Source organism: Gossypium hirsutum, chromosome A12, assembly GCF_007990345.1.
Source record: "Gossypium hirsutum isolate 1008001.06 chromosome A12, Gossypium_hirsutum_v2.1, whole genome shotgun sequence".
Taxonomy (NCBI): Eukaryota; Viridiplantae; Streptophyta; class Magnoliopsida; order Malvales; family Malvaceae; genus Gossypium; species Gossypium hirsutum.
Window position 1 is genome coordinate 107,183,751 of NC_053435.1, and position 141,227 is coordinate 107,324,977.

Here is a 141,227-nt window from a genome sequence, read left to right on the forward strand (position 1 = left end):
CAAGTTTTTATCTGTCTAGATAGAGAAAAAAGGAGGAAGAGCAGGAAAGGTGGTTTTTTTTTTGTAAGATAGGGGAATGGAACAAAAGGGGATATTGTTGTCAGCTTTGAGTGTTGGGGTTGGTATTGGTGTTGGCCTCGGATTGGCTTCAGGGCAAACTGTAAGCAAATGGGCTGGGAACAACACCATTGCTGATGATGGTATTACAGGGGAGCAGATTGAGCAAGAACTTATGAGACAAGTTATAGATGGAAAGCTTAGCAAGGTTTCCTTTGATGATTTTCCTTATTACCTTAGGTAAGCCAATGATGGGTCTTTGTTCTTTTCTTTTTTGGTTTATGATCTTTTCATTACATGATTTGCATTAGTTTTCTGTTTTTACATCCATGTAGGTCTTAAAAAGGATCTTGTGAAATAAAAAATTGTTTTTTCTTATCTTTGTTTATAATGAAGATGAAAGGATAAAAGGATTTGTGCCATACTGCCTTCATTTGTTCTTGTGTGTTTGACATTGGTCCCCCCAGTGTAGAAAGAGGAGAACCAAAAGTTGTTGGTTTTAGTATGTATTAAGCACCATGTGCATGGTCTGGTATGGAGATATTCTTTGCACATGCTACTAACAACTATTAACACCCGTGATCTTTTGCTTTTTGGCTGCTGATTTTTTTTTTTGGGGGGGGGGTTAAACCTTTTTCCTTGTATTTTGATTAATCTATTTATCCTTTTTTCTCCTGGCTGGGGATAATCAAGATTCAAGATGCTTCATTTGATTTCTTTTTCAAAATTCCCATTTTGATTTGTTCTCTAGAGATGTATAATTTTGGATCATATATGGGCCATGGAATCTGTTATTGTTTTTCCTTTTTTGTGCTGCTGCAGGCTGTGGAATATTATTTTATGTGACGTCTGAATGTTAAGCAGACAGATCTATATTGATTCTTCAACATGATAATGCCAATTGCATAGTGTTTGAACATATCAATATTTATTTAATGATTTCAGGTTAGGATATAGACTATTTTTGGGCAGTCTTAGATCTTGAACTCCATGAAAGCTGCAGGTTTTGCTCTGGCTTTGAATATTCCTTTATTTTATTTTATCTCGAGGGATTTCCACCCCTTGATGACTGCTTTCAGGCCTTTTAATTCTATTTGCACATCAATTAAGTTTATTTATCCACTAAATTAACTACTCTATGCACAAACACTTACTACTAGAAGTTTAAGGAATTCATTTCCAATCCTTTCAAATAATTGTATGAGTTAACAGGTTTTCTTAATCCCATCAATATATCATGTATTGATTTTTAGGCAAAGTTCTAAAATAGTTTCACAAATTCACTCCTCCTTTGGATGGTGTTTTAATACAGTGAAAGAACTCAGGCGTTATTGACAAGTACTGCATATGTGCAATTAAAACACAGTGATGTCTCTAGGCACACGCGGAACCTTTCTCCTGTCAGCAAAGCTATTTTGCTCTCAGGACCTGCTGGTATGTTTCTGGAATTGTTTCTCTAATTCTATATTAAGATATTCATCTTTTGGAGTTCATTTTTAACTTAAAGTGCTGCCTTTTGTTCTTGTGAAGAGCTTTACCAGCAAATGCTTGCCAAGGCTTTGGCACATCACTTTGAATCAAAGCTTCTGCTTTTGGACATTACTGATTTTTCTCTTAAGGTGAATAGACACAACTTTTCTTGTCATTAAGTTTCAACTGTCATAAAGTCCTACTTATTCTTTCTACAATTTCATTGTCACAGATGCAGAGCAAATATGGTTGTACCAAGAAAGAATTTGTAAGTTATTTTATTTTTTATTTTATATAAACTCCATGCAAGCATTTGACATGGTTGTGTTTGTCTATGAAATTGAGTGTTGCGGATGAAAGTTCAACAATTTAACCCTTTCAAGTGCATTTCTTGAGTTAATTCAATCTTATTAATTTGTAGTCAATACAATATCTACCATGCACATCACACCCTAATTTAGTTGCATCTTTTGCAGGCTTTGAAGAGGTCCATCTCAGAGATGACTCTAGAGCGAATGAACGGCTTGTTTGGTTTCTTTTCGCTCCTATCGCCAAGAGAAGAAGCAAATGGTATTCTTTCAACATGTAAACTGTATTTATTCACTGAAGAATATTGCCTCCTTAGGTTCTTATTTTTTCTGCATTTTGATTCTCTGCTGAATCCTGCTTAGGCAGTCAGGGTTTTATTTTTGAGTTGTCATCAAGACTATGTTAGAAAATCTGCTTGGTTTTAGTATTCAATTGTCATCTTAATCTTTTACATCATGTTGATTTTTCATTTTCTAAAACATTATTTCACCATAGTTTTAATCAAGATTTTTCTTACAGGTACATTACGTCGACCGGGTAGTGCTGTTGATATTAAGTCCAGGTGATTGCTTTTATCCTTCAACTTTCCCATTTTCATGGAACAAGAATATAAAGTGGTTATTATACTTCGTGGGCTGGTTGTTATTGCTGGATCAGAGATGAGGTGTCCCCTATAACATTCTCCTTCATATATTTGCAGGGCTGTGGAAGGTTCAAACAATCATCCAAAACTCCATAGAAATTTCTCTGCAGCATCTGATATGAGTAGCATCTCTTCGGCTTCTGTCACAAATCCAGGTTATCCTTTATATATCTTCTTTAGTTCTGTATGGAAAGCTTAAAGATTTGTATGATATCATCAAGTTATTGCAGTCAAGAATTAAAAAAGAAATAAGAAAAATAGTTGATTCTTCTGATCATCCTTTCATAGACCTTCTGTTCAAATAACTTACATATTCTCTGATTGCAGCTTGTTGTATATTGCGTAGTTAGCTCAGTGAACTCCTCTTACTTACCTGGTTGAATTGTTACCTGATAGTTTGGATTTATTGGAGTGTAATGTAATTGTATTTTGCCAAAGGTGAACTCAACTGATGATTGCTCGATAAGTTCCTCCTTATTATATTCTAGTGTCTGATAGAGTACTCAATCCTTTAAACTGAAGTGAATCTTCTAGGCTTCATGCAGAGTCTTTTGGCTGTTGCTAAGCATATATATTAGTACTCAATTTCTTGGCACATGATAGGATGTGTAAAAAATACTGATATTTTTTGTCCCTTTTATTTGTTGAAGCAGTGCACAAGCGCACTAGCAGTTGGTGCTTCGATCAGAAACTCTTTCTGCAGTCACTTTACAAGGTATGCCATAAATACTGAGTAATCAGTTTGGAGACCACTCACGAATTGTATTTCTAGATTATTCCTTCTTTTAGGCACGCATGCCTTTATATGTTTTACATAAGTTGCATGTCAACACCATACTATACATATGCTGGTACGCTTCAGCAAGTTCTTTATCTGAGCCTAAAATTGCATTCCTTATGCTGTTGTCCTTTTGCAGGTACTGGTTTCAGTATCAGAAACTGGCTCCATCATCTTATACCTGAGGGATGTTGAGAAGCTTCTCCTCCAATCAGAACGGTTATATAATCTGTTTCAAAAGTTGTTGAACAAACTTCCACATTCAGTGCTGATACTTGGTTCTAGGATGTTGGGTCCGGAAGATGATTACAGGGAGGTGGATGAGAGGCTTTCGGCATTATTCCCATATAATATTGAGATAAAACCACCCGAAGATGAAAATAATCTTGATAGCTGGAAAGCCAAACTGGAAGAGGATATGAAGGTGCTTCAAGCTCAAGATAACAGAAACCACATTGCTGAGGTACTTGCGGCGAATGACCTTGAGTGCGATGATTTGGGTTCTATTTGTTATGCAGACACCATGATCTTAGGTAATTATATTGAAGAAATTGTGGTATCAGCAATCTCTTATCACTTGATGAACAATAAGGATCCAGAATATCGAAATGGCAAGCTTGTTATATCATCCAAGAGGTAGAAATTAATTGTTTTTCAGCATTTTTTTCAACCCCTTTTTTCTATAATTCAGAAATACTTTAACATAGGTTTCTGCTCTGGAACAGCTTGTCCCATGGACTGAATATATTCCAAGAAGGAAAAAGCTGTGGGAAAGATACCTTAAAATTAGAGACAAATGCTGAATCTTCCAAGGTTTGTCTTTAATGCTTGTTTGCCTTTAGAAGAAATCAAGCATTAAGGATTAGAGTGACTTTATACTTATGGATTAACTATTTACCCCTCTTTGTTAACCTTTAGGAAAAAGAAGGTGAAGAGGCTGTAAGTGCGAAATCAGAACCAAAATCCGACGCACCTGCCTCTGAAGGCAAAAGTGAGACCGAGAAGTCTCTTTCTGGTGTCAAGAAGGATGGAGAGAACCCACCAGCAGCAAAAGCACCTGTAAGTTGATGTACTTTGGATAATTAACTGAAAATTGAGATGAATATGATTTAAATAGATGTTGCTATGCAACTTAACTTATGCATGTATGTAAAGTATATAATTGTTAGGAGTTTATTCTTGCTTAACAAAGACGGGAAAGCTGATCATCATAGTTATTATATCAAGTTTATTCTTGTTTTTCACTTCTAGCCAGATTCATGCTGTAAATGTTAGGAGTTTTGAATGGTTTATGAGCACAGTAACTATAAAATACATTTGTGTTTTTGCATAAAGTCTTCGGCAGCTCCAATAGTTTATGTCCATTACCTTTCTCTGGTGTCTTTTTCCGTATGTGCTTTTGGTTTTTTCTTACTATAGATGTAACATTCTTGCAGGAAGTTCCTCCTGATAATGAATTTGAGAAAAGAATAAGGCCTGAGGTTATACCTGCAAATGAGATTGGAGTGACATTTGCCGATATCGGTGCTATGGATGATATCAAAGAATCGCTTCAAGAGCTAGTCATGCTCCCCCTACGAAGGCCAGATCTCTTCAATGGGGGACTTCTCAAGCCTTGTAGAGGTATATTACTCTTTGGACCTCCCGGTACTGGAAAAACAATGCTTGCAAAGGCCATTGCAAATGAAGCTGGAGCAAGCTTCATTAATGTCTCGATGTCCACCATCACGTCAAAATGGTTTGGAGAAGATGAAAAGAATGTGAGAGCTTTATTTACGCTAGCAGCAAAGGTCGCACCAACTATTATTTTTGTGGATGAGGTTGATAGCATGCTGGGGCAAAGGACTAGAGTCGGGGAGCATGAGGCTATGCGGAAAATCAAGAATGAGTTCATGGCACATTGGGATGGTCTATTGACCAAAGCTGGTGAGAGAATTCTTGTCCTTGCTGCAACCAACAGGCCATTTGACCTCGATGAAGCAATAATTAGGCGCTTCGAGCGCAGGTATATTTATTGTTTGTCAGACATTCTTGACCTTATATGTTTCATATCAAGGATATTGTGACACTTGATTGGTACTATTACAATTATCATGCATGCAAGCCATGGACTAACTTGCTTACAGCTCGATATGAATGAGCATCTTAACTTGTGCTTTCCATTTTGATCAGAATTATGGTTGGCCTTCCATCCATTGAGAGTAGGGAAATAATTTTGAGAACTTTACTGGCGAAAGAGAAAGTTGAGGATCTCGACTTCAAGGAGCTTGCAACCATGACAGAAGGATACAGTGGAAGTGATCTCAAGGTTTGTTTTTGTATCTCACAGCATTTACCATTAATTTATATCTTACTGTTATCAACTGATGACAAAAAAAAAAAAAAAACAATACTGGAAACAGAACTTGTGCATAACAGCGGCTTATCGACCTGTTAGGGAGTTGATAAAGCAAGAGAGGTTTAAAGATCAGGTGACTGCAAAATCTCTTCTCACTATATCATTGTTTTACTAGCATGTGTGTACAATCTATCTTATTTATTTCTGTTTTCTATAACTTTAAATAGGAGAGGAAGAGGCGAGAAGAGGCAAGCAAGAACTCAGAAGATGCTTCAGATACAAAAGACGAGAATGAGGAAGAACGAGTAATTGCTTTGAGGCCTTTAAACATGGAAGATATGAGACAAGCAAAGAATCAGGTAAAAGTTCTAGTCATAACTAGGATTGTTTGCATGGTATTTTAGGCTTATAAAGTTTTACCACATAATGTCCATCTTATTGTAAATGCTACAATGTAGGTTGCTGCCAGCTTTGCTTCCGAAGGATCAGTAATGGCAGAGCTAAAGCAATGGAACGATTTATACGGAGAAGGCGGTTCAAGGAAGAAGGAACAGTTAACTTACTTCCTTTAGATTGCAAAAACCAGGCATCTCATGTTCACATCATTCAAACAGAGTTCTCTATGAAGAGATGTAAAAATTTGGTGATGCCAAAAGCCCCCTTCAACAAAAATATAGAATTTACATTGGATGGGGTAGCATCAAGATGGAAAGCTCCGGCCGGGATCTGAAATTTCAACAATACAACCACAGAGTTCTTTTGTAGGGTGTGTGTGAAATGCATTTTTAGAGTACATACATATATATGTATATGGGATTTGTACATGATGCTTAGAAAAAGGGTTTTTGGAAAAATAGTCTTTTCCATTAACCATTTGCCACCAATCTTTTGGGTATGTTTAGTAGTGTTTTATGTGAATGTGTGGTACTTGGAAATTCCTAGGTGGAGGAAGGGGGTTTAATATTGGATTGTTTGAGATTATGTAGTTAATAAAGTTTATGATTATATTCTCTATATAGTAGCATCTGTACAACTTTATGGTATGGTTTTAGAATTGGATTGAATAATTTAATATTTCTGGTTATCTTCTATGCCTAACATGTAAATCTGTTATGGGTTAAATATATAGTTGATTGGGTTTTTTGGTTGCTTTGATTGTATGATGGAATAAAATTCATTTGTTTAGATGTATTATTATGGCATTATATGTGGATGTGAGTGAAAAACAAAATTATGCAATAAATATATTTGTAAAAGGTTGATATAAATAACAAAAGATGTTTTAGTTAAATATGAAATACTAAAGGGGTATGGATTCAGATTCTATTACATATACATGTTTATTTTATTTTTCTATTTAAAAGATATGAAATGTCAAAACACACTCAAAATAATATAATTTATTTTGAAAAGTAAAAGTATTTTCATCTATTGAGTTAGTACTCAGTTAATCTGTGACACTAACTCAGTCAAGAGTTTTATAATAAGTATAAGGTTAAAACTTTAAGTTGAAGATTTGAAGTTATTTAAAAAGAAGAAACATTTTGTTCCTTTGGCTTTTTCTTTTGAATTCATGTTGAGATTAATGAATTTGATTAGGTTTGATATATTTAATCGGTTAAGTTCTAGTTCAATTTGTATGTTGTTGTTATAATTTAAAGGATATGAGATTGAATGTATTTAATCACGTAATATTCTCCCGTATAAGGAAGGACAAATATGTATAGTTTTATGTACTAATTTTATAAAATTAAAATTTAAGGTAAACTACTTTCAATGTGGTTAAATTATTAGTAAGTTTACGTTTTAGTCACTCAATTTTAAAAAGTTATAAAATGGTCACTAAACTATTCAAAAGTTTTTATTTAAGTCATTGGGTTGTTAAATTTTATTTTTATATAAAAAAGTCCGACTAATGAACTCCAAACGACAATTCAATGTTCAATATGGTGGATCAGTACCCATCCACGAGTAGAAGAACAAACATTAGATCCAAGTCAATTTGACAGTCCGTATTGGAGATCGTAGAAGAAAGTTGTTTGGATTTTGGTTCTCAGATTCGTGATATTCAATGTTTTTTCATGAAAAAAAAACTGAATTGTAGAAGAGAAAGGGAAAAAGAGCTTTTGATTGGTGCAAATACTGCAAACGAATTAGGCCATATAGCAGTGATTTTAATAGCCTAGTGACTTAAATAAAAGCTTTCGAATAATTTAAGGACTATTTTATAACTTTTTGAAATTAAATAACTAAAACATAAACTTATTAATAGTTTAGTAAACTTGAAGTAGCTTACCCTAAAACCTAACTAAAAAATATCATTAAATCATGACTTTTTTGTTAGTTAATTTTATTACTCCACTTTATAAAACTTGGCTACCAGGTTGAGCCTAACATTTCTATTAGATTTTTTTAAAAATCATTGGAATTATTAAATGAAGCTAGAATAAGCAAACTAACTTATTAGTAAAATAAATTTAAAATATTACAAAATTTATACCTAATTTTGATATTTATTTATTTATAATTATGTTTCGAAAGTTGTAAATTAAATCTTAATTAAATGGAAATATTGATTGACTTAGAATTTTGAGATATAAAAGTTAAATTATAAATGTGTATATCATGTTTGAGTGAATTAATTTGAATAAAGTTTATTTGTTGAATAAATTATTTGTTTTTGTGGGTTATTCTTATATCTCATGAATCTGTTTCGCGTGATTAATCAATGTTTTTTTCATTAAAGATGATCATTTTGTGAGTTAAAACACTCGAGTCCAATCCATCAAAACCTCATGCTTGACAAGAACATGACTTTAATTGTCATATATATATATATATACACATATAGAATCATTCCCTAGACGTGATAGACATTAATAGTCTAAAATCAATATGATATCAACACATAACCTGTTGAAAACTATCAAAGAATTAATTTAAAAAATTTTGGAACTAGGAAAAGGGGCTAAGATCAAGGTAGTCAATACTTAATATTGCATCGGTGGACACATTGTTTTTTCACTGGAATTGGTGTGTATCGATATAGGTCTATTTTGGTATATTGTTTAAGATTTATTAATTTTTTTGAAAAAATATTCATACATAAGTCTACGTACAATGTTCTGGTAAAAGTTTTTATTATTTATTACAACAATGGTAAAAAGTTAGAACATTTATATTTTTTAATATTATTCATGCACCAATCGGTGTGATAGTAATTGGATGAAATAGACCGATATGATTGCTACGGATGAAAATTTTAATCGATGTGAAAAACAGAATTGATTGCACTAATTTATTATTGAAATGATGCACACAAACCAAAACGACTGGAACCAATATGGAACCGACTATAATAGCCAAGCCACCTCCTCCGAATCAAAAACTGTCAAACTCTTCCGTAGCCTAATCCTCTCTTTAGTTTTCTCATTGTACTCATATTTTGATCGTCTTAGTTTATTTATAACTTTCCGTCCTTCAAATAAACGGTCACAAATCACTACAATCTAATCTTTTGTATAGATTATAATTGAATATTTTAGAAAACTGACTAAACATATCATACTTGTTAAAATTAAGAAAAGTCATAATACTTGTTTGGTCCTCCAACTTCATTAAAAAAAGTTATTTTAGCCTTTAATTAATTTTTCGTTTTTTTAACCTTTAAATTAGCATTATTTGTCAAATCACCCCAAAATGAATGATAAATGCTTATTAACTTTGCTGGTGTGGCATACACATGGATGCCACATCAACAATTAATTATTTTTTAATTTTTTAAAAAATTCAAATAAAATATAAATATTATTTTACAAAATAAAAAATATTAAAAATAATTGATTGTTAACGTGAAATACATGTGGGTCAGCAAAGTTAACATTAATTTTTCCAATCTATTTTGAGGTGATTTGACAAATAATGCAAGTTTAAGGGCTAAAAGAGGTAAAAAAATTAAATAGAGGACTAAAATGACTTTTTTATAAAATTGGAGGGCTGAAAAGTCATTATACCTAAAAAAATAGAGATTTAAATTATAGCCCGCAAAAAGTATACAACCCAAAGATAAAATTGGTATTTGGTTAAGGGAAAAAAAGGGTTTGTCTTCTGGTTCACCGAATTTTGTAATAATTAAATCAGTGGCAAATCCCTGAAAATATTGAAAATGTCAAATCGAACAGAGAGATACCAAAAGCTATGCCTTGAAGAATCACTCTCAAGAATCTATCAATACCCAATTGCATGTAAAGAGTTGAGCTTTATTCTCAGAGGCGCTTATGCTAATCTCCCCAAGCCTCTCCAATCCCTTGTCTTTCAGCATACCCTTACCGCCATTCGTCTTCTTCCCGAGTAAGCCCCCCCCCCTTTTTTTATTTTCCTGCTTGTGAATTTCAGTTTCTTTTGCACCATCTTGGGTTCAATTTGGGTTTTGGGTGTAGCTTGATTAAGTTGGGAAACTTGAATTGTATATTTATTTCTGGGAATTTGGTTTTAGATGTTAGCTAATTAAGCAATTTTTCATGATTTTTGAATTAAATTGAGCACTTATTTATCATTGAGTATTTGAAAGGTGTTATTGGGAGGAGAAAAAGGGTTCCGAAATAGTTAAGCTTAACCTAATTAATGTGGGTATGATCTCTTGGCACCGATGTTACATGGAATGTGGATTGGTATGGTACGAAGAACGAAAACTAGAACGCAATTCGCTCGTAGCTTTCTCCGATTTATTTAAATAAATAAATGAATGAGACAATGGCTTTAGATTACACTATTCCCAAATGCAAAACTTGTATTCTTCGGATTTAATCTGTTTCTTAGCCATAGAAATGGGGAGAGGGGGGGATACATTGATTGTAAATGACTGTTTCGTAACATAGTTGATTAGATCGAAAAGTAGGTCCTGATTGTTTGTTGCATCTATGCATGCATTCATTGTGTTAAGAGCTTGGTTCTGTTGGTTAAGGGGTGCACAATTAGATGATAGATGAGAATGCTTCAAAACATCATTATAGAATCGGAACTATATGTTATGGTTGATTATTACCTTACACTATGCATATGCAATTCATCGTTTATTTATGAATGTTATTTTAAAATGTAGAATGCAGACCAGTAGCGCTGTTGCAGCAGCTCATTTCCTACTTCAGAGTGCAGAAGCTGCCTTTCCGAAACAGAAGAAGAGTTTGGTCGTTACGGAGTTTAAGCAAGCAAAGGTTGCTCATAAAAGACGCAGTAAAGCACACAGGGAAGAAAAAGGTAAAACTTTCAAAATAGGCCCTTTAGCCAAATTGAATTTTCACATTATAAAGTTTAGAAATTTAATCATGTAGTTGATCGAATATCGGTTTTTGGTCTAATTACTTCTTATTTCTTACCTCCCTACGTATTCCAGGGCCATCTCAATTGCCTCAAGATGTTATTGTTCACATATTCTGTTTTCTCGATTTGCAATCGTTAATTTCTGCAGGCCTAGTCTGCAGGTAATGTTTCCTCCCTTTTCGATGCTCAAACTTGCAGTGATTATCATGTAATTACTAGATTAAAAGACGTTAGGTATCTGTTGGTATCCATCCCCGATTCTCTCGAAACCTTTTCTTTCTTGTTTTTGCTTATTTTAGTGACTTTGACTGCTTTATGAAGGTCATGGACTTTAGCAGCAAATGATAACCATCTATGGGAATTGCAATATACGATATTCTTTGGCAGATCAAACAATTCTTCCAGAACTAAGACGCAGTGGAGTGGTAAATCGGTAAACAAGGATTATACATTTTGGGAGGAGAATGTGATTACTCGAACTGATATTGATTGGAAAGAGACCTTTAAAAGAGCATATAAAGGTGTGCGATATTGGGGCTTCCATTTTATAATGTTTATATCCCGGAAACTCTCTCCGTCTTTGAATATTTCACTTGCAAATGCATCATCTTTTCTCATCTTTACCATTTATTTAAAATGTCAGGCACTTATTCAAAGAAATTAATGTCCAGTAGGGGATATTGCGGGTATTGTGACACGATAGTTTGGCTCAAGAACTTGAAGTGCTCAAACAGACAGTGTGACCCGAAACATGAAAATGTACAGATTAAGCCTATTTCACCCCATCAGGTAATTGTAAGTTGTAACCTCCATTGCTGCTTTTTCGGTTCTCAATTTCACATACTCTAAACGCTGCATGTGTTTCAGATTGTCGACTACTTAATGGATGGTTATACATCAATGATATCCTCTTCAGATAGCGATAGCGAGTCAGATGAAGAGCCCGTTTCCAGATTATGGGCATATCCGAAAGACATACGTAGAATCGAGAAAAAGCCTCTTGTTTAGATGGTAGTTTTGGGGAATAGAGACCTCCATATACTTGCTGCTCTGCTTCTAGGGAACAAAATAAGGTAAAGTAGTTGTAAATATCATTTTGTTTTAAGATCATATGTACATACAATGAAATTATATTTAAGAAAAATGAATGTGATTGTGTGTTTCTATAAATAGTGTTTTTTAATTGAATGTCTTAAGGTGAACTACTTTGTTTAGATTAGAACATACCGATACTTAATTGTAAAATAAATAAATTATGTAATCTTTATTTCCATCAAATCAAATTTAACTGATTAATTTTAGTTTGTTTAGTTCAATTTTACATTCATTTTTTGGTTGGTTCAACGACCTATGCGGAGCTTGTCTTGTAGATTATTATTATGATATTGGAGGGAAAAGAATAATAAAATTTGAACTCGTATGGTTGGGGGTCAGATAGGAGTTTTAATTTCACTGGGATGGGCAAGATAATTATGCTGTCTATTTTTATATTTATATTAAAAATATATTTGAAAAAAATAACATTAAAATTAAATAATGTCCGGACAAGTCCAAAACTGTCCAAGGTTAAGCACGAATCAAGTCTGGCTTGTGTATCTAATGGACCATCAAACCCATCAACAGATTAAATCTTTGCTTCATATTATTAATTTTGGCGATCAAATAAGAGGAAAAAGGATTTTAAAGTTTTGTTTTGGTTAACACAACCAAGTTTATGCGAGATTAAATGGTCGACAAGTATATGACAATATAAATTAAGGGTCGGTGAAGTCTTTTAATTTGAAATCACCATCCATCCTTAATTGATATTTAAGAAAATAAAATAATAAATAAACGAAAGCTTTCTTGTTTGTGGAATTAAACTTAAATAATGATATCTTTTTGAATGGATGAGGTTTTATATGTTTTAACTTTTTTTTATTAGTGATTTAATAATTGATGTGATTATATATTTAAAAAGTATAAAAATATGTTAATTGAATTTACATTTATTTAACAACTTTAATCGAGAATAGAATTAAGAATATATGTTTAAAAGTACGAAATTTTTAAACTATAAATGTTAATTCTTAAAAAGGATGTACTACTTATATTGATTCTAATGTCGCTAAATTGTGTACTACATATAATTATATCAATCTAAGTAGTACACTCTGCTAGAGATACAATCAACAAAAGAGAACAACGGAATTTTATTTCTTTCAACATTCAATACCACAATGGTACAAAAAAAAAATCATGCATATTGACAACGAAAGGATGTCGAATGCTCTGTAAAATAAATTGAATTACTCTGTAGAGTTTATTAATTATAACAATATGTGCGTGTATGTATATGTACAGACATGCATACAAAAACCATATGATCTTAAAAACTAATACATTGTTGAAAAACCATATTCAACGAGGATATGTGCAATTTTAAAACAGGGAGACTCAAAGATGATGAGAGGTAAAAAATACAATCAAACAATTGATTTCAGCCAAAAAAAAAAAACACTAATCTTTCTTCTTCTCTTTATTCATACTACTCAGAACCTTCTTCTCAAGCACTGCAAACTGCTTCTTAAGCTCTATTATCATTTTCTCAGAAAATGCATCCACTTTGTCCTCGTATTTCTCATAAAATACCGGCACAGTGTATAGAAGAATAAATACTGTCATAAAGTCCACTTGGGAGTGTCATCAAACTCAAAAAATATTACAATATCTGATTTAACTCAGTATGCCGTACTTAAACTAAGGTAAAGGTTCTAAAAAATAATCCTTAAACTTCAAAACCAACTAATTGAATTCTCAAAAAATCAATATCCTATCAATCTAAGTATTTCTATTAGGCTAGTTGTTGACTTGCGCATTAAGTTCTAGTTCAAACATGACATAAAACATATTTAAAACACATTAATTATATTTAAAATATTGTTAGATTCAAACTACTAACATTTAACATATTTAAAACACATTAATTATATTTAAAATATTGTTAGATTCAAACTACTAACATTTAATACTTTAAAAACTCAATTAGAACATTTTGAAGTTCGGAAATGATGGAATTAATGCAAAGGTATTAGAAAACAATCAAATTCCTTACCTATGTAGACCATCGTCAAGAAGTTAAAACAGCTACCCAGAATTGACAGAAACCATAGTCCAGCAATAGCCTACAGAAGCAAAGCAGCAAAGCAAAATTACCTAGTGAATTGAAAACATAGTACAAATGCTCAATAACGATTCCGAGTGCCGAATATGGGTATATATTCAACATCGTTATGCTTAAATTTTCGAATTCTTTTAAATATTTGAAGAATCATATCCTGTTATTTATAACTTGTTTTTTGCTTAATAGAAGAGTAAACTAGAAGAAAGCATAGCAGAAATTTAGCATTAACATACACCAAGAAACGTCTTCAAATCTTTGCCGGTTGCAATGGTCCGTACAATATCCAGAGTTCGGTTAATTTCAAACGTAAAGCAAGATGCAGCTTTAAGGAGACACTTTTCAGGGATTACAACTTCTGGAATGGTTGGTGGAGAACTTCGTATGAACAAAGTTGATGAGTTACAATAAGAGTTCAAATTACACGATCATAAGCATCAATAGAAGAATGATTGAAAAGTCTTACTTGTTGATGAAATTAGACGCATTGGACCATAGGAAAAGGACCGATAATGCCAGTATCATTAAGTGGCAAATCAGAGTGATTAAATGGTAATCAAGCATTTCAAAGAGAAACCAGAGAGATGTTACACCACCAAGCACGCCTCCGGAAAGTTTCTTGTTCCTCCATAGAAGGATATCAGCAGCTGCAAAATCAACATCCAATGATAATAGTCAATGCTACAGTACATTTTCGTTCAACATTAGCTTTTTTGTTAAGAAATCTCAATTGAGGAATTTAAACAAGATTTCATCAACTTGTACTATTATCCAAATTACAGATTTAAAGATGCATTCGTCAACGCAATTTCATTGAAATATCAATTGAGGAATTAAACAATATTTCATCAACTCGTAATATTATTCAAATTACAGATTTGAAAATGCATTCGTTCATCAACGCAATTTCAAACTAGTGAGAAAAATGCATGATTCCAGGAAACTAGCATGGAGCAGATCGAAGTAAAACTACATTAATAATTCTTCGATTTAGGAATCAGATACGATATCAGTTAGTAAAACAGAGCATTACGCATAATGTGAGGCCACAACTGATCCGTAAAACAATTAATAAAATGAATGTGCAGAATCTATATCTATATAAACGCAGTAAATCAAAAGAAATGAGTTAAGATTAAGATAAAAGCGAGTACGTTTTCCGGCGCCTAAGACTTGGTGAAGAGGCTTTTCTCTGCCGAAGAGACGATAAACTTTGGCCTTGAGAGCGACGGCGCGAGCGTGAGAGCGCTTATCGTCGTCGGAATCGGAGGAGGATGACGGCGAGGAGATCTTGCTGTGGATCTTGTGGGCCAGCTCCTCCATTTTCGACTCTTTGTGGTCCGCCATTGAGGAATTCTATCTGCGTTTGGTTCAAAGGATACGAAGGGCGTAAAGCAAGTAGAATTTAAATTTGTAGTTTTTGGTGGGGAGGGAATGGTAATCCGAAGCTAAGGTTCGGGATGGGACGAGCCTTAACGAGTGGTACGGAAAACGAGGGACGTGCTAATTTATTGCTTTGGCTTCGTTATCCTTGCTAATTTGAATACTCATTTTTAAAGGCTAAAACTACATAAAATCCTAAATTTTACCGTTTATTTGAATAAAAAGCGTGAGGACTAATGTTGAAAAAAATTATTATATAGTAAGTAAAAAATAATAATGTAAAAAATAAATTAAATATTTAAATTAGCGCTTAATGATTTTAGAAATTATTCAGCTAAACCTTCCAAAATGATTATATAAAAGTTTAAAAATTACCAAAGTATTTAAACAAGGGCTTTTTATACACTTTAGTCCAGTTGGCACACTCTACTCCACCACTCACCTCGCTTCACTGTGGATATATAATTCTAAAATTCACTTTCACCTCTATGAATGTTACATGCATCCATCTCCACTCCACTCCACTTAAATTTAATTTTTGCTACCTATCGTTAATATTTCAATGTTTTTAAAGTCAAGTAAATATTTGAACATGAAATATATAGATTTTTGTAATACTTTATTACATTTCTACCCTTTAATAGCTATATATACAAATGATAAAATAATAATTTTATATAGTGGGTCACAACGGGGCAAACAATTACCATAACCACTTCATATTCATTGTGTAAAAAAAAAATCCACTTCACCCCCACATCCACTTTTCAAAAAAAAAATTGTTCCTTTCAAAGTAGATCAGTTCGAAATCCATCAAATAGTTTGGATTTTGTCATTCCTATTTATTAATCTCGAGATGAATTCATTAACTTTTTTATGTAACATTAATTAATTACCATTATTTAGAAGGTTTTAATGTAAAAGACAAGGTTAAAAAAAATCATCTCAAAGTTAATATATATGATTAAATTAAAATTAAGTTTTAAATAAACCTACATCCAATGAGACATTGACTTAATGACAACATTAAGTATTTGTGAACTTTAAGATTTTATATTTGAGCTTCAACGATTTATGTAAATCATGTGTGAGTTTTGAATTTATATTTATTTTAGTTTATGTCCCACAGTATGTGGTTATTGTATAGATTTATTCTAGTATTAGTATGTATATATGCAACTTATCTATTTGTGCTTTATAAATGATAAATTATTGTTATAGTTATTTGAATGTATTTTTTATAATTGTAACTCACGCCTTCTTGAATGTAATAAAAATATATAGAATAACAAGTAATAAATGATAAAGTGATTTTATTAATTTTTAATCAAATAAACTTTATGGGTTATTGGATTTTTCATGTCATGTCATCACTAGAATTTAAAAAAATAAAAATTCAAAAAATTCATTACACCTTTTAACTTTTTAAAATTTTTAAATAATAATGTGATATAATTTCAAAATGTCAAAATTTAAGTTAAAACAATCACTTTCATACTTAAACTTTTTTGGCTTTTCTTTAGCTTTTTTTCCCATGATTTAAATTATATATAAAAAAGATATTTTATATAACCAGATACCTCTCCTTTAGAAAAGGAAAATTAATGGAAATATTTCCATTTCTTCTCCCTTTGAAAAATATGTGGCAAAGCCACGATAAAGAATAAAGAGTAAAGATTAAAGAGCATAGCAAGCAACATTTTTTATTAACTTTTTTAAATGAGATTTATACTTTTTTATTTTTATAAAAAGAAAAAAAAAATCTTCGGTGATAATATTCAATATTTCAACTCCAAATTTCTATCAAATAATGTAAATTTATATACAATTTTTTTAATAGAATAGATTGATCTTCAATACCTGAGATGGTGACAATGAAGTGTTAATTAATTAACAGCAGTTTCGTGATAATGGTGAAAAAGATGAATAATAATAATAAAATTATTTGTATTGGGAGTTAAAGAAGATTATATTTTGTCTCGTTTATTTAAAATATATGTAAATTAATAATTATATATTAGATTAAAGAGTAAATTAATTTTTTTATGTTAATCCACTTTTATTTTAAAAATTGACGTGACTAATAAAATAATCAGATAATTTTACGTGGCATGCTAGATGTACTTATTCTAACGTATAAAAACTGATTTTTAGTAGCAAAAATTAATGGAATTTTAAATAAAAAATTAATTTATTCCTTAATCAAATGTATATAAATTAATTTACTATTTTTTAATAAAGATATGATATAATTTTATTTTTAATAAAAAACTTAAAATATATTAAAAAAGCATCAAAAAAAGTTAAAAATAATAATCCATTTTGCAGGTTACCATCATGATTCAGGACGCAGAATCTTGGAAGTAACCCATGATAATTATTATGCCATGCTCAATGCTAGGAGATTCTTGTACATTTTTTCAACACAAAAATGTGTTTGTCTTTGAATATCCATATTATTAGGTAAAATTATTATAAAGATCTTTATAGTATGAGTTAATTTATATTTTATTTTTTATTAAAAAATAATAAATTAGTGTACATATGATTAATCAAGAAATAAATTGATATTTTTTGTTGAAAATGTAATCTATTTATATAATTAAAAATTAATGTAGTTGATGAAATAACCAGTTAGCAACACATGACATGTCACATATACCTCATGTTGATATATAAAGACCGATTTTAATAGTAAAAGTGAATAGATTTTTTTACTAAATAACTAATATATTTTTTTATTTAACATCCAGTAATTAATTTATCTATTTTTTAAATAAAAATAATAAAATATAATTTAATTCTAAATAATTAATTTCATTCTACTTTTACTTATATTATTATATTTTTTAATCAAAACCTATATTATTATCATTACCTTTGGTGATTTTGAGTTTGATATAAAATAATGTTGAAAAAATATCATTTTCGATTAGTGAGGACCAAATTTAGATTCGAGGAATGATGCCAAATCCATGTCCAACCATATAATCTTAGCTTCAGCTTTTCTTATGCCGAATTCCGGCTACGAAATCACACCAACTTGACTCCGTCTTTTGAGCCAGACAGTGACGTAGCCTCATGGTCACCATTGACAACAATCGCATATATTTTCTTTGTTTATTTTAAAATTTTAATTTATATTTAATGTATTTATCAATTAATTATATATTCAATTGTTTTAAAAAATAAACTATTTTATATTTATTTTTGCAAATATTTAGCAAGATGTTTAACATGCAATGTACTGTTATGGTACTTGACTATGTACATATTAACATCAGTACACTGACGATGTACTGGACAAAATTGAAGAAATTGTACATTTTATTTTTATTTTTTTGGTTCATTGAAAATCTATACAAAAACAAAAAGACGGTACCACCCTTGACTGACCAACCACGAAAGCTATCAAGTAAGGCGCCTGGTGCGATTACGTTAATCACCATCGAACACTATCATTGACAGATTTCCGACAACAACGCCGACGTCCCAACAGTAAGAGCAAAGGCTCTGAAAATCGAGTAGAAAAGAAAACAACAACAACAGAAGAGTAGATCTGAGGTGGTGGAATGGACTGTCTCTTGACTGCCTTGGATGGTTCGGCCTTCAATGCCTCTATTTGCCAACCTATGATGTAGTTGTGGAACCCGACTTCCAAGTTTGCACTACTATTTGTTTGAGGTTAGGCATGTGTTTCCGGAGTGATTCAGTTAAATAAATGTCAAAATTGAATTATAAATTTTTGAGATATTAAAATATAAATATAAATTTATATTTATTATTTATAATTTTATTATTTTTAAAAGGATTAAAATGATTTAATTTGCTTTTTAAGTTAAAAGTATAAATTTGTTCATAAGGGAACTGAAAGGTTAATTTCATTATTTGGATTGTTGTCTTCCTCTTTCAACTTTGTCAGCAATATAAAAGAAATCAGTGATTAAGTACCTTGGGGTTTAAATCCTTTTATTATCACCCCTGTCATCTAATTTGTATATTTAATTTATTACATCTCCAATAGTTTATATCCTTAATCATTACATTCTAATTTAGGGTCTGTTTGTTTGCCAGTAAAATATTTTCTGGAAAATGATTTACTTTTCTGGAAAATGATTTACTGAAAATATTTTCTGGTGTTTGGATGAAGCTGTGTAAAATATTTTCTGTTGTTTGGCAGATTTCCTGAAAATATTTTCCGTAAAAGTTGTTTTTATTACATATATTAATAAATTTATATACATATTAATAAATTTTTATATTTTAAATTGTTTTTATATATATTGCAATAATTTATTTATAAATAAATAAATTAAATTAAATATATAATAATACTCAATTATTAAGCTACAATATTAACCTTCATAAATTGAAAACAACCAAATTCAAATAAATTATTTGTAATTATGTTAAAAAAATAAAAAACAAGGATTAAATAATTATAAATTAGCTTCCAAACCACAATTAATACTAGAAATTAATAATATTATCCAAATGCATAATTATAGTAGTACACCACATAATAACAACATTGTCCAAGTGCATAACTAAATATTACACCACATAAAAGTATCAATATCTTCAACATTGGGAAAATTTTTGAAGCTAAATTTTTTTATGCTTCTTATTTTTAACTAAAAAAGCTTTGGCCTCGGATTCATGACTCACTAGATAATCAAACACAGAACACAAGAAGTCATCATGAAATCCTTTTTCCTCCATCGACATCACTTGTTCGTAAAGCTGTGGTGTCTTATCCGCAGTAAATTGTTCCAAAGCATTAGCAATTTTGCCAAGTTGTTCACCCATAAATTTAACTTGTTCATCAACGACACTTTCTTGAACATTTTTTCTTTTACGTTTGGATGTGCTAGATGAAGAAGTTGAAGACATTTACAACGATGGAGAGGCTGATACTGTAAAAAAAAAAAACCTTTCTCTACTGCTCACAGAGAAACATGTATTTCACGAAATTTTACCCAAACCCAGAAAAAAAAAAAGAACATTATCGTACCTTAGAAAGAGATATTTGCCTTTGCAGATTTGCCTTGCCTGAGAAAGAGAGAAAAAGAGGAAAGTGATTTGCAAAAATAGAGAAAGAGAGAAAGAAATGAAGAACGGAAGGAAGGGAGAAGATTTTACCTGGATGAAGAGATGGAAAATGTCTTACAGAAAAATAATCTGTAAGACATTTTCCGTAAAATAGAGAAGATTTTACCCATGTTTTGGAAAATATTTTCCAAATGTAAATTATTTTCAGGCTTCCAAACAGCGTAAAATGTGGAAAACATTTTCCGGAAAATCAAATACAAGCAAACAAACAGACCTTTAAAATAACTCTCTAAAGGTTGAGTATTGAATAAGGAATTAGCCGTAAGAAGAAAAAGAAAATACCCTAATGGTCAGCTTTTAAAACAAAAGGGTCGTGCATACCACAAACATGGCCACGAATCTTTAAAATAATAATGAAAATATTATCTTTTAAGAAAATCGAAGTAGTTTTTTTATGAATGTGATACATCATTAATCGTTCTTTCTCACCATTTAAAAAAGAATATTCAAATAGGATGGTGGTCAAAATTTGGAATATAAAATAGGTATGATTGGAAGTGTGATTTGAGATACATATAATTGTGTTTGAAATTTGCAAGGAACACAAAATTTTGGGGCATACTTGATGGTCTTGATTTGGCTTAAAAGCCTGATTGTCGAGATGTGTTGTTAATTAGAATCAGATTATTTGGAAGTGTTGCACCATATAAAAGAGAACCTGATAATTAATTAACCAGAATCGCATGCCATAAATGCAATTAGAGATTTGTTGAGGTGTGATTAGAATACCAATTTAATTTATGTGTTTCGTGAATATAATAGGTTGGTTGATTGTTTAGCAAATGCTGCAGAAGGAATGAACATTAAGTTTCACGTTTGGTCTCAACCCCCTAATTTTATTTTGAATGTGCTGCATAGAGATATTACCAGTTTATCTGTTTCTAGAGTAATTATCATTTTAGAATAGTTTTTTTTCAAAAAAAAAGAATAATATCCACATAGCACAATTAAGTAATCTACAAAGCAATATTATCTAAATTTAAATTCTAAAATTCATAACAGTAAACGCCCAACTTTGTATAAAATATGCATTATAAAGTAATTATATAGCGTATATGGGTAAAAGTACGAGGAATTTGTATTAAGAATTTGATTACATTTTGCCTATTTTACTTAAAAGATGTGAAATTAGTTTCTATAAATTAAATTAAAGAGCAAATTTATTATTTCTGTTAAAATTTTTATTCATTTGTATTATTAAAAACTAACATGGTTGACGGAATAACTAGATAATAACATTTGATGCACCAAATTTTAACAATAAAAATAAATAAATTTTTTAATAAAAAGACCAATCTACTTATTTTTAAAATAAAGAAATAAAATATAATTTAACTTTTAGTATAAATGGCCTCCATAAAACTTTTTCCATGTAGGAGCTGATTTGTTTTTTATTCGATATTCTTGTAAGCAAACTTTTACTTCTTTTGGATAATAAAATACACATTTATCCAAAATAAAAAAATATTAATTAAAGTATATAAGTTTGGTCAGTATTCTGTAACTCTAGATTAGCAATTGAATATTATATTTGATAATTATAATAATATAATAATCACCAATTTTCTTTTTGTTTGCTTACTGGGAAAACAGATAAGAAAGAGCCGTATGATATTGTCCACAGGGAAGTAGAAAATTAAAGGCTTAATGTTCTTACTCTTTTTCTTTTTCCTTTTATTTATTTTTCCTTTTTTATACTTTATATTTAGCATCTAAGAAAGAAAAGAAAAGAAAAAAAGAACCCTTCAAAGTCGTATGCTTAAGGTTACTTTCGTTTCTTTTGAGCTTAAGTTCTTATACTTTTATTATGACTTTCATGGTAAAAAGAACATTGAAAATTTGAAAAAACATTCAAACGAAATCATTATCAAATTATGTATTTTAATTAGTTCTTATGTTATTATCAAAATTAAAGTTTTTAAAATTGAATCGATGGTTGAACAGTTAAACTATTAGTTTATTTATCTGATTATGGTTTGATTAAATAAATTATTAAAAATTGAGTAAATTATATTAATAATCATTTAACTACTTTTAATCACCTCAACTATAGAAAGTTAAAAAATAGTCACTCAACTATTAGTAATTTTTTTGGGGATACCCAACTTTAAAATGTTACAAAATAGTCACTCAACTTGTCTTTTTTGGTTACTCAACTATCCTTGATTTTTGGGTGTTTTCATTTTTACATTAGTCGGTTGGTCATAAAAAAGACAAAATTGAATAGTTAGATGACCATTTTATAACTTTTCATAATTTAATGATCAAAAAAAAAGAAAAAAAAAACCATGAACGACCTTTACTACAGTTTACTTTTAAAAATAAAAATATTAAAAAATTGATTCAATCGACTCGTAATAATTTGTAAATTGACTAATCTGATGCTAAACCGATCCGATTTAATTCAAACAACTATGAGATGAATGAGGAGTAAAATCACCAAATTTTATAGGTAAGAGTTGGACCTATTGACCTAAATTCAACTCCAAAAAAAGATGTAGAGGTTGGACTTGGACCTCTTCAAAGTTGAAAGGTAAAAGCTTTAGGTTCTCTATGAAAGGAAAAAGGATCCAAAAAGCATTTACATTTGTCATTTGCCATTGCCATTGCCATTGCCATTGCCTTTACCTTAAAAGAAAAAGAACCCCACATTGGCTTTTCTTTTAAGACCATGTGCCACCATAAGTAAACTCTTTTTTTTTTCTTTTTTTTTTTCATTTCTCAGCTAACCCCTAACGTTTCCATTTTTTTTTGTGTGTGTTGTTCTTTTTGGCTTTTTTCTATTCCATTTTGCTTTTGTTTTTATAAAAAAAAATGGCTCTTTTTGGATGTTTGTCGTCAGCCTCGTAAATCTCTTTTCTATAAACATATAATAATCCGTCAGTCAAACTACCTCTGCGATTTTAAAAGCCTTTTCTTTCTTTCTCCTGCTCCACGCGCTTCCCTTATTGCCTTTCCTTAATGAGATAAAATAACATTTAGTCTTTGAATTTAACAATTTTTTTCAATTTGGTCCTTAAAACTTTTTTGGCTCATATTAGTTTCAATTTTTTTATCTATTTATTTACTAAATTTAGATTCTATTAAGGTATAATAACATAATATTATAAGATTGTTCCATATCTTGTGTCACATAATTACTTTAATATCTTTAAAAAAATTGTATAAAATCCAAAAAAAATATATATTATTTTTAAAAGAAATTTAGGTGATGATGGGGCGTACAGAGACCAAATTGAGAAAAAAATTGTCTATACATAAAATAATAATAACTTAAAAAATAATGAAATATAATTGGGTCTGATAATTTATTTATTATAAATAATTTAAATAAAATAAAAGATTTTGTTATTATTTAATAATTCAAATCTAAACAAATCGATGAAAAGGACTATAGGATTAGACAAAGTTTGGCTTCCGACATTGCCCCCAACATTTTAAAACATTTGAGTTGACTTCAAAGTCTCCCAAGAAAAATTGCACCCCCAACCCACAATTTCTTCACGCAATTTCATTATCATCTTTGAATTACACCTTTAAATAATTCATTTTTTTGAAAAGTCAATAATGTACATTTAACTAATGCATAACCTAAATGTGAAAGGAACAATTAAAAAAAGAGAGAGAAGACCAAGATGTGGCTCAATTAATTTATCTTTATTGATTTTTTAATTGTTTATTATTATAAATAGTGTACACGTATAAATATATATCTGAGTAATTATAGCATAGAATTGAATCAATACAAAGTAGAACAGACGAAGAATAAATATCAGAATTGTGTATTGTGAGACTCAAACTTGAGTATGGTCCAAGGCTTCTACCTTAACCAACAATGTCAATACCTTGTTGGAATTTTAGTCCCTGTACAAGATCAAAACTTGAAATTTAGTTCTTTTACTTTTTAAATTTCAAATTTCAAAATTTAGATTTAGTTTTTAACACTGTTAAATAGGAATAGGACTAAATTATAAAACTATGAATAAGGGAAGGATTGATAGCATATTTTAATTTTTTTACGGAGTTATATAATAAATATTGGCGTGTAACGTAGAAGCAAAAAGTACTGTACGAAAAACAAAACCTGATACTGGACAAACGGAAAAACTAAAAGGTTAACCCGTAATTGAAAAGATTGTTGGTACGTTTTGTTCTACGATTTAATGTTCCAACGATGAAAAATAATAATATTATTATTATTAAAAACTAAATAATTGAAATAATCTTAAAAAATTATTCATCGATACCACAAACTGAATGAACATAAACTTATCAATAAAAAACTTTAAAAATATATCTATAAAAAAATAGTCATATAAATGGGTGATTTACCTATCTCCCCCCCCAAAAAAAAGAAATTACATAATTTACGTTGTTTTTAAAAATTTTATCGATATACAGGATATGTTTTCACTTTTTTTTTTAAATAATAGTCGCGATTCGTCTAATTGTTGTGGCGGAGGAGGTTTTTTCTCAGAGACGATAGAATCAATCCATTGGCGTTTGGAGTTGGGAGTCGAATCCTTGAGAGAAACAACAACAATGGTCACGATGGTGAACGAAGGAACGGCGGGGATTGAGACGGAGGGTACGACGACAACAATCGGTTGAAGTAGCAAAGAGGAGGAATTAAAATCTTCTTCCTCTTCTTCTTCTGACAACTCCTTGTCCTCTTAGTCGTTACTGTTGAGCATGTCGTCGTTGTCGCATTTTCAAGAGAGAGAAAGGAAATTGCGTTTTATAAGATAATGAAAAAAAGCATATATCGATAAATTTATAAAAGAAAAAAAAGCATATATGATTAAATTTTAAAAAAAATCTTATTTAATATTAAATAATTTGTCACCTACAAATATCGAAAAAATATTATTTGATACATAAATTTGATTGGGAGAAAAATTAATATATTAAATTAAAAAAATTTAAATATCAAATTGAATATTAAAATTAACTTTAGGTACGAAAGAGTGTATTAATCAATTATTTTTTCAATTTTTGATGAAGAATCTGTAAACAAAGGAATAGGTAAAGAGGGTAGAAAAGTACAAAAGAGATAAAGAAAGGTAGTGATGGAGACCAGAGCGCATGTAAATCCAGGATTCCTTTTTTTTCTTTTTTCTTTTTTACTGAGGGAAAGTTTCTGAATGGCAAAGCGAAAAAAAAGGCTGAGCTCCAATGCCTGCAATTCACTGTATTTTTCTGAATTTATAAATAAAAACTTGTTATTTATTTATTTTGTGTATCGTAAACCTATGATAAATATGATCCTTTTTTATTTACGGACCAAAATTTTGCATCATTTGCAAAAAGATTTTGTCTTTCATTTCACTCGCAAACTCCATTCACGTGCTCTACCTTTTCCATCTCTCTCTCTCTCTATCACGCAACCTATACTCAACTATTCCCTCTGTAAATTTGCAATTTAAAAAAAAAGGGTAAATACAAAATTTAGTCCTTCAATTTTGGTTTTCTTATTTTGATATCTAAATTTGATAATTAGATTTATTTTAGTTTATGACCTAGGCAAATGTAACAATTTGATTTCTTTTAAAAGAAAATCTCAAGATTTTGACTTGTTAGAAATTGGACTGGATAGATCAATTAGATTTATTGAATTAGGGATCGAGCATTATATTAATCCTGACAAAGGGCTTAATTGAATTGAGCTAAAAAAAAGTTTGGTTTAATAGTTTTTCTCTATTTTTAAATAATTTTTCTTTTATGAAAATTTTAAGAATCTATTTAATTAAAACTTGGTTTAAGGACTATCCAAATGGACTAATTATTAAGTTTAGGGAGTCAAAATTGTATTAACCAAAAAAACCTCATCAGTGTTGAAAAAGCAAAGGCTGCAAAGCTAATAAGCTAGTATCCCTATCTCTCTCTTTCTAATACGAATCTCTTTGTAAAAAGTGGTATCAAAAGCTTACCTCACTCTCTCCCCTGAAACACCATTTTCAATTCCTGTCATTGAAACCCCATCAAAGGCAGTGCAATGCTTCTCTCTCTCTTGCTTTTTTAAATGCTTTTAATCCCTCCCCCTAGCCCCCGAATGAAACCCTAAAGAACCCACCCTCGTTTTCTCTTTGGATTCTCTGTCTTTTCTGTTTTCCCCCGTGTTCTTTTTTTTTGAGTTTTACAGCCATGGAAGCTCTGAATTTTCTCATGTTTTGGAAACCTAGTAATGGGGTTCATAAAGTAAATCAAACCCAACCATGTGATGGAAACGGCGCCGCCGCCACCGTCACCGTCACTGCCACCGCCGCGTCTGGGGTTGTTTCGGATCATGAGTTGGATGAAGGGGAGGACTCTTTCATCGACTTGGAGTTTCCTCTGCGTGATTTTAATGGCAATGGTGGAGCTCGCCGTGAACTGCCCAACAATGTTGTTGGTAACAAAGAGCTTAGTTTGTCTCCCGCCGATCACTTCTCGAAGAGAAAGATTATGCCTATCGAGCCAATCTCCAAGCCACAATCGCCTATTGCTCTGCTAAAATCAGCTCAGAGATTTCGAGTCTTTACTCCCAAGAAATCTAAATCAATGGCGAATACCGGTAACACTACACGCCTACCGGAGAAAACTAAGCTCGTAGGTGTTTCAATGGAGACCCCAAAGCATGAAAACCATAATAGCAGAGAGCATTTCACTAGAGAAAACAGTTTTCGAAGAACGAAAGGCAAAATAGAAGATGATCCTTCGAAGAGATTATCAAAAGATTTGGTACATAAGTACTTGAATGTAATCAAACCATTGTACACAAAAATCTCCAAAAAGCACAGTCAAACCCACAAGTTCGAAGTGTCCGGCGACTTATCAACGTTATCTCCGGCAACTTCTCCGGCGACGGTATATTCTGTAAAGGAGAAACAGGGAAATACTAATATTAAAGCGGGTTACAAGCATCTGGGAAAAAGCCGATCAGCCTCGGCTGCAGCGTCGCCAATTAGCCGGAGAGATGATTCACTGCTGCTTCAACATGATGGGATCCAAAGCGCCATTTTACATTGCAAGAGATCTTTCAATTCATCCAAAGGTAATCATTTTTCGGTTTTGCAGTTAATTTTAAGCTTTGGGTTTAATTCAGAAATCAGAGTTCAATGCTTAACTTTGTTTCTTCTTCGATTTTCTGCAGAATCTTCATGGTTATCGAGATGCACAAGCGATTGTTCTTCACAAGAGAAATTAAGCAATGCATCTTCAACAGGTATACAAGTTTTCCACACTGTTTAAATTCGTTACTGCACTCTCTTTTTAAGTGCTAATTAAGCTTTAAATTTATTTCTTTTTTCTCAGAGTCTTCTCTATTTTCACGAGTTGCAAGCATTTCATCATACGAGAAACTAATGGATTCAGCAAGAACATCAAGCGAAGAAGGCAATGGCTTCACCACCTGAAAAAGTACTGTTAATAGACTTTAAAAAAATTCATGATCATGATGATGTAAAAATTGAAAAAGGCAAACAAAGGAAAATTTAAAAAAAAAAAGAAAAGAAAAAAAAGAAAGGGGTAGTAATTGTTTTTTGATTGTTTAGTTTATGATGAGCAGTGAGTAGAGAGAGTAGTTTTCACTTTGTAAAGGTGAAGTTGTCTGTCATTATGAAGGAATTGAAAGTTAACTCTTTTATATTTGGATTCTTTTTGTTGTTGTGAGAATTTGTGTTTGGTCTTAAATTTCTGCAGTTCAAAGATATGATCATGATTTTCTTGGATTTGAAGGACTTAAGATGACTTTCAACATTTATTTTCCAATTTCCTCCACAATTGGTAGTATTTTTAGTGGGAATATGTTTTCTCCAATCTTCTATAATGCTTTCAACAGTAAAAACTATTCACAATTTCACACCATCCATCCACAAGAGAAGGGAGTGGTTGACTGGGTGTACTAAATAAATCATTAAAAATTTAGTTCAAGCGGTAAAAAGTATATATATATTAAAATTTTAGTTCAGATGATTTGTATCAATTCTCAGTCAATTAATTTATTGTCCTTCTTCAAGCTGATATCTCAATCAATTTTCAATTTAATTAGTTTGATTCAAAATAAAAGATTGTCGGAGTTCGTATTGCCAACTCCTCTTTGTCGATAACGATCTCCTTTCTTGTCTCTCTTCGGTTTGAATACTCAAGTTCTCGAATCCGAACCAACTTCAGAGGATTCAATGCATTTTAAAACTTTGAAGGATTTCTTGGAATACAAGAAAGACTAGTTCATGTATAATTCAAACCTAGGGGGAAAAAGAGAGAGAAGAAAGCAGTGTGAATTGAAACAAATGCTCTGGCAACCCATCCCTGCTATATGGGCAGAAGGTAAGTTGAATGTTCCATTCAACATGCCACAGCCATAAATATATATTCTCTGCACCATTTAATTTGAAGGATTTATGCCTATATCCACTGTATCCCCCTTCATATTCCATGCTAACATACACTTGTTGGTATGGTTCCTCTCCAAAATATGCCATGGTACCCCTACACAATGTTTACCCACAACTTGTTTGTCTATATATTCCAATCTAGTCTTTATTGTATTTGATATGTTTTATGTATATGTGTTATTATTTTATGTTCGGTTAATTGTATTGAATGTTTTTAAATATATTTCAATTTTTTGTAAAAATATTATAAAGGTTTTTGTAGTAAGAGTCAGATTACATTTTACTCACTCTGCTTAAAAAATGGGTAAATTAGTCTCTATATATTAGACTAAAGAACAAATTGTTTATTCTATTAAAAATTTCATTCATTTCTATTGTTAAAAACTGGGGTTGCTGACCTATTGCATCGAGATTAGGATATTGGTATTAGGCATGGGCATCGAGAATGCAATAGGATGGTTGATTGCTTAGCAAAGGCTGTAGAAGGAATGATTATTGGCTTTTACTCTTGGTCTCAACCTCCTGATTTTGTTTTGAATGTGTCACATGAAAATGTTACTGGTTTTTCTTTTCCTAGATTGATTGCTATGTAATAGCTTTTATCATTCTTAATAAATAAATAAAAATTGGGGTTGCTGATAAAATAACCAAACAATTCCACGTGGTGTGCCACGTGTCTCATTCTAATATGCAATGACCAATTTATTATTTGATCTAATGTGTCTATTTTTTTAGTGAAGGGGACAAAATGTAATCCAGCTCTTAATATAAAGATCTCTATGATACTTTTACTTTCAAATTTTAAATTTCTCCCTAAGTTCACAAACTTTCTAATTGTATTAATTATGTCCTTTTTTTCAATTTATATTCGACATGAAATATATTTAAAACATATTTTATTTTTTTCAAACATGTTAAATTTAAGTTAGCAATGCAGTAAGTCTACACATATTTATAATTTTATCACGTATCTTAAAATATGTTCAATATCTTAATACCTAAATTAAAAACTTAATTGACATGGTCAAAGCATTTTAAAATGTGAGGATGGATGTAGAATCTAAATCATAATTTAAGGGGTCGGAATGCTATTAACCCTTGGTATTATAGTGCATTACAACTGAACTTAGCTTCTCATTATAACTAATTTTATAAGAATCAGACCGACGATGGAAATGATAAACTGAAATTCATTCTTCACCACCTCATGAGCTTTGAAATTTGAATAAAGGGAGGGGGCGCCCATCTATAATGATGAAATGGGATTTGATAGCATTTGTCAACTTCATTCATACTCACAGGTCACCAACATAAGAAGAGGACCGGACGATATCGGTTCACTTCTCCAACACATTTTTTGTGTTGGAGAAAAAAAACAAAAAAAACATGATGTGTTTGTAACATAAAATGAAAAGGAAAAAAAAAAGGTGAACAGTAAGAGACGCTTGATTTTCTAAAAAAGGGTTTTTACTCTTTTTTTTTTCTTTTTTACTCCCCACTTCAACTTTTCAGGTTTTCATCATGTAATGGATTTTTCTTCTGGATTTTATTTTTTAAAAATAAAATATGTCAGTTTTTTCAAAGGATTTTAAAAAAAAATTAATAAATGAAATTTTATATTTATATGACGTCATGTTTTAAAAAAATTTAATGTTTTGATTATATGGGTGTGGATGTCATCCAGCTATAAACAGGTGATCAACAATTTAAGTTGAGTAGTTAATGTCACAATTGATAAAGTTTGAATATGAGGATGAAAAATTGAGGTCATTAAATGAGGACGGCACCAAGCCGGACAACTCATAGAATATTAGTAAAGGTGGGTTTGAATCATCGGGTTTTATCTGACAGTTAGGAAAAATATTCAATACTTAATGCTAAATTATGAGTTATCTTGAATGATTAATCATTAAGAATGATTTATTATCAATGTAAGAAAGAAAAAATTGTTGATACGAACAAAAAAAAAAGACTATACCTTCATCATATGATATATGAATTAGTAAGTAATAATAGTATGGCACTTTAAATTCGATATATATATATTTTTTTGATTTCTTTTTTTTTTCAAAACATTAGATTGTGTATCAAAAGAGCATGGCACTTCAAATTCGATATAAATTTTTTTTTTGATATCTTTTTTTTCAAAACATTAGATTGTGTATCGAAATAGTAGTATGAGAGAAAGGACATTTCCAATTTTATCTTAGCTTTTGTGGGGCAATCTTAACATCACAAATTTTTTTTCTTTTCACAGCAAAGACTATTAACAATATTTATAATAATATTTATGTTATAAAATAAAAGAGTATGAAAAAAATTAGTTTTCTTTCTTTTTTTTGAAAAGAAAAAAATTTTGGGACTGTTGAATCACTTACTAAATAAATATATAAACCAACGGAACCAAAGTAATTGAAGCAATCTAAGATTCGGAATCAATACCCTCAAAGTCAACGATAATCAAATACATTCGCCATCCCTTAAAGAATATAAAAAATAAGAACTTGAATACATCTCTAGAGAAGAAAACGCGCAGATTGAATAACTAAAACAACTTTTAATAAGAAAGAAGGTTTGCACGTGTTTACATATAATCCATTTAGTATAGTTTAACTAGTCGTATCTTTTTTTTTCTATCACCAAATAAAAAAAATTAAAATGTAGAGTTTAATCTTAATATCATTTATTTTTTAATTATTTTAGATTACAGGTGTAATCTTAAATTTTGAACCGGTTTATCTTTGACTTTTATAAAAATATCATCAAAATAAAAATTATTTCTTAAAATAGTATAAATTTAACATTATTTATCAGAACGATATGTTTTTCATAATAGAAAACAATGTCACCTATTTGACATGTGACACCAATTCTAAAATTATTCAATTATTACAAAAATAATGATAATTAAAAATAAAAATAGAAAAAAAGTGTGTCGCGACACTATGTTGATTTGAACAAAAATAATGAGAAAAAAGAAATTGAAAGAGTAAAAAATGAAGAAAAAAAATGTTTGAATGGGATGTCGCATTAAGTATATGACACCCTTCTAAAATATATTTATTTTTTGAATGTTATTTTTAATTTTTATGATTAAATTAATTGAGCTGGTGTTACTTCGATGATAAAGTTAGATACTATAGAAACATATTATTTTGAAAAATATTTTTATTTTTATATTTTTTTAGTAAAAATATTGATATATCTTCTATTATTTTAATTAATTTCTTCTTTGTTCCAAAATAAAAATTACGTCTAATTAAAAACTATTTCATTTTCTTAACAATAAAACAATAAATGTCATACTTTAAAGTTAAAATTATCATTATAATCATAATTTATAAATTTATTTCAACATCATATATTTACTTATTAATATTAAAATTGTAATTGAAACAAGAATTATCACAATTTTATGAAAATTGAAACTAAAAAAATATTAAAGAAATTAAAATTATTAAAAAAATTATAATAAGAACAATTTAGTAAAATGTGTTTTTAAATAATCTTATACTTCAGTAACCAAACACTAAATTTTACATTGCAATTAAATGAACTAAACAAGGTAATGTATGGTACCCGACATTATACCCGTAATATTACATATTCGATAAATTAATCGTTTAAATTAATTAGTAAAATATTATAATTATAATTTTGATTAATTTTATTTTTTCATGTTTTATTGGGCCGAAGCATTGTTGTGGAGAAGGTAACAAAATTACCATTTTAGACATGGGTTAGGCCCATGTAGTTTACCCAAGGGCCAATTTGAAAATAGAGTTCTTAAGTTGATTGAAAACTTCTTATAAATGAAAACGACAAAACTATAAACCAATCCTCCTTAAACTTCAAAATCTTTTTTGGGAAATAAGAAATAAAAAGGGCATAATGATAATTTTAGCTCAAATGTTTACAATTTATCAATTTAACCTTTACTTTTTTAACTAAATTTGGTCATTAATTATTAAAAAAGAGTCAAAACATTTTTTTTAAAAATAAATGTTAACTAATACATTTATTTTTTTAACGATGTTGGAATGGCAATCGCATGGTAGTCTACGTATATTTCATTTTGACATGACAAAATTTTTTTATTTTTTATTTTATAAAATGGCTAGCTAGTGAGCTCCAAGCGACTTTTTTTTATTTATTTAAAAAGTTTGATTTTGCAACTAGTGTCGAAAATTAAAGAAGAAAATTGTTTGGATTTTGGTTTGCAGTTTCATGATGTTCAAAGCTATTTCATGAAAGAAAAAACTAAACTATAAAAGAGAAGAGGAATGAGAGCTTTCGATTACCGTAAGTAGGCCATGCAAACAAAAAAAAGGCTATATAGTAGTGATTTTAATAGTGTAATGGCTTAAGTATAGTTTAGTGACCATTTTGTAACTTTTTAAAGTTAAGTGACCAAAACATAAACTTATTAATAATTAGTGATATTTAAGTGTAGTTTATCCAATGATTCAATATTCCTATAAACATAAGGCCCCAATACAAAAATCATAAGACAAAATCCATAACAAATGCAACTAAAAATGAAATAAAAATTCCAAGGAAAAAAATCCGTAAACAACTTTGATCACTTACATATAATATTTCCCAAGGTTCAAGAGTTGATATCAATTTCCATACTACAATTCATTTGGGCATATTTCTTCTTCTTTATCACCTCCATCATATATATCTTCCCTTTCAACTTTACCGAACTGGTCAATGGCAGAACACCTGAACTAATATCACTTCCCAATTCATTATCTCTAATATTCAATGACAAACCATTTGATCTCAACTTGACTACAACATCAACCTTTTTGGTCGACCTAGCCCCGACTCGACCCTTCTCGATCATGGCATTACCAACCGGTATGCCCTTATATGCAAAGGTGACGGTACCATCTTTGTACTTGAAGTGACCGAAATTCGTCTTCTTTACCATGAATTGGGTATTCATTCGCAAGTCGAATGAAGGGGAAGCTTCAGTTCCAACATTAAAAGCGTCGATAAACGACCCCGATCGAACCCGGAACTTTGGGTTTGTAATACGCATGAAGATTAACACGAAAAGCAATATAATCCCTGTTTGGAACACGGCAAATAATATGATATACAACAGGCACATCATTTGCTTCTTTCTATTTTGGTCTTTCGAGTAAGCCGTGATAGACTCTTCGTCATTACTTGGTGCCAATGGATTTGGGGATTCATCATTGATTTTCTCTGGATTTGGGGATTCATCATTGATCTTCTCTGCATTTGGGGTTTCATCACTGATCTTCTCTGCCATTTTTTTTAAAAGATGTGGAAAGGAATTTCTAAAGGGATAAGAAGGTGAAGAATTGAGTTATGAGAATAAAAATGGAGCTTATTAATAAGTTTTTATAGATATATTTGATAGATTTTGAAAGGGTTAATATACAATTTAGTATTTATATTTGGCTTTAATGTTCAATTTGGTACTCAAACTAAACAACATCATGTGGTTCAATAAATACTTGACATTTGTTCTCTAGTAAAAAAAACATAGGTACTTAATTGGGACAAAGAAAAACTTGCGTCCCAAATTGAATATTAAAAGTCAAAATCAGGTACAAAATTGAATATTGAAATCAAATATAAGTACCAAATAGTATATTAACCCATTTTGAAATGTGTAATTTTGTTAAAATATTTATTCATTTCTACTGGTAAAAACTGGTGTAGCTAACAGAATAATCAGACAATTATACGTGGAGTGTCATGTGTACCTCATGCTTAAATATAGAGACTAATTTTTAACATTATAAATATATAAAAATTTTAACAGAATGACCAATTTATTTTTTATCTAACATACAATAATTAATTTATCCATTTTTAAATAGAGGAGACAAAATACAATATAACTATTACTACAAGTGCTTTTATGGGAAATACTTGGGACTTTGAAAAAACAAAAGGAACAGCAAGTCAAGTTCTTCTAGTGGTATTATCAATTATGCTTTGGTTGACAATGAAACGCGTTAGGCAAGTTGGAGGATTTGATGCCTTTTTAACTTCATTGGTTAATGTTGGTATTGGATGAGTACCTTACAAAAAATGACCCATTTTTCCTTACTGTTTTACTTTGAATTGTAGCTAAAATTTCTCTCAAATTTGACTCATGATTTCATGGATTAAAGGTCAACATCTCTACCAAATCACCTCTACATCTAGAAGATTTAAAATGCTAAGTACTGATTTCTTTCTTTTTTCTTTTTTTCAAATGAAAATTAAATTTATGTTAGAGGAGAAAGGTATCGATTATAAGGATTAATGTTTAGTTTAACATTACTTTTTAAAATTGTTTTTGTATAAAAAAAATATTTTTGAGTAAAAAGTTAAAATTTTCTACTTCTTAAAAAGGTAATTTTCCAAAAAAAAATTTATCTCAAAAGCACTTTAAAAAAGTTTAAAAGTATATTATTTAACAATACTTTTATCTCGAAAATAGTTTTTGTTCCAAATGTACTTAGAAACAATGCTAAATTTGCCCTAAGTGAAACAAAACTGATTGAATGATAGCGAAACATAAGACATTATGCTACCGTAGATAAACTTGTTTTATAAAATAAATAGTTTTTGGAAATTTTTCAATTGAGTTGAGACCCGGTTAATGGGTGACTTTATCTCAATTGAAAGCATTATTATAGTAAAGATGTGATACTATATAGAAGGTTCATGTTTTAGTTTACTCTTTTAGATAAAAAAATTTGAACTTTCAGATAAAGATGAGAGAACAAAAGTCGATTCAAATTAGTTAAATTAATCAAACGTTAATTTAATTCAAAACGATTAATTGAAGAGATATTAAGTAATAAACATATGTCAAGTTGGTTGATTTCAATTTTAAAATTAAAAATTAAATTAATTAATTATAATTATATCTACTAAATTTATATATTTAACTATATTTAAATTCAAATATATTGTCAAAGTCCAAATCCAAAACAAACTCAATGTTATCCATACCCAAACTCAGATAAAAAATTAAACCCAATGAGTATTATACAAATTAAAATATAAATATAAATATAAAATAAAATTTTAAACAAAATAGTAAACAATAATGTTATAGTATAGGCTTATTTGGTTTGCATTGTATAATAACCTGTAATGTAATGTGGTTTAAATTTTAGTAAATTTTTTTTGTCAATTATGTCAATTCAGTCGGTTCAATTTCAAGTAAATATAATATAAAGTCGATTAAATTAATCGGTTCAATCGATTACTCATCTTAAAGAGATACATGCTTTAAGAATTGAAAATTCTAACTTATTATATACCATTTATTAAAAGAAAAAAGTTGTTACATTATCATTTAAATTTTTAAATTCTATAAGCAAATTTCTAAAAGTGACACATGTCTTATTTAGGAAATAGTAAAAAAAAATTAAAATTATGTAACGGTATTAACAAGTGTTTGATGTAATGGCAAGACACATTGTATTCCGAAGAAGATAATGCAGATTCAAACATTAAAGTAACAATGTTGGGAGAGATAATTACTAACCTCGAATATAAGCTGTAAAACAAACATAAATACATAGCAATATTTAAACATTATAAAATTAAAATATTCCACCAATTCTTTTATGTTGCTTTTGTATTTGGGACCCATTGTTAAAAAAGTCTAGTTAGAGATCATGGGCTTGGTGAGATGCTTCAACCCCTTCCTACATAGGCTTTACTTATGGTGGTCCAATATATCTTCACTTCATTTTAGAATTAAAGGTCTTCCAATAGTACTATCATCCATGTATAATTTTGGACTGTGGTGACTAATGCCGATTCAAGATACTCAATTCATTATTGACAATTTAGGAATAAAAAACTAACAAAAATCAAAATTCAAGGAAATTTGAAACGAAACCAATAGCAAATTCAACCACAACATTATCATGAATGTCCGGATTACATTTTGTACCATAAAAAAATATTTTGGGGTCAAATTTTAGTGTAAAAAAACATTTAAAAAAATAATTTATTTAAAAATATTTTTATCCTAAAAATATTATTTATCTAAAAACACTTTTGAAAAATATTTCTAAGCTTACCATTTGTACTTGTCACATGAAGACGATTTGGTGGAATGTTAGACTTGGCAGCTAACACCACTTTCCCATGGTTCTTCTTCATTGGGGAACATAGTAACAGTGACAACACGTCTTTATGGTATATTGATTTGGGCCCATGCCCTTTATTGATGGAATTATTTGACCCACTGCGCGAATCTAGAATTAATTTCATCATTTTAGTAATTTAAATTTAAATTTTATCTTTTCTAAAAGGTAAAAGTGTAAATTTTCATTGATTAAATAAGGATTATTTTATTAAATTTAGAATCGGATTTAATTTTTTTATTTAAAATTTTCATAAAATCAATAACTAATCCAAATAAATGGTTAAATATTTAAGTTAGAAACTAAAAATTCATTTCAATATTTGAACTAAAGATATTATTTAATTAATTAATTTAAAATACAAGCATAATAAAATCACCACCACAACAACAAAGATAATAAAAATAATAATTCGAACAACGTTTTCAGTTTGTCGAATCAGCACAACAGGGATTATAACGACCGAGTCGAACGCTCGTGTTTCACATATTGACCATGGGTATTACCTCACGACCTACGTGGTGGTTTGGCGATTCAGTCCGAGTCATTTTTTCTTCCATGACTCGACAAGTTTGGCCAGCGCAATGCGAGTGGAACCTCCCTCACTCGTCGCCACCTTCGCTGCTTGTTTCATGGCTAAGGTTCGCTCCCTAACTGAGTCACCTTCTTTCGACCCCATTAATTCTTTGACTCGTTTCTCCACCTCAGTTGAACTCACGAACCCAGTTTCCGACTCCACCATCGGCAACGCAATCTTCATTTCTTCTACCATCAACACCCTATTGAACCTTTGTTCAGCATAAAGCGGCCACGCTAACATTGGAACGCCTGCACACACCGATTCTAGCACTGAGTTCCAGCCGCAGTGAGTCACGAACCCACCAACCGAGTCGTGATTCAACACGGCTAATTGGGGTGCCCATGATTTGACTACCAGTCCCTTCTCTTTGGTCCTCTCCAAGAACGCTGGAGGTAGCAATGATTTCAAATCTGGGTCGATTTTTGTGTCAATGTTCGAGCTTTGGTTCTCTAATGGTGGGTTCCTCACAATCCATAAAAATCTCTGCCCACTCCTCTCTAATCCAACAGCTATTTCCTTTAACTGTTGCACTGAAAACGATCCCAAGCTACCAAAACAAAGAAACACTACGCTTTTACTAGGTTGAGAGTTTAACCATTTTATGCACTGAGGAACACCATCACCGTCCACGGTCGTGTTAACAATGAGAGGTCCGATGCAGTAAAGGGGAGGCGTGGGGTAGTCCGGCAAGCAGAGTCCATCATTAATCTCTTTGAAGCTCTTTGGCTCGAGATATTCAAAAGTGTCCACAATAATCCCAGTTGAACGGCGCAAGTTGGTGGCGATGTCTAAGAAAATGTCATACAGCTTGTTGCCTTTGAACGTTGTCGGCGGCATATCTGCAGATGGAATCGGTGGCGCACCAGGGATATCAAGGAAAACGTTGAGATGTTGGAAGCTTTGAGTAAATTTGTTACTGAGGGTGGGCAAATAAAGTAAGCAAGCAACAGCACCGAGGGCGGATGGGAGGAAAGAGTAAGCAGGAAGGTTGAGATCGGAGGCCACTTCGAATGCTGCGCTGGTGCAGAAGAAGTCAACGATAATGGCGTTGAGTGTGTAGTTATTGGAGATGGTGAGAAGGGTGCGGCGGACATCGGGGTTACTGAGGCGGATGACGTCGAAGAGAAGGGGATCTAAGCCAGTTGAGGTTAGAAGGAGGTCGACGGTGGGGAGGTAGTGGAAGGTGATGGAAGGAGGAACGGGGGAGGGGACGGTGGAGGAAGGTTGTGAAGGAAGGGTGGCGATGAGGATGTGGATAGAAAGGGAAGGGTGGTGAGTGAGGAGGAGCTTGGCGAACTCTACCATGGGTGCCAGGTGAGTAAGCATAGGTGCTGGGTACATAACTATGGCTTCCTCCATTAGTGATAGTGAAAATTGGAGAATGACACAATGTATATATAAATCATCAAGAAAACATTTGGTGGATATGGGGTTTTTATTTTTTAAATGTGCTATTACTCCTTGTAAGTTCATAAAATTTTAGATTTAGTGCCTCGGTTAAAAAAATTAAAAATCAAGTTTTTTATTTAAAAATATTAATCTAGTCATTATAATCGTACTTAATTTTTGTCAATTTTATCAGCTTAAAAATTTGATTAAACTGTTATGACATGACATATAATTAACATAAAATAAATATGTTAAATTTACAAATTTTAATAAATAATGAACTAAAATTTTAAATTGAAAAAAAATAAGAGGATTAATTTTTTATCTTTTAAAGTATAAGGGCCAAATCTCAAATTATATAAAAATAACGAGACTAGCAACACATTTTAACCTCTTCTTTCTGAAGTTACGACCGTATTAACCCTTCCATTTTGAATAGACCGGTTTCTAATTACACGTTTAACTTTTTAATTAATTTTTAAATAATGTATTTTTAATTCTTATAATTGATTTTTAATTAATTCTTCATAATTAAAATATATAATAATTTAAATATAATTATTATTTTTAAATATCGTATTAGTAGATCAGTAAAGTTTTTAATAATATTAAAAAAAATTCAAATTATAATTAAAATATTTATACTATTTTTAGTATATAATATAATTTTTACTTCATGTAATCATTATTTAAACTAATAGTTAATAATTTTTATTAAAATATATTAATTATTTCAATAATTCAAATATAGCACTAATAAAAAATTCTTATTATTAAAGCATTTGTACAAACACTAGAAAATTGGAATATTGTAAAATAAACTCTTCACCTTTCAATTTTTCTTTTTATTTTCTTAATGGTCAATAAATTAATTATAATAAATTTTAAATAATATATAATTAATATGTAGCAAAAAAATAAACAAAAAAACTTTTTAAAAATGATTGTAATTCTAAAATAAATTATGTCAAAATTTACTTTAATTATAATTATTTTAACTAAACCTTTTTAAATAATAAATGTAAATTACATGTTAATTTAATAATATAATAAAAAATAAAAAATATTTTCATTAATTCAAACACTTTTTTTAAATGGATGCTTTTATATATATTATAAGTAATTACATGTACAAACTCAACTGTTAAGTAAACATAAACTAACTATTTATTATCAGAATAAATTTAATTTAAAATTTATATATTATAGAATAAAACTCGAATTTAAAATCTCAATTTTTCAATGCCTCGATGATTGAACCATGACTGAAACATAATTTAAAATCTTCACTAAAATTGAATTTTTTTATATTTATTTGATTTGATTCATTCATTGGTTATTGAGTTGTTGATATTGATTTGAATTGTTTTGAATGTTGGCTGCTACTTTAAGGATCTTACTGAACTGAGATCGAGTGTACTTGACGGATCAACTATAGCACTTCACCCAACCCTTCATTCAACATGAGATTAGTTGCTGGAATGACAGTCAATAACCCGAATTTCAGCTACTTCAGATACGGAACGACGAGTGTTGTGGTAAACAAGTTGGGTGGCTTTAGGCCCAAGAGCAAGAGTTACAACAAAAATTAGGGCTCAATATTAATTTCATTATAGTTTGTTATAATATTTGTTTTTTTTTTCATACAAGGTCTAAATCCTGATTTTTTTATTGAAATAAATTAAAAAAATTATATATTAAAATAGGTTGTCAGCTAGATTATTTACTAAAATAGGTTTTTTTTATTCGCGTCTATATACAGGCGTGACTCTTTTTTTAAATATTAAAATATAATTTTTTAAATAAAATATTGTTTTTTTATTTTTATTAAAAATATTTAAATTTATATATATGTAAAAATACAATCAACAAGTCAAAATACAAGTAAAAAATACACGAGAATGGATCGTGCCTGTCAGATAGGCGCGACTAATCGTGCCTGAGAGGTAGGCGCAAATGGTACTGTTCCGCATATTGCACAAACAGCCCCCCGCGTGCCAGCTGCTGCTACTACTGTAGACTCATTTCATATTTTTTTATATCAACTTGGATATAAATTTGTTCAAGTTTAATCATAACAGACTCTTTTCATAAATTTATATACTTTATAAAATTATTTTTATAAAAAAATGATTGTAGAAATATTGAAGAATATAAATCAAGTATTAACATACCAATACTTAATAATAACTTTAAAAAAATTAAGAAATTGATAATAATACATTAATAGTATCGATTAAAAGCGTTTCTCAAAACCTATAATTAAGAAATATTTTGAACGATAGGAGTAGAGTTTTGGCTGTGTGAAAAAATATGAGATATGAATATTTATATCTACAATAACAAGTAGAATATGAATCTTCGAATTCCATTTAATGCACTGTTGATTCTAAGTATGAATTAAGATATTGACAAATACTTTTATTAAAATTATTTAAAATTTAATTAAAAAATTTAACACCCACAGATATCAATGTTGTGTTTAGTTTAGTATCTGGTGAATTTAAGATTAAGTTATAAATTATTTAACACCCACAAATATCAATGTTTCTAGTGTTTTGTATTTTTTTAATATAATTTTTATATAATGTAATTTTATTTGATTTTTTATTTTTATTGACAATTTTTGCGGTATATATAAGGGAAAAAATAAGCAACAGACGCTCTTGTGGGCCCCACCATTTGCGCCTCTGAGATTTTATTGACAATTTTTGCGGTATATATAAGGGAAAAAATAAGCAACAGACGCTCTTGTGGGCCCCATCATTTGCGCCTCTGAGATAGGCACAATTAATTGCGCCTCTAAAAAAGGCTCAACTAGTCGCGCCTTTGAGATAGACGCAACCTGTATTTGTATCTATACACAGGTCATACTGATCCGAAAATAAAAAATAATATTTTATTTAATAAAACAAAAAAATATTTTTTTTTAATATAAAAAAAAGAATCGCACCTATCAAATAGGCGAGAATAAAAAAAACGACTCATTTTAATAAATAATCCAACTGACAATCTATTTTGGTATATAATTTTTTTTTAATTTATTTCAGTAAAAAATCCGTCTAAACCCACTCATAGTTTTTCTCCATCTCTTAAATAGCAGGATAAAATCTTTCAACTTATTCGAACTCAACAATACTAACACTAATCGAACTCACGTCCTCCTATAATGACAACAATACTAACACTAATCGAATTAATATTCAATCCACAACAAAAATAACAACCGGTTCTGTCCGAGTCATTTCAGCTTCCATGACTCTAAAAGTTTGACTAGCGCAGTACGAGAGGAACCTCCCTCACTCGTCGCTACCTCGGCTGCACGTTTCATATCTAACGTTCGCTGCCTAACTGAGTCACTTTCTTGCGACTCAATCAACTCTTTGACTCGCTTCTCCACCTCAGTTGAACACACGAACCCCGTTTCCGACTCCACCATCGGCAATGCGATCTTCATTTCTTCTACCATCAACACCCTATTGAGCCTTTGTTCTGCATGAAGTGGCCAGGCCAACATTGGAACCCCTGCACACACCGATTCCAGGACCGAGTTCCAGCCGCAGTGAGTTATGAATCCACCAATCGAGTCGTGATTCAACACGGCTGTTTGAGGTGCCCATGATTTGACTACCAGTCCCCTCTCTTTGGTCCTCTCCAAGAACCCTTGAGGAAGCAATGAATTCAAATCTTGGTCCAAGCTTTGGTCCTCTAATGGTGGGTTCTTCAGCACCCACAAGAATCTCTGCCCACTGCTCTCTAATCCAACAGCTATTTCTTTTATTTGTTGCATTGAGAACGAACCCGAGCTACCAAAACAAAGAAACACTACGCTTTTACTAGGTTGTGAGTCTAGCCACTTTAAGCAATAAGGAACATCGCCGCCGTCTGCGGTGGAGTAGGCAATGGAAGGTCCAATGCAGTAAAGGGGAGGCATGGGATACTCCGGTACGCAGAGTCCATCGCGAATAGCCTTGATGGCCTTTGACTCGAGGCATTCGAATGTGTTGACGATTATCCCAGTTAAATGGGGCAAACAAGTGGAGATGTTTAAGAAAATTTCATACCACTCGTTGCGCTTGAGTACCGGCGACGGCATATCTGAGGATGGAATCGGTGGGACTCCGGGGATGTCGACAAGAACGTTGAGATCTTGAAAGTTTTCAGTAAATCTGTTGTGAAGGGTGGGCAGATAAAGTAAGGAAGAAAGGGAGCCGGCGGCGATGGTGCAGAAACAGTAAGCCGGAATTTTGAGATCGGAGACTACTTCGAAAGCGAATCTGGTGCAGAAGAAGTCGAAGATAACAGCGTTAAGTGTATAGTTGTTGGAGATGGTAAGGAGGGCGCGGCGTAAGTTGGGATTGTTGAGGCGGATGGCATCGAAAAGAAGGGAGAGTGGGCCGGTTGAGGAAGGAGGGAGGTCGACGGCGGGGAGGTAGTGGCAGGTGATGTTAGGAGGAATGGCGGAGGAGGGAAGTTGGGAAGGGATGGTAGTGGCGATGAGGATGTGGATAGAAAGGGAAGGGTGGTGAGTGAGGAGGAGCTTGGCGAACTCTGCCATGGGTGTTTGGTGGGTAAGCAAAGGTGCTGGGTAAATAACTATGGCTTCCGCCATTGCTGATTATGAAAAAATGGAGGGGAAAAAACACAAAGAAGAGGAGTTTAAAGATGATGTACTGTGAAAGAGAGACAGATAAAAGAGCGAGTTACTGAACCAAGAAGATGGTCAACGATGATTCTAAACCATACTTTTGGAATAGGACACACCACCTATTCTCCTCATTCCATTTATTAAAAATTTTATAGATCTGAATATCTAAAACTATTATTTGAAATTTAAACATAAAAAAAATTATAGAAAATCATAATTTTCTAATGATAATATAATAAAACCTCAAAATATTACATCATCTCACTTCAATAAATTCCAAAATCTTAATCAAATTAAAGAAAGCAACCAAATTTCCGGAAAAATTATTAATATCATCTTGTGAATGTTGCTTTATTTTTTTCCTAATAATGGAAAACAAGATTCCCAACTTGTAGTCACATGAAGTAATTGAATTTTATTTGGTATTTTGAAATTGAAAGCTTTTTAAATTGTATGATTTAAGGGGTTTTTTTTATTATTATCTAAATTAGGTTATCCATAGGGAGCAATAGACAATAACTAATCCCCCTGTTACGAATGCGCTCCAATGTCCCATATAATTGAAGGTCATTAAAGCTACAAACCCAACAACATCAAGTGGAGAATGCAATCGAAAACCTAAGCCTCCCCGAAATACTAGAAGGACTAGAAAACTATATTCAAGGTACATAGCTATGCATATGACAAGTTTATAAAGATAGAAAAACAAAATACGGTCACATTCTTCATTGCAAAGCTTAAAAGTGTTGGAAGGTTTTACCAAAGTATAACTACACAAACTCCAAAAGAAAGCTTTAAAACGAAGGGTACAAAACAAAGTAAAAGGAAAAAGAAAATCCATCTACCTCTACTTAGGAGCAATTTTGGACAATCAAGCACAGCCAAGTGACGCATTGTAATTAGATTGCAGAGAAAGTATCCAACATTTGGATAATGGAGGCCAAAACAGCATACCATTGAGAACAAAGAGCTCAGTACTCCCACTTCTTCAGTTCCATACCATCCGGAGGACTTCCTTCCACCTTCTTTACACCAACTTCTTTCCAGTTTGTCGAAAGAACAGTCCCATTTGATTCCACCTATAATGCATACAGCAGATAAGATTGTTCAAACCCCCATTATTTTATCCCAAAGACCATAGTTATGCATAACAAGCTTTTTGAGTTAGATATCTTACAAAGGATTTCTGCATGGCCCTTCTTGCATCCTCGTCAGCATCCTGATAAATGTCGCGGAAAAATTTATTCAAAGCTGCATCACCATCTAGCTTTTCATCTTTCTCCTGAAAAACCAGCCAGAAAGGGTCGTATTAAATCATAATTGCATCCCACAAACTTGCACTGGGCAAGTTGTCCCATGCACACAATGGGAAACATATAAAAATTAAGATATTTGGTGTACCTCCTTTTTCACTTGAGCTTCGATTTTATCCCAATCAACCCTTTTTGGTTTGGAGGATGGGTACGATGGTCTTTGATTTGCAGCAACTATAAGACAAGAGTTAGTTATGGCCACAAGTCGATAAAAGGATACTTTAGTAGCCAAATTATTAGAGGGGATATTCTAGCTTTCAAAGAACACTTAACTAGCATGTGTGCTCAAAGATCAAGTTCAACCAATCAAATGATACTGGAAAAGATTTTCAATTGCAAAAGCATCAACAAAGAAAACCATGAAATTTATGGGCATGGAGTGTGGTCAAACATTACTGAAGCAGATATCAATGTGTTTTTACAATATAAGAACCCCATATTGCAGAATAACAAATGGCTGTGCAGGTTTGTTTGAACTTTGAAAACAAATTAAGATGAAATTTTTTAATGTGAACAAGATAGAAAAATTCAAGGGCATGGAGAGATCAACTTACCAGAAGATACATTAATCCTTTGGGGCACAGCAACTTCCATGCTAAATTCGAGGGATGTCCATTGAATTGGTTCAGCTTTTGCTAACCTAATTTCAATTTTGGTTGACAAAACATCATATCTGCACTTGTCAGGTATTATCTGTTCAAACATTGGCAATCCCGAAAAAGACAACTTAGCATCTAAGCTAGAGATGCAATCACATAGCAAAAGATTGAACACTAGGCCTATTTGTTGCTGCTTTAAAATAAAAAAGAGAATTCAACTTCAATAAAGTATTTTCAATAATTTCCAGAATTAACTACAGAGTTCTATATCTGGACCTTTGCCCAAAAGGAAAATGCCAACCTTATGTACCATATTACTCTTACAAACCAGAAAATAATCAACACAAATTTCATGTAATACCTTTCCAAATAAGCGAGGTTGGAGATGATAAGCATCTTTGCCGGGTGCATTGACAGCAACACTTAGCTGCAAAGCAACAAAGAAAGATGGTGTATCTTTAGCCTACTAATAAAAAACTCAATGCTACTCATGGAACACGTAAGGAACGAAACACACAAAATTGCAAAACAAAGATGAACTACAATTCAACTTACTATTTGTTCACCATAATTAACTTTAACACACTCGCGTGGTATTCCCTTGGCAAATATTGTGACAACCACTTCCTCTGGTTTCTGATAAAATTCATGCCTGCACAATAATTTTTTACCAAATCAACTGCAAATCACCAAATGCAAAATAGCACTGACATTACAAAGAGGATAAATAGGAACAAACCTGTAAGTTGATTTGGGTGGTGCTGCAACAGTCATGGGATCAGGTATATCCTGGACAGAAGAGATGTCTTTCGCAGGTACAACATTTGTTGGCACCTCTTCCAACGTCTCCTTTGGTAACTCACCATTTTCCTCTAAACAAATACACAAAGGTATTATATAGCAAGACAAGAGAAGTTACTAAGACAATACAGAATATTTTTATAGCAATTCTTTCGGATAAATTCACCCCCTACCAAAACCCGTTCTTTAAGACAATATACCTGCAATGCGCTCTTCACATTCTTTAATCAACTTGGAAAATCTCGAGTCTTCTGGTGCCAAAGCAGCCCCAGTCTCCAACGCAGCCTTAGCAGTTTGATACTCCTCAAGCTTCATACACGCAGTACTGCAAACATACGTTTACATATTATTATAAAGGCTTGATCTGGGAAAAGGGTGAATACAAATTTAGCTATTCTATCAACTACTAAAATTTTCTCCTATAATAATCTTTCACAAAAACAACTCTACAAATTCCTTTAGTAATTATACATTAAATACGATGCGGAAACAATTAATTTCAGTGCAGAAAGTACTATATTACGCAAGGGAAAAAAGAGTGTATAATTTTTTTTAAAAAGGACTAAAGCATTGAACGAGCCCAAATAATCAAATTAAAGAGGAAAAAGAAAAGCCGGTAAGGAGAAATGAACTAACGCTTTACGCAAGTAGGATTTAGACATGGACGGATCCAACTCAATTGCTTTGTTAGCATCTGCCACAGCGTCTGCGCGAACAAAATTGCAAAGCAACAAGTAGAATTAACAATTAATTTCTTTTTGAAACTTATAGAAAGTGAGATAAATAGGGGGAAATTATGGGAGAAACCAGGGAGATTGTTGAGTTTGATGTTGGCTTGAGCACGGTCAGCGTAGAGCTCGGCCTTTTTAGGGTTGATTCCGATGGCTTGCGAGTAGAGATCGAGGGCGAGTTCGAAGTGGTCATCGAAGTATGCTTCTTTGGCTTTGGTTTCTAAAGCAGACGCCATTACGAGGGCAAACCCAGAGACACACAACGAGGAAGAGAAGTCTCTAGAAGATCAAAAGATCAATGGACGAGGGGATTTTGATTTTCTGAATAGGATTGACTCTCAAAGAAAACTAATATAAACAGATTGAATAGTTTCCGACTTTTTTATCGATTTGATTTCTTTATTATAATTGTCTTGCGTAATTACAAGTTTACCCACACAGTTTTATAAAGGATAACTACAAAATTAAATTAACTTAAATCAGGTCGAAACAATTTTTAACCGATTTTATTAATTTTGTACCGACCGGTTCAACCTTTTGAGCCATCGGTTTTTCATTCAATTTTTAAAAAAATTACAATTAAAATCATATAAATAAATTCGTATAATTATAATTAATATATACATAAAATTACAATCAAAATCATTTATTAGAATGTATACTAATTGATAATTGAAAACTTTAATCGGTGGTTGAGGGTTTGATCCTCATCCTAAGTATGGAGTAGCTTTAAAACCCGTTACCAACGTCTACTCTTTAATGAGCCCATAAAACACGAAAGATTAATTATTAAGCTCACTCCAATAAATATTTAAGTAACAAAAAATTACAATCAAAATAAATTATTAAAATATATACTAATTTAATAATTAAAATATATCCAAATTAGATCAAAATATATAAAAAAATACTACATTATAAAACATAAACCAAAATAAAATATAAATAAAAAATCACCTAAACATATATAATAAAACTCAAATCTAAAAACACATTAATTATTTATTTAATAGCAAGCAAAATATATGTATATATATATTCTTGCTTCGGTTCTGTTCTCTATTATATTCCATGCTTCTACGTAGGGCAAAGTTTATTAAGCAATTTAAAGGCTAATATATGCAACATATAAATTTTATTTTTTTAAATTTAAGTTTAATTATTAATATTATTAAATTTATTGTTGTGACATTTTTAAAATAAATAAAAATATTCACTTGATAATAATGTAATGTAACAAAATAATTTTAACAATCTTAGCAATTCAACCTCAATTTTCTATACATAAAATTAAAGGATATACTAAATTGAACATTGAAGCAAATTAAGGTACGAAATAATATATTAACCCTTCTTTTCTTTTTCTTTCACGTAGAGCGAGTTTTGTAGACCAGATATTGATGCTTCCAAGCAATTAAGCTTCTTGCTTTCTAAATCGATATCGAATCCATTATTATCTCATAAACACGCAAGGTCCCGCGATTCTGATTAAGCAGTAGATTCACTTTTTTAAAGCATCACTTTCCATATCACTGATCTTCATGCTTTGCAAAGCGGCAAACCGGGTCATTAACCGAAACGAACCAACATTTTTGGAAGAAACATGTTCGAGGATCCTGTCATTTTGCAACTCCAACTCTTTGAAACAAGGTATATCTGTTCACAGCCCTGTAATAAAACTGGGTCTTCACCATCATTTGTATTTGAACAACAATCTCTTGTCTCTCTACGCCAAATGCTTTGGAGTGAACAAAGCACGCCACTTCTTCGACGAAATGCCACATAAAGATGTGGTCTCTTGGACTGGGATTCTATCGGCTTATGTCAAGAATGGAAACCATGATACAGCCCTTCGTGTTTTTGATTCCATGTTAATATCTGGGGAATCCCCGAATGAGTTCACGCTTTCGAGTGTGCTACGTTCGTGTTCTTCTATGGGGGAGTTTGATTATGGGACTTGCATTCAAGGTTATGTAATAAAAGAAGGATTTGATCAAAACCCGGTTTTAATCAGCGGTTTGATTGATTTTTACTCAAAATTTGGTTTAGTAACTGAAGCTTCTAACTTGTTTATCACTAAAGGGAATCATGATACTGTTACTTGGACTATGATGATCTCTTCATGTGTTCTAGCTCAGAGATGGGTTCAAGCTTTACAGCTTTATGTCGATATGGTTAAGGCTGGGGTTGCTCCTAATGAGTTTACTTTTGTGAAGCTTTTGGGAGCATGTAGTGTCCATGGTTTAAACTATGGAAAATTGGTTCATGCTCATATATTGTTAAAGGGAGTCAAGTTGAATGTGGTATTGAAAACGGCCTTAGTCAATATGTACTCGAGATTTCGTAGGATGGAAGATGCGATAAAGGTCTCGAATTCGACACCTGAATATGATATCATGTTGTGGACAGCTCTTATTTCCGGGTTTGCACAAAACTCTATGTTTCGAAAGGCTGCATCTGCGTTTCGTGCAATGGGGGTCTCTGGAATTATACCGAATAACTATATGTTTTCCAGCATCTTGAATATCTCCTCGTTGATGTTGTCTCTGGCACTCGGTCAACAAGTTCACTCAAGGGTGGTAGTGACCGGTTTGGAGGGTGATGTTTCGGTTGGAAATGCTCTTATCAACATGTATCTCAAATGCTCTGATAATGTTGAAGATGCTTTGAGAGTGTTTAGAGGAATAAGCTTACCGAATGTCATTTCATGGACCTCTTTGATTGCAGGTTTTGCTGAACATGGTCTTCAACTTGATTCTTTTCACTTGTTTATGGAGATGAGAGAAGCAGGAGTAGAACCGAATTCTTTTACCGTCTCTAGCATCATCAGGTCCTTTGGTGCTGCAAAGTTGCTTCCTCAGACACTAATGCTGCATGGACATGTTGTGAAAACAAGTTTATATGAAGATATAGCTGTTCAGAATGCTCTTGTAGATTTTTATGCCGAATCCGGGATGCTAAATGATGCATGGCAAATAGTTGATATGATGAATCGTAGAGATGCAATCACATATACTACTTTGGCCTCGAGAATGAATCAAATGGGTCATCATGAGTTAGCATTGCACATTATAACTGATATGAAAAACGATGATATCAAGATTGATGAATTCAGTACAGCCAGTTTCCTATCTGCATCAGCCGATTTGGGCACAATAATGACCGGAAAGCAACTTCACTGTCATTCCGTAAAATCAGGTTTGTGCAAGTGGTTTTCAGTATTAAACGGGCTAGTCAACTTGTACGGAAAATGCGGATGCATACACGATGCACAAAGAGCTTTCGGGGAGATTGGAATGCCAGATAATTTTTCATGGAACGGGTTGATATCTGGATTGACATCAAACGGGTACATTCCCTCTGCTCTCTCCACCTTCGATGACATGAAACTATCCGGAGTTAAACCCGACGCTATAACATTCTTGTCCATACTGTCTGCTTGTAGTATCGGTAAATTAACCGATCTCGGCCTTGAGCATTTTCAATCCATGAGAGTAATATACAACATAGAGCCACAATTAGACCATTATGTTCACTTGGTTGATATACTTGGTCAAGGTGGCCGCCTAGAGGAAGCTATGGAAGTCATACAAACAATGCCATTTACAGCCAACACTTCGATCTACAAAACATTACTCCGAGCCTGCAAAGCACATAGAAACATACCGTTAGCCGAACATACGGCTAAACAAGGCCTTGAACTCGACCCATCGGATCCAGCCTTCTATATACTGCTAACGAACTTATACCAAGACGCCGGTCGACACGACTTAGCCAAGAGGGCACTTACGGTTATGAAAGAAAAACAATTGAGGAAGAACACTAGCCATAGCCGAATGGAGATTAGGGACAAAGTTCATGTCTTTGTTGCAGGGGAAAGATCACATCCACGAACAAATGAAATTTATGAGCAAATAGAAATTTTTGAAGCTGAATTTAAGAAGCATGGATATTTATTTCAAGGCATTGGGCATTCATATTATCACAGTGAGAAGCTAGCAGTTGTATTTGGTCTTTTAAATACACCTTCTAAAGCTACCATATATGTGATTAAGAATAGTAGCATTTGCAGAGATTGCCATGACTTTATGAAATTTGTGACTCAGTTGATTGACAGGGAAATAATTGTAAGAGAGGGTAACCGTTTGCATTCCTTTAGAAAGGGAGAGTGTTCATGTAGAGGCTAATGATTTTTTAAATGATAAATTCAACATGAAATTTCGCAATAAGTTTAATTTTCATTGGTAAAAAGAACTCTCTGATCCCTCGAGCAAATTGGTTCCCTAAACAAAATAGAGCAATGCAATTAAGAACAATTAATTGCTAATTAATATTTTTTTGCAAATTGTATATACTTTTTATTGGCACAAGAATAAATTTAGCTCTCAAATTTTACACATTTTATCAATTTGATCTTCATTTAACATATTTAGCTTGCAATATTTACGCATTCTTGCAATTTGATCCTTATTTGACAAATTTAACCCGCAATTTTCAACATCATGATACCATATTTGTAATCCTGCAAACACCAATTTCAAGCTGGAGAATATATATACACATATACATATGTATATGTAGGGAGAAAAAAAAACTGAGGGCAACAAAATTTTTGGGACCCATATTAACATTATTAGCAATTGAATGGTTCCATTGTATTAGGGTTTAAACTCTGTTCCATCGAAGAAACAGGCACCAATTCAAGGTTGAAAAACATAAACAAAAAGGATGAGAACAAAAAAGAAATGCAAACCTCGAGTCTTAAAACCTAATTGTATCCAGCCAAATGCTTTTCAGCATGCTATTACTCCTTTATCTGTGGCTCCCCAGAGGTGATTTTAGGCTCATCCTTCTTGGAAACAGCTTCGAGCGTCTTGTAGAACTCCTCTGGTAGAGGACCGGGACGGTGTTGAGGTACATGCTTGGGAATTGCAGCATCATTTTCAATAATCTCGCATCTGTAGTCATCGGGAACGCCCCAAGGAACCCACTCTGCAAAACCAACATGATATAGAATGTCATGTCGCTACTCGAAAATGAAAAAATATAACAAGTTTTCTGGCAATTTAGTTTGTATCTTAACTGGACAGTCAAGAGCAGATTAAAGCACAACAAACAGCAACAAAAGTGCCAACAAACATGATAACAAAACCAAAAACACCCGGACATGGAGTATATAAGAATCATCGATGGCTGTGACTAAAAATAGATGCATTGATAAATTATGAACATGAGTTACCGGAAACAAAATATATGCCAAGGATAAGAAAAACAACTACCAGACCATTAAAGTTTGAAGCAGAAGGGCAAGCGGTGAGAAACCAGAAGAACACCACGTAATAAAATCAATCTAATGCTTGAAAAGTAAAGATTCAAATTTAAATAAAGCAAATTTTGAAGATTGAGGTGATAGATGAACACACAATTCACTGCATGGACAAAAATGATTGTATAAACTAATTTACAAAAAGATGAACATCGGTCTCAATTTTTTTTACTTTTATCAAAGCCTACTTCTACCCAACACTTAAACACGCTCAAACTCATGTTCTTTACTGCGCTAAGACTCAATCAGCTGATACCAAGTCGAATTCTATAATACTTTCACCATCAAATTCATTCAAATTCCCATGTCCATTGTTGAATTATATAATTAAGCAATTCTAAAGTCTTCTTATTAATAAAATATCTGATTTTCCATAAGCAGCCTTGGTTAAACAATGCAATAAGCAGCTCTAATTTAACCCAGATTCGCTTAAAGAAACCCTAAACCAATCATATTCTTGATTGAACATTGAAGTTTCGCATTCTAAAAACCCTAAAAAAATAAAAGGTTGAATGAAACGAACCGATCATTTTCCCGACAAGAGTGAGCTCGTCACGCGCTTCCTCGATAAGCTCCTCGACTTGGCCGCATCCGAGGCGCTTCTCGATCATTTCCCAGTCTTCTTCCTCTTGGCATACCTTCAGACGGTGGAGTGTGAAGCTCTCCACGGCCTTACGGTATCCTTCGTCTTCCGGTACGGCCTGGATATCCTTCAAGGTCTTGTCGTAGAGCCCGATAAGGACTTCCCTGGCGTTTGGAACCACGTCTAATCCGACGATCCCCGTCGTCTCTTTGAACCTCGCCAACAATGGCCGCGAGACCAATCGCAGGAACATTTTCTTTTTTTAAAGCTTGTGCTATTTATCGTCGGAGTCTGGAGGCGCCGCAGTATCGCTTCCCTTCCCTCAGGTGGTTTTCTTCTGTTGCGGTGAATTAAAGGACGACGAAGCTCGGAAAGCGAGGGAATGGAATTGAGTTTGAGCTTTAGATGGTGGTTGAAGATTGTGTGGCGAATTCATAGGATGAAGAAATCTCAACCGTCTACTTTTTTTCTTGTGGGTCAACGTCTCAACGATCGGAAGGTTTCGGTTTCTTTCTGGGCTCCTAATTTGAAGACGTCTTGGGCCAAGACTAGCCTTAGCCCGTAATGGCGAAAGGGAAAATAAATTCGTGACAAAACTAGAGCTCCACACTTTCTTTTATGCTCTTTTAATCTTGGCTTAAAATTAAAAATCAAAATAAGATTTAAAAGATTAAACCTTATTTCACTTGCTATCATTATTATTGCAAAGAAATCGTAAGCTGGAATATGTTTCACTACATATTATCTTTCAATTTTATTTATAAAATAATTTAACTTTCGTATAAAAAAATATAATTATTTTCGTCGATTGAGCCATAATTCGATTAGAATGAACATTATTGTCAATACAGAAGGATGTGATTTCGAGTACGCTGAAGCACATTATCCTCTTATTTAAGGGGTTATAGGTAGTTCTAAACATTGTATAAAAAAAACAGATATAATCAAAACCTATAATAAGATTATTCAAATAAATAACTCCATAACTAAATAAATAAGATACATTACATTTTCATATGATTTACTTACACCCTTTTATAATTTCTTATACAATCAGTATTTTAACAATTTATTCATTCTCCATTCATGTAGATTATATACTACAAGTTTGGATAATTTAAAATTTTCTAACTATTAGTTTTATGTAAAAAAAAATCAACTTTTAAATATATATTAATATAGACAGTATTTTAGATTGATAATATAGAAATATTGGATCAATTCAAAATTTTACATACATTACAAGTACAAATATCTTGATAAATACAACGGTTAAATTATTGAAATATCAATCGTATAAAAAAGTTACGAAAAAATATAAAATCACTTAAATTTTACACCAAAAATAAACGGATATCTCTCCAATATATATAATAATATTTTTTAACTCACTACTATATGAAACCATCCTAATACTGAATAATAATCCTAACTTCATACCTCAAACATGCTAAAAATAAAGTTGCACTTTTAGAGAAAAAAATAATTAGATTTCCCCTTATTTATTACATAAAAAGAAAAATGATCCCTTAAGGGGTTATAGAAGGAGAAAGGGATGCCTTAGGTCATACATTGTTCCATTAAGTAGCTTTATTAAGATTGGCCTAACAACTTGCATTCTCCCTATTTTACATCATTAGATTCTTGTGCCACCCTTCACTATGATTATTCATCATTCACATTATTTTTATTATTTCATTATTTATAGAACCCCACCCCTCAATATTCTTTGAAGCTTAAAGCTCAAAATAGAATTAGATTTCACTTTGTCAATGCATCATGACGTCAAAAAAAAAATCCTATGTAAAGTCAACGTAATTTCAATTTAATTTAAATCTGTTCTCCACTTTATTTTATATTCTTTAATTTTAAAAATTATGAATCCAAAAATAAATTAATATAAAATTTAAATTCTATGACTATCTCGAAATATAGAGAAATTATTTTATGGATCTTATCCTGAATCTTAAAATCCTAAACTTTAAATCCTGAACTTTAAACTCTAAATCCAAATATTGAACTTGGAATTTAGAATCTTAAACATTGAACACGAGGTTCGAAGTTTAGAATTCTGAATTTAAAGTTTAAAATAAAAATTTACTAAAATGATGTATCAATAACATAAAAAAATATTGAAACATCATAAATAATTAAAAATAATTTATGTTGTGAGATGGATTTATAAAATAATTTATCCGAAATATATATGTTAGAAACGTTTTAAACCCTAAAACACTTTAACAAAATGTAATAAATAAATTTAAATGGAAAAATATTGGCACCATCTGTACTACTATATATAAGGAAGGTTCTAGATCTTCCTTACATGATACCTATCTATTTGTTATTGTTTTTTACGCATGAAAATATAATGGTTAAATTTTAGTTCCAATCTCTTTACTTTTTTCTTTTTTAGAGTATAAGGAAATGGTTAAATTTTAATTATAATCCCTATATTTTATTTAAATTTAAGATTTAATTTATATATTTTAATTTTTACGTGATTTGGTACCCAACTTTTATGTCATATACTTTAATATGATTAAAAAGTTTATGTGAATTTTTAATAATTAGTAACACCATTAAATTTCTCTATTGTATTCAGGTTGATTTGAATGTCTTCTTCTTCTTCTTTTTTACATGAATATTAAGTGAATATTTTTTTTTAATTTTAAAATATCACACTAGCTTTAACAAAAAAAATTAACAATGTTAATAAATGAACTTAAATTTTTAAATTCAAAAAGTAGAGGAAATAATTTCTTAAAAATAAGAGTGTGGATATTAAATTCCCAATATACGAAGAGAACAAGATCTTCAAGCACATTATAACCTTTAAATTTTTATTTTGTAATTCGGTCAAAGAAATAAATAATTAACCTAACATGAAATGGGGTGAAAATCATACTAGTGTTAGTACATTTTAAAACCGTTAAACATTTAGATAGTGTTTGTAAAGCCACCTAGTAATTAGATTAGGGTGTAATTACACAATGGTGACATGTTTGGGTAACAATTGTAATTGGTGAGTCCCACCAATTTGGGTGTAATTGGAGTACCCTAATTACACTTTTCAATTCTTAGGGGTAAGTGAGAAGTAGGTGAGAATTGGAGTAATTCTACAAGTAATTACACCCCAATCCAATTTAAAAAAAATTATTTTATATAAGTTATAAAAATTATATTATAAACATTAACATATACGAGAGTTTAGGATAGCTACGATAAAAAATTATTAAATTATAAATATTATAAATTTATATTATAAAAATAATGTGTATTTTATAAAGTTATAACTAAAATATATATTACTTAAATTCTAAAAAATTTCTAGAGTTACCGCCCAAAAGTTTGACATATTATAAATCATTTAATAATATATTTATTTATAAAAAAATTATGGGCCAATAAGTATGGATGTATCTATGCTATATATTATAAAATAATATATTTATTCGTAAAAGAATAATATTATAATTTTTTTATCATAACTTATTTATAAAAAACAACTTTCTAAAGATATTGCAAAAAATATATATTATTTATGAGAAGTGTTATGAAAGTTTTCGACAAATTATAATTTTTTTATAAAGATTATATTGTTTTTTTACTTAATTTATGTATTATAAAAAAATGATATAACTTAGCATAAGTCTTTGTCCAAATTGAGTTTATATAAATTTTTATAATTAAAGTTACAAAATATTCGGACTGTAAATTCAAATATTATAAGGCCGAAGTTAATTATGCAAAATAGAAAATGTTTTCTTACACCATATCATGGGGTATGATATCATTTGAGAGAACAATGTCAAATACAAGCACTATACACAACACGTGAACTCTTTAAATTTAGGCATTCAAGGCTTCAAAATGTGTTTAATAAGACATTCGTTACTCTATAAAATGTTTCTAATATTAACATCACATTAGTATAGCATGAAAAAAAAAAGGATGAATCATATTAATATGCAGGGGCGAAGCCAGAAAAAAATTTGGGGGGGGCGAAGGAAATTTTAATTTTTTATAGTCTATATATTTATAATTTTTAAAGGATTAAATTGAATTTTTATAATTTTAGGGGTGGCAAAGTGTAATTTTACCTTTACTAATTTAAAATTTTAAAAAAATTTAAAGGGCCTAAATGAAAATTTCTCATTTTAGGGGGGCCGGGGCCCATGCCTGCCTCCCCTGGTTTTGCCCCTGTTAATATGTATATTTTATAACTTCAACCATAGGTGAAATTGAGATGATCCAACTTAATGATACAAATTCAAATCCATATGATAATGAACTCGATCAATGACCAAAAAATGATAATAATGAGCATATGATGTATTTTTTAATTTTTTTTATTAGTGATCGTATTATCAACCACTTTTTTAGACATAATACATATGATGATTTAATTTTAAATTTTATCACTTGTTTAGAAATTATTTTTAAAAAATATAATTTATGTTACTATATAATTATAATTTGTACTGTTAAACATAGCATAAGGAACTACAGTATAATTATATTTCGTCAATCAACCACGTTTAGAGAATTACAATAAAGTAATTACACTCTCATTTAATTACATTGGGTCATCCAAACAAACTCTTATATTATTTTATTTCCCTATTGAATTAAAATATTGCAATATTCTAATCAATTTAAAAATATTATTATTAGAATAATTGTAGAGTTAAACCAAATAAAAACAAGTTTGACTAACTCTAAAAATCTATAAATTAAAAAAATATTTGACCTTGGAAACCCAATTTATTGTGGCCAAAGTCCACCGTGTGAACTGACAGGAAACGAATCTTGGCTTTTGTCTTGTCATAAAGGGCATCCTTTTTCACACCCGACCGAACCGGACATGGCTTCATGGTCTGAACCCCCGATTTATATTTAAGTTGTTTTTTTTTTTAATTTTTTTAATTTTTTTGCGGTTCCAACAACAACCGTCATTTTATCACTTTGACTTTGACTGCTCTGAAATGCTGGCCAATTTTAATAATTCTATATAATTTTAGGTAAATTATACTCAAAGGTCACTAAATTATTAATAAATTTACGTTTTAATTATTTAATTTTAAAATATTACAAAATGATCACTAAATTATTCAAAAGTTTTCTATTTAAGTTTTTGGGTTGTTAAGGTCATTTTTATATAAAAAAATAGCTAGTAAGCTCTAAGCAATAATTTGACGATTAATACCCACTGATAAGTAGAAAAACATACATTAAATTCAAGTTAAAAACTAGAGAAGAAAACTATTTAGATTTTGGTTTATTGATCCACAATGGTCAAATTTGTTTTATTAAAAAAATTGTAGAAAAGAAGGGAAAGAATAGCATTTAATTGGTATAGATGGTGTGAACAAAGGACATACACAACAATTTTAACAATCCAGTGACTTAAATGAAAACTTTCGAATAATTTAAGGATCATTTTATAACTTTTTAAAATTAAGTGACCAAAACATAAATTTACTAATAGTTTAATGACTTTAGGTGTAATGTACTCATTTAATAATTCTATATAATTTTTTTATTGTTACAATTTATATATATTTAAATCGCATTTATCGATTACACAGTATATCATTTATATTTTTAATTTATATATAATTAGTCATGGGAGGTGCTAAGTGCTAGCTGTATTGTTGCAATTATTGTTGTTGTAATTATTTTTTAATTTAATTTTGATATGAGATATAAAAATGTTTTTTTTAATATTTTCTGTCGATACTTTTTTTTTGTATTAATTTAATTCCAAACCTTATCTGCAATTAAAATTTTTAAACCTTTTAGTTCGTACCTAATATCGACTTTGAGAGCCTCAAAGAATTGTAATGGATAAAATGACAGCATTAATTTACATAACATTATAAATTAATTATATATATACGCGAAGGAAAAATGGGTTAATGACAATATTAAAAAGGAAAATAATTTTTTCATGTTATTAATATATAATTTTAATAATTTTAGATTTAGGGTCAAAATTTAAGATATAAAATTTAATATTTAATATTTAATATTTAGGGTAAAAAATTACTATAATATTATTAAATAATTAGAAAAAGACGTGATGGAAAAAGTATATAAAATAATTACTCCATTAAAAGGCATCATTATGAAACATTAGTATCATCACATGATCATATGTAATAATATGAACATATTAAAATATGAAATGCTGTTAATTTTACTGATTTACGTAATCAAAATCATTCTTTATTTCGGTGAATTATTTAGGGGAATTATCATCATGAAAGTTGAAAGGTAGGTAAGTGCTTAATGAAAATTCAAGTTAGATCGGGAAAAAGAAAATCTGATTTTAATAAATATGGATATTGGATCAAATATTGATGATTTTAGTTTTCTTTTGTTTTATGTAAAATCTCATAAAAGGTTAAATTCTTCAAATTAAATGTAGACAAAAATGACTTGAGAAAATCGAGTTGGTATGGATCTTAGAAAATTAGGGACGAAGTTAGAAAAATTTTCAGAAGTCGAAATTAAGTTATATATTTTTATAAGAGTTAAAACGAAATTTTATCACTGTATTAGTTTATATTTTTACAGTTTTCAAATGACAAAATCAAAATTCGAATATTTTTTGAGATAAACTATAATTTTACTATATATTAACTTGAAAATTTTATAAATTTTAAAAATATGAAGTAGTAATTTCTTATTTTAAAGGGAGTTTAGTTCGCTGCCAGTCCCACCCTTTGCCCCTAGAGAAAATAGAAGTGCACACCAACTTGAGCAAAAACCTCGTTCATAGAAACAACCACATGTTAATACTTCGAAAAAAAAAGTCTCCTCATGCCAAAAAATAAAAAAAAGGAAGTGTCAAATTCGGAGATGTGATGGGCGGCGATAGTAGAGAAGGCCAGGATAGAGGAGGGAAAATCAAATATACGAAAAAAAACTTTTTACAATTAATAATTAATAATTAATAATTAGTGATAATTATATTGTCTCGTAATTTATATTTAATTATCAATTATTTATCTTTTCGAAGAAAACTCGTGATAAAAAAATTAATTATTATTATCAAGGATGTTGCCTTAGTTAAAGTAGGCAATAACAATGTACTCAGGATATCTCTGCCTATAATACCATGCAATTACAACCTAATTATACTTCTGGTTATTGGAGTTTTATAATTTAGGCTGGGCTTGGATAGGTAGTGGGGTGCAGTACGTTTAGGTTACTTTTTGTCTCACACAATAATATCTAATTTCATTATCATCGTTGATTTTACACAAATCGTAAATATATGTACTGCTCGTTCAAACTTACTCTTATACTACGATGCTTAATTTCATTATATATTAATAAAAAATAATTGTAGAATTTTCTACACAATTAATAAATTAGTAATATCATAGTAAAGTTTATGAAATTGATTTTTATAATATATATAATTTTTCATATTGCATATAAGAAGAATTAATTTAGAATAAATTTTGTGATGTTATATGCACTTTATCATACATATTTATCTCGCTGGAGAGAAATATTAAAAAGGAAAAAAATTAAAATCGAAGTATTTTTAATTTCTTTGTACCCAAACTGAAAAAAAATGACGACAATAATTAAAAATGAAAATCAATATCTAACAGCCACCACTAGCGGCGGCTCCGGCGGCAGCGGAGTTACCGGTACTCCAAGACGAGAAGTTATCACCAAAGGTCGGGCCTATTCCTACTCCATTACTACCACTTCCAACCAGTTCTTCCAATCCCTTGAATAAATCTTCATCCACATGCACGTCGGGGATAAGAAGATCATCGTCGCCTTCATCGCTTTCTACATCCATGTAAACGCTTTCTTCTTCACCTCCATTATCACCGGTTTTGTGCACGGCGGCGGCGGTGTCTTCGGGTGCCGAAAGCGTTGTCGTGGGAGAGATAGGGGAGAGACTAGTGGTGGAGCGAGGAGAGGAGCAAGAAACAGTGGAGGTGGTAGGGATGGTTTCGGCGGCGGAATCTTTGGTTGTGGTGGGTTTTTGAACGGTGGAAAGCTTGTTACGAGTACTGCCGGCGAGGGAATTCCTGTGAGTGGGTTTAGGGTGAGTGTGTTCGCCGGTGTAGGTGATTATAAAGATATCGGAATCTAAATTGCTACGCTCCACTTGTTTTCTAGCTGAACAACCTTTTGAGCTGCTGCACCTGTAATAGTTTCTGAAAAAAAGGAGAAACCAAAATTCGTCTTTTTTAAAAATTTTACACTTTTCTGAGACATTAAAAAACAAAAGAAAGAAACGTCGAAAAGGTACGGAACCTTGGATAAGGAGAGCCTTTGATGGGCTTTTGCCCATATTTACGCCATGCCCACGGATCTGACGACAATTTATCTGCTGTTACATGACATACTGTTCTTTTTTGCTGGTTCTTCCTACAAAACCAAAAACCAAACAAATTAAAAAAATGGTGTTTTTTTGTTTAGTATTGTAAAAGATGAACACAAACAAATACAAATACTGTGCCGGTTTACCTCTTTCTTGATCTTGGGGTCTGAACCGGAGGCTGAGCTCGTGTCTGCTGCTGCTGGTGGGATCGGGGTTGTACTTGTTGCTGATTTCCGAATCCGGCGAAAGTGAAAAGAGGAGTGGAGGTGGGAGTCAACGGGGACCCAATCCCGGAGGCGGCGGGTTGTTCTTGCTGGTGTTGTAGCCTTTGGTGCTGATGAAGTTGGCTGCTAGATCCTCCGTGGTGTGAACTTGAAGAGCAGGGATCTATGGCGGCGGCTGCGGCGGCGGCGATGGGGTCGGCGTTTGGCAAAAAGGGTTTATAAGAATCTTGAAGTTGACCGGTTTCCGCGAGCTGTGAAAGGTTCGGAAATGGAAACGGGTCATCGTCTTCCTCAAACGTCAACGACGCTAAGCAAGCCAAAGGGTCCTCAAAGGAACTACTGCAATTCTCATTATTATTATTTTCGACGGCTCTGGTGGTGTTAGCCGCCGACGTACAACTCCGCACCACCGCATAAAGATCCCAATCCTCAGCCATCAACGAAAGCTTTCAAATTCAAAATAAAAACCTCAGCTGTGTCCTATTTTTTTTTCTTATACGCAAATTGGGAAAAGAAAAAAGAAACAATGAAACGCAGGCAGAAAGGACGGCGTTGACTTTGGTTTTGGTGTGAAACAAAGGAAAACATTTATAAAAAAAAAAGACCATAAAAGAGAGGAAATGGCGGTGCACTGACTTGGTATTTGGTAATTGTTAATTTATTTATAAAGAAAAAAAATAAAAAAAAATGGAAAAAGAAATAGTTGATTTTTTGAGAGAGGTTCATTGATGAGTTTTTGATCTTTCTCCACTTTAGCTTTTTCTTTGACTTTGTAAAAATGTCAAAAAGGAGTGGGGAAAGGGGGGGACACAGTACTGGGGGCAATTTGTGAGGACGATGCTTCTAAATTCCCTTTTTTTTTCTTTTATAATACACGCGCGCCATCTTTATCGTTATTTTAGTACTCGAAATCTTACTGGATATCTATGGACAAAAGGGTTGGGGATCATCACCACGCTCCCTTCACGTGCGTGTCTTTCAGTTTGTTACACGCTTAAGAATATTGTCTTGAGATTAAAGTAGTCTTTTAGTCCCTAAAGTTGTAAGATTTCTTATGTTATACTGCATTAGTCTTCAAGTTCGGTAGCTTCTTTTCAATTTAATTTTTAAGGTTTAATTTGTTGAGAATTTATTTTTTATTATTTTTTAGTTAATTTTGATCATAAATATTTTATAAATAATTAAAATATTTTCTTTAAAACAAAAATATTAACTGTTTAAATCTAGCAATCGGTATAGCAATTCACGTCCAAATTTAAAGGCTAAATCATGTCTTATAATTTATCTACATTCCATTTTTAAACAGCTTCAAACTAGGGCATAATAACTCATTCCATAAAAAAAAAACCATTTTAATTTTTCGCCTTCGGTGTGCTCTTAAACTTGTTTCTTTTTAATCAAATCACTTTAAATAAATGAAAATTTAATATTTTTTAAAATTGCTGATGTTATATACATGTTGATTGCCGCGGCAATGACACATCAACATTTACTTTTTTTAATTTAAATATTTTAATAAAATGATAAAAAATTATTATTTTTTAAATTAAATTATTAAAAAGTAAATAAATGCTAATATTTCATCTACATGGCAATTCACGTGTATGCCACGTCCACAAAATTAACAAGCATTAACTTTTTCTTCCTTTTTGAGGTGATTTGACAAAAAAAAATAAGCTCAAATTATAAAATAAACGAAAATTTAAATGGAAGGCTAAAATAATTTTTTTTATAAGGACCAAAAAAATTTATTAGGCGTAATTAATATTATTTACTTTTGTTTTAGCCCTACTTCAAATTGCTATTGCGACTAAAGGTACCGTTTGTTGTATTCAATGGCCAGAAGAAAAAAAATCATTGCACAAAAATAAAGCCATATCAATATATATATATATATATAATTCTCCACAATAATTAAAATAATTTGGTAAGCATTGAATTTATAAATTTGATATTACCCAATAAGGAAAATTAGATTCATTCATTTTAGTACATAGAATGGACCTTATAATTTTTGGTACATTTAGATTGTACCCTACTCGACAACTAAATGCTTTTAGTATTTTACATAAAGTTGCTATTAGAGTTTGTAGTTCTTTTTCTTACTTTTATTGGAAATGTATTCATGTATTCATTCAACAATTCGTTAAATATATATATATTAAAACCAATATTTTCTAAAAATAGTTTGAGTTACAATCATAATTTTACAAAAATTATATATAATAAAAACCAAAGATATTATTTTTGAGATCATTTTTAAAGGGTTTACGAGTACAATCACAAAAAGCATGTGTGCACAGGGGCAAAATCAGGGAGTTGGCATGGGCCCGGCCTCCCCCTAAAATGTAAAATTACATTTTAGGTTCTTAATTTTTTTAAAAAGATTTAAATAAATAAGTTAAAATTACACTTCGGCTCCCTTAAAATTATAAAAATTTGATTTAATCATTTACAAATTATAAAGATATAAACTATAAAAAATTAAAATTTCATCCGGCCCCCTTAAAAATTTTTTTTGGCTTCACCCCTGTGTGTGCAAATAATTATAAATAAAATCAAAACGATTAATATAAAGTTTAACCTAATTAAAAATTCAAATATGTCCAAACCAAAACCAGAATAAATTCAAATAATACTTAACCCTAGAATAAATTCAAAAAATAATCTACATATGATATTTGTGTGTTGTAATATTCAGGCGTGGTCACAGTTTGGTTAAAATCGAATTAATCGACCGAACCGATCTAATTTGATTCATCGGTCAGTGGTCGAATTTAGTTCGATTGGAGATTGGTTAACGATTTTTTGAAATTTCGATTACCGGTTAATTCTGTTCAAAACCGGGTAATGAACCGAATTAACCAATTAGACAAAATATTTGTTGTTTCCAAGACTTATGTAGTGTTTCTAACATATTATTTATTGTTTTCACTTCCATTTAAATTTTTTTTGAACTATTAAATAAAATAAATGAGCATTCGCATTGTATTTTTTTATATGCTTTATACTTATTTTAACCAAAAGACAAAAACATATAAAATTTGGTTCGGTTAATATATTTGAAAAGAATTTGATTCGTTTAACGGTTAAATTTTTTTTACATTTCAGGTAATTCAATTCGAGTATCGATTAAATAATCTGTTTAAACACCTCTAATAATATTTAAACACGCTACACCAAATTTGTCACCGCCTCAAACTTGTTCTTAACACTAAAACCGCTTTATAACAAATATACACATTGCTCATATATCAAAATAAAATATAAATATAGATTCTTTTTTCTTTTATCATATCTTCACGTATTTATTGAATTAAACATATAATCAAATTTTAATTTAACTGAAATCAAATTATGTTATTCGGACAGGTTTAAACCTATCGTATTTACTAATGTATAAAATCAACATATTTAAATGTCGAGGAGTGCGATGACGTACAAAGTTTAATATTGCTGTCAAAAAGTGATTTTAGGCATGGTATTATTAACTAATAAATATGTATTTAAATAATGTTTAAATTAGTTAATATTATTATATTTCAGTAAGAATATAAGAAATAATTTATTATATAACTTATTGTTAATATTTTATTAACACATGAAGTATAAATTTTAAATGTTGTTAAAAAATAAATAATAATTATTTATAAATTTTAATTAGAATATATAAGTTATATTTTAAATATTTGTAATTAAATATTAACATATTTCTGTTATTTTAATTTTTTATTTTTAATTAATGATTTTAACACATATGTAATAAAGCACCAAGAAAAAGAAAAAAAAAGAGAAAATACTATGTTGTTAGAAGGGTAAAAAATAATTAAGCACAAAAACTATTTTTGGAAGAGGAAAGATTAAAAATTTTAACTTCTCTTATTCAAAAATATTTTTTAAAAAGTTAAAATTTCAAGCACAAATAATTTATTTAACACAACTTTTATTCGATAAAGTAGTTTTTTAACCGCTACTAAACAAGCATTAAACGTGATAAAATTGAAAATTCAGACGTGACAATTATGCATGATGCAGTTGCTTTTCCTTTTATGCCACTCTCGTGGCGGCGCGTACAGAATATGAAAGTTTTGGGGCGACTTAGCGTGGAGGTCCATCGGCTCACCGGTCAGGACCGGGGCTCTCTTCTTTATATATGAGATAGTAATTCAATGGAAAAAGCAGTTGTTTGGCACCCTACACAGCATCCTCATAGTGCGACCTGGTCCACCTACCCCCCTTACCAGCGTAAGCCAATCATGATCATACGATCAAATCCCACGTGGCACGTTTCCATTGTGATTTAGTGGGTCCCTCAAACCCCAGGCAAAATCTCAAAAATAAAAAATCAACTGTACCTTTGTTGCTTGCCTTTTGAGTAACCTTCTTTTATTGAAAGATCTCGAACCGTTAAATTTTTGTTGGATACCTTTTTTTTTTGTGTGTGCCTTTTTCTTAATGGGGAGCTTTACTTTTTGTTCAGTCGGGAATATTAGAATTTTTAACGGTGTTTGATTCGAACGTACTGTGTGAGTGAAAAGTATTGGATCCTTTTTTTTCTTCCACCCGTCGTTTTACGTAAATCATATTTCTGAGAGGGTAATTATCAGGTGTGAGCTGTTTCACATTACTAATTTGCTAATGGAGATTATGGAATCTTTGAGTTTTGAGGCAATCTCAGCCTGTTGACTTTGTTTTTACAGCTCTTCCTTCATCCCACCTATGTGGCAGAGCACGTGACCCTTCCAATTTACACGTGATTTTAATGGTTTTTTCTTTTATTTCTTTTGAATGTTTTGATTAAAATGTTTGGGTAATTATGTTGACATGATTTTTTTTTATATTTAAATGAATGTTTATAAAAAATATATATTTTTATTTTAATTGAATATTTATATTTACTAACAATATTATAGAAGTAGAAATTTCATATTAAAATATAATTTAATTATTTCACCTATGTATTAAAGGTTAGTAAAATCATGTTTGGGATGGCATCAAGATAGTCTATACTGCAGAAGTGGACACAATTGCTGAGTCTGAAAATTTTTTTAAGGTCAAAATTAAATTATAATTTTTTTTATGAGAGCTATATACTATTTTATCATTTTAATAATTTATATTTTATTTTATTTAAAAAAAATTAAATTAAATTTTTATCATTTTTAAGTTAAAGTGTAATTTTATTATATATTAATTTAAATTTTTATAAATTTTAAATGACAAGAAATGATATATTTTTTTATTTTAGAGAGGGCCAAAGTCCCTACTAGTGTCAGGACCAAATTGTAAAGCTCGTAACCATGACACAAGATGCGTCCCATGGAGATCTATCGATTAAATGGAGATCATTTAACCCACGAGAACTAGCCCGATTTCAATAACTCTTAGAGAAACATATAATATTGAAGCATGACTGGCCCAATAATGAATATATAGCAACATAGGTTATTTTTAGTAAATATGAGAATCATATCTTATGGATTTGATTTAATATGATGTAATCTTGTAAATCTCTAAAATTAAGGGATAGACTAATCTCGTCTGTCGATGTAATTTGATCTTGACCATCAGTTTTGGGGGAACTCAACTATAAATAGAGAGCCTCTCCTCATTTGTATCGAATCAATTATAAGTTGAATTCTTAAGAATAATATAATTCTTCGAGCATTTACTCAAACACTTTGTGTGCACTTTTTCTGTGGCTTTCTATTGTTCTTTTTATAGCTTCATTTGACACAATTGACTCCACTATACAAATTGGTGCCTAGAGGAATTATAAAGGGATCCTTACTTTTGGAAGTAAAAGCTTACTTAGGTGAGTTTAAAGCGAACGGATCGCCTAAGATTACACAGATCGCGAGATAAAATATCTAGCCTCGTGACACTAATCCCACTAACACCACCCCGGAGTGAACATATATAATTTTTCAATTTTACATATATATAGTACCTGTGTGTTAATACCATTAAATTTCGTATATATATATAATATAGCAAACCATATTTTGACCTATGTTTTTGAAGATTAAGAAAATTCATGGTTGGGATAGTGTAAATGATAAATAGCATCTTACTGTCAATGACATACAACATATTACAGGTCAACATATCATTTTTCTATTAGTACTAGTAAGTACCAGTATTTATATGTTCAACCATACTACTTCAAATTTATAGATATTTTAATAAATATATATTTAATATAAATATATGAAAAATATTTACAAATATTAAAATTTTGAGATTAAATAAATATTAAATATAAAATGCTTATTAATATTAAACTTTAGATATACAATTGGTTATTTAACAAATCCAAATAAATAAGGAAAAATACCATTCATATATTAACAAATGTTAATTTTTTCATACATTTTTTGATGATTTGACAAACAAAATAAGTTTTAAGACTGAAAGAGATAAAAAATTAAATAGAGGGCTAAAATAATTTTTTGCAAATTTAGAGGGCCAAAAAAATCATGATGCATAAAAAAAACAATAATAATGTAAATAATGATCGATACAATCTAATTAATGTAAATAATTATTTAAATAAATAATAAAAAATTTAAAATATCATGATAATATTATTTTATTGAAAAATTATGATTTGATATATTTTAAATAGTTCCATTAAAATAAAATAATTTAAAACTTCCACTATGTATAATTTTTAAACTGATGTCTTTAACAATTATCCTTCATTTTTACATCACCATTACAATTGTGCTTGAATTTAAGTACATATCCCAGAATTAATTTTAGTCTCGTAATAATAATAGCCAAACTCACTGTGACTGCTATTTCTAATATCACAGAAATTAATTTTTCCGTACATTTAAATTCATAGTTTACCTTGATTCGTTTGGGGTTAGTGTGGTAGAAGTTGAGAGAATTTGGGTTGGACTAAAATGTTATTGTCTGTACAAAGACTACACTATTTGACTAATTTTTCTTGAGTTACTTTCAATTGGGTTTAGATTAATTTAAAAAAAAAAAAACTCTATGAAAACATAGCTATCATATGCCCTTTTTTTGTGGAAGTAGGATAAGATGAATGATATGACTAATGTGTATTAAATTAGCATGGATCATGCAACCACAGAAAGTTGTGTGGGTTTGGCAATTGATTTAACAAAGAAGATAGTGAAAGAAAAGACTAGAAAAAGGAAGAAGGGTAGTGTATGTATATCTTTTAAGTTTTGTGGGTTTGGCAGGATGACCTTTAAAAGTGTCACTAGAAAGAAATGGAAGCAAAATATATGATAACATGAATGTAGCATTTACTTGTGCCAAAAAAAATATCAATCTGTCTAGATTTTATGAAAACGATTTTTTTTAATAAATCCAAATAATAGAAATGAATTTGTCAAAAGATCGAAATAAACATACCAAATACCCAAAAAATAAAAAAAAATATTATACCTAAAACATGAAAAACAAAATATAATAATTCACTAAAACATATATTACATAAAAAAAAGAAAAAAATTCGTATGAAGGAGAGACTTCTTTTAATATCATAATGTTATATAACAATTTTAAAATAAAAATAACAAAAAAAAACTTAATTAATCTTTTACACGTACAAAATTCATAATGCTATATTGCTAATTTGAATTGCCAACACACATATCCAATACTTGAAAATTAGTCACTGTATATCAATATAAAATACACGTGACACGTCACAAGTCACTATCTGATTATTCTGTCAGTCGTGTTAATTTTTAATAATATAAGTGAATAATTTTTTTTAAATAATTAATTTAATTTTTAATCTAATAGATAATAATTAATTTATCGTTTTTTAATACAATAACCTTTATATTACTTTTATCAGCTAAAAAAATCCGAATATTTGAAGAGATATACTCGAAAAGTAAATCACATCGAAACATTCTTGGCCTTTGTTTGTGCTTTGTCCATCACGCAATGGAGATTTTCTATTTTTTGTATGAACCAAAAATGGAAATAAATTACCCACCTTTATGGATTTCATCATATACCCAAAACTTTTTACTGTACCAGACCTAGTTGAAGTCTATGTGAAAGCCAATCGAGTAATGATCAATTTGCTAAAAACGAAAAAGACCAATATATATAATATTAATATATGAATTATATTTAAGGTCAAAAAGTGAAGTAATAAGCAAAAAGAATAAATAAATTTTCATATTGAGGAATAAGTTAGGTTACTATCAATAAAATTTTGCCACATCATTAAATTTTAAAGATATAAAATTATTATTATATACTCGTTTATAGAGAAATTATTTTATAGATATTTTTCACAGCATTATTCATGGTCACTTTTCAAATCTTTAATTACATTTCAACAAAATTTTTCATATTATTGACACATAATTTTGATTTTTTTTTTACTCTAAACTCTAAATTTAGAACCCGAACCCTAGATCCAAAACATGAAACCCCAAACCATTAAACTCAAACTTTAAACCTTAAATCCTGAACTTGAGTTTTAAAGTTTAATGTTTGGGGTTCGAACTTAATGTTTGAGATTTTAAATAAAATAATTATCAAAATCATGTATGAATGACATGAAAAAATTACATAAAAATTATTAATACTCTGTCATCTTTAAAACTTAATGATATAATATTATTTTAAATATTTTAATTTTTAGGATCATCCTAATGTAATTTATTTTCTTCATGGAAATAATATGTTGACATATTTTTATATTTGTGGTCATGTTTTTTTTTTCATTTGTTTTCATCTCAAGGGGGTTGCAATGCGTTTTATTTTTAAATAAAAATATTAATTTAAAATAATTTTAATTATATTTTAAAATCGATCCTAAATTTTTGAATAAAGGGTATCCAATTTGTAGCAGAGCAGTTGGGCGAATTTGATATCATCCTCAAATCTTATGTAATGTAATTTAAAATGGTTTCTTTTTTAGGTAAAATGTTGTAATATAATTTTTAAAATTAAAAGTTAAAAAAGAAATTAACAATAATTTTTTTGTAAAAGTTTCGAAAATCTCAAAACTAAAATTTTTATAATATTCATTTTTCTTTAGAATTTTTATTTTTAATTATGTCACATAATATTTGGCATATCGTTTAATGATTAAATTAATAATTTTAGTTATAAAAAATATTTTATTGACATAACATCGATAGATTAAAAATGTAATTAGAATATTTTAAAGTTTGAAAACCAATTTAAAATAAATGCCATGGGTTTGAGATGTTTGGTTTAATTAACTCTTATATATGTTACGGTTGATTCACTTTTTAATTTTTAGACGATGATCAAAATAGATTTTTTTCGAAGTCAATATCACTTAAGTATATATGTTGAGAGTTTAAGAGTACAAAAGCATACAATGTAATTATTAATACGTGGTTGAGCAGTTATAAGTCAAAATCAAATCAAAACAAATTGCAAACAAATAAAGAATTGGACAAAATCCACCTACAGTAACTGTACTATACATGTTAAGATTGAAAATTTACACATGAGATTTACGTATGGTAAGACTTGAATGTATATTTAAATACATAAGTCTTAGCCTTTCCCAACAAAGCTTTGATAGTATTGGCCTTTATCGTTTATATATTATAGTCACAACTATGTTGTCTATCTTATTTGAATCCCTTGGAAATCACCTTAAATTATTATATTATACAATACGAAGGTAAGAGTATTACGGATGGCCTTATATTAAGAATTGAATTACATTTTGTTTTTTTATTTAAAAATTGAGTAAATTAGTACATGTATGTTAGATCAAAAGTAAACTAGTCGTTCTATTAAAAATTTCATTCATTTTTATTATGAAAAACATGTCTATGTACATGTCATGTGTAACTAGTTAGTTATGAATGAAATTTTAACTGAAAGGACTAGTTACTGTTTAATTTAATGCATAATGATTAATTTATTTATTTTTAATAAAGAGACTAAGATACAATCTGAATCCTTATTATAATACACGAGTTACCATAGTACTCTTACCAAAATATAATATTACTCTTACCACTAAGTCACCATGTTTTTTTTTTTTTAATTTTAATATGACAATTAATAACCTTAGTTAATGATTTTTCTCGAAGGCTAAATTGGGAAAACTACAACAAACCCTGCCCAATACAAAAGCCCAAGAACATTACTCTCTCGCACACGTTTTTATATTTTTTTCTCACGCCATCCTACACAAAGTCGGCTCTGAAGCAGATCGCGATCTGAAATTTAATTTCCGAAGGTTAAATAATTTCTTTTATCCCTTTCATTGTTCTTTTAATTTTATGTAAATATGTTGAGATTTTACGGTTTTTTTTTTAAATTTGCAATAACCATGAATGATATATTGCAGCTAGAAATTTTATTCGAATTGTAGCTAATTTCCTCAAAATGCTGTGCCAATTTCAGATTTTAGGGTTCTTTTAGTGTTTCCTTATTGGTTTGAGTTAATTAGCTGCTGGTCGACTTTGGCGGTGCTAGCAGCTCTACCCCATTGGCTTGATTTCTTTTTAGCTACCAGATTTATCAGTTAGTAATTAGGGTTTTTTAGTTTTTTTCTCCAATAATTGGCGAGCTGAATCTATTTTATTAAATTTAAAACGAGACATTTTCGAATTTTTTTGTGTAATTGGTTTTTGCTCTTTTGATAATTTCATTTAAAATTAATTGTCGTAGAAGGAAGTGTAGATTATGCCAGAGTTGCTGACTTTACCAGTAACTGATTAGAATTTGTTTAAGGTAGAAGATCGCCATGGCTGCTTCAGAAGAGAATAGTGCATTGTTTCCGATTTTCATTTTAACAATAATGGCACTGCCTTTGGTGCCGTATACAATACTGAAGTTGTGCCGAGCAGCATCCAAGAAAACAAAGGTAATTCATTGCCAGTGTGCAGAATGCTCTCGCTCGGGGAAGTACCGCAAATCCATATTTAAGCGGGTAAGCTCTTCTGTTGCCACTTCAATTCATTATTCAAAATGTAACTTATGGGGAGTTTCAACTTTTTGTTGGCATTATGGTACATCCTCATATTTGGAATTAATTGGTCTTGTTCTTGCAGATCTCGAACTTCTCAACTTGTAGTAACTTGACTCTGGTGCTGCTCTGGGTCATCATGATATTCTTGGTTTATTACATCAAGAGCATTAGTCAAGAGGTAAATGCAATTAGTACATTATGAGTCATATGTAAGATTCTTTGGCTCTTATCTTGTTGTTAAAGTTCCTTTGGTTGTCTTATGCTTCTGTAATCATTGAGTTTAAATCTCTGTTATGAGTTGCACTTACTGAACTACACTGTTTTCTTTATTCAGATTCAAGTTTTCGAGCCTTTCAGTATACTTGGGTTGCAGCCTGGAGCTACAGATTCTGAAATAAAGAAAGCATATAGGAGACTTTCTGTTCAATACCATCCAGATAAAAATCCAGATCCAGGTTGAAGGTGTTTTAGTTGTGTAGTTATATGAATTCCAATAGATTAGCCAGAAGATAAGGCATTTGAATGATAACATTTATTCATTAATAATTTAATTATATCAATTTTTCAGAGGCTCACAAGTATTTCGTGGAGTACATAGCCAAGGCTTATCAGGCTCTCACAGATCCTATATCCCGTGAAAATTTTGAGAAATATGGACATCCAGATGGAAGACAAGTAATTTATCTTTTAGAATAAGCAGCTATGTATTTTAATTCTAATTATTAAGATAACTAATCCTCTTTAAGAGTTAAGACAATGCCATATCTTTTTGGTGCAGGGTTTTCAAATGGGCATTGCTCTTCCCCAGTTCTTGCTGGACATTGATGGAGCATCTGGGGGCATTCTCTTACTGTGGATTGTTGGTGTTTGTATTCTCTTGCCGTTGGTGATTGCTGTCATATATCTCTCTAGGTCATCAAAGTATACCGGAAACTATGTCATGCATCAAACTCTATCAACTTACTATTATTTCATGAAACCTTCTTTGGCCCCAAGGTACTTTGTCGCAATTAAAAATATTTATGATCACTAATTGCAAACTCTAGTGAATCAATTAGTACAGATGGGGTGGTTACCAAAAAAATGCAGTTAGTGTTAACCATGTCAGCAAGATTTTTTTTGAAGAGTGGGGGCTATAGTTAGGAAATAGTGATATCCCTTCCTCTTTCTTAATTTTTTTAGTTACATAAGCACTTCATTGAAGCTTTCATTATATTCATCTTGAACCTTTTGTTTATGAAGTTATTGGTATATTCAGGGATCTTAAAAAATATGTATCTGACACCATTACTGAGGCTGCTGAATTCCTCCTTGATTTAATGTTAATTTGAAGTCTGATACCTATAGTTTTTAACCTTTTCTGATGTCTAGTTGAATTCCATTTTTAATCCACTCACTGTATGGATTTGTGGAGTTGTTTGTGTAATTCTTTACAAAATGATTTGATAAATTATGGTACCTGGTTTACAGCAAAGTCATGGAAGTCTTCATTAAGGCTGCTGAATATATGGAAATACCAGTTCGTAGGACTGATGATGAACCTCTCCAGAAACTGTTTATGTCAGTTAGGAGTGAGTTGAATCTGGACCTTAAGAACATTAAGCAAGAGCAAGCTAAATTTTGGAAACAGCATCCTGCTATAGTGAAGGTAATTATCTGCTGAGATTTATCGGTATTGAGAAAATCAAATGTAATTATTCTGATTCCTGACTAAGCTACCTATGGTTTCTTTTGTGCCATTTTCTATCTAGACTGAGCTGTTGATTCAGGCACAATTAAGCCGTGAATCAGCTGCCTTATCTCCAGCTCTACTTGGTGATTTCAAGTGCATGCTAGAACTTGCACCTCGACTCCTGGAAGAATTACAGAAGGTCAGATCTAAGCCTTCCTATCATTTCTGTCTGAGTAGACTTCCAGGACTGATTATTATACAGCATCATGTCTTGTGAACATGTTCTAGACCTTCTATACTCTATGTACTTTCTGCAAAACCCAGTTCTCAAATGAAAAGATAAAAGAAGCAGTTTATGCTTCTTCTTGTTACTATGTAGACACAACCATCTCCATGGGTGGATGCTGTGAAAAGCTTTAATAAGAACGTGTAAGATTGTATTTGGCTAATAGAAACTACTGTCTGTTTAGTTAAGTAATTTTCAAGTACACAAGAAATTAATCAAATTGAATAAAGTCATGTGTGGCTATGTGCATGATGACAGTGTTATTTGAAAGGTCAAAACTTGCACTGTCTAGGGATTTTGGATATTTATGACCTTAAGAAAATTCACTGAAATAGAGAGTCAGATGGGCAGATCGATTCTGGCGCGAAGGATCAAATTATAGACAAATGTATAAGCAGCTCTATGAAAAACCACTGCAAACAATTAGTATTACAAGTAATCAAATTTGAGTATGAGTTCGTCTGGAAGATGAAAATAGGCATTCTTACTCATGGTACTAAGTTGTCATGCTTTGGCCTTCTAGCTTGTATTTTGTATGCTTATGACTTTTTCTTTGTTCAGATTGGTCTCAGATATATGTATCTTTCATGTGCAATTTCTCTGCCAGTAATTATGTATCCTCTATTGCAGATGGCACTTATACCTCGTACTGCCCAAGGTCATGGATGGCTGAGACCAGCTGTAGGAGTTGTGGAGCTTTCTCAATGTATCATTCAGGTGCTTATCTTGGGAAATTTTGCTACTGCTTATCATTTTTAGGTCATGCATTAGCCTGTTATTAATTTTCATCTATTAAAATTCTGAGCGCAATATTATAGCTTAAACTATTTTTGAAATAATTAAAGTTGGTCTAAGTATGTCCTCCCCTTTTTGCTTTGAGCAAACATTTCCATTGTCATATTCAAATCTCTTAATTTTCTCAATGTAAGCTCAATTGCAGTGTACCTTCTAAGGTTTTTATTTTTTAATGTACTAGCTCGGAAAAATTAATTTATGAGATAAGCTGCAATTGCCTTATATTTTAGTCCATATTAATGCTTGGAGTTATTTATGTTGATTGATGCAACACAGGCTGTTCCACTCAGTGCAAGAAAGGCAACTGGAGGATCTAGTGAAGGCATTGCATCTTTCTTGCAGCTGCCACATTTTAGTGAGGCTGTTGTAAAAAAGATAGCTCGCAAGGTAAGTCTGAAACTTTTAGCAGGAATGCTACTACTTAACATTTCACCTTCTAGGTCTAGCTGTCAATTGTCAAAGGAGCTAGATCTCAACGAGCTTTCGTGCAGTCTTTTTCTCTATGGTTGAGATATTGTAAATAGATGTTGGACTTGGACTTGGGCAATGTACCCAAAATTTTGATATCAGTTGTGCTCTAGTCTAGGTTTGCCATATGCCATTTTTTTTTGCTAAGCTTTGCCATATATTTCTAGTTTTGCATAAGTTGGATTTACTTAGAGAGAGGTTTGATCTTGTTTTGTATTAGTTGGATTAAGTAGAGTAACCGATCTTCGTGGCTCTTAGAAAGTAGGTTTTAACCCTTGCAAAATGATAAATACATACGAAGATACTACTCATTTTGGGAGCTTCAACTGAATCTTTCCGTAATTAGACATAAATGGGGTATCTGTACGAACAAAATAGAGAGAACTGCTTGAAGGTTTTCTTTCTCTTAGGCCCCTTCCCCGATTTATTTGCATATTTCTTTTTTGTTATTTCCTTTGATCTCATGGTTAGGAGTTGTTTATTCTCTGTTACAGAAGGTAAGAACATTTCAAGACCTTCGAGACATGATTATGGAGGATCGTGCTCAACTTCTAACTCAAGCAGCTGGATTTTCTCCCGCTGAAGTACAAGATGTTGAGATGGTATTGGAAATGATACCTTCCTTAACGGTTGAAGTCACATTTGAGACCGAGGGTGAAGAGGGTATACAAGAGGGTGATGTTGTGACAGTTCAAGCTTGGATAACCCTTGAGCGTGGCAATGGCTTGATTGGTGCTCTTCCCCATGCCCCCTATTTCCCATTCCACAAGGAAGAAAATTTCTGGTTCTTGCTTGCAGATTCTGTCTCAAACAATGTATGGTTTTCCCAAAAGGTGAGCTTCATGGACGAAGCTACAGCAATAACTGCCGCTTCCAAAACAATTCAGGAGACAATGGAGGTTTCTGGAGCAAGTGCCAAGGAGACTAGCGAAGCTGTCAAAAGAACCATAGAGAAGGTTCGAGGTGGTTCCAGATTGGTGATGGGCAGATTCCCCGCCCCAACTGAAGGAAACTACAACTTGACTTCTTACTGCTTATGCGACTCCTGGATAGGTTGCGATAAAAAGACAAACTTGAAGGTTAAAATCGTGAAAAGAACAAGAGCCGGCACTCGGGGTGGTCTCGTATCGGAAGAAGGACCTATTGTGGAGGATGGAATCGAAGAAGAAGAGGAGAATGAAGAGGACTATGACGATTATGAGAGTGAATACAGCGAAGAGGAGGAAGAGGAGAAGGATACGAAAAAGAAGGGCCCTGCTGCTAATGGTGCAGTGCATAATAAAGGCTCAAGCTCTGAAGGTTCAGGCTCAGATGAGGAATGAAAAATAAATTCCAAATTTCATTTAGAAGAATAAAACCCTACTTTTTTTTTCTCTTTCAGAATATCTTTTTAACTTTTTTTTTAAATAGTGATTAAATTAAGGAGGATAAGTTTCAGAGATTCAAAGTAACTATGATACTACAGGGATTAGACACTAGTGTACTATTTTTTAAAAAAATTAGTTGGATGTATCGGATTCGTGTTATTTTTGAGTTTAAAATTTAAGTTTTTCAGATTAGGTGATTATTGATTTCAAGCATTTTTGGGATTGCAATAGCTTCTAGCTTTAGATAATCCAGATTGCTTATCATATCATTTTGAATTTGGAAATGTTTAGATTTAGGTCAATTTGGTTTGGAATTGAAATTATTTATTGGAATTAGACTGAATTAGTTGATTACATCCGTTGGATCAAAAACCGAAAAAATTGGTTCAACTTAAAACTCATTAAACCGAAATTTGATCAATTAAACTGAAAATGAGGGATGTCATCGGTTCAACCGACCTTTATAACAATGATTCGAGGCAATCCAACAAATGCAAATGGCAGATACGAATTAACCCTAAAGCATAAAAGCTGAATTATTTTCATTCATAGCCATCTTAAAACAAAAACAGGTTCCATACCTATCATAACACACAACAACAAAAATCAAACCAAGAGTCCAAAAAAGAAAAACCATGTCTTCAACATTTATTCTTCTCCATACAAGTTTCATACACCAATTGAGCAGCCAACAAATCCACAACACCCGAACCAACAGATTTAAACACAGTAATCTCGTCACAATCCTTCCTCCCAACTTTCTTCCCTTCAATCAACTCCACTAAATTACCCCCAACATCTCCTTTCCCGATCACTCCTCTTTCAAAAGCACCTACCAATTCCCCAGCTTCCACAAGCGCCGCTTCATTATCAACATAAACTCTCCCTCTTTTAATCGCTTCATCATCACATTCTTTCATGGTTTCCCTAAACGAGCCCACTAAATCCAAATGAGCTCCATGTTTCAACCCCTCACCTTTAACAAGCGGCGTTTCAGAATTCGTAGCACAACTAATAATATCACCTAACGGAACGATTTCATCTAACGATTCATCGGTTTCGAAACTAACCCCTTTGAATTCGTTGCTTTTTTGTAGAGTTCCGGCTAAATCGATGGCTTTTTTGATCGTTCTGTTCCAAATTATCACTTTTTGTAAACTGGGGTTTGATGATAAATGGGCTTTGATCAAATGAGGTGCTAAAGCACCTGCACCGATCATGATGAGGATTTTGCTGTTTTTTTTGGCTAATATTTTGGAAGCTAAGCCTGAAACGGAAGCTGTTCTGTGAAGGGTTAAAAGGGTTCCGTCCATTGAAGCTAAAGGTTGGCCGGTGGTGGAGGAGAAGAGGACGTAATTAGCGTGGATGCCGGGTAAGTTGATGGTGGAGTTTTGAGGGAAATGGGTGACGAGCTTAACACCTATATAAGGAAGAGATGGCGCTGAAGACCAGGAAGGCATGAGGAGGAGAGAGGAGGAAGGTGAAAGAGAGTAGTGTTGGCGGATTGGGGTGTTGATGGCGGAGGAGACGGTGGGGAGAGAAGAATGGAAGTGTTGGATTAAGGTGCTGTGGGAAAGGATTGAGTGAAGAGAATCGGAGGAAATAAAGATTGGGTTAGGATTCGATGCCATTAGTGAAAGCTTTGGTGAAGGATGGAAATTGGGGGAAGAGAGGAAGACCAGAGAGTGGTTGAAACTTGGGAAAAGCCCACCTTGAGAATAGACGGCCAAGACTTGTCGATTTAAAAGGGAAAATGATGTTGAGACGTGTCAGGTGTATAAGACTGGTGGAACCCAGAATGCAATTCGGTTCAGAATCGCGGGTTGGCCGGTTTGGTTCTAATTCACCAAATTTAGATTGTCAGTGTGCGAATTGAGTATATTTTTTAGCCTTTTTCTCGAGTTATTTCATTTTAGGTGATTTTGGGCTGTTTGATTAAATTATATTCAAATTAAGATTAACTAATCTACTTAATATATCTTTATAAATATATATATACACTACCTTAAAAACAAAATCCACCCTGCAATTATTTTTTTTACTTTCAAAATAAATAATTTCACTTAAATAATGGGCATCAACTTATCTAGTTCATAAATATCTCACTTCCAACATAATTTTACAAATATCAAAGGGAAAAGAAAACTTTTCTTAGTCTTACGACTCTACCTCTTATGGATGGTGTTATAACTATCTAAATATGTATGTACAACTACAATTTACAATCAATTTGGTAAAATTCGAGCTATTTTATATTATATTTATTCGTATTCGATGTGATAGACATGAATATTTTATCAACTATTTATTTTTAATTCTTGAATTAACCAGAGTGCGTAAGTTCAACCTGTGTTGCAGTCCTTTCCGCTGCCATCCACCACTCATCATCTTCATCATTCATATTCTCCTGATGGTAAAGTGATTTTAGGAAAAATTAGTAAATAACATTGATTCATTATAATAAGGTAAGATCAGCAACATAATCATCATAAAGAAGAGTTGAAAGTTTAGTTTGTATCAAGTAAGCTAACCGTGTCATCGAGCATTAATCTTTCCGGCTTACTTTCGATATGGTCTGCAACTTTTATAGCTTCAAGCCACCATGAATCTTTTGTACAGTAGTCTAAATCACCTTCGTTACTGTAAAGCAAAACTCTACCTTCGTCGTTGTTGACGTATCGGTATTCAAGATTGTTACTTGTAAACGACCCGTCGTCACTTGAATCAAAGAAAAATGAAGAATCAGGAACGCAATCTGTCGGGATTGGACGTAGGGGAGATCGGTAACCTGCGATCATCGGAAACATTGCAAATTGGCAGTCATGCATAGAGGGGAAACTAATGACAACGAGTAGTTTCTCACACCTTTGCAATCGGGATCGTAACACTTCTGGTAATAAGCTGCCCTTCTCATATCAACAACATACATAACTGAAGCAGTACAACAAAGATGAACTTTGTCACATACACAAATATATCAACTGCAGCATACTTTGGTACTTAACTTTTTAATACTCTACGGGTTTGACGGTACCGAGAACATAAAAGATAAATATGATAACGTATGGCATTGATGAACCTAATAATTATAACTAATATTGACAATTTGGTTCTCATCTTGCAGATTAAAATAAAAGAAGTATACCATGATTGCTCTTATGCTCTCTACCAATTCGTTCACAGTATCGATTTCTCAACATGCTGTAGATGACTAATCCGTATTCAGAGAACCAATACCAGCAGCGTATTTTCCCTATAATCACAGATAATTTAACCGGGGTAATCAGTATTTGATTAGTGAAGGAAAAAAGATTACAAATTTTTTTTGTTAAGCGTTGTGAAATCATGGATTAGATTATCCCCCCAGATTACTGAAGCATGCTTGATTCATTTGCTCTTTAAGTTAAAAGTACATAATACAACCTGGTACATTGCCGGTGGAGGCAATCGATACTATAAATTCATCCAAATAAGGGAAGGGTGACTTTCCCGTTTGGTATGTTGTAGAAACATCACTAATGCCAGTGTTTTCTGGAGCTCTGCAATATCTTCCAAAATTACTAGTTACCTGCATAACAGAAGAATTCGGATGGTGAACAGACAATGTCTCAATACAATAGTAAAATTCTCTTCTATTCAGTAAGAAAGAGGACATAAAAGCTTCTGTATAGTCAAGATGTGAGGGTAAACGCTGATTGCTTTGAAGTTTGGCTTTTCTTTTTAAACCAAAAATATTGGAAGTTGCAAGTAAATTAATGTAAAACGTATACTAAGACAGAAAAATAAACGACAATGTAGTACAATGATGAAACCCAAGGCAAAGGTCAAATTACCTCTGTCTCAAACTGCAGAGTCTTCACACAATCTAGTTCCATTTTGCAGACCAAAAGCTTCTCACAATCATCATCCATTTTGCAAATCAAGGATGTCATGAACATGTCCTCCTCACCCTGTTTTTCAACGAAATATGTTTATTCAAAATTAATATTAGAAGGCAGCTCTATCTCTTAAACTATAGCAGTTAGCTTCTGATAAGGAAATGAATATTTGGGTTTGCAATTCTTCATGGCGTGTCATCCTACAGCACCAGTGTTCATTCAACATTTCCATGGCTGTAAAATTCTGAACAATGCATATTTTTGCAGCGAACATTAGTTGTTGTTTCTTTTTTGTTGTTCTTTAAGGATAAGCAAGGATAAAAATGGGAATGAGATCACCTTAGTAAACAAAAGCAAGCCCTGGTAAGCCAATGGGACATGCCATCATTAGGAAAATAAGATACAGATTAAGATATTGAGAAAACAAAATATTAATAGTAACTTTTACTTTAAATAACTTTCATACAATTATGATTTATGCCCATTCTACTGGCATGCAAGGATAAATCATGCACTACAGACATATATAAATGGTCACAGAGAAATTTTTTAGAAAGTTTTAACAAATTTGCAAGTACTGTATCTGGAGCATCTTTTCCAACATGCATGAATACACACACAAAAAGCAGCAGAATTCCTTGTCAAGAATTAAAGTCACTGCAATATAAGTTTTAAGATTCAAGCGAGTAAATTAGCATACCATGTCCTTACATTTGAAACGCCCAGTAGGTAAGAGGAAGGAATTCTTTCCTGCCTTAGATGATAGAGCCAGGCGAAAGCAACGATTTCTAGAATAGACAGCAGTGTCCACAAAAAGTTGGTCAGGTGAATCAGAGGTTGAATCTTTTTTACATATAACTTTTCAAATCTTTCATCCCTTTCCTTTGCACTTGCTATGCGTGAGCATATCTGAAAAATGTCAACAACTAGTGATAATGGTTAGCATTTTGATGCATAAGAGTAAAAAGGAAAGAAAATTAACTATAGCAGGTTTCCCCTGATGGTGGCAACAAAACAATGCTATATATAACATTAATTAACACAGTTAATTTTTAAGTAAGGCATACCTCTGCAACAAATGCACCCACATGTGAGTTGTCCTTAAAAGCAGTCTTTGGCATCCGCATGATCAAATGGCGAGAAAACTTCTCTGCATTTGAGTATTTAACAAACCCCGGTATAAAAGCAAATCATTTGTCTTGAAAAATAAATGATTTGATGCACATTTCTATGATGTTCGCTGTTATTATCCGAAGTACAAAGATATCACAAATTCTAAGGGGCACAAATCATAGACACCCCAGAACGGTACCTTCAGTAGAGGAATCAAGCTCCACCACCCAATCCTGATTTCCATTGATAGAGTATTTTTCAAGTAAGGCCTCTAGAATGACAGAAATCAAGAGATCAACCATTTCATTTCCATCCCTTCCCAAATTGTCTCTCTTATTGAACTCCAAATCAAAGTACAAGTGACACGGGAAACCCTAGAAACAATGCAGCCACAATCAATAAAATAATGTCAATGAAAAAAAAGACGAGTCAAACATCTCCTCGTGGTAGTTTCAGGTTTTACTACTCAAGCACAGACAAACTGTATGAATGGAAATTTGCTAGAATGGAAAACCGAAATCATATAATATTACACATGTTCATTCAATTACGGACAGACGTGTAGAGATTTCTACCTCCTGAATCACTTCATAGTGATGGCGAAGTTTTGATTCCATTATTTTGTACCTGGAATGACAGGATAACAAAGCAACAAACGAAGAGTTTAAAAGGATAATTCTCATGAAGCAATCAAATCTGAACAGGCAAGAAAAAACAGTAAAGACCTCTTCCAGAACTCCTCATATGTAGAAGCAAGATATCTTCTTTGTCCACTATAGTGATCTTGATAACTAAAAACATGTGCATTTGCATGTACTTTAGCAAACTTTACTGCTTCATCCTGTCTTGGAAATGTAGCCCATACTTGTGTTCTAAGGAATGAGTAACAAGAGCCAAGTCAATAAATAAAGAATAATAAGAAAAGAGACAACGAATGCTTTCTAGTCAAAATAGTTGATGTAACATGAATCCTAGAAGTGCTGAAATGGAGTCAAACAACTACCTTAAATTCGATTTTTCTTGTTCACTGAGATCAATGTGAATTTCACGTAACAAGCGCAGCAAACTCAATGGTCTTTTTGGAGGAACGCCATGTGGAGACCCATAAAATATAACTGGCGAGAACTGTTTCCCACGGCTAAATCTTCCTGGCTGAACTGCTGTTGAAACGCACTAAAGGAAACATGAAGTTAAGTCAATTTCTACATTAATATAGCAAAGAAAAACCGATTTGGCAACAAACAAGTCTAAGTTAAAGAGACTACCTTTCAGGACTCTGTTTGTCCCAAATACACAAATCTTGCATAACCAGTAAACTATAAGTTTAAACAAAACAAAGCCAATTCAACTTAGAATACCTTCTCGACAGAGAGTTGTGCACTGGTTGCAGTTGCCTTTCTTTGTTCAGATAGGGAAGGCGAACAAGGTGACGCGGAGACCTTTCTGGTTGAATTTCCTTGATTCATCTTGCTTCTACACCCTTTCCTTTCCCTTACAGCAGATTCTAGTTAAAAATAAATCAAGACACTTTATTATTCCCTCTTCTTTAATTTGTACGAACACATTAAAATCACGTAAATTTGCAGTGGACTAAAATCGGTACCAACTCATACACTAATTCGATAACCAATGACGATGAAGATTGCAATATATTGCCCTAACTTGAAACTTTTTTACAAATAAAATTTGAAATTCAATGAAAATACAACGAATCTCTCATAAACGATTTGATAAACTATCACGCTTCATGAAAATCAACGTCGACTATCGGATTTCAAATTTTGCAGTGTAATTCACTTAACAAATATACAAAAAATTGGGGGAAAACACACACACAATATTAAGGAAAAAGGGAGAGGAACTTACGAGGAGGAGAGATGCCACACTTGAAACATTCGAACAATCGATCAACGTCGTCCATTGTGCTCGCATTTCTCTTCTTTCCCATTTCTCTTTCTGTTTGTTTTCCTTTACTTTTTTCCCTCCACTGCTACTAACTCAGCGGGAATTTAATTTTTCAATCTCGCTGCTATTTTTAGTGGAAATCCCTAACGTTCTTTTTATTTTATAGTTTTTTATGAATTTTTTATTGTTTTCCTTCATAAATTTATACCAAATGTTAAGTACATTTAAACTAATGATGAATGTATCACTTAAAGTTTTCAATATATTTTTTTCTAAAATTTCACTTTTATTCTTTCTTTAAAAAGTTAAATTTTCGCTTCACATTTTAAACATAACCGAATTTGAGTAGCGATATTTTAAAAAGAGACAAATTATTATTTTTAACAAAAAAATTAACTAAAATATTAAATTTTTAAACATAACAACCTGCAAAACCTACATCATGTTAATCTTTTTCAAGTTTTATGAATTTTTTTGTTATTTTTTTAATTATAAATATATAGAAATATATGTTTGTTAAAAATTTTAAAATAATATGATGTTTTTTATGGGTTTGGCTCGAGTTCAAGCCTAGAATTATTTTGGAATCTCGTAGACACTTTCAATTTTAGATAATCATGATTTTTTAACTTGCGAACTAAATTCGTTCAAAATACTGTGATTGAAATTATTTTTTGTTTTTCATACCACTAAATATAATTTGACACAGATAATTATTATTCTTTTTTAAGTCGTGATGAATACTTTATTTCTTTCTTGAAATAAGATAATTAAATTTTGGAAAATTCAAATAAATGAATTAATTTTTTAATTTCTCATATTACTTCATTGAGTCGAGCCACTAAGGCTTCAAGTAAATGAGTTTCGTCACTTGTTATTCAAATCGAGTCAGTTCAGGTGGATCAAATGAGCCTTATTTAATATGTAAACCCCATGAGATGTTCTTTGTACCTTGGTCACAAACTTTGAATTGTGACCCGTAACACATATACATGTAGGGGTAAAACTAGGAATTATGTGATGGAGGGCCAAGACAAAACTAAAAAATTTGGGTGGTGGGATACAAAGCTAAAAGATTTGCATTAAAATGTACTTTTTAAGGTTCAAATTTATAATAGTTACATTTGAAACAGCTAAAAATGATTAATAAAAAATTATAATTATAATTTTTTATTAAAATTAGTAATACCAACCCAATAAAAGAGTAGGGAACAATTTTTTAAAATATTATAATCATTGGATTTTAATGGATCAGTATTGTTATTTTTAATAAAAATTTTATAATTTTAAAATTTTCATAACTTTTGTTTATAGTTTTGTAATTTTTAAATAATTTTTAAACTTCAAAAGGGCTTAATTAATTTTTTTTAATTTTTTGTTAAGTCCTTTTTGACCCATTACTTTTATTAGTTTTAAACATTTCTAATTTACTTCCAATAAAAGAGTAAGGGTCAAATTGAATAAATATGTAAATATTAAGGGCTAAATTTTTTATTATAACTTGTATATAAACACCACAATTTAATTGAAAGAGTATTTTGCCCACTCATCTAACATACAAGAGCTAATTTACCTATTTTTTTAATAAAATAACTAAAATGCAATCAATGATATAATATAAGAAGATTTGTGTTACTTTTACCCATAAAACTAAAAAATATTATTTCAGTTTGGGTAATTTTATCCATGAGTTGGGTGGTTTGCTCGAATTGATCCATCTAACCCGATTTTGATCTAACTCAATTTTAAATTAGATTTTTTAATATTTATATTAGATTTAATTGTAAAAATATAAAAATATATGTTTATTAAAAATTAAAATAATATGATGTTTTTTTATGGGTTAGACTTGAGTTCTAGAATTATTTTAGAATCTCATAGACTTAGATAATCATAATTTTTTAACTTGTGAACTAAAACTATTCAAAATACTGTGGTTTAATTTTTTATTTTTCCGTACCATCAAATATAAATTGACACTGATAATTAATGTTTTGTTTAAGTATCGAAGAATACCTTGATTTTTCTTGAAAAAGGATAATCAAAATTTGACAAATTCAAAGAAACAAATTAATTTATTAATTTTCATAAAATAGAGAGTTTAACCTTGTAATTAGACCATAAGAATTTGATTTTATTTTCACGTTCGCAATTAAATAAAATAATTTTAAAAAACCATTTTAATCTTACCTAATCCACTCTTTTTTCCCTCCCTAATCACTAACAATATTTTTATCTTGGAATCTAATGGATCTGAAAATTTATAATATACATAAATATTTGGATTATGTTAATTACCCAATTGTTGTGATGGATCCAATGCTTCTTGTTTAAAGTTTTTTTTAGGCCAAAATCGGATGTTTAATTTAATAATGTTAATGATGCAGGGTAAGTGTGCAGTGCATTCGATCTAGACAGGACCAGTACTGCAATTAGGAACGTATTTATTATTATTTTAAATAATCAAAAGTTGTTTTATATAAAAATTACTCCACAAGTTTGCTTCATACGAAAAATTTAAATTGTTTAAAAAAATAAAAATATAAAGATTAATTTTAACAAATAGAAAATATAGAAAAATTATGTTAAAAAAAGCGATGAACAGATGAAAACAAAAGGAGAAATAGAAAAGAATAGAAAAAAGAAGTTAAAATAACATAAAAGAAAAAAATTAAATTACTCGAAATGAAAAAATATAATGACCGATTGTATAAATTAACCTAAAATTTTTGTTTGAAATGATGATTTAACATGCCATTTCAGCTTACCGTTACATCGTTAATGACAATTAACGACTCAGTGACTAAAATATTACAACGCGATAACGTAAATAAATAAAATATAACTTGAGAATATTTTAATAGTTTACCTTAAAAATAATGTATTTTTAAAAGTGTAAAAGAAAAATAATGTGAAAGTGTTGGCTTTTTGGATGAAATTTGGACAAAAAAATCAAAAAGCTCTCAACCTTTTTTCCTTCAATAATATGATTCCCTGGTCTAATTGTCCTCACACCTTTAAATTTACTAGATTCCAAAGGAGTAGTATGGTTGGTTGAATGGATTAATTACGTTATTTTTTAAAATAAAAAAATTAAAACTCAATCCAAAATATAATAAAAAGATTATGTAATACTTGGTTGCCATTATTGACTACTACACTTATTATTGTCCATCATTCATCAATGTTGAGACGAGGGATTGATTGCGACCCGTTGAAGATTTCTGGAATTGGAGAAAATAAACCATGGACATTTTCGAAAATAATGGGCACTAGTAAATGCCAATTGGGTCAATCAACATCGGTCCTGTTGCTCCTTTTTTAGTGATTATAAAACAAAATTTACATTTTTTTTAGTGTATTCAACAAGTGTTAGAATAATTATTGCATCAATATCGTTTTCGTTATCGAATAAAAAAATTAGAGGAGTTAAGTGATATAGTAAATGTCTCTCTTACTTTAATCATTGGTGTGCAGTTTAATCTTTACATTACGTATAGGATAGCTGTAATAGCCCGATTTTAGGCTTAGTCGGAACAGTGGTTTCGGGACCACAAATCCGACGAAAAAAAAATGTAATGGCTTGAATTTTCAGAGGTGTCGGAACGGTGATTCGAGATCACTAAATTCGACAAATGGGTAGAAAATATTATTAATTTAGTAAGTATAAGTTAAATATGAAGTTAGGAAAATTTTTGAAATAGTGAATAGTGCACTAGAAATAAATATTAAAATAATTAGAATCGAAATGAGGTATCAAGACCTCGGGGATTTTAAACTAAGCCATAAATATTTTTATAAATATTTATGGAGTGTTAAAAAGTTAGTATTAAAGTTTCGTTAAGAAATTTTAAAGTTCCGATAATTAATTGAACAAAAAGGACTAAATTGTAACAAATGCAAAATTTTGGGAAATGATTAAATAGCTTAAATGATAAAAGGAAGAGGGATTAAAAGGCAAATAGACCCAAGGTCTATTTGGGCTGGACGGCAGAGGCATGAAATCAGCAAGAAAGTAAGGAGGATTAAGGGCAAAATTGGAAAATTGCAAATTTTGCTTAATAAAGTTAGGACCCAAGTGGAATTATCCAGATTTCTCTTCATTTTTCTGAATTCTCATCAGCTAAAACACCATGGAAGGGCTTCTTCAAGCTGGTTCTTCATATTTTTATTACAAGTAAGTTCAATTCTTGACTATTTCTTGAAATTTTTGTATTTTTATGACTTTTACAACTAGGCCCACTTGTTAAATCCATTAGTTTTTGATTTTATGAAAGAAGTTGAAAGTTGATATGAATATGTGCTGGAAGTATATGATGATTTAGCATGAAATTAGAGCTTTAAATTGTTCATATGCTGATTTTATTGAAAGAATTGAATAGAAAGTGAATGTTTGGGACCTAATAGTAAAAGAGTTTGAAGATAGAGTTATATGTGGAAATTCTGAATTTCAATAGTTGTGTAACAACTTATAATGTCTAGTAAAGTACTAATTGAGAAAATTAGATTAATTGAGGGGTTAATTGAGAAAGGACCGAATTGTATAAACTGTGAAATTTGGGGCAAAATGGAAATCAACATTTTGCACTAAAGCAGTTTTGGACAGCAGCAGTAGTGTAACTTTGAAAAATCACCAAAAATTGTAGAGATTGAATTAGAGGATGAATAAAATATGAAACTAAAGCTTATTGAGTCTAGTTTCTTATAAAAGAAATGATGTGAGCAATGGAATTGTAAATCATGAGATATAATAGATTTTGTGAGACAAGGTCAGAATGAATTCGGGTTCCCCTGTTCTGACTTTGGAAAATCATTAAAAATTGTACAAAAATAATTATGAGTTATAGTTTATATGGTTAGAATCCTTAATGAGTCTATTTTTATAAGAAACAAGCTAAAACATCATCCGAATTCTGTACAATGAGATAATTAATTTTTAGTGAAGAGTGGTCGGAACTGTCAGACAGCGAAACAGGGGAAACTTTAAAGAATAAACTGTACTATTTGGCTGAACCAAAAATTATGAAAATTTTATGGTATGAAGATATGTGAGTCTAGTTTCAGGGAAAATTAACGGATCTTAATTTGGAACTCTGTAGCTCCAGATAAAAATAATTTAGTGACTCTGACTCGGATAAACAGCTTTGAATATACATGTTAGTGAATATTGAAATTATGGTTAATGTTGTTTAAGTGTGTTATACACATTAAGGATGTGGAATGGAGAGGAGGAGGAGGAAAATTGGGAAATATATGAATGATTCGTGTATAAATGGTCATATGTTTGATTATAACTCATAAACGATGAAATATGAATGATGCTTATTTTGTGCATTATTGGTCATGGTTTAAGCTCATGTGTGAAAATAAAGTTTCATAGTATGTGTGTATGGTATATTCAGTATATGATTTGGCATGAAATAATACCATGAATGGTTTATGAATTAACACATGTTGGTAAGCCTGATATATGAATAAATGATCAAATTGAGCGGAACGCCGGATTTGAGTACTTTTGATCAAGTGACAAAGTGATAAGTGATAAGTGATAGCTTCGGCTACACTTATCTGATCAAGTGACAAGTGAAAAGTGATAAGTGATAGCTTCGGCTACACTTATCTGATCAAGTGACAAGTGAAAAGTGATAAGTGATAGCTTTAGCTACACTTATCTGATCAAGAGACAAAGTGATAAGTGGCTACACTTATCTGATCAAGAAACAAAGTGATAGGTGGCTACACTTATCTGATCAGGGACAAGTGATAAGTGATCATACGTAAGACCATAGTTATACTATGGCAAAATGAAAGTGAAGTACTCAATTTTCCGTGACCGTTCCCTAATTTGATTAAGGATGGTAAGTGACAAATGGGCCCAAAAGAATTAAAGTAAATGGATAAGTGGTAGTGTATTTATATCAGGACGATGTTGTTATTCAAACTAAAGTGATATTTTCATTGCTAAATTGAGAATTTCATAAATGTGTTATTGAATGGTATAATCAATAAACATTGAGTTAAATGGTAAATACGTATTAGTTTTGAATTTGATGTCATTGAATTGTACGTGAATTAAATGGAAATTTCTAGTGATATGATTTAAATTATGAGCATGAGAAATTGCGAATTGAATGAAATGGAAATGAAGCATTAAATTGCATGAGTATGTATCGGGTCTCGCAGGCCCTAATTATTATGATTATAATATTTTGAGGATATATTGTGAAAAGTTATAAAAACATGTTAATTATTTTGAAAGTTTTAATTTTGATGAAATTTTATAACTCGGTTAAATACGTTTACAAGTGTATGTGTTTTGGTAATGCCTCGTACCCTATTCCGGTGTTGGATACGGGTAAGGGGTGTTACAATAGCTTTAAAACTTGTGGCCAATATTTACCCGTTAATGAGCCTATAAATTACTAAGAATTAGTTACTTGACTCGTTCCAGTAAATACCTTAAGAAATAAGAAAGAATATATAAATGATAAAATCTTATAAAGTGATTTGATCTATATTTCACCTCATTAAAGTTATTCAGGCTCTCCAACATTATGGTTTCTTTTTAAATAAGACTAAAAAATTTAATATATTTTTTAACACCTTCATATTTAAGTTGTCAATATAATAAATACACTGTATTTACAATTTGATGAATGTGTTTTAGGTTAGATTTGAGTTATGCTTAATTCTTAAACTAATGACAAGACTATAAAAAGATCTAATTGGTACAATAATATTTCTTTGAGGCTTTAAGATAAATTTAAAATAGGTAAACTACACCTAACAACATTAAACTATCAGTAAATTTATATTTTGGTTATTCAATTTTAAAAAGTTATAAATGGTCACTGAATTATTTGAAAGTTTTTATTTAAGTCATTGACTGTTAAATTTTTTTTTTTAAAGTCCGACTAGTGAGCTCAAAGTAACGATTCAACGAGTGTGGTGAATTAGTATCAATTGTAAAGTAGAAAGAACATACATTAAATCTAAGTTGAACCGATGGTCAATGACATTTAAAAGTTATTCATAAAAAAAACTAAATTGTAGAAAATGAGAAAAATTAGAGTTTTCAATTGGCGCAGGTAGTTTGAACAGAAAAGGCCATACAAAAACGATTTTAAAATCTTAGTGACTTCAATAAAAACTTTTCGAATAGTTTAATGACTATTTTATAACTTTTTAAAATTATGTATCTAAAAATAAATTAACTAATAATTCAATGACCTTAAGTGCAATTTACCCATTTAAAATTTGTGTCAAGCGGAAAAGTATATATTTATATATATATCGTAGACCAAATCTCAACACCTTTCAACGCGTCCTTCAAATTGTTGATTTGTTAATTCGATCATTTCGATTTAACAAATGATTGGATTCATATAATTATTTTACTAATTTAATGAATAAACCAGCTAATTCAATTATTATCGTACACATCACCACATATAAATTTAATAAATTCACCCTTTTCTACAAATTCCTGGTTACCTAAGCAGAAAATGATGCTAACAAGAGCTTAAAATTCAAAGAAAAATAATTACCGTCTGCGAAATTGGTTTTGATTTCTTTACGCTAATATTATAAATCCACGCCTTCTTAAATTGATAACAATACACGTACTGTTCGAGATAAAATTCAATCCATCGTAAATAAAATACGCAAAAGTAATGATTTTAATTTTCCATTACTAATAAAAATAGAATACAACATATGTGAAAACAAAAACTAAAATCAATCCACCATGCTGTACAAAAACAGAATTTAAAAAAGAAAAATAACCAATCCATAATGTGTTTTATTTTTATTTTTGTTTTTCATCTTCTTCTTCATTGAGTTTTCCAACTAATATATGCATATACAAAGAACAAAAATTTTAGCAGATAACACAACCAGCCGGATCTTCCTCCACACTTTTACCGTAACTGTAATAATCGGGTACCGGCGGATAGTATTGGGGCATTGAGGGGTGATAAACGTACTGTACCACCGCGCCTTTGGGCGGATCTTTGCTCGTATCCGCCGGTTTTTTCGGTTCATCTTTCTTGGGCTCTTCTTTCTTCTTCTCCGGCTCTTTCGCCGGTCCGACCGAGACTATTTCAGTGTAACATACCTTCCTTAGTTTCCTTACTGCCACGACTGGATCAACGTCTCCCGTGAGTGTGAGTTTTTGGTCCTTGTCCAGGGCAACTGATTCAACCCCTGCAACCCACCAATAAAATTCAGTTAAGTTAGTTTTTTTTTTTGTCTGGCTTCAAGATCTGGGTCTTTTAAGTTGGCGATAACAGATACAAATATACAATACCTGAAAGACCAGAGGCTGTTTTCATGGCTTTTTGTCTGCCTTTGTTGTCGTGAAAATCCAATTTCAGCACCACTTTCTGTAAGAAAGCAGAACCAGTTTCAGTAAACATATATATATATTTATACTATGTAAGAAAACAAATTAAAGAAATGGAAATCTAACCTTCATTTTCAAGCTTTGGGGATAATTTGTGTAACAGAAATTGAAAGAGAAATAATAGAGGGGGAAAAAAAGAGAGAGGAAAGTAGAAGTGTAGGAGAAGCTTTGGGTTTGACGGGTAATTGCTGAAGGTTTTTGCGGAATATATAAGGGGACAAGTCAAACTGAAGTCAAGTTATACACATGGGTGCTTGCCTTTCTTAAAAACTTCCTTCAGGTTCGTGGAAGATACGTCGACCAAACGACGTCGTTTCACGCAATCAACCTTTTTGAAAGCAAAAGGGCCGCCTTCACTTTTGAAGAACAAAAAAAGGTCGCTTTGAAAAATTGATAGTGGAACCTTCCACTTTACTCGGTTTCTATAAAATTATAACAATATAAGTTAGTTAAATCAATTTAATTTTAAATTTTTATTTATTTATTAATTTCGAGCAATTCGCCCAGAGAACGATTTTTTCTTTTTGTTTAAATTATTATATCAGAGTTTCATAATCCAATTGATTTGATTCCATTCTAGTAATATTGCAAAAAAATGTTTAAGATTATTGAGATGAATTAGATTTAAAATTTAAAATATATTGAATTTATATTTAAAAATTTTAAATTTTAAAAAATTAATTAAATATTGATATCTTATCCGAGTGATTATCTATGTATTAACTTAAATTATGCCCAATAAAAAATTGAATTTTATAAATTTCAAATTTTAATGATTGTATGCATTGAAATTTTACTTCCGTACAATTTCCTTGTTACCTCAGGGGAAAGTGATGGAACAATAATTTAAGGTCAAATTCTGCTTTAGGTCTTTTACTTTGCATAAGTTGCAGATTTAAGGTCGATTTTTGATTTAGTACTTTTAGAATTTAAAAGTTTTAGCCGTAACTAAATGATAACCATTAAATTTGTTAAGTTATGTTATTTTTAAAATTTGACATGTCAAACTTATTATTACACGTGTAATGCTATGTCAGTTTGTTATTTTTACATATTACTTATAAAAAATCAATTAATAAATTTAAATATTGTCGTTTGTATTAAGACTAAAATTTTAAAATTCAAAAGATAAAATCACTAAGAATGTTCCAATTGGTGAATGTGAACTAAGTCTATAACTAACGCATTATACAAGACTAATTACAAAACTTAACCAAATAAATTTATTTGTTACCATATGGTCAGGACTAAAATCGTTAAGATTAATTGTTTAATTAATATTTTCATTAAAAAAATGATTTTATTTATTTTTTAAAAATTAAATAAGAATGCAAAATGACAAATTATGAGAACTGTAATTTATTATTACATTTGTCTTCTTTTTTGAAGATGAGAATATACACACTTGGAAAATTTTACGTAAGAAGTCCTTAAAGTCTCTCTCACTTTTGAATTGGGCAATTTAATTCATTTAAAAGAAAAAAACTTAAAGCAATTTATTCCCTACTAAATTTGGAAGTGAGCAATTAAGTATAGATTAATCATAATGTTAATATATTTAGTCAATGGTGCATAAATATGATTGGTATAATAATAAATTTAACCCTCAATATTTATATATTTTATTAATTTGATATTGATTCTAAAAAATATTGTGTTAAATTTGTTTTATTATGACTAAATTGATAGAATGTATAAATTATAAGAGCTAAATTTGTTATTAATCAAATTTATGTAAAATTGAAGAAGAATATAAAAAGAAAAATTTACTATCACAATCATAAAATATCCGAAAATAGTAATTTAATTTCCCATTACTAAGAAATTACAGCATCTGTATTCTGTAAAACCCAAAAACTTAACAGTAAACCCACCATACCGTACGGAAAGGGAGAAAAGAGTTGTGTTTTTCTTCTTCATTCATATAAAAATATGAATTTGATAATTAAAAAACCAAAACTTTAGGAAATAACGCAACCAGGTGAATGTTCCTCGACAGGTGTGCAGCAAGCATAATAATTGGGTGCCGGAGTGTAGTATTGAGCTGTAAATGGGTGATATATCATTGTATACGGGTCTGGTTTCTTTGGTTCCCCTTTCTTGGGCTCTTCTTTCTTCTTCTCCGGCTCTTTTGCCGGTACGACCGAAACTATTTCAGTATGGCATAACTTGCCTAATTTCTGCGCTGCCTTAACTGGATCCACATCTCCTGTTACTGTCAATTTATGGTCCTTGTCTATTGAAACCGACTCAACCCCTGCAACAACAACAACAGCAACAAAAACCAGTTAGTTTTTTTTTTTTTTGGCAATGCTCAAGATTAAGGGTTTGTCGAATTTGTGGTAATAGATATAATATTACCTGAAAGACCAGAGGCTATCTTCATGGCTTTCTGTTTGCATTTCTCGTTGTGTAGCTCCAATTTCAACACCACTTTCTGTAATAATAATAATAATTTAAAACAAAAACAAAAACAATACCAGTTTCAGTTTTTTTTTTTTTTGAAATTGCACAATAACTGAAAGTAACAAATTAAATAAATGGAAATCTAACCTTCATTTTCAAGCTGTGGGGATTATTTTTTAGCAAAAAGTTGAAGAAAATGAGATGTAGAAGTAAAGCAGGTTTGGCTTTGGGAATGATGGAAAAAGGTTTAAGTTTGAGAAATTTATACAGAGCCAAGTCAAACCTTTAAGGGTGAGTTTGGATAGGCGGTGCGTTTAGCTGCTGTTAGTGTAAAAACAGTGGTAGCGGTGAGATTAAATACTGTAGTGATACTGTAGCGTGAAATAAAAAGTAAGCTAAACGCACCGCACCGCAGTCAATCGCCCATCCAAATGAAGCCTAAGTCAAGTCATTGCCAATTACTTGCTTTGTTCGTGGAAGATACGCCGATGCTAAACGTCGTCGCTTCCTACAATCAAATCAACCGCCTTTTTTTGAAATTCCTTCTTTTCTGAAGAAGCAAATATCTATGAAAACAACATGGAATTTTCAAACTTCTATAAACCTTCTACTTTACTTGGCCAACTAGAACGCCGTCACTGTGATATATAAATACACGCAAGTGTTTATATTTCCTTTTATTCTTAATTTGTATGGTTGACATAACTGCAAAGCCAGAACAACCTTTAGGGGACAAATGAATTTTTAAAATTTTGTAGTTTATATTTTTATAAGTTTTAAAGAATTAAATCGAATTTTTATAATTTTAGAAAGGGTTAAAGTATAATTTTATTTTCACTAACTTAAAATTTTTTTAAAAAATTTAAGGGCTTAAATAATAATTTTACATTTTGGGGGGTCGGAGCCCATGCCAGCCCCTTTCTAATTGACATTAGGGGTGAGTATTCGATTGAGTCAAGTCAAATCGAGTAAAAAAAATATTAAGTTGACGAATCATATTTTAGTAACTGAACTCAATTTGAATTTTTTTTGAATTGAGTCAAAAAAATACAAGTTGAGTCGATTTAATAAATCATATTATTTATACTAAATGTTACATTTACATGGAATGATTATTTAACTAGTAGACAAAGTACAAGATTATTTAACTACATAATTAAGGCTGATGGGTAAATATTTATCAAAACGACTAGTTTTGCTTTTTAACTTAATGGTTTTGACTTTAAAAAGGTAAACATTTATCAAAACGACATAGTTTTACCTTTTCTTATTCGAATTTCCGAATAACTCAAATTGTGTAATTCATATTAGAGTTAAACTAAAAATTTTGATTTTTTTATTCAAGTTTATCTGAATAACTCAAACTATTTAATTCAAATTTTAAAATTTTTACCGAATTTTTTAAATTAAATCGGATTTTGCTCAACTCTAGTTGATATGTTTTTGTTTGTTTATTTGTTTATGTCAAATTTCAAAAGGAAAATTTAAAGGTTAAAATATGTTTTGAATCAGCTCTAAATTTCATATGTTTTGCATTTAGTATATTTATTTTTCGAATTTAAAAAATCAAGTCTTGTTGTTATCATTATTAAACTCCTATTAAAGTTTATGGTGTGATATTTTAAAATTTAATAATAATAAAAATAACGTTGAAAGTATTGATTATGATTTTTTTCATAAAAAACACATGTTTGAACTTATTTGATATTTGTTTTCAGTTGAATTTGTGTTCTTAAGAAAAATTAACTTCTCCATCGTGATTAAAATAATTAACAATATTAATCATTTAGACTAACTAATAATATTGTAGAAGTAAAGAGGTCAAATTATGATAAAGTGTCAAGGTCAATATTGAGGCTTGACCAATTTTTTAAAATCAACCCGACGAAACCAAAATTTGAAAATATTTACATAAGGAAACCATAATTTGAATTAATTATTGGGGCGGAGCTAGAAGGCTGCAAGAGTTTTTTTTTTTAATTTAAGCCTTTTATAATTTATAAAATTTTAAATCAATAATGATAAAATTGTATTTTATCTCCTCAATTTTGATTTAATCTTTGAAAAATTATAAATATATAAACTATTAAAATGTTAAAATTACATTTTCATAACTATCGTAAAAATATAAAATTTAATTTCGAATTTTCTAAATTTTTTTACTGTAACTAATGGAACTAGAAATTAAAAAAACTAGCCCGGGCTAAACCAGAACTTTTGCAAATTAACATTGACAGTACTTAAAGAAATTAGAAAAGATATTTCTTTTAATTTTCTTATTTATTAATTATTATATAATATTACAATTTTGAAATCTAAAACACCAAAAAAATTACAAGATAATGCAAGCAGGTGGATGTTCCTCGATAGGTTTACAGTAATAATCCGGAAACGGAGGATAGTATGGAGGGTGACATCATTGGATACGAGTATTGTAGTACAAGTTCTTTTGGTGGGTCTTTCTTTGGTTCCTCTTTCTTGGGTTCTTCCTTCTTCTTCTCCGGCGCTTTTGCCGGTCCGACCGAAACTATTTCAGTATGGCATAACTTGCCTAATTTCATCGCTGCCTTGACTGGATCCACATCTCCTATTACTGTCAATTTTTGGTCCTTGTCTATTGCAACCGACTCAACCCCTACACACAAAAAAAAAAAAACAGTTGGTTTTTTTTTTTGCAAGGTTCAAGATTTAGGGTTTGTAGAATGTGTTAATAGATATAATACCTGAAAGACCAGAGGCTATCTTCATGCCTTTCTGTCTGCTTTTGTCGTGATGCAAATCCAACTTCAACACAATTTTCTGTCGAAAAACAAAACCTTTAAGTCGACATTTAAGAAAATGAAAGGAGTACGTATTATTTTATCTAGATAAATAAAATTAATAACAAATTAAAGACATGAAAATCTAACCTTCATTTTGGAGCTTTGGGGAGAAAATGAGAGATGGAAAGAGAAGGAACTTAGAAGTGAAGAGGGTTAGGGAATGATGGAAAAGTTTTAACGTTGAGCAAAATTTATAAAGAGCCAAGTCAACCTTTAAGTCAAGTCATTACCATTTCGGCCAATTTAATGCAATTTCGTTGCCAATTACTTGCTTTGTTCGTCGAAGATACGCCTAAACGACGTCATTTCGTACAACAAAATCCAGGCCCCTTTTTTTGAAATTAAAAGGCTCCTTCCTTTTTTGAAGAAGAAAATATACAGAAAAAAGGAACCTGAAATTTCTATAAACCTTCCAGTTTACTGGGTCAACTCAAGTGGGACACTATGACGTTTGTTTTTTTCTTTCACTATTGAGGGTCCAGCAAGTGGATGAATTTAGTCAACTTGTACTATCTTCTTGGGTCCCAACTTCTTCGTCCTCTTCCTCTGTGAATCGGTAAACAATTTGGGTTGAAACAACAGAACAGGGTTTGGCAGGTTTTGATGTTCATCCTTCTTTCTCAATCACGTGTTAAAGGAAAATCAGGTGGAGTTGGAGTCAGCTAAAGAAATGTAAGGAACTGCTGTATGTGTAATCATGAATATTCTGTTTCAATTTTTCGGATGGAAGGAAGGTGTTTTGATTAATTAATTTTAAAAAATTATAAAATAGTCATTATATTATTTAAAAGTTTTTATTTAAGTTATTGACTTTATAGACTATTAAGTCTTTTTTTTTTAATTACTTAATGAGCTCTCAGTGATGATTCGATAATTAATACGGTGGATTAGTACCCATCGACATGTGAAATAATCTATTTTAAAATTAATTTAATCTAACGGTCAGTGTCAAAGATTGGAAAAAAGTTTATTTGAAATTTGTTTTTGTAGATTTGTAAAATCCGAAGCTATTTAAAAAAAAACCGAATTGTAATAGAGAGAGGAATGAGAACTTTTGATTGGCGTAAACAACGTGAACAAAAAAAGCTATATAGTGACGATTTTAATAGTTTAGTGACTTAAATAAAAATTTTCAAATAATTCAATAACTATTTTATAACTTTTTAAAGTTGAGTGGGCAAAATACAAACTTACTAATAGTTTAGTGCATTAGGTATAATTTACCCTATTTTATACCATGCTTAAAAAAAACATGCGCACTTGAAGCCATATTTTTCTAACAATACCAATTGTTTTTATATAATACATATTTTTATCCATAATCATTCCTAACTCATAAATATAGGAAAAAAATACATGATTAAAATACGCTCGAACTTACACCTTTTTTTATTACTATGATAACAACAATATCAATTAAGTTAAGGCTTAATTTCGAATAACAGATGTTTGACTCTCTAAAAATTTTATATATAGATTTCATTATAAACAAAATAAAATAAAATATCCAAATTCATGATTTTTAAATATTTGTTATCACTCATGACTCTTTCTGTAACAACCCGGTTCTGACTCTAATCGGACATAGTGGTTTCGGGACCACAAGTCCGAGTCAAAAAAATATTTTAATATTATTTTCTGTGTTTATTATGCGTGAATTTACTAGTGTAAAAATTTCGTGCTTTAATTTCGCCGTTTGAGTGTCCGATTAAATAAAAAGGATTAAATCGCGTAAAATAAAAATTTAATGGTTATTTTTAAAAAGGGGCTGAATAATGGTTGTTCTTTTAATATGGAGGTTTAGTTTTGCAATTTAACCATTAAAAAGAATAGTGGGCGGCATTATGTGTATAATATATATAGTTTTTATATTAATTATAAATGTTATAATATATAGTATATTATAATATTATAATTAAACAAATAAAGACCACCATCATCTTTTATTTCCTTATCATCTATTCGAAACTAAGAAAAGAAAATAAAAGAAGAAGAACCAAGCTATTCGGCCATCTTTGATGCTTGATTTAAGGTATGTTTGGTTTCGGTTTTTGATGATTTTTACGTTTTTCTGATCGTTGCTTCGTGTTATATCTAGCCCATGCTTTAATTTTAGAATTTGATAGTGATTTTGAGACATGCCATTTATGAATACTTGAGCTTGGTAATAGTTGATGATGAAATATGAAAGATATGTGATAGATTATAATATGTGTTCTTGAATTTTTGATGAATTTAATTATTTTGGATTAATTTGTAAAAAAAATATTTAATTGAGGGACTAAAAGGTGAAATAAATGACATGCAAGGATCTATATGGGTCTATGAAATATTCGGCCCTAACATAATGTGGGCAAAATTTATGTATTTTGTGTTTTGTGCAAAAATGGACTAAATTGTAAAAAGTGTAAAATGTCAGGGGCAAAATAGTAATTTGTCCATTTATGTATTTTTGGAGTTAATTGAATATTTTGATGAATAAAAAGGTTAAATTTAAATGTGTTTAGATCAAGAAACGAGGAAAACGGAATTGGATCGGGGGAAAACGAAAGTAGTCGAGTAGTCGATCGTGTCCGCTGATATCCGAGGTAAGTCTAATAGCTATTTAATGTTGTTAAATCGATATATAGGTACGTAAATGTATTGTATTTTGTTGAACTTAAATTTAAAGGCATATTGATTGAAATAAAATAAAGTATGAATGATATACATGTATTATTAATGTTTGAATATATATATAGGTTTATACTTATATAAACCTTTAAATTTAGTTGAAGTATAAAGGATGTATAAGTATATACATGTATAAATTATTAGATTAATCAAAGATATGTATAAGGCATATGTATATATATATGTATAAGGTTTGAATGATTATATAAGTACATTTATATATAAACTCTTGGATTTGATTTGTGGTATATGTATGTTATAATTGTATATATATATAGATTCGAATGAGTATGCAGATATATGTGTTGTGTATTGAATTTAGATATGTCATATATATATGTATAAGTTTATGTTTTGAAATTGAGTATGAATTTATATATTTATACGGTAGATTCGAATATGTATAAATGTACATGTATAATTTCTTGAATTGAAATTAGGTTTGGAATTATATATGTATACATGAAGTCAAATGTGAACGTATATGCAAATGTACAAGTTTTGTATTGAATAAATGGTATGAAATTATTAGCTTAGATTATCTTAATATGTTTGAATGTTAAAGACACATAGTATATCATAAGTTAAATCTTATGATATTAGTAGTAGAATCAAAAGTATGAGGTTATATATACAAATATGTTTTGGTTGAATTATTGAATTATCAAGTTAGATTTGGTGATGGAGATTTATATATCCATGTGTTTTAAAAATATAAGTAATGAATTTTGAGCTGAATCTCTATACATGGATTTTATATACTATATATATATAGTTTGAAAATAAGATGTTTCAGACTTTACGTCTAGCAGGCTTGATGCCGGTGAAATGTATCAGACTTTATGTCTAGCAGGCTTTGTGCCGGTGAAATGTATCAGACTTTATGTCTAGCAGGCTTTGTGCCGGTGGAATGTATCGGGCTTTGTGCCTAGCAGGCTTTATGCCGGTGTTTTATACAAGTCTCTATGTTATAAAAATCTTATGTGAGTAATAGTAAAAGCTAAATTATTCAGGTATGTGTTAGCCATTTGCTTAATTAGTGTTAAGGTAAGTTGATTGTTATAATTTGATAATAGTTTCAAATGAAATATATTGTATGAGTTTACCATTTGAATATAAGCATGTTTTGACATAATGATTTATTGAATATTTGGCTTTGCTAAATATTTATGTGTATTTGGCCATATGGTTTGTTTATATGAAAATACAATGTGATCTTTTTTTTATAGTGTTAGATGGTACGAAATATTAGGATATTTGGTTTATTTTATCTTAATGATGGAATAAGTATTATTATGCATTTATATATAAATGAATTTTAATTTTTTTTGCGTATAACTTACTAAGCTTTAATAGCTTAATGTGTGTTTGTATTTGTTTACTCTGTTTTATAGATTTTGGAGTCGCGTTACGAGCTCGGGGATCATCAGCATAGTCTATCACACTATCGACTGTCTTTGGTATTTTATAAATTTTGAATTCGAACCTATGGCATGTATAGTCTAGTTTATATGTTTAATTTTAGGATGTGTGAATTTGAGCCATGCGAAAATGGCTTATTCATTTTGGTTAAGTTTGGTTTTATGGTTGTGATCTATTTGATATATATATATGATGTTTAAGCTTATGCAAAAATTTCGGTTATTTATATGGTAGTGTGATGTGTTTAGCATATTTGTAAATAGTTTTATAAATTAGTATAGTTAAGCCTAATTTGAAAATAATGTGTATTATATGTAGTATAGTTAGTAAATTGAAATGACATAAATGTTTGGATAATTGCTTGATTTATGATATTAAATTTTGATCGGTAATGCCTCGTAACTCTAATCCGTCGATGGACACGGGTCGGGGTGTTACATTTTATTGGTATCAGAGCTACGGTTTAGTCGATTCTTGGACTAACGTAGTGTGTATGAGTCTAGCTATACATGCCATAATTTTTATACCGAGATAGTGTGATGATTGCTGATATCTAAAAATATGTTTCGTATTGTAATGGATCCCGATCGAGCCGTAGCTGATGACGTTGAGAGTATAGCGCCTGCTCCCGCACAAGGGACAGAGCCGGTAGATTCTCAACCGATCTCGAGTAACCAGGAGGGAGAGGCTAAACAAGCCTTCTACCAAATGATGAATGACTGGTTTACTCAATATGTCCGAACTAATCCGGTTGCACAACAACCTCCACCCCCGACTAATCTATCTTCGGTTCCTATTATACCTCAAGTAAGTGATCCAATGAGATTACTTAAGCCTCCTGTTGATAAAATTCGAAAACACGGGGCCGAAGAGTTCAGAGCTACCGATGATGATGATGCTGAGCGAGCTGAATTCTGGCTTAATAATACCATTCGAGTGTTTGATGAGTTATCTTGCACCCCTGATGAGTGCTTGAAATGTGCCATATCCTTGCTACGGGACACTGCATATCACTGGTGGAATACACTAGTATCGGTAGTTCCGAAAGAGCGAGTGACCTGGGAATTCTTTCAGACTGAGTTCTGTAAGAAATACATCAGCCAGAGATTCATTGATCAGAAACGTAAGGAATTTCTTGAATTGAAACAGGGTCGTATGACAGTGACAGAATATGAGCAGAAATTTGTGAGACTCAGTAGATATGCTCGAGAGTGTGTTTCGACTGAAGCTATCATGTGTAAAAGATTTGAAGATGGCTGAATGAATAAATTAAACTGTTAGTTGGTATACTTGAGATAAAAGAGTTCGTAGTACTTGTTGAGCGAGCTTGTAAAGCTGAGGAGCTTGGGAAAGAGAAAAGGAAAGCTGACTATGAAGCTCGAGATTCTCATAAAAGATCATTTAGTAAATCCTTCCAGTCGACCTCAAGGAAATTCAGAGAGGATCATAGTCGATCTAAAGTTACTGCAGGGTTTCTTAAGTATGATCGAGATCGACCCCCTGTGAGTTCACGAGCTACTTCAGTTGCTAGCGTTGGTAGTGTTTGACAAAATAGATCAGAGTGCAAGCATTGTGGGAAATGGCATCCTGGAGATTGTAGATTTCATGATCGGTCTTGCTTCAAGTGTGGTTCAAAGGATCATTTCATTCGAGAGTGTCTGATGGTAGCTGATCAAAATACTGTGCAGAATACCAGACCGAGTAATGTGTCAGTACGGGGTAGACCGCCAAGGCATTTGAGTAATGTAAGTGGTAGTCAGAGAGGAACAAAGGACACAGCAGTTCGATCTGAGGCTCATGCACCTGTCAGAGCATATGCTATCCGAGCTCGAGAGGAGGCTTCTTCTCCAGATGTTATTACTGGTACTTTCACTCTTTATGATACTAATGTTATTGCGTTGATTGATCCTGGTTTGACTCATTCTTATGTGTGTGAGACCTTAGTATTCAATAAGACTCTACCTGTTAAGTCTACTGAGTTTGTAATTAAAGTATCAAACCCCCTGGGTCGGTGTGTGTTGGTTAACAAAGTGTGTAAGAATTGTCCGTTGATGATTCGAGATTTATGTTTTCCAGCTGATTTGATGTTGTTACCATTCGATGAGTTTGATATAATTCTGGGTATGGATTGGTTAACTCTGCATGATGCTATAGTAAACTGCAAACGGAAAACTATTGATCTACGGTGTCAGAATGATGAGATTATTCGCATTGAATCTAATGACCTGAATGGTTTACCAGCAATAATATCCTCGATGTTGGCTCAGAAGTATATGAGAAAAGGTTGTGAAGCTTACCTTGCATTTGTTCTTGATAGCAAAGTGACCGAAAAGAATATTGAATCTGTGCCAGTAGTGTGTGAGTATTCAGACGTGTTTCCTGAAGAATTACCGGGTTTGCCACCTATTCGAGAAGTAGAGTTTGGTATTGAGTTAGTACCAGGGACGACTCCAATCTCGATAGCTCCGTACCGTATGGCACCGACCGAATTAAAAGAATTGAAAGTACAGTTGCAAGAGTTGACTGATAAAGGTTTTGCACGACCGAGTTTCTCTCCTTGGGGTGCACCAGTTCTATTTGTGAGAAAGAAAGACGGAACGATGAGAATGTGCATTGATTACCGGCAACTCAATAAGGTGACTATAAAGAATAAGTATCCGTTACCACAGATTGATGATTTGTTCGATCAGTTGAAAGGGGCTACTGTGTTTTCAAAGATAGATCTGAGATCAGGCTACTATCAGTTGCGAGTTAAAGACTCTGATGTGCCAAAGACTGCTTTCCGAACGAGGTACGGACATTATGAGTTTCTTGTTATGCCTTTCGGACTTACTATTGCACCTGCTATTTTCATGGATTTGATGAATCAGATCTTTAGAAAGTATCTGGATCGGTTTGTGGTAGTATTTATTGATGACAATGTGTATTATATGTAGTATAGTTAGTAAATTGAAATGACATAAATGTTTGGATAATTGCTTGATTTATGATATTAAATTTTGATCGGTAATGCCTCGTAACTCTAATCCGTCGATGGACACGGGTCGGGGTGTTACACTTTCCTAACACTTAATTAATAAGATAACACACTTCAACACACTCAAACTCACGTTTTCTTCAACAAAAATAAAACAAATATTCAATGATACCAAATATTCCATCTTTTACCATCCATTGGACCTTTAAATTTCAAAGGTGATGATGAAAGTGGTGGATGGGTCAAAATATTTTTTTCTTTCTCCTCTTCAGCGATATTACTAGAAAGAGGTCCTTTCACACATGGGCTTAAGACACCACGACACGTCAGATGACAGCTATTTTATTTTTCTCATGTATTTGTACTTTTTAATTATTCTAATTTAAATTCACAAATTTATTTATTATTTAAATTCAAGTTCCAATTAAACATTATTATCGGCTGGATATCAATGCTTGTAAATATATATATAAACCAAAATTATAAGACCTAAAAAACATATAATTAATTAAAATATGAATGTAAATAGAGTAAAACGGAGATGATGACAAGGCGGTCTGTTCTTACAAGTGTCTTCCCAATCTATGTTTGTTGAATGCTGTTTTGGAGATTTAGTTATAAGTAGTATTTTTGTTTAGACAGATCTGTCGGTTTCCAACATTGTCTCCTTCAACGACAAGTAAAATTTGTCAACGTCTTTACACTTAGTTATATTACTTAATTTTCACTACCTAATAAGCTCGGCTTAATACTAAGATTCCTCATTAATAATTTATTCTGTGAAAATTTGTCTGTAAGCGTAACGGTTTTGTAGACATAGAAAATCAAAAGGTACTAAAAATATAATTTTAAAATATTAGGGGTAGGACAGTGACAAGGCCACTGTGAGTAGAGGTGTACATAGGGTGGGTCGGGCGGGTTTAAAATGGGCCCAACTAAAATTTTAAGCCCGTTTGTTAGGGATGGGGCCAGCTCAAAAATAGGTCTAAAATTTTATCCAAGCCCGACCCGAATAAAAATATTAAAATCCAGGCCCAACTCGACCCGTTCATATTAAATTTTATATTATTTTTTATATAATTTTAAAATAAATATAAACCATCAAAAATACTAAAAATATCAAATAAATATTTCTCAACAAATTAAAAAAAAATTAAAAATATGTATACTTAAATAACACTAAAATAGATGCAACTTAACAAGTAAATGTTTCTAAAATAATAACAAAATTAACAAATGTCTTTAAAATAATAAAAAAAAATTAACAATAAAATAAGTTTTTATAATATCCAAACAATAACAATAAAATAGTAGCAACATAAATGTAAAATAGTAGCAAAATAGGTAGAAAACAACAAGAAAATAATATTAAAAAAAATTATCATGTAGTGAATTCGGGCTGGGCCCAGACCAAAAATGTCTTACCCGAGGCCCGGCCTTTTTTTAAAACGGGCCTTATTTTTTTGCCCAATCACATTTTTCAGGCCAATATTTTTGCTCAAACCCTCCTACATTTTGGGTGCTCATGTACACCTCTAACTGTGAGCCTCCCATTTGTCTCTAATCTCTAGGGAATGGTCATGAACGAAATCAGGACTGCAAGTCTTAAAATGAAAAATTATTATTTAATTTTTTTGAAATATTTAAAATGTAAAATTATAAATATAAAATTATATTTTGACACTCTAAAAATAATAAAAATTTAATTTAATTATTTAAAAATTATAAAGACAGAAACTATTAAAATAGTGAAATTATATTTTTATTATCGTAAAAATTACAATTTAATTTTGACACCCCTAAAAACTTTTCTAACTGCGCTCCTAAACATAGCATCTGTCCTATAGAGTACAGAATAAAAAATATATAAATAAACGAGTCTTCATCATATTTACAATAATATTTATGAAATCTAAAAATAACATAAGTGAATTCATGAAATAGAGTTAAAAATTTATTGAGATATTAAAAATTGATCCAAACCAAATAGAATTGTTAAATAATTGAGTTACACATCAAAAACTTAAAATATCCGTCTCGAAATATGACAAAGCTTTAATTAAAAAGAGAATGCCGAAAAATAAAATTGAACAACAGAAATTAGACATGCCGAGTCTTGAGTAAATTTTTTGAGTTGTGTTCTATTTGATTGCCGACGAAGCATTTCTTTTCTTGAAAGATAGTTTTTCTTAAGAAATATTTATTGCTTGATAAATATATATATATATATATATATTCAAACGCGGATCTTGATGGGGAGTTGGGAAGCCTTCAAAATTTCAGGAAATTTCGAAAATTTAATTAGAACCTCTTAAATTTTTTTAAAAAATTGTCATTAATTTCATAATTTTTTTAAAAAATCTCGTTAAACTTCTGAAATTTTACTAAAACCTCCCAAAACCCAGTCGAAAATTCACCACGTGGCGTCGCTATTTGCTGTCCATGAGTAATTCACTTGAATTTTAATTTATTAATTTCAATGATAGCATGAATGTTAAATTTTATGTTTTATGTATAATTTTGGAAATAGAAAAATTGGATTCAAATTATCCTATTTTTATGTAAGGTTCGATTTTGATTAATTGTGAAGTTCATGTTTTAGGTTGAGTTTAAGCAAAAATAATATCTACTAATTTTTTGACTTCAACTTGACTCAACCAAACTCACAGATAAGATTAGAATCAAAGTTTTTGAATCAATATTTAATTTAATTTAATTTAATTTATAATAATTCTTTATAATATAAAAGAAATTATATTTAAACAATGAAAGTAACATTGATTATTATTTATTGAAAATTAATTTTCTCGTGGATGAATTTAAAATTGGAAAAAAAAATAATCTTTTTCGTTTTAATTTTTATAATTATTTTAACACGTGGCAAATGTTAAGATGGACTGGCCTTGGAGCCCAATCTAAAACATGCATTGCTTTTGCTTTTGTTTCATTGGGCTTTAATTTGAGTGCAAGTCCTCATGTTTGATTGGTTTAAAAAATTAATTACTTGGATTTATTTAATGAAAACGACCACTAATGAAAATTAATTGTATGGCCCATGAGTTGTTCAATCTTAATTTATAAATTTATTGGTCGTGATTTCTCCTTTATCTCTACCTTTTTTTTGTTATTTAACTACCCATAATAATAATAATAATAATAATAATAATACGCTCATAAGAAATAAAAATATATTGTATTAATTAAGTCCCTATTGTTAATTAAAATAATCAATTAATTCCCTTCCATTAATGATTTTTGTCATTGGCCATGTTCACAATTAAAATTAATTGATAGACCAATCGGATAGTGACATGTGATAGTTTATAGTTTAATATAATAATTTACCCATAAAATTTATTAAAAAACATAAAAAATTCAGAAAAAAATATAAAAATATTAAAATTTATAAAAATTCTAATAAAGTATATTTTTTATAAAATTAATATAACATATTTAAATTTTTTAAAAATGTATTAAAAATTTAAAACTGATATAAACTTATAAAAATTATTAAAAAAATCATAAAAACTTGAACTGGATCGGATCAATTGATTGAACCAATTAAACCAAAATCGACAAGGGTACCAGTTCGGAGAAAGTCATTAGATCGACTGACCTGGAAATTAGACGATTGAAATGTTTTGTTTTTTTTTATTTTTTAATATATTTTATCAAACAAAATTTTCATTATCTAACTATTAACATATGCCAAAATGAAATATTCTAACCAATATTTTCAAAACAGAATTAGTGGTTGAGCTGATCAAGCCAATGATTTGCTAGTTCGACTAGTCCATCCAATTCAATTAAATAAAACATTAAAAAATAAAAAAATTGATTCAACCGTTCAGTTCTTAGGCCAACTGGTTTTAATATTTTTTTTCGGACTGGTACCCTTATTTATTTCAATCTAACTGACTAATCTAGTCCAAGTAAAGTTTTTATTATTTTTAAATAATATTTATAACTTTATATCAATTTTTGATAATTTAAATAATTTTTATGATTTTTATAGAAATTTAATACGCACTTATATAATTTTAAATATGTTTTATTTAATTTTATATTTTTATATTATTTTGTAATATTTATAATATTTTATATTTTTTATAAATTTATATCAATTTAAAAAATTTAGAAAATTTTACTTTTATAATTTTATAACTTTTTCCTTATTTTTGCTGATTATATTATTTTTATAAAATATTTTTTATATTTTTTAATTATTTTTATTGAAAAAATATTAAATTAAACCGAAAGTTGTCAAGTGTCCTCATCTGATTAGTTTATCAATTTATTTTAATAACGAATGTGATCAATAACGAAAATTGTTAATGGAAAAGTTTAATTAATTATTTTCATTAAAAACGAGAGCTTAATTAGGTGTAAAATTAATATTGTGACTTAATTAATTTTTTCGCAGTTTCTCAATAGTTTTTTAATATATAACTTTCTTAAAATATTTACCTAATTTTTTAAATGAAAAATACATGATTTAGCCATCAAAATCTTCAATTTTTGAAAATTTACTTTTCATATAACATTTTTCAGATGGACATTTTTTTCAATGAATTTTTCACCGGTAATGCAAGAAAAGAAGTATTCAATCTTAGAGTTTTTAAATTAAATAAACTCAATTTTAACAATAAAATATTGACATTATTGGTCATGGTCAAGCCCCTGAACTTTTTAAAATTCAGATTTTAGTACTATCATATGTAATTGTGATGGGTTTTTATTTAGTTTCGTTCGATTTTTTTAATTATATTTTTTATTGATTTAATTTTACATAAATATGGTTCGAAATGTATTTATAGTTATGATTATATTGTATTTTTAATGTTAATTTATTTCAGAATTTAAATTTTATGATTTGGAGATGGAGATGGAGAGGGAGAGGGATATTCCTTGTACACAAACGCGAGTAAAAGATAAATGCAAAGCAAAATTTATTGTCGGGCTTTCCCAAATGGGGTGAATTGAAAGGCTGACCCAAAATATCTCAAGACAGAAAAATATAAATTAAAAGCAACATAAAACTGAAGAACTGGGCAACTAAAATTGGGTCCCACACCAAAATATCTTATGCCGCAAAATCACGTGGTTTTGCTGCTGCCCACTTAGCGTATTGGAATTCATCATCACCATACATCTCATCTCCTATGCTTCTTGTTTTCGACACGTGCCCTTTGGTGAAAACAAGTCCAATCTCTTTTCTTGTCCTTTTCACCTTAGCGCCGGCCCTCTCCTCCACTTGGATTAGTTTGGTGTAGACAAAATCCTATGCATCCTGGTGTACCGTAACCTCATTGCCCAAATCCAAATCATAAACCTATTCAATTTAATCCATCTATTATTAAATGAAATAATTTAATTTCTATACCATTAAAGAATCTGTTTTATATTCAATTTATAATTTTAAAGTGCACAATCATTTTGTGCTTCTAATCGTTTATTTAATTGCAAGTTAACGTACAACTAACCAGCAACTTAACATTAACAAGTTTCATGCATGGTATCTATTGTATAATAAGCCATGACATTGCTTTCGCACTAAAGATATACTTGATTGAATGGAAAAAAATGGAGAGATGTGGTAAGGATTGGAAAATTAGAAGGATAATGAGTTTTGAGTGTATTTTGTTGGGAAGAAAAGCGAGAGAGAAAAAAAAAATGATGGATGATCATTTTTCAAAATTACAAGAGGAGAGAAAATAAGAGAAAAATCATGTTAGTTCAAAATTATATATTTTTTAATTATTTTATTTTCTTTACTGTTTACTCTCATTTTTCAATTTTATAAAGTAACGAATGGAAAGAAAATTTTATTTCTATCAAGCACAAGTATGAAAAGAAAAATTATTTTTTCAATTATTCTAATTTTTCACCCCTTCAATTTTCTTAACATTCAATTAAGCAATGACTATGAGTTTTCTGATGGTTGAATCCTGTTACCCGAACATAGTTAAAATCATAGGAATGTTAAAGGGGGTAGGCGGGCCCTACACCTAAAACGAAGAAATGTAATTTCACTTTCTTATAAAATTATTTTTTGATCCCTCAAAAATAAAAAAGAATCTATTTAATTTTTTTCGTTCAACTATTTAATTAAAAATAATTTTGGTTCGATATAAAAAAAAAAGAAAAGAAGGTAAAACATAAAGTTGGCCAAAAAGGGTCTTTTAATAAGTGATTAAACAAAGATGCCGCAGGTTGTTGGAATGTCTTCTTAAACTAATAAATTACACATAGTTGTCGTTGCTGATGCCGCTTTAATAACGTTTTATTTGGAATAATTATAATTTTTAAAATTTTTATTTTTTATTATATTGGCAACAAAATTTATTTATTTTTTTTGGAAATTGAATGTATTGTCTGAATTAATTTTAATTACAACAGATAACATAATTTCTGATGAGCATATATATTGCTTATAAGGCATCTAATTTTTTTTAATAGTAATTAATAAATTATTTCTAATTATAAATTAAAATGGAAGGTAATATTATGAAATGCCTCTTAAGAACTGTTAGCAAAACAAATTTAACGTATAAACAATTAAAAATACACGTGGCAGACTGGTATTCGCTATATTTAAATCTCGAATGGAGGCCACGTAGCATCTAATCCACATCCTGAGAGCCCTTTATATACAAACTCAACTGCCTTCTCCAAACGCCACATTGTTCGTTGTACTTCAAAAAAGCTAACATTATAAGGGGGAAAAAAAAGAAACCCTCCCGAAAATCTTACATGGTATCGAAAAACCCGAACCCGGCCGAGGGATTTTACCTGGATCCTACCGGAATGGCGTTGCCAGGCCTGGGACCCTTCGCCGCCACAGATGCGGCGGCTTCCACGGTTTCATCTTCCGAGGATCCGAATAAGAAAATCCGAAAGCCCTACACCATAACCAAGTCCAGAGAGAGCTGGACTGAACCTGAACACGACAAGTTCCTCGAGGCTCTCCAGCTGTAAATTCTAAATCTTTTCTCTCTCTAATTATAGGAAATTCCTTTGCTTCTTTTCAAATTAGGGTTTTTTTCCCTTTTTCGTTTGGAAATGGTTTACGTTTGTTATTTTGCGTGTCGGTTTTAACCTTTTGACTTGAATTTGATATTGAAAGCTTTTGTTTTTCTCCCTTAATTACTAAGAAGCTGATTTGAAATTTCTAAATCGGTTCTTGTTGAAAAGAATTTTATACTTATTAGTTGAAAATTGGATATTTGGATGACTGTAATTTGTTATGGACAAGTGAAAAGGCACTGAATTTTGATAAAGCCTTTTTTGCATATATTTGAATTCATGCACCAAATCTGGCTAAAACTGTTATAGTATAATATGTATCATTGGTTCTGAGTTTTTGAATTATGCACTTTGCATGAGTTTGTTCATCGAAAAGATTTTCCTGCTCTTGCTAATTGTTGCTGTTCGATTGATTATGCTCAGATTTGACCGTGACTGGAAAAAGATCGAAGCATTTGTCGGGTCAAAGACTGTTATTCAGGTAAGCTGTAATGTTTCTAACCTTTTATTACTTTAGACAAGTTCCGTTTTGCAGTTTGAAAGGAATGAGGCAGGAGGGTGGTTGAGGAATGAAGGATATCTTTTATTCCTTTCAGTCGAGTTTCGTTTTGCAGTTTGAAAGGAAAGAAGCGGGAGGGTGGTTGAGGAATGAAGGGTATCTTTTATTCCTTTCAATCGTAGTTAGTAATCTCTCCCCTGGATCCTAGGCTTTCTGATGTTTCGGTAAGAGGCAACAAATTTGTGATGATGTGAAAACCAGTGTAGTTTCTAATTAGTGGTTGTTTGTTTTTAACAATTATCTGTGGGTGACAATGCCCATAACAAACATTTAAAATGACGTGCCCTTTTTTTTGCAGATTCGTAGTCATGCCCAGAAATATTTTCTAAAGGTTCAGAAGAATGGAACAAATGAACACCTACCTCCACCTCGACCTAAAAGGAAAGCAGCTCATCCATATCCACTGAAAGCCTCAAAAAATGGTGAGAATATTTTATCCAAAGTATGATCAGTGATCACAGAAAAAACTCAACAGAAGAAATCCTGACTCTCTGTGTCACATCTGGCAGTTCATGTACAGCCACAAGCATCAGGGTCTCTTCAATCATCGAATGCATTAGTTGACACTGGATGTGTTCTGAGATCTGATCCCTCATTGATGCTTATGAACCCTGTTACTGCTGCGTCTTCCTGGACACACAATGAACAAACCATCAGTTTCTCACAAGCTAAAAAAGGTTTCTTATTCTTCCTAATTCTATCATTTCATTTATGGTGGCAGTGACCCCTTAGGAGTCAAGGTGTTGATTATTTGATGTATACTTTCAATTATAGGTTCTGGAATGGCCAATAAATCTAGGGGCAGCTCAATGAGCACCCCACAGAGGCGACAAATTGGAGAGATGACTAATCAGGGAAATCATGGTCATGCACTAAGAGGTTTGTGTTAGTGCTAATTGAATATTTTAATTTTTTATAAGTTATATTATCCTCACATCCTTTAAAATGGCTTTTTGCTTGATGCAGTGTTGCCTGACTTTGTTCAAGTATACAGTTTTATTGGCAGTGTCTTTGATCCAAACACTACCGGTCATCTCCAGAAACTTAAAAAGATGGATCCCATAGACATTGAAACGGTATATATGTGTGACCATGACATTTTATACAATCTTGCTTGATCATGCAACATTTGTCATTGCTTATATTTCATTCTGTTATTCAGGTGCTGTTGTTGATGAGAAACCTCTCCATCAATCTGACAAGTCCTGATTTCGAGGATCATGTGAGTTTCTAGCTCTTACTGATGGTTACTTCTTCCTCCAGGGTGAGGCAACTAGATTAGTGAAATTTGTAATGCTCTGGTACTTGGTATCCTTCTTTGCTTTGGTAGATCTCTTCATAGTAGTGTTGCTCTTTTTATAATGGGTCAAATGGTTGAATATCGAGATATTTCCTTTGGCAGATATGATTTGAATTGCATTATTGCCTAGCATAAATCAGTGGGCCATCATCTTTGGTTTCGACAGTTTGCATCCCTGTGCTTTCTGCCATGTAAACTGCCATGAGTTTCATGTTATAAATATGACAGTTTGACTAAGAAATGATGAATTCTTTTGATATTATAGATCTATCTCGAGTGTAATGCTCTGTTGTATGATTTATTTGGCTTGTTAAAAGTTGTTCCATGATACTTTCTCATACTCTAAAACACAAAATGTTTTGTTAGAACATCACGTCTCGGCTGTTTAGCTGGAATAGAACGGAATGAATAACGGCACGCCTCTCTTTTTTTAATGTTATAGTGTGAAGTCTTGATGTAGCATGACTATTTAGCATAGCCCTGCTTGTCATCTGATAAAAGGTGTAGTTTCGTTTTAACGTTCTTGCTGGGAGTCTTTTCTTTGGTTTATTTTGTGGGACTTTTGAAATCTTTCATTCCCTTCATAATTAAAAAAAAAAAAACGTTGAGTTACATTTTTATATTTTGATGCAGAGAAAGCTGCTTTCTTCCTACGAGATTGACACAGAGACAATTTATCATGGTGGTGCGTGTAAAGCCGTCGGTACTTGACAATGACCTGTCTGGAAATTACTTAATAAGGTAGGTGATGGCATTTGCTTTTAATTTCATCTTTTATCATACCATCTTTTATCTCATACATAATTAATATGGACTCTATTTTCATGCCAAGAAGCTCTAGAATCAAAAAGCGACATATACTATATGATGTTCCGTTAGTATATTTATTGTTTGTTAGGATCACCGGCTGCAAATTTTCCGAATAATTTCCCCCATTCTGCGATCGTGTATATACACTGTGAGAGAACTGGGTGCAGCAGAATGAAAGGAAAAAGAATGGCAAAGAGAGTGTACAGTGCTTATCTTTTTGGTTTTTTTTTTGAAGGGGGTATTTTGTACAATACAGTGTCTTGTGTATTCAAGTTTTGACTGCTTGTTTATAAATATATATATGCTATGTTGGTATATGCACATAGTATTTGTGTAAGAAGCTGGGCTAATGCTGCTTTGGGTTATATTATATACAAAAATCTGTTTTTTCATTGTTTATTGCATTGTTTGCATTAGAGCTGTCCATAGTCGGGTCGGGTTGAGTTGCAGTTTAGTTTTAAAAAAGTTTCAAACTTAGGCTCGTTTTGGGGCCAACCCGGCCAGCCCAAAAGCTTGTTTCACTATCCAAAATATTAAATAAATTTAATAGTATTTTTTATTATTTAAACTGAATTTGAGCTGAATAGGATGTGAGATAGAAAAAAACATTATTCAAGCTCGGTCATTGGACAGCTCTAAGCGGAATAGAGCTGTATAAAGCTGTTCTTTTCTTCCCAGAAATTTCTGGGGGTGAGATTTGGGGTTTAGCATGGCTCTTTGGGGTTTGAGTGAAGGGTAAACTTTTTTTCTCAGATTGGTTTTGTATATATATTTTTGGGAATTATTTTCACACAACCATAAATTGTTAGACAAAATTGCTTTTCATATTTGTTGTACAATACGTTTTTACTATAAAATTATAAAAAAATATTTCAAATTTATTTAAAATGTTGTCAAATTCAAATTCAAATTATATTTTATTACAAATATATATTAAATATTTAAAATTTATTTTATACTTAATCATGTGCGATAAATGCATTAACTTTTTACTTGGAATAAATAAAATAAATTCAATTACATATTCGTTAATAATAAAAATCACTGGAAATGTTAGTATTTTATTTGATAGGGTAAATTCAAGGTGTATCTTAATAAAGTGTTCAGAAATGCAGGATTGGAAATTTTAAGATATGAAAATAACAAAGGCCACCTAATATGGTCAAATAATAATGGATCAAACAATGCTTTGTTGTCTCCAAAACCCATAAACTTTTACGTCTTTGGGGGAATTTTGCTTTTATTTGGTTAATCGAGAGTTGCATCGTCGTTGGTTTGTGTCAGTCGTATCTCATTGTATTTTTCCTTCACCGTTGGGATATTTTCAACGTCACTGGCAACCTTCTGGACTAGTCATACCCTTTTTTTTTTGTCTTTACTTTGATTGTTGGGTAGCTCTTCACCACTCTCCGGTTGTTTTTTCGTCGTCATGGGAATCGCTTTCAGAAAAATAATGTTTAGCTTTGCGTTAGGGCTTTGCCTTTCTCGTCGGAGGCTTTTTCCGAGTAGTGCCCATTATTTTGGGATCTCTCCCCTCTATTGTTTAAGATCAGTGACAACATTTTCACCACTCTCAGAATGAAGACCCGGGAAGAAGATTTTTTGCTTAGATATTTTTATTTGTTTTACTTAGTTGAACATTAAGTTAGATATTTATGAATTTAATAATTGCCATCAACATCAACCGTCCCAATCAAAATATATTGTATATTGAAAAGAACTCATTCTTTTCCAGTCACAAATATCTTCGCTTTATTTGTTTCCATATATATATATGTTTTTTACACTTAAAGCTTTATACGTTTTTACTGCAATGATATTTATGGATTTTGATATTTGCAAATATATATTTCTTCATATTAAAAAGTAAAACAGATTGATATACTACATGTTAAAATTAGTCTCTATATTTTTATTTTTTTAAACAATTAATTTTTTTCTTTAATTTTAACAAATAAAAAATATAAAAAAAATTACATTAAAAGAGATAGAGAAAGAAGAAAAACAGATAGAAAAGTAGAAGACAATATAAAAAAAGTCAGAAAAACATAATCTTTTTTAAATTACTTAAAATAAAAAAATATAAGACTAATTATATAATTTAACCTAATTTTTTGTTTAAAATAATGATTTGATAGAGATTAAAGATCATTTCAACCGCACTATTTATGTAAAGCAGTTCTGCAGCTAAGAAAAATTAAGTATCAAATTGAGAAAAAATAATTATTTTGATAACAAATAGTTCAAACTTCAAATTAAAAAAAATGAATGACATGCAAAATTATTAAACTGTTAATTAATTTACATTTTTGATCACATAATTTTTAAAAAATTACAAAATTTACATCCGAAAATTTTAATTTAATTAACCCTTGGTAAAATCTCTTTTAGATTGTAAATCATTCTAGTTTTCTTTTATCGTTCCCGGTGATTGCTCTCAGTAACGAAGTATTCGGCTTGTTTAGGGAGCTTCCTTGATTTGAACAAGAACATTCGAGGTTGGGTGATAGAAATGGTTATCGTGGAGATCCTCGGCGAGTGGGTGGTGATAACGGAGGTGCCCCAGCAGATTCCCAGCCTGCTTTCAGGGTAAATTTCATGTGTTATATCGGCCTTAGTGCTTAAATGGGCTCCAGTTTTATTCCCTTTTACCATCGATATGTTGGCTGCAATTTCTTTTTCCTTTGCTTTGAAATCTGGGTAGGCGGTGAAATCATTTAGGATTATACTGAATTTAAAAACATAAGTATATTTATAAAAATAAGATGAGGTTTTGAGATAATTCAGATTTCACTGTAATTATATTTGATATAAAATCAAATAAATATTGTTTTGAATAGAAAAATTAAATATTTAAAATGTTAATGAGTTTTAATTTTATTATAATCAAGATTTTAATAGTTTTAAATAAAAATATATAATAACATCCTCGGTGAGGGAAGTTATAATACCGTACCATCTGGTCCAATATTTAACAATGCTAATTGGATTTTGAAATTTTTTTTTTCATTGAGCTCGACTTGATCGTCTATGTTTTTACCCTTCGTTTCATTATTTACTCTTTTCTAATCTATGATGCAAGTTACAGAAAAAAGTACGAAAACTGAACAGCATTTTGCTTAATATTTTAGATCATTAATAACATTTGGACAGCAAGAAAAAGAAAAAAGAGACGAGAAAACACACAGACAACTCCCTGTAGGACTCCATTTTTTGACAAAAACCAAAACCATGAAATCATCAGAAAGCAGAAAAGTGAAATTAATTATGATTTTTTTAATCCACCTCTTCCATCTTGCTTCCCTCAGCTTCATCTTCCTCAAGAGTAGGCATGTCCGCATCATCACCACCGGTCCCGTCCTCATCAATACTCAGACCCAGCTTCAGCATTCTATGGATTCTACCTGCGAATGTGTTCGGATCATCCAAGCTGAACCCAGAGGTCAATAGAGCAGTCTCGAACAGCAACAGTACGAGATCCTTAACGGACTTATCATTCTTATCGGCTTCAGCTCTCTTCCTTAGCTCTTCCATTATTCCATTATCGGGATTAATCTCCATTGTTTTCTTGCTGGACATGTAAGAACTCATGCTATTATCTCTCAAAGCTTGCGCTTTCATGATCCTTTCCATGTTAGCAGTCCATCCGTACTCTCCGGTGACCAGACAGCAAGGTGAGTCTACAATCCTGTCGGAGACAACAACTTTCTCCACTTTGTCACCTAAGATATCTTTGATTGTCTTGCAGAGATCTTCAAAAGACTTCTTTTTTTCCTCCTTTTTCTTTTTCTCCTCCTCCGTCTCGTCCTCGAGCTTTAAACCTTCCTTTGTGGCAGAGACAAGCTTCTTGCCGTCGTATTCCTTCAACTGTCCGACCGCATACTCATCAATGGCATCCACCATGAAAAGAACTTCATATCCCCTCTTTTTCAGTTTCTCCAAGAACGGAGAGTTCTCAACGGCCTTCTTACTTTCACCAGTGATGTAATAAATATCCTTCTGGCCCTCCTTCATTCTGGTGACATAGTCTTTCAAGCTCGTCAACTCGTCACCGCTCTTCGTCGAGTAGTATCGGAGCAAATCAGCCAACTTGGCCCTGTTTTGGCTGTCTTCGTGAATACCCAACTTTAGGTTCTTCGAAAAAGCATCGTAAAATTTGTTGTAGTCCTCCTTGTTCTCAGCAATCTCGTTGAACATCTCAATACATTTCTTCACCAAGTTTTTCCTAATCACCTTCAAAATCTTGTTCTGTTGTAGCATCTCACGAGAGATGTTAAGCGGCAAGTCATCGGAATCCACGACACCTTTCACGAACCCAAGGTATTCAGGGATTAGCTCCTCACAATTGTCCATAATGAACACCCTCCTAACATATAGCTTGATGTTGTTCATCTTCTTCCTCGTGTCAAAGAGATCGAATGGAGCCCTCTTCGGTACAAACAGGATCGCCTTAAACTCGAGCTGACCTTCAACAGAGAAATGCTTGACAGCAAGATGATCCTCCCAATCATTAGTCAAGCTCTTGTAGAAAGAGGCATACTCCTCTTTACTGATCTCCTCAGGTTTTCGCAACCAGATCGGTTTCTGCTTGTTGATGAGCTGCCATTCATGAGAAACTTCCTTGATCTTCTTCTTCTTCTTCGATTTCGACTCATCATCTTCAACATCCTCGACATTTCCTTCCTCATCTTTCTTGGGTTCATCTTCCTCATCGTCACTAATTTCTTTCTCGGTTGTCTTCTCGGTCCAGAGGTATATCGGATAGCTAATGAATTCAGAGTGCTTCTTCACAAGGTCCTTAATCCTCCTTTCCTCCAGGTACTCAAGCTGTAAATTCAATTTAGAAACAACCATTTAGCTTTCCTAAATTATAAACACTAAAGTTCATTTTCATTAGAAAATAAGCAAAATGTTTACCTGATCCTCCTTAAGGAAAAGAGTAATTTTAGTACCCCTACCGAGTTGCTCTCCATTAACATCCCTGGTGACCGTGAAAGAGCCACCAGCTTGAGACTCCCAAATGTACTGCTCGTCATCATTGTGCTTGGTGGTCACAATGACTTTCTCAGCAACTAGGTAAGCAGAGTAGAAACCAACACCGAATTGTCCAATCATACTAACATCAGCTCCAGCTTGCAATGCTTCCATGAACTCCTTGGTACCAGACCTTGCAATTGTACCCAAGTTATTCACCAAATCTGCATATACGAACAACAAAGCTCAAGTCAAGAATCTATGGTAGACTTGGTAGTACCAATTACCACAAACTATCAACACTATGGCAGGCGATTTAAGAATGTTAATACAAATATAACCTGCTTTAGTCATCCCAATACCACTGTCGATGATGGAGAGGGTCTTGCTAACCTTGTCTGGTACAAGCCTAATGAAAAGCTCAGGTTGAGCATCTAGTTTGCTCTTATCAGTCAAGCTTTCGAATCGAATTTTATCCAATGCCTACACACCATCACATAAAGAAAACTTAAATCGGAATATTCTAAGATCTAAATTCAAAACGAGTTCATATCCATTTTATTTCCAGAGTAACAATTACAATTAAAATTTTAGTTAAAAAAAAGGCAATTACAATTAAAACATCAAAATCTATTATAAAATGTTTCTATATTGAACTTCCAGAAGATCAAAAATATTCGAATACCTATCAAATAACTAAACTAATTCAAATTTCAAATTTCAATAGTAGCACTCAAAATAAAATTGCAGATAATAAAGGAATCTGAACTTTAAACAGATACATGAATCCGCATCTTCTACAGAAAATGAAGTTACCTAACCACTACGAATTACAATCTCTAAATACTCCGTAAAACAAATTGATTTACCATCCATAAAATATCATCAAAGAGCAAATCACCACTTTGAACAAAAAAGGGCGCCAAACACTAGGCCAATCAGGAAAAAAGTTCATTCCAAACATCAAGCATCCGAATGCAAACCTTAGCCGTAGGAATATTTATTAAACAGAAAAGAAAACGCAAAAACAGAGAGATAAAGAATACGTACGTCAGAGGCATTGCTGATAATCTCACGAAGGAAAATCTCCTTGTTACTGTAAAAAGTATTGATGATCAAACTCAAAAGCTGATTGATCTCAGCCTGAAAGGCAAAGGTCTCTGCGTCAGCCATCTGCACGTCCGCCATTTCCCTCGTACACAACCAAACAGAACAGAAAAACGAAGCAAATTTGAAAAAGAAAGGTGAGCAAAGGAAGCTAGGGGTTTTATACTTTGCTTTGTATAACAGAGAACTACACAACCAAACAGAACAGAAAAACAAAGCAAATTTGAAAAAGAAAGGTGAGCAAAGGAAGCTAGGGGTTTTATACTTTGCTTTGTATAACAGAGAACTGATCTGATTTCAGAGAAAAGAATTTGAAGGTATTTATATATTGAATGAAGTTCTTCTAGTCCCTTCTTCTCAGCGTATATTATTTTAGCGAGGGAAAAAGAAGGGGGCGGGTGAGAGGTTCTGGATGGTTCTATGAAACGATGGCGTTTTCGTGATTTTCTTTCTGTTTGTAAGCGAGTCAACGGTGTTCGTTTATGAATTCGAATTGTCTTTTGCGGTGACGTTTTAGTTCGGCTGGGTGAACCGGCGGTTTAGGAAGAGAGTCGAGAATGTTCGCGCCAGCTATGATTATCTCGAATGTTCCCATTCAGGTAACCGTTTTTGTGGATGATCGTTGATTAGTATATGCTCCACTGATTCAATTTATCCTTTATGCTGTATTTTCAAAAATTAAAAATTTTGATAAAAATAATATACTTCTAAAATATTTTAAAAAAAAAAAAGTGTATAAGCTCGCACAAGCTTACGGTTTGTATAAAGGATTAAATTTTAATGGCTAAACATTCAATTTAGAATATTGTAAATGTAAGGGTTAAATAAATTAGGCTTAATCTTTGTAAAAATGTTTAGATTTTTCAATTTAATTTGAGTAAAAATCAAATGATTATCAATGTTTTCAGAATAAAATATTACTTAAAAGATAAAAACATAATTTGATATTTGATATATTATTTTTGAAAAGCATTCATTTGAAGTTTACCTTTTTATTTAATCATTTTAAAAGATTTGACTTCCATTAAAACATTTATTTTGTAAATATTAGATTCATATATAATTATTTTAAAAGATTTGTCCTTATATTAATAACCCCTCAAAGGTTGAACTCAATATAAACATCTATCTAGTTTAATTAAAGTATAAAGAAACCAAAAAGAAAAAGAGAATTTTTAGATTTAATTTATTTTTATAAATAAATCTAATTTATTTTCATAAATAAATAAAATATATTTCATTTAGAGAAGGGGCCGAGTTGTCCGTGAGCCTAGTTGATCCGGACTCATACAACGTATTAATATAATAATATTCATTTTATAGCTTCAACTTAGCCCAGCCCAATTTACGAGCAGAAATCTCGGACCAAATAAAATTAGAAGAATTTGGGCTAGGCTCATCCGCCCATATATTTAACTCATACTATATTCTATACCTAAAGCTTTAAAAAACACCTATCAACCATTTTCCTAAGCACCTAATATATGAACTGAAACGTTCCTAGAACAGATCACAATCGGAAAAGTTTTATAATATTAGCTGCACTTTAATAAGACTAATTTCAAACTATAAAATAGATAAAATTATTAAAAGTTTCCGCTGATCGAACAAGTTTTTAACTGGACATCTTCAATGGGCAGTCTATCCTTAGCGACGGGACAATCAATTTCCTTTCGAGGCAACAAGTTACATGGTTCAGGGCTCACACGATTGGTAACTCCTTGAACATCACTGCAGTTCCATTGCACCCCCTTTGGCTTTGCAGCCAATTTGATGTTGACATTGGAAATGCAAATATCCGTAAATGGATGCTTTCCGATCCCGTCCAGTTGTGCCGATTGGGTGACGTTATCGGCCACAATGTCTCTATAATTGATCCCTTTGATCACAGGGAACGCGTTTTGGTCGAACTCCGCATCCGGATGCGAGCCGTAATCACCCGTCATCCAAAACACATACTTCATCGTATTCAACGTCATATTCCTAACGTAAACGTCTTTGACGTAAGCTCCTCTTCCCACCCCAGTTTTGATCCTCACACCGGATTCCGTATTGATCGCCGTTACGTCCTCGACTCTTACATCTTCAATTCCGCCAGACATCTCGCTCCCGAGAGCAATGGTGGCACTGCTTGGGGAAATGCAAGCGAACCTTCTGATCACTAGTTGTTTGGTCGGCATGTTGAATTTGATCCCGTATTCATCCCAGCCACTTTTAACAGCGATGCAATCGTCTCCAGAGACGATAAAACTGTCTTCGATACGGGTATTCGTGCACGAATCTGAAACAAAAAACATACACCGTCAAAACATCATATCAACTATGACAAACATGTTGTACCTGCGAATCCAAAAACAAAACAAACCTGGGTCTATTCCATCAGTGTTGGGAGAATCAACCGGTGCAAAAACCGTCAAGTGTTGGATTATTATATCACTGCTGTATATGGGATGAACGTTCCATGATGGGGAGTTAACCAACGTTAGATTCGATATCTGGACTTGTTTCGAGTACATGATCTCGATCATGTAAGGCCTGGTAACAGTCATTTTATTGTCCCTGAACAGTTTCCACCAATATGAACCTTGGCCATCGATGGTGCCGTTGTTACCTTGTATTACAAGCCATATACTTAATCCCCCCACTTGATTAAAAGCTTGGAGAAGCTAAATGTGTTTTTGGGTTACCTGTAATGACAACATCAGTGAGGTTGGTGCCAAAAATAAGGCTGCTGAGCCTTCCACTAGGGGCATCCCTTCCCCTACCGTATGAAGGCAAAAGAGCAACAGGCGGCCACTCCGATTCATCCTGTTTGTTATTTTCAAAGGTTAGTTTCAGCAAGCATCAAGCAGGATTAATTATTATCACCATCACATTGCTTTTAAACAAGATCAAACTAGATTATGTATCTCCTTCAAAGTTATTCAATTTCTTATCAAGAAAAAGTGAAGGTGATAATGTTTTATCATGCTGTGTTGGTTAATATACAAATAATTTTTTATATATTTATTAAATTAAATAAAACTTTTTTTATTCACAAAGCCTTTACATGTACTAATTTAAGAGGTTTTTAGTGTATTAGATTGCAGTATTTTAATTTTTTAAAAACCAAACCAAAGTGCACATTGGTTCAGTTCTTCATATTTTTTTTTAAAAAAATATCATCTTACATAGGTTTTTTTGTTATTTAAAAATAAAACATTATATAAAATTAAAAATTAATCAAAAAATAAATTATAAAATTGGGTTTGATTCAAATATTTACAGTTTTTAACATATGGAGCAAATTCAATAAGATCAAACCAAATTTCTGGTCCTTGGAAATTTGGTAGGTTGTTGACCCACACACACTTTTCATACCACGTTCGGTAGCAGTGGCCTAAAATGTTTTGACTAACGGAAGAGGCCGATAATTTTATGACCTAACTGAAATCAAAAGCCGAAATTATAGGATTATATAATCAAGAAGTAGATGGTATTTCTAAACCTGAAAGTGGCAAATTTCGCCAAAGCCAACAACTAAAAAACTTAAAAAGGGTTAATTTCACTAAACATCCTCAAATTTTAACTCAAAATCTAAATCAGTCCTAAATTTCAAAATGTTTAATTGAATGCTCAAACTACTAATCAAGTCTTTCTATCGACCTAACTATTAGCTTGGACATTAAATGATTGTTCAAATCGACATACAATATATTTAAAACAAATACTTGTATACTTATTGTATTGAGTAATTGGATCTAACAAATTTAAAAAATAATCAAATCCAAAATATCTTTACAATAAGTACAAATTTATTTATAATTTGATTTCACAAATTTTAAATATGAAGCTTACTTCAAATGGTTTAAAGTTTAGTAGCCACGCTTGCAATTAAATCAGCAAAGTATTGAGACGAGTGAGCGAGAAATCCAAGGCTCAAAAATTGTACCTGAGATCCAAGAATAACAGCATCTTTATGTACAAAAAGCGTAAAATGGCTGGTGAGATTAAAGCTTCCAGTTAGCCATTTCCCTGGCGGCACAATAAGCTGTGCACCACCGTCCGGCGCCACTTGGCTTAGATTCATAATCGCTGCTTCGAACGCCTTCGTGTTAGATGTTTTACCATCACCGATCCCCCCAAAATCAGTCAATACCGCGCTATGTTTGCGGCAATTCAGCGCCCGAAACGTGATGGTGCTCGTCGCAAGCCCCACTGCTCGAAATTCTGCTACATTCGGTCTCAGTAGTTCCAATAAAAATATAGCCGAGATCAGTGTCTCAAACACCTAATCAAATCAACGAACAGGTTTCAGTTTCTTTGTCGCATTTTATCGATCACCATCAAAGTTAAATAATAGAACATCAATATTTTCAAGAAAGGAAAAAGATAAATTAAAGAAGTGCAAATTGCAAACAAATACATTACCTGAGATTTTTTTGAAAACTCCATGTTCAGATATGAGCTCTATTGTGAGAATCAACTTGTAACGTTCACTGGAATAAAAAGGACAAAGCCTAAGTTTGCGTGCCTAGGCCAATCTCTTTTATGTAAATTACATATGTAGTCATTCAAGTATTAATATTTTTTTCTCGCTTAATTATAAAAAGTTATAAAATAATTATTTAATTATTTGATTTGTTTATTTTTTGTCACCAAACTATTTAAATTTTTATTTTTTGCTCACTAATCATTAAATTACAAATGGGAAGATAATTTGGCAGCTTTTAAAATTGGCATAATAACAACTTTAACCCTTAACAATTATAAAATGTGTCAATTTAGTCTTGATTCCAAAAAAATTAACCCTCAATATTTACACATTATATAATTTAAGGGTTAATTTTTGTAGTTTTACTTTTATTTGTAACATTAAGGATTAATTTTAAAAGAATAAGAAAAGATGAAAATTATCATCTTGGATTTTTTGGGGTTTCAATTTTTGGTAAATTTCTGATCAAATTTAGTAGATACATTTTTTAGCTTTTTAGGTGAAAGTGTCACAAAGAAAAAGTAAATTTGAAAAAAAAATAGATTACACAATGTGTAAGCGTCGATGGTTAAACTTTTAATATCAAAACTAAATTGACGCAATATATAAACGTTGAAGGTTAAAGTTGCTATTATGCTAATTTTGAAAGCTTCCATCTCATCTTCCCTTTAGCTATTTAACAGTTGGTGACCAAAAATAAAAAATTGAATAGTTTGATGACTATTTTGTAATTTTTCATAGTTGGGTAACTGAAAAGGAAATATGCTAATAGTTGGATGACTATCAGTGCAGTTTACCCTTTTAGTTACTATTTTTTCGATGGATGGTGATTTTATGCTTACATGGCTTAATTCAATTCAGTGGTGGATTAAAAAATATGACTTAAGGGTAGGGACGAAGTCAGAATTTTTTTGGGGGACAAAATTAAATTATATATTTTTATGATAGTAAAAATATAATTTCGCCATTTTAATAGCTTATATATATCTTTATAAATTTTAGAGGATTAAATTAAATTTTTATCGTTTTAGGGCCTCAAAATGTAATTTTACCATTGCTGATTTAAAATTTTATAAATTATAAAGGACCTAAATAATTTTTTTTCTATTTTAGAGGGTCAAGGCCCCTACCGGCCCTCTGGATCCGTCTCTGATTCAATTACTAGTCTTATACTGCATGTGCAGTAATAGATTTAGTATATAATTTTTTATCGAATTATTCTAATTCTTTATACTTTTTGAATTTTAAAATTTCAGCTTTGACGCAATTAACAGTAATTAGTCCATTAATTGGTGAGTAATGAAATAATAAACTAACATGACACATATGATAAAATATTTGTCATATCAAATTTTAGAAATAATAAAACTTAAATTAATAAATTTAATAGTTACCGTTCAGTAAAAATTAAAATTTAAAAAATAAAAATACAAAAAGTAAAAATAATCAAATCTACAACTTTTATAAATTGCAAGAAAAATAATCAAATCTACAACTTTTATAAATTACAAGAACTAATAGAAGAATTTAGCCTTTCTTTTTTTTATCAAAAATTGTATTGCTAGTTTTTAATTTCATTTTACATTTAATGTTAGGCCATTGAATAATATTCCGTCACCTCATTGGTGAAAAGAAAGAGTTGAAGATTAATAAATAAATATATCTAAGTTTATTTAAATGTAATTAAAAAATTAATTATAATAATTCAAAATTTCATATAAATGTGATTTTTAAATTTTATTTCTCACATTTTTATTATATAAAAAATAGTTACAAAACATTTTTTATGTTTCCACTATTGAAAATATATTTTTTATTATATTTATCAAACATGTTTTAAATTTCTTTAAAATTTGAAAATAAAAAATATTTTTTAAAATAAAAATAAAAATATAAAAAAATATTTTCAAAAATCAAACAAAGCTGATTTCATTTTTTTTTCTAAAGATTTTATACAACCTTCAAATTTTAGACCAATAGTTGTTGATATAATAAAATGAAAAATAAATATAAAACAAATTTAAGAATATTCATGTATAAGTATAACTCCTTCAATATTTTTATTTTATTTTTTTGAAGTGTTGTATTTTTTATATTAATATATTCCAACACATAATCTATTTTATTGAAGAATCAAATTTAGTAAATTACTAGTTGATCGATTTTAATGGTCGCTCTGATTTAATTAAATAATTTATTAAAAATCATAAATATAAAAAAATTAAAAATTAATTTTTAAATTAACCAATTTAATTTCTTTCACTAAACCGATATTCCAATTAATTTTTTTATTCAACCTAATTCAAACAACCATTGAAAAATTCATTGGCTGAAAAAAAAACCAAGTCCAGCAAACAACTTGTTGAATGCAGACAGGACCCTAACCGGACCGAAGACAAGCTGAGCCAACAAGTTGAGCTCAAGCTTGGGTTAAAAAAAAGTGTTAGCAGTATAACGTGATCCAAAGGGAATCTGTGGGTGGAAGAACCATTAGCCAGGTGGTCGACTCAACGGCTAAAAGGAGAAAGCGTGTTCTAATAATACCCAATAAACGGATCCCACGTGGAAACCACAACATCTCCGAAAAGGTACTGATAGGTAGGTTAGTAGGCAACTGTACTACTGACTACGTGGCATGACAGTTAAGACAAAGTTCAATTCAGGTTGTGCGGTCAATTATTTTTTTAAAGGCTACCATTTGATTGGTTTAACAGAAATGGTCCCCACTTCTCTTCCCTGCCTGCTTAAGCTTCCATTCAGTAAACACTTTTTAAGTAAAGGGTAAATTCACTAGTTGCTCATCCAACTTTTAGGACACCTAAATGAAATCCTTACAAATTCATCACTTAACTTTTAAGCTGTTTTCATTTTAGTCAACTAAGCGTTAAATCTTTAACAGTCGTTAATTGTACATGCCACATTATGTTTACACTTTCATTTTTGTCACCAAAAAATATATTTTTTAAGTATTGATCGAAGGTAAAAATAGTAGAAATTAAAATAATACATTAAAATTTTGTTAAATTATACTTATTACATAGTTGAAAATTCTATTTTTTTAATATTATAATTTTGAATTTTAAAATATCAAAATAAATTAAATAAATTTTTAAAAGAATTTTATCCCTTGGTAATATCAACCGATTTGTTACTATAATATTGAAATTAATTAATTTAATATTTTCTAAATTTTAAAGTTTTATTCTATATTTTTAGATTATCCTTGATCAAATCAAATCAATTAACTCATATTTAATAAAAGTCTATGAAACTTAAATTTCTTTTGATTATATGGTCTCGAATCTTCAATACTAAGCTAAAAAATAAAAATAAAAAATCATTGTAATTAATTAAATTAATTACTTGTTCTTCGTTCAGGTAAAGAAGTAATGAATTTTTTTCTAGGTTTTGTTTGGCAAGTAAGATAAAATTAAATAATTAAGTTAATTGTAAATATTGTTTCTTTGCTTTTAGCTTAGCATAGAAGATTCGAGATCATATAATTAAAATAAAATTTGTAGAAAATTATTAAATATGAATTATTTAACTTTATTTTTGTTTAGAAACATAAAATAAATTTTATAAAAAGATTAAATTAATTAATTAAATTAATTTCAATATTATAGTAACAAATTGACTAACACTATCAATGGATACATTTTTTTAATAATTTATTCAATCAGTTTTGATGTTTAGAAATTTAAATTCTCAATATTGAAAAAAAAAATAGAACTGTTGGCAAGGGTATAAACTAGTTTAACAAATTTTAATGAATTATTTTAGTTTCACCCCCATTTTCACTTTAATCCTTATTTTTTTCTTCCCTAATAAATACTTGGAAAAATGATATTTTTGGGGTGACTAAAACAAAAACGATCTAGAAGTTGGGTGACCAAAATGAAAGTATAAACATGATATGGTGAGTGTACAATCAACCGTCATTAGAAATTTAATGCTTGAGTGACTAAAATGAAAGCGCCTTAAAAATTAGATGACGGAATTGCAAGGATTTTATTTTGGGTGATCAAAATCAAAGTGCCCTAAAAGTTGGGTGACCAACTATTCCACTGTTAAAATAGTAACAAAAAACTAATGTTATATTTTCATGTATTTTTTTGGGTGACCAAAATAGGAATGACTATTGTTTAGAGTGACTAACTAAGTAGTTTACCCTAATTTTTGAGTGATTAAAATAGAAACGATTCCTTTTTAGAGTAACCAAAATAGAAAATGCATAGTCAATATTATGTTACCATCTAATGGTATAGTGACTAAATTGATCAATTGCATTTTTCGAGTAACTAAATTAACAAAAAAATTAAGATGATTAAAATAGTAAAGACTCTTATTTAGATCGACTAACATGATAGCTTTTCTAATTTTGTAATTAAAAAATTAAAAATTTATTTTTTGTGAGAGTTTTTTTTAATTTATTGACATTTAAATTGCATATGTACAAGGACTCTTTAAATTTATTTTAATTTGAGTTTAAATATGTTTTAAACATAAAATTGTTCATGGGTTGGATAGCTCAATCCGCTTGGCCTGGATTTATATTTTTTAAACTTGACCTGACTTATTTTGTTGTATATATTATTTTTTTAATTAATGTTTTATTATTATTTTTAAACAATGATATGGGCCTTTTGTGTAGGTTGAGCTCGGGCTCAAGCTATGGTTTGAAATTTATTTTGCGGATGATATAATTTTTGGTCATGAACTTGATATCTAGGTTCGCTTTCGTATATGTATTTTTTTTAATCAACTTTGGTACATGAACTTGGCAACTAAATATATTTTGATCCCCAAACTTGAAACATATAAAAGTTTGATGACATGACAATTTGAGTTTGTGCCATACCATCATTTGAAAATATTAAAATTATATAAAGTTCCAGGTGATTAGGTGGTACAACTATAATAATTAATTACATAATTAATTAAAAATTAAATTCATAAAAAAATTAAAAAATTTATTAAACTAGTTCAACATGTTCTACTGTTGGTTTTTGTCATAGTTTTCAATTTTTTTTAGTTTCAATTAGTTTTCGATTCAATCAATTCAACTACTTTGTTCGGACTAACATACTAATTGATTCTCAATCCAAATTATTTGTTATGTTTCAAGATCACTAGTCACATCATCAAATCTTAACAAAATCCAAATCTAAAGATCAAAATAAGTCTAATTGTCAAATTCAAGTACTAAAGTGAAAAAAATATATAAGTACTAAAATAGACAAATTTGTCAAGTTTAATGACAAAAAATGATATTATCTCTATATTTTATATTAAATCTTGACTTAATTCGGTCGAAAACATTAACAACTCTTCTTAAATATTGCTCATATCAACTTGGGCCATCCTATGGTAGATAGGAGTATTACGGAAGCCGGATCAATCGAGAACTTAGAAATATACTAACCCAAACTAAGATTGACTCCATCTTTAAATCAACAATTTTATTTTTTTAATAAATTTTTTAATTATTTATTAGATTGATGATCTAACTAAAGATGTCAGTTGAATTGCCATACAAAAAGATTTTGAGGGTTGAAAATTAATTATTTCATAATAAGTAATCTAACTTTATAAGTTAACGTATACTCCACGTGTTACCTTTAGAGTGGAATTAGACTATCATAGTGGTAATGGCCAATATCATAGGAAAAATGAAGAAAACAATTTTTTACCCTTTTTAAACTTTGTTGTTTAAATTTTAAAAAATATATATGCGATGACGAGGAAGCGGGTGTTTTAATTCCATAAACTTCCCCAATACCCAAAAATCACACACAAAGTTGTGGTCTTCGTGCACTGAACCTTTCCCTCTATAAAAGACCAAAACCTCTACCCTCTCCGCACCGACCCGTCTCTCTTCTCCTTCATCTCCTCCGCCGGAGCTTAATTGCTTCGCCGTTTTTTACCTTCTCGCAGTTCATTTCCCATGGCGGCTGGCTTATCCGCCGCCGTACCCCTTAAACCTTTCCTTTCATTTCATCCCTCACCCAAGCAAAGGCTAGTTTTCAACCCTCTACTTCGCCTCCCACAGCTAACACACGGTGCTCGAAAGGAGACAAGGCTTTCCATTTGTTTCGTGTTGGAGGAACAAAAAGATGTTGAACCCCAGACCTTAGTGAATCTAGTAGAAGAAGGATCCGGTTCCGAGGATTTTGGGAACAAACAGATCTTAATACCTCCACATGTGGCGGAGAAATTAGCTAGAAAAAAATCCGAAAGGTTCACTTACTTGGTCGCTGCTGTCATGTCTAGTTTCGGTATCACTTCCATGGCTATCATGGCTGTTTATTATAGATTTTCATGGCAAATGGAGGTCCGTTTTCTTCTCCCTTTTTCCTCTCTTTTTTTATTTTTAATACCACGATCAAATTACTGAACAAGGTTGTTTCATGTTTTTTTTTTTTGTAAGGGAGGAGAAGTGCCTCTGTCTGAAATGTTCGGCACATTTGCCCTATCTGTTGGCGCCGCCGTAAGTTCAATGTCTTCCATTTTTTCTATGTAATAAAGCTTTTATTTCATTGTTTGAAAAAAAAACTTGGTTTCATTTGGTTTTCAGGTAGGCATGGAGTTTTGGGCTAGATGGGCACATCGAGCTCTCTGGCATGCTTCCTTATGGCATATGCATGAGGTAAACAGAATCCGACCCGACCCGACCATCAAAAAGCCATATAAATGAAATACTAAATTAGGGTTTTTATTGGGCAGTCTCACCATCGACCAAGAGAAGGTCCATTCGAACTAAACGACGTTTTCGCCATTATAAACGCCGTTCCAGCTATAGCCCTTCTGTCTTACGGTTTCTTCAACAAAGGACTTGTACCTGGTCTATGTTTTGGTGCTGTAAGTTTGTTTGTATTTTTTTGGGTCTTTAATTATTACTTTTTTTCATTATCGTAATCTTTCTGAATCTTTCATGTTTATATTATTCCTTGATTAACGGTTTAGTTCCTGATTAAAGTAGCTTGGGATTAGCGAACTGTTTTTTGTCTGCATGTTTATTATTCAGTAACAAAAAGACTATAATACCCTTTCAGGGGCTTGGGATTACTGTGTTTGGAATGGCTTACATGTTCGTCCACGATGGTCTCGTGCATAAGAGATTCCCGGTGGGGCCTATTGCCGACGTGCCTTATTTCAGAAAAGTTGCTGCGGCTCACCAGGTTAATTAACATGCACCACATTTATTTTAAAAAGTTCAATTTTAAGTTTTTAATTTATTTTAAAGAATTTAGTTAAGTTGATTCGATACTCCCATTAAAATTTTTCTACTAAATTTAAATTCAGTATAAAGTTATTTTTTTATATGGTTGTTATCATGTAAGTAAATTTTTGGGGTAAACGACATTAGTCACCATCTAATTATAATTTTTTATCACTCAATTATAAAAAAATTAGAAAATAGTCACCGAATTATTAGTATTTTTTATTTTTAGCCATTCAACTATGAAAAGTTATAAAATGTTAACTTAATTATTTAATTTTATCTTTTTTAGTCACTCAGCTATATTGAATTTTTGAGTGTTTCTATTTTTACATTAGCCAATTAGCAACCACAAAAAAATAAAATTGAATAGTTAAGTTACTATTTTGTAATTTTTTATAAAATTTAAATTTAAAAAAATAAATTCCACACAATTTTATATGTATATACATATTTTAACTTTTAAAAATTAAATAAATAAGTTTATTTATTTGGGTTTTTATTTGGCGTTTTTCAGCTCCATCATTCAGAAAAATTCCAAGGTGTCCCATATGGGCTGTTTCTAGGACCTAAGGTAACCTATTACCTAAAACTTTAATTTTAATAAATAATAAAAAAAAGTTTGCTCTTTTTTTTAATTTAATTATATGATCATGTGCAACAGGAACTAGAGGAAGTGGGTGGACTTGAAGAATTGGAGAAAGAGATCAATAGAAGAATAAAATCTAGCAAGAGTTTATGAATCATATGATGGAATTATTATAATTATAATTCCACTGTTTTAAAAGGGGCTCTCTCTTCTTCTTCTTCTTCTTCTTCTTTTTTTAAACTAATTATATTAGTGTAGAGAAAAAAAATATTTTGTCATTATCATAAAATGGAAAATAGCTTTGTTTTTATCATTGTTGTTTTTCCTATTATACCCTACTAGGAGGGGCCCATGTATAAATATATATACAATTTTCTTTTTCTTTTGCAATCAAATAACTATATATATTGTACATATATATCATTTTTACACTAAAAGGCATTCCTTAATAAAAAAGAATTATTTGTAAAATCTTTTTATTGACAAAATTAGTACTCTTGCTAATTAGATTTAGTTTTATTGTTTTTTTTGTTTGTTTTTAAGTTGTAACTGATTAACTAACTATTTCAACCACTCCCTTCCTAGTCTTTCCTAAAATCTAATATTTTAATTTAGTTCATTTTAACCACTTAAATGAATGGATAATTCCATCTTTGGTCTCTTCTAGAAAATTAATGAATCAATTTAAATCATTTTTCAAACCAATTAATGATTCATTCTCCATAGTATAAAATCTTGATTTCAAAATTTTGAATTAAATAACTTAACTAATTAACTATCTTACATATGTAAAAGTGCTACGGAGGCTTTTGTACTAATAGTCGAATTGTATTTTGCCCGCCCGACTTTAGAAAGTGACAAATTTATCCATGTGCATTAAATCAACGACCACACTGGTCCTTTTATTAAAAATTAGTACTCAAAATCTCTATCTTTGTCAACACATTCAAGGCTTGATTTGCAATATTATGGCATTTCATTCGGTGGGAAATAAAAGCCATTGATGATAATAATTATGAAATTAAAATTGACCCAAATTCAACGTGTTCCTAGAGAAAAAAAATTGGGTCACTAACTATTTGGCCAGATTGAGCTTAGAAGGAAAAACAAGCCTCCAAATCTATGACAATTGTCCTCGTGATGTCTTAGTAGCTCTGAATAAAAATAAAGCGAAGAGAGCTTTAGACCAAACTAAATTGTATAATTTCTGCATTATTATTATTATTTTCACACAAAAAGGAAGGTATATGTAAGCATGGCAAGCCTTATCATAGAATGGTTTATTGATTATATTTTATCAATGGTTTTATGTAACTTTATTTTCTTTTTTGAACATTAAGTTCATTATAGATTCTTATAATACATGTTCTTTTCAATACGCTATTTAAAATTACCCATAGCCTCAGCCCGACCATTAAATAGGAGGATAATACGCTTCAGCGAACTCGAACCCACGTTCTCCTACATTGACAATATTATAAATACCAATTGAGCTAAAACTTTATCAACCATTTGTAACTTCGTTCAATTACTAATAATATATACTTTATCAACCGAACTAAACGGTTCGTTTGGATTAATATATTTTACTGCCTAATTTCGAATTTGTTGAATTGATTTGATGAGTTGTCGAGTTTGGCTTGGTAAGAGCCAAAAGATATTGGGAAAGAAAATTAACTTTTTTTAATTCGGATTAATATAAATTAATCCATGGGCTTAGAAATTCACCTAACGTTTTTTATGTTTTTTATTATACTCATCTTCACTTATTTGTATTAGCTTGATTGATATGGATATTGTTGTCAATACAGAAAGACGTGAGTTCGAGGACTTTGAAACGTATTATTCTACTATTTATGAGTTGAGAAGGAATTATATATGATTAATTTTAAGTATTGTATAAAAAAATAGATACCATGAAATCATTTTGAAAATTTATAAGCTTAAATTATTTTAATTGACCAAAGCTAAGCCCACAGACTTTATTATTATTATTATTATTATTTGGAGCAATCATAGTGAAGCCAAAATAGAAATCAATAACTTTTTAATTTAATATATTATCATTGGGAAATATTTAATTTTTCAAAAAGGTGGTTAATCACATCGCCATTATGTACTTTATGTCTTTGACCAAACTGTTGAGAGGGTAGGCCGCTCTAATTAAGCTATTAGCTAAAGTTAATTTCTCATCATTTTTTTTACTTACCCCCAACTTCATAATTACATACATTTGCTTAATTTTCGCATAAAATTTTATGTAATATAATTATCCTTTATAGTAAAGTTAACTAATATTTATTTTTTATTTATTTTAGGATGATTTGATAAACAATATAAATTTAAAAGTTACAAGAGACTAAAAATTAAATAGAAGGCTAAATTAATTGTTTTGTAAAATTGGAGGACTGAAAAAATTATTATACCTTTGTTTTATCTAAAATTATTTGTATATATATAAGTTCATTTAAATTATACAAACATGTTCATTTAAATGAACATGTCATTAATGATAAACAAACACGTTTAAACAAAGCAAAAAATAAATATTAATAATTATATTGGGGATAAGAAATTAAAATTAAAATTTTTTAGAACTAAATAAATTTTAAATTAATAAATAAGAGATTTAAAATATTATTAATATTTTTTTGATATTTTTTAAGTTTAGTATAGGTTTTATGTTTAGAGTTTATGATTGTGCCTCAAACGATATTATCTCAAGATTTAAACATGAGTCCCTGGTTGAAATTGTACCGAACACTTGTTGTTATTAACTATTTTACGTTATTTGTTTTTTTTTTCTTTTTGGTATTTAACTGTTTTAAAACCATACATGAAACTACAGGGAAAAGGTGAGCTTGTTTTTACCTTTATTGTATGATGAAAAATCTCATGCAGATGGAATGCGAGAACGTTAATCTCTGAGGAATTAGAGAGACAGGCCGGCCATAAACAAGACAAGTCGACGACAATACTGGTAAACCTAATTTGTCCAAAATTAGAGTCCAAACATAAAACTTATTATTGACAAAAAAAAAAGAAGTGATAGCTAGTGGACGGTGACACGACTGCACCGGCATTGGTCATGATTTTCTTCTTGAAACTTGCTTCCATTTCATGGGCTACGTGTAAACTCAGCAGCGCACCTGCCGATCTCCGACTTAGAGGACCCCCCTCCAAAGCTAAATAATGCAGAGAAACGTAAGCTTAGTGGCCTTTGCACTCAACTTTGTAACCACAAAATACATTTTTAATTTATTTACTATGGATTAATTGCACTACAACTTCTGAATTTTATATTTTAAAATAATTTAGTTCTAATATTTAAAATATTAATATTATATTATATTAATTAAGTTCTAATATTATTTTAGCCATTGCCAGCTTAAAATTAACGCGAAATGTATTTAAATTGTGTGAGTCAAATTGTAAATACGTTTATATATATTATTTAAATTTGCTCTAATACGTGTTCTAAAAGAAAAAAGGAAATACCCTTTCTAATTCCTAAATTTTAGTAACATAACTCTTTTTTTTCATTTGTCATATCTAAATTATATACGAGTTAAGTACACACATATAAAGTTGAGTTGAGTTCAATTCAATTTGTTTTATTTTGAATTTTTGAACCATCAGTAATAATTCAGCTTGGCTCAATTTGGTTCTCAGTCTTTTTATACTGATTTTGGGTTTTTATTTTTTATTTTTTACAATATAGGTATTGTTTTACGGTTTTTGGACATTATTTGATAATTTTCATAATTTTTTAAAAATAATTTTAAGTAAATAAAAAAATTTATAACTCTTTTAAATACTATTTTTCGAAAAGTAATTATTTACATAATATTTTAAGTTATTTTTACTATTTCATTTACAAAATATATTTTTTTCATAATAAAAATAATAACTAATTATGAATTAAATAAAAATAAAATTCTGTTGTATTCAAACAACCTCAATTTTTAACTTATTAAATAAAAAATGGTTCAAACACCACATTTCGAATGGGTTTTTGATTTTTTTTAACCCTACACATATTAATAATTTAATCCATATATTTTAAATATGTTTTATAACATATCTTGACATTTAACACTTAATTTGACGGCTAAGTTAAGGAAATAACATAACTGATACAAAATTAATCTTTTAAAATCTCGATTAAAACATTTTAAAATTTATGAATTAATTTAAAAATCTTAATAATAAACTAAGGACATTTAGTGAAGTTAACCCTTAAATAAATCTGCGTTGTGTTTTTGCATTAACCAAAATGCCCATTAAAATTAAACAAGTTATTGGAAAACATACCACGTCGTTTAAGTCATTAATATTGGTGGAAACCTAAAAGGTCAACAAAGGAAAAAAATAAAAGCCATCTTTTGGGATTGGCATTTAAATAAATATATTATATGATATTGGATGGCTAAAGTCCAATGTCGAAGTTTGCAATTATATGATAATATATATGTCGATCGACTGACCATTTGATATTGACTATAACCTAAAACTCCAAACTAATAATGGACATTTGTAGGGCTATGTTGTGTCACATGCATAATTGAGTTTGACACTGAGTTGATTCTTTGAACATTTCAATTTCATCCTTAATGTTATTAGTGTAAGTTTATAATTGTAGATAAATCAGATGTTATTATTTTAGTAAAATTAAATTATAGGTATTGACAGGGGTGAAGTTAGAAAATTTTTCTGAGGCTGGAATTAAATTGTATGTTTTTATAAGAATTAGAATGCAATTTCTCTATTTTAATAGTTTATGTGTTTTATATTTTCTTAAAGGATTAAATCAAAATTTTATCATTTTTGGGGTCAAAGTGTGATTATATATACTAACTTAAAATTTTATAAATTATAAATAAACAAAAATAAAATTTTCTTATTTTAGGGGGGTCAAAGCCCCTACTAGACACCCCCTAGCCGCCCTTATTTATTGATATTGTTGGTTAAAGTGGAGGCCTTCGGTCTTTAAATATTCAAGTTGAAGTCTCACCATTTGTAATTGCGATGTGTGGGTAAGTCTTAATATGTCTGTATGTTATGGATGGGTTCTGTTCTGTTCTTTCCATTGTACTTTGTATCTGTCAAGGTTTTCGAAATCGAACCGGTGGTCAAGTCGACCAGATCACCTGTTTGATTGGTTCAATTCATCGTCTGATTTAATTAAATAAATTATTTAAAAAACATAAATATTAAAAATTAAAAAAAATCGATTCGATCGATCTAATCAATTTAACTGTTTGACCTCTTATTTCGGATTGATATCCCAACCACTCTAATCTAATTTTAAAAACAATAACTATAGTTGATGGAATATATATTTGTAGTTTTAAGTCAACTATTATAACGAAACTTGAAAAAAAGGTTATAATGACGCTATAGTTTAATCCACTGATAGCATATTAATATATACATTATGAGCAAAATAATATGATATATTAGGAAACAACTTATAAAAGTATACGCTGTATTAATCTAAAAATATTATTATTTTTAGATTAAATATCAAGTAATTTATGAATTTAATTTAATGTGTAACATATATAAACTTTAATTTAATAAAAGTATACATATAAAATTCTAATTTAGATTCAATTATACATAATTTATAAATATTATGTGTTAGCTTGATGGTAAATGTGTTCATTGTTTTAGGTGTGGCCTGGGTTTGAGTTGTATTAATTGCGTTACTGTTATGACTTTATCCTCCTAATAAGATTCAGATTTTGAATTCCAGATCTATGTTTAAAACAATTAATCATCTATTGTTTTTTTTTATTTCATTGGTGAAGAGATGTCATGTCGTTGTTCACTAACAATGCATTAAATATCCACTGATATATGAATTACATTTGAATCAAAATTTACTTATTAAATATATATATAAATATATATACCTAATTAGGAATAAAGTATCAATGTTTTTGGAACCAAATCAATAGTTGAACTGGTCGAGCCATAAGTTTTCGATCTAACTCATTCGACCAGTTCGTCTCATTCAAATAAATTACTAAAAATTCATAAATAAAAACATATTATAGAATTCGGTTCAAACTCTACTTTAATCGATATTTAAACTCAATTCTATCAATTCATACCAATACACATATAAACTGGTATTTTACCAAAATATCCCTAACTAAAGCACTAATTTATAAACATTTATAAACATATATACACTTTTTGTTGATGCATGTGGCTTTAGATAATTGGCTAGCATATATCAATATATATATAACGAAGTTGGGCTGTTGAAAGTGGAGTTTTCCCACCGCCCTACCGAACACCTCACCCTCCCACTAAAGTGGGGGATGTTTTGGACCCATTTTCTATCAATCGGTCTCCCATTTTTCTGCTGCAATTTTTTTTTTGCTTTTTTTTTCTTTTTAGTAAAGTCCACTATGACTTACTTTTAAATAAAAAAAAGTTGGATAAAACTTGAAACTAGCAAATTCATTGTTGCAAATGTCCCAATCTTGAAAATGATTTTTATTGTTGCGTTTCATGCAAGGCATATGGTGAATGCATGTTTTGTTTCTACAAATAAGGGTGTTCTTTCCAACTTAAAATATTTGGTAAAACAACTTTTTCAGTAGTTATCGATTTTAAAATTGAATAAATTAATATTTTAAAAAATTAAAATAATTTAATTTCTATCAATTTTAAAAGTGAGTAATTGAGAACAATTAATCATGACGTTAACATTTTATGTTAATTGTATATAATTTTGATTGGTATAATAACAAATTTAGCCTTCAATGTTTATATGTTTTGTCATTTTAGCCTTAATTCTAAAACATTCGATAATTTCAGCCTTAACATCTACACAAATGTCACGAGATAAAATTGTTAAGTTAGGACCAAGTTGATATAATGTGTAAATTTTAAGAGCTAAATTGTTATTATGCCAACCAAAATCATGTATAGTTGATTGAAAATATTAACTCGTGACTAATTATCATTAATTGTTCACTTTTGAAATTGACAAAGATTAAATTACTTTGTTTTTTTTAAAGAATTAATTTTTTCAATTTCGAATTTAAAATATACTTAATTGCTAATCCTAACTTTTCACGTTGTTATAAGTTTTTAGGTGGGATAGCATAAAAGAACGAGGGTTCCTATATATAATATAGGTCGCACCTTAAAGATTGATGCCTGGTTGTTATAAACTTTCACCTTTCTAATATAGCTTGTTTTAAAGAAGGAAGGTCATCTTTCTAATTTTCTAACTGAGTTGATGCCCGGTTAACTCGTGGACATCAATTTAGTCATGAATTTTATTAATACTATAGATTATAAAGTATGTATTTAAAATAAATATATTTTATATTATAAAAGATATTTAAAATAATGAAAATAACAAACATAACCAATTTATATTTTATAAAAATATAAATATATTTGAAATAATTAAAAAAATATTATTTGTCGATTTGGTTATCAAATTCAATAATAGGTAATCGACTAACATAACCAAATTAACCGATCATACAACTAATTTAACCGACTTATACTCTTCCCTATCGCTCCATACAAATCAAAACATATCACTACAAACAACTTTGAATTTCGTATCCTATCGGGAAATTGATATGGCTGTCGTAACCATTTTTTTTGAAAAACGGGAATCGACTTAAATTTTGAAAATGAAAGAACGGGAGTCGCCACCAATCTTTTTTGATGAGGTGTGATCGGATCACCTTAAATTAATCATTTTAATAAAAGTTAAGATTTACTAAAACGATAATTTTTGGTCTACGAAAATCAGAAAATGAGTTCGGGAGTCGGTTACGCACGAGGAAGGATTAACACCCTCGATACGCCCAAAAATGGTACCTAGTTGATTAATTAGTGTCTTAGTGTCGAAGATTAAAATCTTGAAAGTTTTTTGAAATACGATTCTTCTTTATGAAAATGCTCAAGTGTTAAAGACCTTCTCGTCTCAAAATATGAAATGTCACGTCCAGTAAGTTAGGACACGACATCTTGAATTTTCGAGAACAAGCTTGCCTTTTATATGAAATTTGCATATTTTAATTTATTAAAAGGGTATTCGATTATTTAGAATAAACGAGAAAAATCGAAACCCAGTAAGTTAGGGTACGTTTTTTCCGTATTCTCAAACACCGAATATTGCCTTTGTTTTAAAACAAATTCATATTTCGAGGTGACAAAATGTCATACCCGGTAAGTTAGGGCACAACACTTCGCACCTCCGAGAATGAGCATTTTCAAAACTCGTATAGCAATTTAAAAGAGTATTCCGTTATTTAGATTAAATGAGAAAAATTGAAACCCAGTAAGTTAGGGCACGATTATCTCGAATTACCAAATACGAAATATCACT

At 30.7% G+C, this 141,227-nt stretch overlaps 21 protein-coding genes across 35 annotated transcripts in view; 7 read left to right on the top strand and 14 right to left on the bottom strand.

The window, feature by feature from the left end:
- Positions 1-6,609, top strand: part of LOC107942359 (spastin) — a 6,894-nt gene extending 285 nt beyond the window's left edge. The window contains exons 1-17 of one of the 2 annotated variants that reach the window (XM_016876010.2): positions 83-297; positions 1,003-1,060; positions 1,370-1,491; positions 1,588-1,676; positions 1,760-1,795; positions 2,004-2,097; positions 2,356-2,398; positions 2,537-2,634; positions 3,133-3,194; positions 3,397-3,893; positions 3,983-4,070; positions 4,176-4,316; positions 4,694-5,262; positions 5,430-5,565; positions 5,660-5,728; positions 5,823-5,954; positions 6,054-6,609. In XM_016876010.2, the coding sequence (XP_016731499.1) occupies positions 1,602-1,676; positions 1,760-1,795; positions 2,004-2,097; positions 2,356-2,398; positions 2,537-2,634; positions 3,133-3,194; positions 3,397-3,893; positions 3,983-4,070; positions 4,176-4,316; positions 4,694-5,262; positions 5,430-5,565; positions 5,660-5,728; positions 5,823-5,954; positions 6,054-6,167 (2,154 nt within the window). In that variant the 5' untranslated portion in view covers positions 83-297; positions 1,003-1,060; positions 1,370-1,491; positions 1,588-1,601 and the 3' untranslated portion in view covers positions 6,168-6,609. Of the gene's footprint in view, positions 298-1,002; positions 1,061-1,369; positions 1,492-1,587; positions 1,677-1,759; positions 1,796-2,003; positions 2,098-2,355; positions 2,399-2,536; positions 2,635-3,132; positions 3,195-3,396; positions 3,894-3,982; positions 4,071-4,175; positions 4,317-4,693; positions 5,263-5,429; positions 5,566-5,659; positions 5,729-5,822; positions 5,955-6,053 lie in introns of both variants that reach the window. The other variant, XM_016876009.2, reaches the window with a different exon arrangement.
- A 4,088-nt stretch (positions 6,610-10,697) lies between these two features.
- On the top strand, positions 10,698-11,922 carry LOC121211481 (F-box protein At5g52880). Its single transcript, XM_041084245.1, has 5 exons — positions 10,698-10,851; positions 10,988-11,075; positions 11,236-11,435; positions 11,558-11,703; positions 11,782-11,922. Exons 1-5 carry the CDS (start codon positions 10,698-10,700, stop codon positions 11,920-11,922), a joined length of 729 nt encoding a protein of 242 aa, XP_040940179.1.
- A 1,271-nt stretch (positions 11,923-13,193) lies between these two features.
- LOC121211191 (reticulon-like protein B2) lies at positions 13,194-15,466 on the bottom strand. The gene is made up of 5 exons (XM_041083689.1): positions 15,229-15,466; positions 14,541-14,721; positions 14,311-14,452; positions 14,009-14,078; positions 13,194-13,571 (listed from the first exon to the last, which is right to left on the bottom strand). Exons 1-5 carry the CDS (start codon positions 15,419-15,421, stop codon positions 13,414-13,416), a joined length of 744 nt encoding a protein of 247 aa, XP_040939623.1. The 5' UTR covers positions 15,422-15,466; the 3' UTR covers positions 13,194-13,413.
- A 10,960-nt stretch (positions 15,467-26,426) lies between these two features.
- LOC121211192 (membrane-associated kinase regulator 5) lies at positions 26,427-28,195 on the top strand. The gene is made up of 3 exons (XM_041083690.1): positions 26,427-27,602; positions 27,702-27,773; positions 27,863-28,195. Exons 1-3 carry the CDS (start codon positions 26,714-26,716, stop codon positions 27,961-27,963), a joined length of 1,062 nt encoding a protein of 353 aa, XP_040939624.1. The 5' UTR covers positions 26,427-26,713; the 3' UTR covers positions 27,964-28,195.
- Positions 28,196-33,409: 5,214 nt separating this feature from the next.
- LOC107942354 (late embryogenesis abundant protein At1g64065) lies at positions 33,410-34,269 on the bottom strand. The gene has a single exon (XM_016876006.2). It carries the CDS (start codon positions 34,229-34,231, stop codon positions 33,554-33,556), a length of 678 nt encoding a protein of 225 aa, XP_016731495.1. The 5' UTR covers positions 34,232-34,269; the 3' UTR covers positions 33,410-33,553.
- Positions 34,270-37,406: 3,137 nt separating this feature from the next.
- On the bottom strand, positions 37,407-39,158 carry LOC121211193 (UDP-glycosyltransferase 88A1). The gene has a single exon (XM_041083691.1). The coding sequence runs from the start codon at positions 39,136-39,138 to the stop codon at positions 37,630-37,632; it is 1,509 nt and encodes a 502-aa protein (XP_040939625.1). The 5' UTR covers positions 39,139-39,158; the 3' UTR covers positions 37,407-37,629.
- Positions 39,159-42,051: 2,893 nt separating this feature from the next.
- On the bottom strand, positions 42,052-44,242 carry LOC107942355 (UDP-glycosyltransferase 88A1). The gene has a single exon (XM_016876007.2). The coding sequence runs from the start codon at positions 43,664-43,666 to the stop codon at positions 42,296-42,298; it is 1,371 nt and encodes a 456-aa protein (XP_016731496.1). The 5' UTR covers positions 43,667-44,242; the 3' UTR covers positions 42,052-42,295.
- Positions 44,243-44,400: 158 nt separating this feature from the next.
- LOC107942356 (protein SGT1 homolog B) lies at positions 44,401-47,563 on the bottom strand. The gene is made up of 10 exons (XM_016876008.2): positions 47,223-47,563; positions 47,052-47,121; positions 46,616-46,740; positions 46,354-46,486; positions 46,170-46,266; positions 45,976-46,041; positions 45,570-45,708; positions 45,104-45,189; positions 44,880-44,984; positions 44,401-44,781 (listed from the first exon to the last, which is right to left on the bottom strand). Exons 1-10 carry the CDS (start codon positions 47,380-47,382, stop codon positions 44,674-44,676), a joined length of 1,089 nt encoding a protein of 362 aa, XP_016731497.1. The 5' UTR covers positions 47,383-47,563; the 3' UTR covers positions 44,401-44,673.
- An 805-nt stretch (positions 47,564-48,368) lies between these two features.
- On the top strand, positions 48,369-51,381 carry LOC107942360 (pentatricopeptide repeat-containing protein At5g52850, chloroplastic). The gene has a single exon (XM_016876011.2). It carries the CDS (start codon positions 48,688-48,690, stop codon positions 51,331-51,333), a length of 2,646 nt encoding a protein of 881 aa, XP_016731500.1. The 5' UTR covers positions 48,369-48,687; the 3' UTR covers positions 51,334-51,381.
- LOC107942361 (probable NADH dehydrogenase [ubiquinone] 1 alpha subcomplex subunit 5, mitochondrial) lies at positions 50,180-53,545 on the bottom strand. Of its 2 annotated transcripts, XR_005906540.1 has the most exons (3): positions 52,996-53,529; positions 51,900-52,138; positions 50,180-50,789 (listed from the first exon to the last, which is right to left on the bottom strand). XR_005906540.1 is itself a non-coding variant. In XM_016876013.2 (2 exons), exons 1-2 carry the CDS (start codon positions 53,306-53,308, stop codon positions 51,951-51,953), a joined length of 501 nt encoding a protein of 166 aa, XP_016731502.1. In that variant the 5' UTR covers positions 53,309-53,545; the 3' UTR covers positions 51,742-51,950. The 2 variants fall into 2 exon arrangements, 1 of the variants encoding a protein (XP_016731502.1); XM_016876013.2 differs by lacking the exon at positions 50,180-50,789 and having other exon boundaries at positions 51,742-52,138; positions 52,996-53,545.
- A 7,133-nt stretch (positions 53,546-60,678) lies between these two features.
- Positions 60,679-62,082, bottom strand: LOC107938769 (probable WRKY transcription factor 27). Its single transcript, NM_001327420.1, is given in 3 exon segments — positions 60,679-61,247; positions 61,348-61,461; positions 61,561-62,082. Coding segments are annotated over 3 exon segments (1,197 nt in total). The 5' UTR covers positions 62,076-62,082; the 3' UTR covers position 60,679.
- A 9,645-nt stretch (positions 62,083-71,727) lies between these two features.
- Positions 71,728-77,382, top strand: LOC107943532 (dnaJ protein ERDJ2A). Of its 5 annotated transcripts, none has more exons than XM_041083693.1 (11): positions 71,728-71,872; positions 72,374-72,568; positions 72,690-72,785; positions 72,942-73,062; positions 73,176-73,282; positions 73,386-73,603; positions 74,078-74,255; positions 74,359-74,478; positions 75,196-75,282; positions 75,637-75,747; positions 76,323-77,382. In XM_041083693.1, the coding sequence occupies exons 2-11, from the start codon at positions 72,383-72,385 to the stop codon at positions 77,148-77,150; spliced, it is 2,052 nt and encodes a 683-aa protein (XP_040939627.1). In that variant the 5' UTR covers positions 71,728-71,872; positions 72,374-72,382; the 3' UTR covers positions 77,151-77,382. The 5 variants fall into 5 exon arrangements, with proteins under 5 accessions (XP_040939627.1, XP_040939630.1, XP_040939626.1 ...); XM_041083696.1 differs by having other exon boundaries at positions 71,739-71,872; positions 72,377-72,568; XM_041083692.1 differs by having other exon boundaries at positions 71,760-71,872; positions 72,358-72,568.
- Positions 77,383-77,713: 331 nt separating this feature from the next.
- Positions 77,714-79,197, bottom strand: LOC107943533 (protein SAR DEFICIENT 4). Its single transcript, XM_016877280.2, has one exon. It carries the CDS (start codon positions 78,824-78,826, stop codon positions 77,837-77,839), a length of 990 nt encoding a protein of 329 aa, XP_016732769.1. The 5' UTR covers positions 78,827-79,197; the 3' UTR covers positions 77,714-77,836.
- Positions 79,198-79,252: 55 nt separating this feature from the next.
- On the bottom strand, positions 79,253-84,260 carry LOC107943530 (DNA-directed primase/polymerase protein). The gene is given in 15 exon segments (XM_041083697.1): positions 79,253-79,602; positions 79,727-79,983; positions 80,061-80,126; positions 80,341-80,448; positions 80,619-80,763; positions 81,029-81,145; positions 81,774-81,914; positions 81,917-81,982; positions 82,141-82,223; positions 82,386-82,560; positions 82,762-82,813; positions 82,912-83,058; positions 83,190-83,359; positions 83,545-83,690; positions 84,053-84,260. Coding segments are annotated over 15 exon segments (1,839 nt in total). The 5' UTR covers positions 84,135-84,260; the 3' UTR covers positions 79,253-79,518.
- Positions 84,261-91,907: 7,647 nt separating this feature from the next.
- LOC121202845 (heavy metal-associated isoprenylated plant protein 12) lies at positions 91,908-95,065 on the bottom strand. Of its 2 annotated transcripts, none has more exons than XM_016881949.2 (3): positions 95,049-95,065; positions 92,400-92,475; positions 91,908-92,296 (listed from the first exon to the last, which is right to left on the bottom strand). In XM_016881949.2, exons 1-3 carry the CDS (start codon positions 95,052-95,054, stop codon positions 91,971-91,973), a joined length of 408 nt encoding a protein of 135 aa, XP_016737438.2. In that variant the 5' UTR covers positions 95,055-95,065; the 3' UTR covers positions 91,908-91,970. The 2 variants fall into 2 exon arrangements, with proteins under 2 accessions (XP_016737438.2, XP_016737437.2); XM_016881948.2 differs by lacking the exon at positions 95,049-95,065 and adding an exon at positions 92,562-92,725.
- LOC121211195 (heavy metal-associated isoprenylated plant protein 12) lies at positions 94,291-95,172 on the bottom strand. The gene is made up of 3 exons (XM_041083699.1): positions 95,049-95,172; positions 94,857-94,932; positions 94,291-94,752 (listed from the first exon to the last, which is right to left on the bottom strand). The coding sequence occupies exons 1-3, from the start codon at positions 95,052-95,054 to the stop codon at positions 94,457-94,459; spliced, it is 378 nt and encodes a 125-aa protein (XP_040939633.1). The 5' UTR covers positions 95,055-95,172; the 3' UTR covers positions 94,291-94,456.
- Positions 95,173-97,162: 1,990 nt separating this feature from the next.
- On the bottom strand, positions 97,163-97,968 carry LOC107947687 (heavy metal-associated isoprenylated plant protein 39). Its single transcript, XM_016882260.2, has 3 exons — positions 97,811-97,968; positions 97,625-97,700; positions 97,163-97,536 (listed from the first exon to the last, which is right to left on the bottom strand). Exons 1-3 carry the CDS (start codon positions 97,814-97,816, stop codon positions 97,274-97,276), a joined length of 345 nt encoding a protein of 114 aa, XP_016737749.2. The 5' UTR covers positions 97,817-97,968; the 3' UTR covers positions 97,163-97,273.
- Positions 97,969-111,468: 13,500 nt separating this feature from the next.
- Positions 111,469-117,346, top strand: LOC107947321 (protein REVEILLE 6). 8 transcript variants are annotated; one of them, XR_001697081.2, is made up of 9 exons: positions 111,469-111,769; positions 112,245-112,302; positions 112,679-112,802; positions 112,890-113,057; positions 113,155-113,259; positions 113,347-113,456; positions 113,543-113,644; positions 114,314-114,421; positions 114,516-114,882. XR_001697081.2 is itself a non-coding variant. In XM_041083701.1 (9 exons), the coding sequence occupies exons 1-8, from the start codon at positions 111,549-111,551 to the stop codon at positions 114,389-114,391; spliced, it is 924 nt and encodes a 307-aa protein (XP_040939635.1). In that variant the 5' UTR covers positions 111,469-111,548; the 3' UTR covers positions 114,392-114,421; positions 116,956-117,346. The 8 variants fall into 8 exon arrangements, 6 of the variants coding, with proteins under 6 accessions (XP_040939635.1, XP_016737432.2, XP_016737431.2 ...); XR_001697082.2 differs by having other exon boundaries at positions 114,560-114,882; XM_041083701.1 differs by lacking the exon at positions 114,516-114,882 and adding an exon at positions 116,956-117,346 and having other exon boundaries at positions 113,543-113,602.
- Positions 117,347-117,585: 239 nt separating this feature from the next.
- LOC107944964 (heat shock protein 83) lies at positions 117,586-120,893 on the bottom strand. Its single transcript, XM_041083700.1, has 5 exons — positions 120,795-120,893; positions 120,515-120,695; positions 119,806-119,947; positions 119,408-119,688; positions 117,586-119,317 (listed from the first exon to the last, which is right to left on the bottom strand). The coding sequence occupies exons 2-5, from the start codon at positions 120,650-120,652 to the stop codon at positions 117,767-117,769; spliced, it is 2,112 nt and encodes a 703-aa protein (XP_040939634.1). The 5' UTR covers positions 120,653-120,695; positions 120,795-120,893; the 3' UTR covers positions 117,586-117,766.
- Positions 120,894-121,868: 975 nt separating this feature from the next.
- Positions 121,869-125,095, bottom strand: LOC121211197 (probable polygalacturonase). Its single transcript, XM_041083702.1, has 5 exons — positions 124,982-125,095; positions 124,503-124,841; positions 123,259-123,379; positions 122,937-123,182; positions 121,869-122,852 (listed from the first exon to the last, which is right to left on the bottom strand). Exons 1-5 carry the CDS (start codon positions 125,003-125,005, stop codon positions 122,158-122,160), a joined length of 1,425 nt encoding a protein of 474 aa, XP_040939636.1. The 5' UTR covers positions 125,006-125,095; the 3' UTR covers positions 121,869-122,157.
- A 5,713-nt stretch (positions 125,096-130,808) lies between these two features.
- LOC121211198 (beta-carotene 3-hydroxylase, chloroplastic) lies at positions 130,809-133,166 on the top strand. The gene is made up of 7 exons (XM_041083704.1): positions 130,809-131,379; positions 131,476-131,535; positions 131,623-131,694; positions 131,772-131,906; positions 132,101-132,226; positions 132,785-132,841; positions 132,932-133,166. The coding sequence occupies exons 1-7, from the start codon at positions 130,993-130,995 to the stop codon at positions 133,007-133,009; spliced, it is 915 nt and encodes a 304-aa protein (XP_040939638.1). The 5' UTR covers positions 130,809-130,992; the 3' UTR covers positions 133,010-133,166.
- The last annotated feature ends 8,061 nt before the right edge of the window (positions 133,167-141,227 follow it).

Coding starts and splice junctions, on each gene's coding strand:
- LOC121211192 (XM_041083690.1), top strand. CDS start 26,714: ATGGAAGCTCTGAATTTTCTCATGTTTTGGAAACCTAGTAATGGGGTT. Junction 27,603..27,701: donor ATCTTTCAATTCATCCAAAG/GTAATCATTTTT, acceptor GATTTTCTGCAG/AATCTTCATGGTTATCGAGA. Junction 27,774..27,862: donor AAGCAATGCATCTTCAACAG/GTATACAAGTTT, acceptor CTTTTTTCTCAG/AGTCTTCTCTATTTTCACGA.
- LOC107947687 (XM_016882260.2), bottom strand. Junction 97,537..97,624: donor GATAGCCTCTGGTCTTTCAG/GTATTATATCTA, acceptor TTTTGTGTGTAG/GGGTTGAGTCGGTTGCAATA.
- LOC107943532 (XM_041083693.1), top strand. CDS start 72,383: ATGGCTGCTTCAGAAGAGAATAGTGCATTGTTTCCGATTTTCATTTTA. Junction 73,283..73,385: donor GACATCCAGATGGAAGACAA/GTAATTTATCTT, acceptor TTTTTGGTGCAG/GGTTTTCAAATGGGCATTGC. Junction 73,604..74,077: donor AAACCTTCTTTGGCCCCAAG/GTACTTTGTCGC, acceptor CCTGGTTTACAG/CAAAGTCATGGAAGTCTTCA.
- LOC107942360 (XM_016876011.2), top strand. CDS start 48,688: ATGCTTTGCAAAGCGGCAAACCGGGTCATTAACCGAAACGAACCAACA.
- LOC121211481 (XM_041084245.1), top strand. CDS start 10,698: ATGCAGACCAGTAGCGCTGTTGCAGCAGCTCATTTCCTACTTCAGAGT. Junction 10,852..10,987: donor AGCACACAGGGAAGAAAAAG/GTAAAACTTTCA, acceptor TACGTATTCCAG/GGCCATCTCAATTGCCTCAA. Junction 11,076..11,235: donor TCTGCAGGCCTAGTCTGCAG/GTAATGTTTCCT, acceptor TGCTTTATGAAG/GTCATGGACTTTAGCAGCAA.
- LOC121211191 (XM_041083689.1), bottom strand. CDS start 15,421: ATGGCGGACCACAAAGAGTCGAAAATGGAGGAGCTGGCCCACAAGATC. Junction 14,722..15,228: donor AGTCTTAGGCGCCGGAAAAC/GTACTCGCTTTT, acceptor TTGATTTTGCAG/CTGCTGATATCCTTCTATGG. Junction 14,079..14,310: donor ATTTGAAGACGTTTCTTGGT/GTATGTTAATGC, acceptor TTGCTTCTGTAG/GCTATTGCTGGACTATGGTT.
- LOC121202845 (XM_016881949.2), bottom strand. Junction 92,297..92,399: donor AACAGCCTCTGGTCTTTCAG/GTATTGTATATT, acceptor GGTGGGTTGCAG/GGGTTGAATCAGTTGCCCTG.
- LOC121211193 (XM_041083691.1), bottom strand. CDS start 39,138: ATGAACTTACAAGGAGTAATAGCACATTTAAAAAATAAAAACCCCATA.
- LOC121211197 (XM_041083702.1), bottom strand. CDS start 125,005: ATGGAGTTTTCAAAAAAATCTCAG. Junction 124,842..124,981: donor AGTTTTCAAAAAAATCTCAG/GTAATGTATTTG, acceptor TGATTTGATTAG/GTGTTTGAGACACTGATCTC. Junction 123,380..124,502: donor CTGTTATTCTTGGATCTCAG/GTACAATTTTTG, acceptor AATAACAAACAG/GATGAATCGGAGTGGCCGCC.
- LOC107942361 (XM_016876013.2), bottom strand. CDS start 53,308: ATGTTCCTGCGATTGGTCTCGCGGCCATTGTTGGCGAGGTTCAAAGAG. Junction 52,139..52,995: donor TCTTGTCGGGAAAATGATCG/GTTCGTTTCATT, acceptor TTGGTTTTGCAG/AGTGGGTTCCTTGGGGCGTT.
- LOC107942354 (XM_016876006.2), bottom strand. CDS start 34,231: ATGGCAGAGAAGATCAGTGATGAAACCCCAAATGCAGAGAAGATCAAT.
- LOC107942356 (XM_016876008.2), bottom strand. CDS start 47,382: ATGGCGTCTGCTTTAGAAACCAAAGCCAAAGAAGCATACTTCGATGAC. Junction 46,267..46,353: donor CCACCCAAATCAACTTACAG/GTTTGTTCCTAT, acceptor ATTATTGTGCAG/GCATGAATTTTATCAGAAAC. Junction 45,190..45,569: donor AAGGATTAATGTATCTTCTG/GTAAGTTGATCT, acceptor CTTGTCTTATAG/TTGCTGCAAATCAAAGACCA.
- LOC121211198 (XM_041083704.1), top strand. CDS start 130,993: ATGGCGGCTGGCTTATCCGCCGCCGTACCCCTTAAACCTTTCCTTTCA. Junction 131,907..132,100: donor CTGGTCTATGTTTTGGTGCT/GTAAGTTTGTTT, acceptor ATACCCTTTCAG/GGGCTTGGGATTACTGTGTT. Junction 132,227..132,784: donor AAGTTGCTGCGGCTCACCAG/GTTAATTAACAT, acceptor GGCGTTTTTCAG/CTCCATCATTCAGAAAAATT.
- LOC121211195 (XM_041083699.1), bottom strand. Junction 94,753..94,856: donor GATAGCCTCTGGTCTTTCAG/GTAATATTATAT, acceptor TTGTTGTTGCAG/GGGTTGAGTCGGTTTCAATA.
- LOC107943533 (XM_016877280.2), bottom strand. CDS start 78,826: ATGGCATCGAATCCTAACCCAATCTTTATTTCCTCCGATTCTCTTCAC.
- LOC107942355 (XM_016876007.2), bottom strand. CDS start 43,666: ATGGCGGAAGCCATAGTTATTTACCCAGCACCTTTGCTTACCCACCAA.
- LOC107944964 (XM_041083700.1), bottom strand. CDS start 120,652: ATGGCGGACGTGCAGATGGCTGACGCAGAGACCTTTGCCTTTCAGGCT. Junction 119,948..120,514: donor TTATCAGCAATGCCTCTGAC/GTACGTATTCTT, acceptor GATGGTGTGTAG/GCATTGGATAAAATTCGATT. Junction 119,689..119,805: donor TATTGGGATGACTAAAGCAG/GTTATATTTGTA, acceptor TCGTATATGCAG/ATTTGGTGAATAACTTGGGT.
- LOC107947321 (XM_041083701.1), top strand. CDS start 111,549: ATGGTATCGAAAAACCCGAACCCGGCCGAGGGATTTTACCTGGATCCT. Junction 113,058..113,154: donor TTTCTCACAAGCTAAAAAAG/GTTTCTTATTCT, acceptor TTTCAATTATAG/GTTCTGGAATGGCCAATAAA. Junction 113,260..113,346: donor TCATGGTCATGCACTAAGAG/GTTTGTGTTAGT, acceptor TGCTTGATGCAG/TGTTGCCTGACTTTGTTCAA.